At 39.2% G+C, this 120430-nt stretch overlaps 5 protein-coding genes across 5 annotated transcripts; 2 read left to right on the top strand and 3 right to left on the bottom strand.

Moving 5' to 3' along the window:
• The first annotated feature begins 2183 nt into the window (after positions 1–2183).
• Positions 2184–19757, top strand: LOC114250056 (xanthine dehydrogenase). The gene is made up of 17 exons (XM_028183792.2): positions 2184–2343; positions 4796–4953; positions 5650–5810; positions 7991–8361; positions 8901–9121; positions 10581–10683; positions 10927–11054; positions 12060–12347; positions 13662–13823; positions 13918–14046; positions 15111–15595; positions 16033–16216; positions 16844–17039; positions 17133–17902; positions 18174–18366; positions 18955–19068; positions 19606–19757. Exons 1-17 carry the CDS (start codon positions 2301–2303, stop codon positions 19674–19676), a joined length of 3777 nt encoding a protein of 1258 aa, XP_028039593.2. The 5' UTR covers positions 2184–2300; the 3' UTR covers positions 19677–19757.
• Positions 19758–23595: 3838 nt separating this feature from the next.
• Positions 23596–48321, top strand: LOC114250075 (uncharacterized). The gene is made up of 17 exons (XM_089734885.1): positions 23596–23685; positions 26400–26557; positions 29888–30048; positions 30861–31237; positions 31469–31692; positions 32742–32844; positions 34491–34618; positions 34690–34977; positions 37729–37890; positions 38804–38932; positions 39123–39604; positions 40360–40543; positions 42321–42516; positions 42632–43401; positions 44320–44512; positions 46908–47021; positions 48116–48321. Exons 1-17 carry the CDS (start codon positions 23643–23645, stop codon positions 48184–48186), a joined length of 3783 nt encoding a protein of 1260 aa, XP_089591011.1. The 5' UTR covers positions 23596–23642; the 3' UTR covers positions 48187–48321.
• A 666-nt stretch (positions 48322–48987) lies between these two features.
• Positions 48988–52407, bottom strand: LOC114250047 (uncharacterized). The gene is made up of 3 exons (XM_028183785.2): positions 52088–52407; positions 50345–50620; positions 48988–49462 (listed from the first exon to the last, which is right to left on the bottom strand). Exons 1-3 carry the CDS (start codon positions 52312–52314, stop codon positions 48988–48990), a joined length of 978 nt encoding a protein of 325 aa, XP_028039586.2. The 5' UTR covers positions 52315–52407.
• A 6495-nt stretch (positions 52408–58902) lies between these two features.
• On the bottom strand, positions 58903–59649 carry LOC149500923 (uncharacterized). Its single transcript, XM_089734941.1, has one exon. The coding sequence runs from the start codon at positions 59647–59649 to the stop codon at positions 58903–58905; it is 747 nt and encodes a 248-aa protein (XP_089591067.1).
• Positions 59650–70592: 10943 nt separating this feature from the next.
• On the bottom strand, positions 70593–103187 carry LOC114250054 (uncharacterized). The gene is made up of 17 exons (XM_089734644.1): positions 103072–103187; positions 97517–97674; positions 96006–96166; positions 94409–94782; positions 91876–92099; positions 85162–85264; positions 84376–84503; positions 84017–84304; positions 81229–81390; positions 80187–80315; positions 79515–79996; positions 78576–78759; positions 75290–75485; positions 74405–75174; positions 73295–73487; positions 72117–72230; positions 70593–70809 (listed from the first exon to the last, which is right to left on the bottom strand). The coding sequence occupies exons 1-17, from the start codon at positions 103112–103114 to the stop codon at positions 70739–70741; spliced, it is 3780 nt and encodes a 1259-aa protein (XP_089590770.1). The 5' UTR covers positions 103115–103187; the 3' UTR covers positions 70593–70738.
• Between the last annotated feature and the right edge of the window lie 17243 nt (positions 103188–120430).

Raw genomic sequence — 120430 nt, forward strand, 5'->3', positions numbered from 1 at the left:
GGAACGCTAGACGCTTGTCCGGCGGTATCATCGGACCTTATTCCTTTGAAGGTGTGCGAGAAGCCGCGCTTACTGTCAATGGCGACCGATTTCCGACGATGATAACAACATTTTTGTAGCCTAGGGTAGATCATATAGATCTCACAAACATATAGCTCCAACGGGACGGCGCCACTTGCCATACAGCACGAGAAACATTAAATTGATTGGATGAGAAATTCGAAGGCTTCGCCATCTCGCGTGATGGCGACATCAACTGACCACAGATTTATTTTTATTTTTTATTGCTTAGATGAGTTGATGAACGGCCCACCTGGTGTTAAGTGATTACTGGAGCCCATAGACATTTAATGTCGCCACCCACCTTGAGACATGAGTTGTAAGGTTTCCGTTTTAACAGAACAACGGCTGCTCCGTCCTTCAAATCAAAACGTATTACTGTTTCACGGCAGAAATAGGCAGGTGGTGGTACCTACCCGTGCGGACTCAGAAGACGTCCTACCACCAGTAAAAATGATCTCAGACCAAGCCACTTTTGTAGAGCAAATAAAAACTTAATTAAAATGATAATTAGCGAAAAACTCCTTGTTTGCACGGAAACGTGCGTTCAAATAAAAAAACAACCTGAATAAATATTAAAAAAAAAATGACTATAATATATTAATCATTTATTTAATCAAGAATTCGCACGTGTATGATATTGTTTTATATTGTGTAAAGTGTGAAAGTTCTTACGTGGTTACTGAAGTCTGTAGACATAACTTAAATGCCTACATTGAGCAATGAGGTCAGTCTCAATTGCGTTGTATAACGGCTAACCCGCGCTCCAAACTGGAACTCACGGCTTCCTCAATGCAGCAGAAATGGGCAGGATCCTTGAACCTACCAGTGCGGACTTATAATAATTCCCACCAACACTAAAATAAATATAAAATATGAAAAAGCTCTTGAATTCAAACCTTATGTCAAACGATAGGCGGTAGTTCTTTTGACGTTCAACAAGCATGTACTTTCATTTATGTTGAATAATTTTTTTTTGATTTGCTTTGATTTGATAGATGAAAGTTAATTGTTTTTGAACGGCGGTATTAATAGAGAAAAAACTGGCATCGCAATTTGGTGAATTAAGGTATCTGCTTAACGGGCTTCTGAATCCTGCAACTGGGTTGTGCAGTATCTTATTCTATCCAGTTTTAATCTAACAAAATTGAGGATCGTAGAGTACAAAGTCAATATTATTCTTTTCTCTACCAGATATGACCGAAAACGAAATTAAAAGTTTCAGCCTGATAATACAGTGTTAGTATTTCTGGCCATTCAACTGTTGATTCTTCTTCGTAGATTAGCTTCTGGCTCCCGGATATACAGTAGAGTCTATAGCCATTACACCGCCGCCCCCATACCTAGACACGTACTCTTAAACATTTGTGTAACCATGTCATTTTTACTTGACATTCATGACAGTAATTACTAATTGCCGCGTATTTTGTCTAGTCAGCCATTTCTCAGAGGAAAGATAAATTACAGTACTTTTTTTGTTTTCGCGGGTTGTAGTCATAATATAAGCAACTTTTACGGTTTTAATACGGACGATTCTGTGACCACGAAAGCTGTTAAGTTTCGGAACGTCGTTATATATGTAGTAGTAGGATAATGACAGTGAAAACGAGATATTAAATTGTAAAACAAGTTTTAATTAAAATGAATTTAAATCAAGTAATTCTAATAAATATTAGGAGACCAGAATTCTAAGTAAAATAAGAGGCGAAAAAAGATGTGTGGTGTCGTGGGACACCGGATAGGAACGAAGTTCCATATAAAAAAATAAAAAACAAAAGAATTAGGAGAAAAAAATTGCGCGTTGAAATATCGCTGTGCGGAAAACAAGGCCTTATTCAACGGACTTTTACTAACGGTTTTACTATTACATTTTTTTCAGTTCGGTCGCGCAGCAAAATCCCTATCTCCTCCAAGCCTGCCGTAAGGAACTTCGTTCCAAAAAGTACGTTAATGCTCATTATTGTCACAGCGTGCCGTCTACCAAACGCTGACGTCCACTTCAAGATTTTAACGAGAATTTTCAAATATAACTATTTATCCCGATAATGAAGAAGCGGAAGAAAACAGTACTTGTTTATTTAGGTGTTTAAATTATTTTCATACGTAAACACTTCCTAGTTTCACTTGTGAATGCAATATGTTTTCAATGAGTAATTATTATTCATGTGGATTGTTAACAGAATTTATTTGGTCAGAAAAAATGTGCGATTTTTCATTACACATCGACTTGCCGTTCAGTCATGTCTAATATTGAGTTTACAGTCAATGGGATCTTGTGTTCAGGTAATTATTATATTCAAGCTATTTCGCCAGTGGTCGGTACTACCAGGTACTACCGGCACGAGTGCTTGGCAGGGGTTGTGGACGACTTCCTTGGTGAAACTAAAATAATGTTACTACAATATTTTATTTTATTATTATTATTTGTGTATTAAACACTGCCTAGTCTGGGAAGGTGGCAGGACACACTCCGGCGAGATGGGCAACAATGGGCCCGAGCGTTAGGGACTATTGGGAGAGGAACCGGCGAACTATACGGGCTTTGTCCAGCAAGACTGCTTTTTGCATTTGGGCCACCACCGACTTTTTGTTGAGACCAAGCCTCTCGAGGTGTTATTATTATTATTATTTTCAGTTTAATTATTATTACTAGTGGTTGCCCAGTAATCGAAATTTGACTATAATTAATCTATACTTCTATACTAATATTATAAAGAGGAAAGATTTGTTTGTTTGTTTGTTTGTATTGAATTGGCTCAGAAACTACTGAACCGATTTAAAAAATTCTTTCACTGTTGGAAAGCTACGCTATCCCCGGGTGGCATAGGCTATGTTTATTATATTTAAAAAAAAAATGGGATCCTTACTGCAACTCCAATAATATAACCCAATGTGTAAAATAAATACTTGAAATTCTTTACATCGCGTGCGCTAGTACCCAAGCGAAGCCGGGGCGGGCCGCTAGTTTAAATTATAAGTTTGCACATTATTATGGTTCTACTGTCAAAGTTCTATAATCACAGATTTCGCCATGGCTACACTTTAGATAAATGATATTAATCTATTCTCAATTTGACCACAGATTTTTTTATATTTTTATTGCTTAGATGGGGGACGATTTCACAGTCCACCTGGTGTTAAGTGGTTACTGGAGTCCATAGAAATCTACGACGTAGATATGGCGACCTACTTTGAGATATAAGTTCTAAGGTCTCAAGTATAGTTACAATGGTTGCCCCAACCTTCGAGCCGAAACGCATTACGGCTTCACGACAGAAATAGGCAAGGTGGTGGTACTTACCCGCGCGGACTAACAAGAGCTCCTACCACCAGTAAGAACTTTAGCAATAAACAAAAGAGTATATATGCGTGTGTGTGTCAAATACATGGTAGTGTGTGCAATGTTTTTTTAATTGATCTAATGTAATTTTTATGTACAATTAAAAAAAAAATAGCGTTCTGAACTCCTTCTCTATATTCTCTATAAGTGTAAAAAAAATTACACTGCTCTGTGCGCGCAATTTTCGTAAAAACGGATACAAAGTTTTTGCTTCACGTATTAATATATTATAGTTAAATTGTTACGTAATAAACGGTACGGTGATTTGTAAGCCCGCTCTAGTACTGCTGATTCTATGGCGGAACAGCTAAGCATTCCGGTTTCAAGAATGAAGCCGCTGTTGTTTAATTTAGTAGATGCTTCAACCTCATGTCTCAAAGATGGTGGAGCAATTACGTTGTGATGTCGAGAAATCAAATCAGACATTTGACCTATCATTTGACGGGAATAAGCCAAGGAAAGATCTCTCACCGAACTTATATTATTGATCGGAAGATCGACAGCCCGAATGTTATTGTTCGGAACTTGTACATATGCAAGCAAATCTTGAAATTATCGTTAGCGTTTTTCAAGATATTTTGTCAAATATCTTCTATTCTGTGATGGGTATAGCTATGTAGCCCGAGCTCATCTGTTATTCTAGGCAGTCATATCAAGCTGCTATGTCAAATCTAAAGATTTAGACGCGTCTACTTTATCCCCCCTTGTTTATTCATATGGTATTTGGACCGGTTTGTCGGATACTTTGGTAATGAATGATTGAAGGTTTAAATATCATTCGTCTCCTGTTTTATGACTCGTAAATGCGCCACCCACCTTGAGATATAAGTTCTAAGGTCTCAATATAGTTGCAACGGCTACCCCACCCTCCAATCCCAAACGAATTACTGATTCACGACAGAAAGAGGCAAGATTGTGGTACCTACTTGTGCGGACTCGCAAGAGATCCTCCCACCACCAGTAATTACGCAAATTATAAGCTTGCGGGTTTGATTTTTTTACACGACGTTATTCTTTCACCGTGGAAGTCAATCGTGAACGTTTGTTAAGTGCGTATTTCATTGGAAAAATTGGTACTTGCCTACGGGATTTGAACACCGGTGCTAGATACGAATGCGCCGGACATCTTATCTTTTAGGCCAGGACGACTTCAACTTCAGGGAAATGGTCATCAATTGGGACCATATTATGTTTCTAGAACTATATTATTAGTCTGTCCTGTGTCTAATTATGTTACGACATCTTTTAAGACAATTTTCGCACGCAAGAAACACTGACGATAATTTAATAATATCACGTTGGGTTAATATCCTACCCAAAATAAAAAAAAATGCAGGTTGTTTCAATTTTGAAAATGTAAAAAGCAATATGGTTTTTTATTGTATGTTTTCGCAGTGGGATGCGAAGTCTCCTCAACTCTGATGCTGGTGGACTACATCCGGCATCATTTGGAGCTGCGCGGTACCAAGTACATGTGTCGTGAGGCTGGATGTGGGGCCTGCAACGTCTCTGTGATTAAGACACCGGGTGGTCCAGAATTATCAGTGAATTCGGTAAGCTCTCTTTTTTTTAGCTCGACTGTTGTAAAAAATCTAAGGGATTGAAATTCTTCAATGCATCTATTGCTGACGAAACTAGAAGGAAATGCGCTCTACTAATTGTTGAGGGGCTACCATCGCTCTGGGACATCAGAGACATCACTACATCAGACGGCCGTCTGGTGTAGTGGTAAATGTGGTAAGTGACATGGTCACTACACAAGGGGGTCGCGGGTTCGAATCCCGCCAAGGGAAGATATTTGTATGATAAATATAAATGTCTTTTCCAGGGTTATGGATGTATATTAAGATTATATAAAGATAGGTAAAACATTCAACATCAAAGAGATGTTAACCACCCTTGGTAACAACATGAATCCTTTAATCGCCCTTACAGACGCCCTGAGATCGCCCTTATAGACATGCCCTTGTCTTACAACATCCACATGGCTTTGTGAAAATTAGATATGAAAGGAGTCCTAAATAGGCAGTGGCACGGCTATATGCCTATGAGCATTACCATTTGTAGAATGGGTCGATCAAAAAAAAACCGGTGTTCGTATCTGACACATTTTTTCTGAGAAACAAGCGAATATGCATAAATTTTATCCATAACTTTAATCCTTTAGCTGTGCCCACCATTTAACATCGCAGAGATTGTTAGCGCATCTTTAATATTACGTAATTTTTCATTTAAACTTTGTACTGCAGTGCGTGGTTCCAGTAGCTTCCTGCGATGGATGGAAAATTAAGACGATCGAAAGTATCGGCAACAAGAAGGATGGCTACCATTCCATCCAGAAGGCTGTGGCCAAATGTAACGGCACCCAGTGTGGGTACTGCACTCCGGGATGGGTGATGGCTATGTACAGGTTGGTACTGTCTATAACTCGGCCTCAAACCAACACCCCCTATGTGGAAAAGCATTCCGATAAGTGCTTATAGCTTTGAAACATGGTCTACAATATAGTTGTCATGTCGATGCTTTCAAACTAGCCAATAATTGTACTGTTAATAGTGCAGAAATAATATAAAAGTGCAAATATACACGCAATGATTTAAAACAAACAAAGCAAAGTATTACTGGTGGTAGGACTTCTTGTGAGTCCGCACGGGTACGTACCACCACCCTGCCTGTTTCTGCCGTGAAGCAGTAATGCGCTTCGGTTTGAAGGGTGGGGCAGCCGTTGTAACTATACTGAGAACTTTTTTTTTTTTTTTTTTTTTTTTTTTTTTTTTTTTTTTTTTTTTTTTTCCCAGGATGAAATCGCCGGACTCCCACCCTCCACTGGGGATGGGGGGCGGGGCATGTCGGAGTCGAACCGACTAAAACCTCCTGTCGCTCAACAACCAACGTCCAAACTGCGAGATGGTGCACTCGCAGAAGTCGAGCATCGCCTTCCACGACTCGTCGTCGCCGAGCATCGATGCCACAACACTCGGCAACGACAAGTCGTTTCCTATTTTTGCGACGAGGACACGGCGCCACCCCTCCCATGCGGGGCAGGCAACGAGCGTGTGCTCCGCCGTGTCCAAGTCGCAACCACAATGGTAGCACCCTGCCGTCGGCTCGGCTCCGATCCGGTGCAGGAACTCACCGAAGCAACCATGCCCAGTGAGCGCCTGCGTGAGCCGGAAAGTGAGGCGTCCTCTGTCACGATTCACCCAATCCACAAGAATCGGGCGAATCGCCTCGACGGTCCTACGGCCAGCTGAAGGATCGGCCAGCCGCCTGGACCATGACTCCAGCACGGACCGCCGAGATTGGGCCCTCCGCGCTCTGACCACACTGGGGCTGGGACGCGCCACGCCCCGGGCACGAAGGTTAGCCCGCCACTGATAGTCAGCAGCGAGCGCCTCCGCCTCCAGGACCCAAGGCGGCGTCCCAGCCAGTACACACGCCGCCTCAAAAGAGATGGTGCGATAACCACGGATGAATACTGAGACCTTAGAACTTATATCTCAAGGTGGGTGGCGCATTTACGTTGTAGATGTCTATGGGCTCCAGTAACCACTTAACACCAAGTGGGCTGTGAGCTCGCCCACCCATCAAATCAATAAAAAAAAAAAAACGTAGCTACTGATATGCCAATCTTGCTCAATTTTTAAAAAAATGGCATCCATTTTATCCGTAATAGGGCGACCAGAGCGACGTGCGTCTTTGACATCAAAATTTCGGGATTGAAAACGCTTAAACCGAATATGTGCTACTCTCACAGACACCAAAAAAACCATAAACACCGCGAATTTTTTTCGCGGCTTGCGCTACATTTTTACCTTTTTTGTAGTAAAATTTTAAAATGTATCGAATTTCTTCATTTTAGATTCATTCATCTTGACAGTACGAAAAATAAATAAAATTCACACAATTTCCTAATTTGAATTTGTAATTATCTTCTTTAATATTTAAACTTTTAATTATACCAAAACCAGCCAGATACAAATAGTATACCCAAAGACATTTTATTACAAGTTCATACATACTATAATGCGAAAAGAGTTTTTCCCCAACCTATTAATAAAGCTGGAGCCAAGAAAATGTGGTGAACATGTGAGCAAAAGTGCATAGCTGTTGAGGCGGTAGTAATGTGGCCCTCCATAAAAGACATAGAATTTCGACTGTTATTATAGAAACATATCGCAGCTCCATTCGATGAAGAACTGCGATGTCCTTGTCATTACAGAGTTTGTAAAAACACCAATTAATGGGTATACTCCTCCTCCTTCAGTCGACCGCTTATTGCTGAGCATCGTGATACGTCCGTCTGTGACCTTTTTTGTAATTTATAGCCACTTATGTCGGTCAGTGGCACAGTGAAGTGCGTGGCTCAGTCTCATGTCCAGATACTCGGACACTTGGTCACTCCATCTTTCTCGGCTCCGACCTCCACCGTCCACTTTACCCGTCACTATGAGTCTTTCCAGGTTGTCAGAGGGCTATCTTGCTATATGACCAAAATATTGGAGCATTCTATACAGGAATTTGGTGGATAGCCTCTGGTCAACTAATATTTTAGACAATACAACTACTAATTGCATTTTCCAATTACAGTTTGTTACAGAACAACACCGAAATGACCATGCTGGAGATAGAAAAGTCGTTTGGTAGCAACATCTGTAGGTGCACCGGCTATAGGTCCATCCTTCAGGCTTTCAAGCAATACGCAAAAGACTCCCCCACTTCGATCAGCGACATTGAAGATTTGCATATCTGCGAGAAATCCGATCAGCAATGTTGCAAGAAAAACTGCGACGAAAGCGACTGGTGCCTGGTCGCCAATAACGTCGGGTCGACCACCAAGGAATTAACATTAAAGGACGGCGTTAAATGGTTCACCGTTACCCAAATCTCTGATATTTTCGAGATTTTACTGGTCGAAGGCACTGACTCTTATATGTTAGCGGCTGGGAACACTTCTAAAGGTGAGAACGTGTTATGGTTTTAGATTGTTCCCATCAACGATCCAAAGGCACAGTAATATAAAATAGTATCATTATGTTTAGATCGTCATCGATAGGTATAAATGTAGTTAAGCCATGAAGTATTCGAAACGTCCGAAATAATTTAAGGACAATAAAAAAACGCGAATTTGTAATTAATTAGCTTTAATTATTTTTATGACCTGCGAAAACTGATGATAATAACCAATATCGTGTGCGTCGGAAAGGCACAGCTAAACTACCAGCTACTCTTAATCTAAAGTTTTAACTTTGATACACTGTATATCGCAGGATACGAGAATTTTTTAAGGATGTTTGCATGATGGTTCTTGAAGTGGTTCGGTTCAATAATAACTTTAAATTACATATTCTCAATACGAAAGATTCGGTTATAATTTTATTTACACTAACTTTATCAAATCATGTATATAATATTCAGCTTGCGCAAGAACCTCCTTTTAAACTCGCTCAAATATAACCCCAAATTTACAACTAATTAACAATGTTATTATTTGTTTTAGTACCATATCCAATAACGACTCCTTTTAGTGTAATAATCGATATATCTGGAGTCTCAGAATTAAAAGGATACACTTTGGACCAGAACCTTGTGGTTGGAGCTGGAAATACTCTCACCGAGTTCATGGAAATTCTAGAAAAGGCCTCTACTGAGGAGGGATTTGAATATTTAGTAAAATTTACTGAGCATATGGAGTATCTTGGCCATAAGACACTAAGGAATGTGAGTACAGTGCACATCCCGAGGTAAAAAGTATTTTAGGGCAAACGTACCCCAGTATTCGTAGATAAGTCACAAATGTGTCAAATAGAAGAAATGTTACCAAATATTATTTCATAATATATTATACCATAACATCTTATTTACCCTAGCGATAATCCAATCATCATCATCATTATCCTACCCTTCTCCCAGTCACCTGGGGTCGGCGCAACATGTTTTCTCCTACCATACTTTTCTATCATATACAATTTCTTCGCTCACGCCCTTCTTATCCATATCGTCCTTCACGCAATCCATCCATTTCTTCTTAGGTCTACATTTCCTCTATATCCTTCCACATTCATGGTTAACATTCTCTTACCAACCTCATTTGCGTCTCATCACATGTCCATATCATCCCAAACGCGCACTTCTCAGCTTCTCTGTCACTTTCAGACTACCTTTAACATATTAATTCCGTATTCTATCTATTCTCCACACACCCATCGCAGTATTCGCATCTCTGCTGCATGCAATCGCCTTTAATCATAGCGATAATCCTAATTCAATCTTATTTATTCATACACAAGCTCCGAATAACAACGATAGGATCTTTGGGCTACAGTTTAAAGGAACTGCTCGCAGATGGTTATTTTACTTTGAAGTAGGAAACGGTGATTATTGTTATTACTAGTATTCTTCTTTGTCTTCATCTTAGCTCACTAGGTGGTGTCGGTAAAGCTAATTTTTCTCTCCCATTATCTTCTATCATCACTCACTCCTCTCTCTTTCTCTCTCATATCGTCATTCTCACACTCCATCCATGTCTTCTTCGGTCGCCCTTTCTCCCTCCACTAATATTATCAGTATAATTACTATTATACAGTAGTTCGAATATGCGGTGCCTGAAATTGTGAACACATGTATATAATTTAAACACGTACCTAAAACAATGCTTACGAACTTCGATTTTGTGGTAGGACCTCTTGTGAGTCCGCACGGGTAGGTACCACCGCCCCGCCTATTTCTGCCGTGAAGCAGTAATGCGTTTCGGTTTGAAGGGCGGGGCAGCCGTTGTGACTATACTGAGACCTTAGAACTATATCTCAAGGTGTGTGGCGCATTTACGTTGTAGATGTCTATGGGCTCCAGTAACCACTTAACACCAGGAGGGCTGTGAGCTCGTCAACACATCTAAGCAATAAAAAAAATAAAAAAAATGTATAAGGTTAGACCGACGAAATTATGTTGCAGTGTTGATGTCAATATTATTTAGTCTTGAAACACGAAATAAACTAAACATGAAACGACTTACTTACTGGTGGTAGGACCTCTTGTGAGTCCGCACGGGTAGGTACCACCAAGTCCGCACTCATATCTCAAGGTAAGTGGCGGCATTTACGTTGTAGACGTCTGTGGGCTCCGGTAACCGCTTAACATTTCTGTGCGTTGAATTAATTCTATAAAACCATGTTTGCAGATTGCAACCATTGGAGGTAACCTGATGATGAAAAATAAAAACGTTGCTTTCGCTTCAGATCTGTATCTGTTATTCGAAATTGTTGGAGCACAAGTTACAGTCAGTACGTATTTAATCATTTTATGATACGACCAACCAAAAGAATCGTAATGATTGAGATATAATTGCAAGTTAAAAAAAACTATCCGCTGTCTAAGCTAAGTCTTTATTGAAAGGAACTATTACTAGTTTTTGTTTCTTATATTGGCAGTATTAAGCGAAGGGTTCATCTACTCCACTAAACCGAAAACATACATAGATAATACAAAGCATCATATTGGTATATAACTTAGCACTTACTTCACAGAGAGTCAAGAGTACGGAACCGAAACAGTGACGATGCACGAGTTCACCCTCTTAAAAATGGTTGGAAAAGTCTTAGTGAATATATTACTACCGCCCCTATCTGAAGATTACAAAATTGTGACTTTTAAGGTAGGTTAACGGAGTGATATGGGAGTGCTCATAATGAGTGCCCCCATGGGACTGATCTGTCCACACTCGTCATTACCCCCACATTATTGGGATGCCCCCCTAAGGGGATCCATTTCCCACCCCAGTGAGTGGAACACTCCCCCGTCAGGGGAGTGTTTTTAAGTCGGTCCCTCCCCACTTCAGTCTCATCCTTCTGGGGAGCCCGGAGTGGATGAGCGCCAAAGTAAGTGCCGCAGCCCCCCTCCTCTGTTTTGTAGAGGTGGGAACGCGGCATGGGGCCGGTGGCGGGCCCTATCCGGCGTTCGTTTGCTGACTGTTGCTTGCTTTGTATATAGTGTATAGTTAGTTGTAAATAGTTATAAATAGTAGTTAGATTTAGTTGTAGGGAAAAAATAAAACAAAAGACAAGCAGACGGGAGCACGGCGCTTGAGGGAGCCCGCTGCCGGGCGTAAACAAGCCAGCGTATTATGTATACGCTACGAACAGCACCCTCCCCCCATCTCACCCTTGCCCTGAATGGTAGGGAGTTCATTCCCGGGCAGAGGGGTTTCCCCAAGCCCCGTTCCGTGCCCCCGTAAGAGGGTACGACGACGCTCAAGCGTCAAATCCCCGCCAAAGCCAAACACCGGACAGGGTAAGGGGAGTACCGCGGTCAACACTGTAACCAGACGCACGGTTCACTACAAGGACATCCGACCGACGTGCTCTGAACGTCAACCGTCTTAGTAAGGAGGCGCGTCAGGAGACCGAGGCGGTGTTAGCAGTGTCCCGGGATTGCTCGCGGGGTCAGAACCAGTCTGCCGGGTCGGGATACGATACACCGCCAATTGGTCGTTTTTTCACGTCAGAAGGTGTGTCTAAATGAGAAAGTTAGATAATAAGTTAAAGTCAGTTTGCTGCATGGACAGTAAAAGGTTTCAGAGTCAGTCTGTTAGTAAAACCTTTTTGATATCGGGGCAGTATTGTTAATTTGCCTGCGTAGGTTGATTAAAGATATCTTTCAGATCATGCAACGTGCCCAGGCCGTCCACGCCACTTTGAATGCCGGATTTAATTACAAACTAAGCAACGACAATGTGGTTAGAGAAGCTAAAATCGTTTACGGTGCTTTGACGACCGCTTCGACCAGGGCTACAGAAACTGAAAAATATTTGATTGGCAAACCACTCTTCACCAACGAAACTCTGCAAGGAGCTCTCACAGTTTTGGATAGTGATCTGGTCGTAATTGAAAATCCTCCAGAACCATCCGCAGAGTACAGAAAGCATTTGGCTCTATGTCTGTTTTATAAGGTAAGGTAAAATATGTTTCGTGCAGCATTGCACGAAGCATTCGTTAAGCATTGACGAAATTATTGTATATGAAGGATATTGAAGGAGGTCCTAAATTTTGATAATGAGTATTTTTCATGTGGCTTTGAAATATTTTAGGAGCTTCGCTAGCTCCCTTTGTTGTATTAGTATTTATTATATTATAGAGTAGGCGTGGATAAATGTGTATGCTAAAGTACAGCTACCACTAGATTGATATGCACTAATTTTAGAAAAAAATAATATTTAAATATGTGGTTTTTTTTTCGGTATTACGTACGACGCATTTTATACAAATTATTTGCTATGATCATAATATAGGCGTTAAGATGCAACCTAGCTCATGGTCACAAGCCACTGAGTTCCTCACTGCACGAACTCCAAAAGTGGGCCAATTCCGATCTGGTGGTAGAATCAGCGAAACACTGCTCCTTTTAGACCTAGTTCAGAAAGTCCTCAGATACGCTCCACTCTCAATACTTCAGACGACGTTGCTATCCATACAGCTGAGAATAGGTAGAAATGGCGCAGGAGTTAGTTGGTAGAGGAGGCCACGACCACATTGAGGATTATCGACACAAGGAGGAGGAGAAAGTCCTACTAGATTGAGGCCCTTGAACTCACCTACCAAGCCGTGCATAGCTGTAATAGCCCCGGAGGATACTAGCGATTAGGGAGGGGAAAAACGTACAAGTAACATAATTTATTACAAAATGTGGATATGTAATGAAATAAAATAACTACATAATATAAGGAATGTTCTCGTACTCCCTCACTTTGAGATATGAGTTCAAGTCTCTGTTACGCTGTTCAGTGGCTATAGCTTTGGAAGGGAAAGCTGAACTGCTTCGCTACTGCCGTACAGCCTCGCAATAATATCCATTTTTTTTACTGCTTTGATAGGTGGACGTGTTACGGCCCACCTGGTCTTAAGTGGTTACTGGAGCTCACAGACAGCTAAACGCCACTCTTCACCTCGAGAAAAGAGTTCTGAGGTCTCAGTTGTACAAAGGCTGCCGCACCCTTCAAACCGAAACGTATTACTGCTTCACGACAGAAATAGGTAGGGCGGATTTACATATTTATAATTTGTTTGGGGGTCGTATTCTACGATATTATGTTTTGATCGTGTATATTGTTTGTGAAGACGTGCCGGGCATGTGTTTGCGAACCGCAGCCAGCCAGTGATTGTCACCTTTACTTCGAAATGAGAGTTTCGTTTTAGCTGCACTGGAATATTACGAATTCTTTCTTTGTATGGCTGACAACTCGTTCATGTTTGTCGTCTGCTTCCAGGGTCTACTTTCCCTTTGCCCCACAGCAACTCTCCAGCCTCGATACCGATCAGGAGCCATAAAAATCCACGACTCTCGTCCGGTCTCGGAAGCCACACAGACATATGAGACCAACAATAAGCTGTATCCTTTGACGGAACCGCTACCGAAACATGAAGCTTTGGTATGCATATTCAGCTAAAACTCCACAGCAGCCTGCTTTTCTAAAGCTCCGGTAGCTTAACAGTAATGACTGACCGTGATTGTTAATTTTACAGATCCAATGTTCCGGCGAAGCCATGTATTCCGATGACTTGCCCAGTTTGCCTCACGAGGTGTTTGCTTCGTTCGTCCTTAGCACGGTTGCTGTCGGAGAAATCGTTTCCATTGATCCGACTAAAGCACTGGTAGGTCTTACTAGTACCCTCTCCTTTTTCCTTACCCACGAAGGCTGGTGACCATAGGTCCCACGTGACCGTATGTGGTCGGCGTCGATCATGACTATCGCCAAATGCGCTGCCTACCGCATAGTATAGTGGTAAGTAAGTAGTATGTAGAATTCTCATGACCATAACCTGTAGAACACACAGTGGCCTGGCGACATCATACAAATCGTAATATGCATGTGGACGCAGCTTCAAAGCACTTTCCTAGCATATCTTCAGTTATATCTAATAGATAGTACCAAGCTTGTTACTGATAGGTATTGCAATATAGACATCATTATTGAGCGTTGCTTCTAAGCAACACGTCCCGCTGGAATTGTAGTTGAATTATTTTTGAATTTTTCTTTGTTAACTTAGGACCTCTTGGGAGTCCGCACGGGTAGGTACCACCACCCCGCCTATTTCCGCCGTGAAGCAGTATTGCGTTTCGGTTCGAAGGGTGGGGTAGCCGTTGTAACTATACTTGAGATCTTAGAACTTATATCTCGAGGTGGGTGGCGCATTTACGTTGTAGATGTCTATGGGCTCCAGTAACCACTTAACACCAGGTGGGCTGTGAGCTCGTCCATCCATCTAAGCAATAAAAAATAAAAAAATAATTATGTGAGTAAGTCTAAGATAGGTCCATGATTCAACTAATGTTTAATGTATACCAATGCCCATTACGTCACGTGAACCTCGCCACGAAAATATGACGTATAAGTTTCATGAGTATTCTCTAGGCTCAAAGACACGTAGATACTGCCTTGTAGAAGAAGGAGGCGAGATTGTGGTGCGTTTAAAAATCTCATGTCAGCAAGCTCACTTATAAAAACTATTACGAAATTTGGTAAGAGGATCGAATAGTAAGATTTAAATTATTTAAACGTTTAAGTTTCAATCAAGTAATCAATAGCTTAAGTTTGGTTTTGTTTTGTTTTAAAAAATACCTTAATAACATCAGTTTTAAGAAGTTTTGTAGTCTGGGTCCGTAGTATTAATACACATTTTTTAAGATTATGTGGTGTTTTTTTTTAAACGAACAGGAAGTTGATGGTGTCATAGCTTTCTATTCAGCGAAAGATATTCCTGGGCTAAACTCTTTCACTCCTGATGATCTTCCATTATACGCCAAAGCGGAAGAAGTACTATGCAGCGGTCGGGTCTGTTACTACGAACAACCAATCGGCATCATTGTGGCTGAAGACCAAATAACCGCCGACACAGCTGCCAAACTGGTCAAAGCCACATACAAAAATGTCAAGAACCCAGTCGTCAACATCAAAGAAGCCATTAAAGATGCTTCAAGGAACACTTTGTATACTTCTGCTGATGCCACGGAAACAGGCACGGACGTCACCAAAGTTATTAGTGGCACTAATTCTGGAGACGGTCAATACCATTTTACGATGGAGACTTTGGTCTGCGTGACTAACCCCACTGAAGAGGGCTTGGAAATCCACACAGCCACACAGTGGACCAACGGAGTTCAACTAATGGTTTCTCGTGCTTTGGGCATTGAGAAAAACAGGTTTGTGGTTTTTGATAGACTGATAGCATACATTGAAGCTTTTATGTGTGATCAAATGATCTTAAACATGACCCAAATGAGCCTCGTGGTATTGCATTGCACAATCGGTATTATTGTGATTCGAGTTTTGATTACACTGTGCCTTTCTAGTGTACTCTTCAGATTGGAGATGAAGAAATCTGGAGATCGAGCCAGTTTACCTCGGTGATAAAAAGTAAGTAACTGGTGGTAGGACTTCTTGTGAGTCCGCGCGAGTAGGTACCACCACCCTGCCTATTTTTGCCGTGAAGCAGTAATGCGTTTCGGTTTGAAGGGTAGGGCAGCCGTTGTGACTATACTTAAGACCTTAGAGCTTATATCTCAAGGTGGGTGGCGCAGTGGACTGTGAGCTCGTCCACCCAACTAAGCAATAAAAAAAAATTGATCTTTTTTTTCAGAGTCGACGTCCACGTGCGCCGTGTTGGTGGAGCATACGGGTTGAAAATATCCCGCAGCACTCAAGTGGCAGTAGCGTGCAGTTTGGTGACATATAAACTGAACAGACCGTGCCGCATCCTGCAGTCCTTGGCCACGAATATGAAGGCCATGGGAAAAAGGCTACCGTACCTTGCTAAGTATGAGGTGCGTTTATCTTCTTCTTGTGTTTTTTTTATTTTGTTGCCTACAATATCAAAACTGACAGCCCGTATCTGCTTGTTGACTGTTTTTTTAATGTTAATTGTGTTTTGGTGTGCAAAGAAGTGTATTATTCTCTTTCTTAATATAAGGAACATAAAAATGGAGATTAACGTAAAATGCGTTTTTTAAGAAATTTAACATTTTATATCTTACGACCTAGCTTATCTGAATACAACAAATAATAAAAGTTAAATTAAAAGAAAGATATTAATCCAAATTGCAACATTTAACTCAAGAGAAAATCTGTGTTAATAAATAGTCTATAAACTATACCAGGTGATATTTTCTATATACGTTCAAAAATAAAGTGAACAAAAGTGTCCATATTGAGATTTAAGCCTTAAAATTCGATTGCAAAGAATAACATCTATTCAGAATCGACAGGACGCAGCTGCTCACCTGTACGGGGTCATAGTTTTAGTGTTTTCGTTTATTTATGTTTATTATACTAGTAGCATCATCATTAAATGACAAGTCGATTTGTTTGAAAATTGTCAACCTACTACATCCCAAAAATCTTAATTATCAGAAGAGAAAAAATGACCCTAACTGTCTCGAAATTTATTTTAGGTAGCCGTTAACAGTTCTGGTACAGTACAATACACGAACTTAAATATGTACGAAGATAATGGATATAAGGTAAATGAAGATTTCTACGGCCTTAGTCTTGATGCTATAAACAATTGCTACAAATCTACAAACTTAACCTATAAATGTTACAATACCGTTACCGACACCCACAAGAATACTTGGTGCAGAGCTCCCGGTAAATATTGTCTCTTGTTTATATTCTAAAATAATGAGGTGGTAATTCGACCACGCTACAAATTGATCATCACTCACACCTATTTTTGTTTAGGTACAATGGAATTTATAGCCAACACAGAGTTAATTATGGAGCGCATAGCTTATGAGCTTGAACTGGACCCAGTCAGCGTACGTCTTGCAAACGTCGATACAACACGTTATAAAGACGTCATAGAAGTTTACGAAACGTTGAAAACGAAAGCTGATTATGAGACAAGGCGTGCGGAAGTCAATACTTTTAATGCCACCAATAGATGGAGGAAACGTGGACTAAGATTCAGCTTCCTACGGTGGACTCCCATCAGCGCTGGTATAACGGGAGCAACCGTATCCATCAATCAAGGCGATGCAACCGTAACCATAGTCCATGGTGGTGTCGAAATGGGGCAAGGTATAAACACTAAAGTCATGCAAATTTGCGCTCATTTGCTCAAAATTTCCATGGATAAAATCCAAGTTAAAGCAACTAATACGATAGCTTTCACAAACCAGTTTGTTACCGGAGGTAGTGTTGCATCAGAAAACGTTAGTGCTGCTGTCGGTGCAGCTTGTGAAACACTTTTAAGTAGACTGGAAGCAGTCAAGGCTACTATGGAAGGTAGTCCAACTTTCGAGCAGGTAGTCAAGCAAGCGTTCGACACTAATGTTGATTTGAAAGCTGACGGATTACGCAGCGCCTCTAATTTTGAGCCTTATGATGTTTTTGGAGCTACATTAGCAGAGGTAGAAATTGACGTGTTGACTGGAGAACATGAAATCCTTCGAGTTGATCTTATCGAGGATGTAGGAACTTCAGTAAACCCTGAAATCGATATTGGACAAGTAAGTAATGTTACTATATTTTACGTTTTGTATAGATATATGCTTTTATATATTATAAATTATTTAAAGTCAGTCCTATTTACTATTATTATTAACTAGTATTACATAACTAGTATTATAGCTGACTTTGTTTATTTACACTTTTCACGTCGCGTCGTGTAATAAAGATTAAAGATCCTTAATAAATGTGGTCATATCACAATTGCTTTAACGACAAATTGTACTAATTGAAGATTTTTTTATACAATTTTCAAACTTTTTTCATAAATAGATCGAAGGTGCTTTCGTCATGGGTTTGGGTTATTGGACCTGTGAACAATTGGTCTACAACTCCACTTCTGGCCAACTCCTCACTACAAGGGCTTGGAACTATTTCGTACCTCAGGCGAGAGATATTCCGCAGAAGATGAACATACACCTCAGACCTAAATCTTACAGTAACGATACGGCTTTTGGTTCTAAATGTAAGTTCTATTCCAACAATAGTTTTCTGGACTTCACTAAGACCTAATACTGTCTTAGCGATGATTTTGTTTTTTCTTTAGATTAAAATGTTCCAAGCATACCTACGTGGTTAGATTGTGGCGTTTTATTTATTGTCACTTTGGAAATTATCGAATAATTTAGGAAATCCTTCATACGTACATGTAGACGCCGAATGTAACTATTTTTGTGTAATGAAGTCAAATCTGTCCAAACACATGTGTGGCTCAATAAGAAGGAGGCTTCAACCTTGTGATTTAAAGTAGGTTTTTTCCAATTGATTGTTTGTATTAACTAGTTCACGGCCTATCTGGTTCAAAATCGTTACTGGAGGCATAACGCGAATAAAAAGAAAATGCAAAGAGACACGGGATCGATGACTATTGTTTTGGATAACGACTGTCCTGACCTTCAATTTGCATGCATTGAGGAGTACTTCGAGCAAGGTAGATTCATAGGAGGTGATACTGACATCCCAAACGAATGGATATTATAATCGGGATATTGTAGTTAATTAGTTTCATACATATTTAGATGATCAGTTCTATCTCGGTCCGTCTCGTTCACAGGTGTTGGGGAACCACCACTGTGCATGTCAATTGCATTAGTACTCGCCATAATAGAGGCAATAGCTGCAGCCAGAAAGGAATCCGGATACGGTGCAACCGACATCTTCAATATCGGTAATGCTAATCTTTATCTACTTCTTAACCTATACTACTAGATTGATTTATTAAGCTCATGATTGTTAGTTTATTGACCAAAGAGTGACACAAGCATAAATCCTGGGAAAATGTAATAATTTTCTTTCATTTTGTAAAAAAAAACAAATTTAAAGCGACTCAAACGGAAAAGACCGAAGTCTGTCTTTGCGGCAATTATAAATGACTTGGGATGCAACCCTGGCCAAGGCGAGCTACTATTGTCATATCATCATTGAATCATCAATCGCTACCTTTTTAGCTACCAAAGTAATGACCGTCTCTGACATATATATTAATTTTAAATAAAACCTGAATAATAATTATCGTTTCATATTATTATTCCAATGTTTTCTCAGAACATGTTGGTTTTAGATTTTAATTAGCTGTTGGATATAAAATAAGAACCATGAGCTGTTTCATAAATCTAAGCAATGAAAATTAGATGCTTAACAGCAAATTTAATGCGTGCTCTTTGAATTTCATAAATTTTTATAAACATTGGTGTATTGGTTCCAGGTGCCCCATTCACCCCGGAGAAAATCTCTCTTTCAACCAAAACCGCCATTAAAGAACTACTGTACAACTAATATTTTTTTGTTTTGTTATTTCTTGTTGTGTTTCTTGTTATGATGTTTGTTTTTATTCATCCATTAAATTCGTTACTTTTATTGAAGTCTTTTAATTTTGTCGTTATCCCTTGTAATTGGGTCTGGTCTGGACATTCGCGTCTACTATCAGCTACAATTTTTACAGATACAATATTATGATGGTTTCGGGACGAACTCTTCTCTTCGATGTTACCCGAGCGCGATAAAATATCTTTCTTTGAATGTCTCTAGAGAAAAGTCCTCATCAATAGGCAGTGGTTTGGCTGTGCCACTGACGTTGTTTACGTCCATAACCGACGATGGTCACTTACCAACAGGTGGACTATATGTAGTCGGCGTACAATTGCTATGGTCGGCGTATGAAAATCAATAAAGGAATCTGACTTGTTGGGATAACACATCGCACTGTACTGTACTATACTGAGACCTTAGAACTCATATTTCAAGGTGGGTGGCAGCATATACGTTGTAGATGTCTATGGGCTCTGGTAACCCATCACCAATGGTTAACAACAGGAGGACCGTGAGCTCGTTCGCCCATCTAGGCAATAATATATATATTTCTTGTTATATGAAAAAAAAAAAAATAGTGGTCAGGAATTACAGGATGTAAAAATTATAGAGGTGAGAGGGTCCAGTCCGAACGCCACTTTCGCTTCGCTTTAATTATGACGCCATCTATTATTGCTGCGAACTAAATCACTAGTAGGATGAGGCCATGACTTTGGTTGTCAGCGTAAACAAACAGAAGTACAAGTCACACTGCAACTTTCTGATGTTCCAATTAAAACACGAGCCGTTGTTGTCGTTGCTTAAATGATAAGACATTTCTCATTTTCAGTAATAAATAGCGAGGATTATTCTAGAAAAACAGAAAAAAAAATGGAATAAATATATTCGAACTTAATGTTCGACGTATGACTGATAATGAAAAAAGGTTAATTCTGAATAGGTACACAAAAACATTAGAGCACCGAATTAATTTAATGAGTCAATTATTTAGATAATATGTAAATTAAAAGAAAAAAAAAAGGTTTTTTATATTTATTTTTATTTGCGCTTTCTATTTTATATGTATGTCGCTAAGCTAAGTTCATTTGGTATTAAGTAGTTACCGGCGCGCCTAGACATTACAGCGCAAATGACACTATTCATCTTGAGACCAGAGACTTAAATTCCGGTGAATTCCGGTGAATAACGGCCGTCTGGTGTAGTGGTCAGTGACATTGTCACTACACAAGGGGGTTGCGGGTTCGAATCCCGCCAGAAAGATAAGACTCTTCGTAACTGAGCGAAAGATACTGGGATAAAGTAAAGGTAAAGATACTAGGGCCAGCTTAGAGAGATGACGGACGTCGACGTCGCCCTAAACACGTCATTACTAATCCTCCCGATCCATTAAGGGTGTTTTTAGGTACCACAAGCACCGATCACCGTCCTAGTCCAACTCGTCGCTTTCGACGAAGGGCTCGACGAGTGAATAAACCCATAGGCACAACCCATAGGCTAAGTTTCTCGCCGGATCTTTTCAGTGGGTCGCGTTTCGCGCTGAAATAGCTTCTCAAGGCTATCAGTAAAGATATGGAAAAAAAAAGATGACGGGAATACAAAGATGGTACCAGACGACAGAGCTGTTGAAGAATGACGACCCTTGGCGGTGTATTGGGGGAGAAAGTGCAAGAAGAATCGTTTGGTGAACAGTGCCCTACAAATATCCTTGTGTCAGCGATACCTCGCCGCCTCCTAGGCGTGGAAACTTCGCATGAGATTCAGCCCCCTGCCCGATAAGAAAAAAGAATTGTTCATCTAGGGAATAGGCGACAAAATTACATAACAAGCGAAGGGATGAGCTTGGGACATCTCTACATAATAATAGTAGAGTACCTACGTTGCATTTTGATCTCCTGTATCAAAGTGGGTGGCGACATTTCTATAGAAGTAGGTTCCGCCCTAGTTAATTGTTAAATGCATTGGTCGTCCAAATGGTGAATTAAATATTATGATTAAAAATTCAATAGTCAATCAAAACTACGTTTACGGCTTGATATCGCTTTTGTTAATGTTATTTCCGAAAAATCCAATACTTTATTTACTAAGTAAATAATAAATGCAAGATGAAACCGTAAAAATACTTTTATTAATATATTCAGTTTCATAACTAAAAGAATTGGCTCTAATAACAAGCTGAACTACCTATCTTTTTTTTAGATCGTTTTGATAGCTGTCAGTTAGAGCGATGTTATAAAATTATTGTATTCTCATACATTCTTGAAGCGTATGCAAATTTTTATGTTTTGAAGTCAGCGAAAATGATTCACAATAATTCCATTACATACAAACAAACAGCACACATACCAAACTGATACATACGTGATCATTTTATTTTCAAATGCAGAAAAAACACGTTCAATATAGAAAACCATACGATATGTGGAAACTAGTAGATGTCCGCGGCTTCGTGTAGTTTTATTTTCTAAGAATTTTTTTTTTTTTATGAATTAAATTACTAGTTACCCGGAGGCGTGTTCATTTTCGCCAGGACATTGGGCGAGCACGGCTCGGCCAGGAGAGGTGAGATTTGTTAACAGCCCGTGCGCTTTCGAAGGAAACCTAACAGCTGAAGGGTAGCTGCTTCCCGAATGAATCTACTACTGGAACGGAATCGGGACCCACTGAGAAGACCCGGCCAAAAAAATCAGCGGGCTGATATATGGGTTAGTTTGCACGTCGAGCTCTTTGCCAAGTGCCATATATATACTGGTGGTAGGAGGTCTGGCAGTCTGCACGGGTAGGTACTACCACCCTGCCTATTTCTGCTGTGAAGCAGTAATGCGTTTCGGTTTGAAGGGTAGGGCAGCCGTTGTGCTGTAAAAAACTGAGACCTTAGAACTGCTATCTCGAAGTAGGGTCGTGAGCTCATCCTACTATATATAAATCTCCTATAAATAAATAAAAGTTCGACGAGTACGGTTACCGGGGTCCCTAAGTCTGCTCCTAGTGCCAGAACTGCATGCGTCTAATAATAGTACTAGTGGACCTGTAGCGGGCTTCATGTCCGGTAGTTCTCGCAATGTATTTTTTTCCTACCTATTTTGATATCCTTGAGAGGCTATATCAGCGTTACCCTAGCGTGTAGATGAGCTCTCGGGGCTCAAACCAGGAGGTGTTGCTAACACTGGCCTTAGCAAGAGCAATGCTTCGCAGAATCTACCGCTAGATCGGAAATGCGACCCACTGAGAAGATCCGGCGAGAAACTCAGTGGGCTGTGTCTGTGGATTAGTTCACTCGTCCAATCCTTCGTCGCAAGTGACGGGTTCGATGAGAACGGTGACCGGTGCTCGCTGTATTCACGGAGACATTACCTATACATACCATTGAGACGAGTTAGATCTCGCATCTGATTGTATGCGGCGCTATTTACTCAACAATTTTACCAATAGAATTTTGTTTATTAATAAACCAAGTAATGATTTGAAGCCATCAAAATCATAATTTGTAAAAACATTGATTGATTATTGTTATTTTATAAGCTACAACACCACAACAACAAAGATAATCCAATTCTACAAAATAAAATTATAATATCACCAATGTAGACGAAATCAATGAAATTTGCATTATCTAAGGATATGTAATATTAAGGATGACTCAAAAGCGGATGGTCAGATCTTAATAAAATTTCAACGAGACCACATGAGAAGCTACCGCTTTCAAATATAGACAATCCTCAAAATCTGTTCGACAGACACACATACATACACATGTATGTATATATTTGTTATATATCATTGTTTGCTCTATGAGAAGCATATATATTTGAAGGTATCAGTGGTATAATGATAATTGTATTAAAGAAACATTAAACATTGTTCGTATTTTTAGCATTAGAGGTGTCACCTCGTCCCCTTGTGTCACTTCTTAGAAATTAGTCGCAAAGATCGGACATGGATCGAATTCAATTTAAAGTAAATGGCTGTAAATATACAGGTAAGTTTGCATTTGTATTTGTCTATGTACAAAACGTGAGGTCGTCATAGCTTAAGGGATAAGACGCCCGGTTCATTCGTATCGGCTTCGCCGGTGTTCGAATCCCACAGGCGGATACCAAATTTTCTAATTGCATACGTACTTGCCAAATGTTCACGAATGAATTCCACGGCGAAGGCATAGCATCATGCAACAAAAATCAAAACCGTAAAAATTCTAATTTGCGTAATGACTGGTGGTATGGCGTCTTGTGAGTCCGCACGGGTAGGTACCACCACCCTGCCTATTTCTGACTGAAGCAGTAATGAATGCGTTACGGCTCGAAGGGCGAGGCAGTCGTTGTACTTTAAAAACTGGACCTAAAACTCATGTCTCAAAGTGGGTGGCGGCATTTAAATTGTTGATATTTATGGGCTCCGGTGACCACTTACCACCTCATTTGGTGACACCAGGTGGGTCGTCAGTTCATCCGTTAAGCTTATAAAAAATAACAAAAAGCATGCTTTTCTGGAGGAGATCGCTTTTACCAATAAAACCCGGCCATCGTACAAAGTGTAGCTACTAATTCATTTTTAATGTAAAACATGTTTTTATGTGCAAAGGTAATCTCTAATGTACTCTAGTCTTATTCCATATGGGATTACGTCAAGATAATAACGATTCCAACATGGATTTGTACATCAAACGACAGGACTTTGTCGTAAGACAATCTACATAACATTAAAGTTTGCCGATATTTATTTTCTTCCTTCTGCTTGCGTCGTGTTCCTCAGTGCTGAGGGTCGTGACCTTTACGGAGCACTTTTGTTTGGATTATGTTCCTCCATTCCCTTCTGTCCTCTTCGCAGTGGATAGCGACATTTATGCTGGAATCCATTTATAAATTATTTTCTTCATAATGCATTTATTATGTTGCAACAGTCTGCTGCGGGGTACGAGTAGATCAAACCTGGAATCTAAGTTGACTATAAGCCTAATACAGACGGGAGATATTTACTCATTATACGTAGCATAGGTGACTTTTCCTCAAAATCTTCTATCTTGAGTATGCGGACAAGTGAAGGCGTCGTAACTGATCCTCAGAGATATTTAAGAGGACATAAGCATAGAGCTTCGTAGAGCATTCTTAAAATTTAGCAATTATATTTACTTGGACGTTGTTTATAATTGCCTAGCATTCCACTTGTAGCTTCACCTACGTGGACATCATTTTATGTCGCATCAGCAGAGACCAATACTTAGCAATGGGTGTGAAAGCTTTTACACTTTGGCAGGATTTAAACTGTTCCAAAGTGAATTTAATCAAAATTGATTCAGCATTTTAGGAATTGAAAACGTAACCGACACATTATATAGCATTATAGCTTCTTTCGTCTTAAAAATATTATTTGCTATCCAAGTTCTAATGTTTAACATTTTAAAAGTAAATTCCAAAAATAATTAAATATCTATAATATTTTTTGTGTGTGTGCAAGTTGTTACATAGTAAAGTTTGATGACAAGATGGGCATTCATGTTGTGATTTCTATGGGTTTTGTTGACAACATAATACCACATTCGCTATAGAGCTTACAGCGTATTTGTTATTAAGTTTCGCTCATCCGTGGGAATGAAAAATTGACTTTGTTTATTTATTTACTAGCGACCCGCCCTCGCTTCGCTTCGGAAACATTAAAACACACATGAAACAAAAAAAAAAAAAAAAAAAAAAATTTAAAAAAAGTAGCCTATGTTCATCAGGGACAATGTCGGCTTCTAATGGAAAAAGAATTTTTCAAATCGGTCCAGTAGTTTCGGAGCCTATTCGAAACAAACAAACAAACAAATCTTTCCTCTTTATAATATTAGTATAGATTTGTGAAACCAATAGACAACATAAAACAGACATAGAATATATTAAAAATAATTACACAAAAACAGTTTCCACTATTAAAATGATGATGTTTATTATGGCATTAACATATTTTCCTTGAGTTAAGATTTTGGTGAGAAACCCGGTTGACGGTGTATCGCGATTATACCCGGCGTGTTGGTTGATACCCAGCATAGGTATTTCGGAACACCAGCGACATCGCCCGGGCGGCCTGATGGGGTCGCCGTACCGCGGAGATTGGTGTCGTTGGTCGTCGACTATCGCCTCGACGACCCGTCGGTCGGGCGTCCTCGGGGTGGCGCCGCGTGTCTGGTTGTAGTGTTGACCGCGGGAACCCCCCTATTCTGACCGGATTCTAACCCCGGGCGGAGATCGGACGTCGGGTGTAAGAGTGCAGGGGAGTCGTTTAGTGCGGTAGCATCCTACAAATATCCTTGGTCTCGCAGTCTGCTCCCAACATCTGCAGATCGTCAAGTCCCACCATATGCCCCCTAGGCGTGGATACCTCGCACTTTACTGGTGGTAGGACCTCTTGTGTGTCGGCACGGGTAGGCACTACCACTGCCTATTTCTGCCGTGAAGCCGTAATGCGTTTTGGTTTGAAAGGTGGGGCTGCCGTTGTTACTATATTGAGACCTTAGAACTTATATCTCAAGGTGGGTGGTGCATTTACGTTCTAGATGTCTATGGGCTCCAGCACTCACTTAAAACCAGGTGGAATGTGAGCTCGTCCACCCATCTAAGCAAAAAAAAAGGTTCGGCCAGTAACCCGAAAAAAATATATTTCATCTAGTGCTATATACCTACTATAATCAATACCAAAAATGTTGTCTATGTTTAGTGGGAAACGAAGTGAGTTCTGAAGTGATGCTGCTGGACTACCTGAGGGAGTACCTCCAGTTGAGAGGAACCAAGTACATGTGTCGTCAGGCCGGTTGCGGTGCTTGCATTGTGGCAGCTAAACGTCCGGACCGTCTTACGAATGAAGCTGTCAATTCGGTAAGAAATCTATATATCTATACTTAGTCTGGCCATAAATACTGTTACAAAGGAAAAGAAAAAAAATGCTATGGCAAATAACATTTATTACTTTTACAGTGTGTTAGTTTAATACATAAATATAAAACAATTTAAAGTCTATAAAGCTTATTCGAAGTGGTCTCCATTGGCTGCAATACAGTCCTTTAAACGTTGAGGCCAGTTCGTCTCTTAAAGGCTACAAGTCCTAAGTCATCTTTTAAAATACGCGACATGATTTTAGGTGCTGTCCCGAGATAAAATCTTTTGGTTTCGGACAGGATTTCTTCGAATTATTTCCCTTACTGCTTTGACTACCTTTTTCGTACGAACACTACGTGGACGGCCAGATCTTTCTCTGTCACAAACAGAGGAGGTCTCATTGCACCTATTAATAGCCCGGTACACAAACATTTTACTAATACCAAGCGTATGGAGAGTTTTAAAAATTGCATATGGCTCCATACCTACTTTGTGTAATGCAATCACAGCGATTCGGTTCTCTTTATCACCCCACTTCATTTTAATATCGCAAAATATTGTACAATGTATTGGCGCCAAAATGAGAAAACTCAATGAGCAATTATATAAAAATGATAGATTCCAAATTCAAATGTAATATTTTGTTTATTTTTAATTGTAACAGTATTTATGGCCAGACTAAGTATATATATAACTAGTCAGGTCATAAGTATTGTCACACAGTAAAAACTTTTCTTTTAGAATGCTGGCCACAAAAAAGTTTATTGAATTCGGATTTCGAATTGTTCATGAAAATAAAAATGTATGCTTTTAGAATTTTACTCATTTTTAAGTATAGAGTGGACGCTTAAAGAAGACCGTGTTGCAGTTATTGCGTTGCATCGTTGCGGTTACGCGCCAATTCAAATTTTTAACATACTGAAAAATTTGAATATAACCAAAAGATTCGTTTATCGTACCATCAAACGATACAATGAAGACTCTAGTGTAGATGACAGGTCAAGAAGTGGTCGCCCTCGGTCTGTTAGGACTCCAGCAGTGATAAAAGCTGTGAAGGCGCGAATTCAAAGAAATCCCAAACGTAAGCAGAAACTGTTGGCCCTTCAGATGGGGTTAAGCAGAACCACGGTGAAAAGGGTGTTAAATAAAGACTTAGGGCTTCGGGCATATCGAAGAAAAACAGGACAACAGGACATCGTTTGAATGCTCGTCTATTGGGCTTGAGACTGAAGAGATGCCGCGCTTTCTTGAAGCGGTACGCGTGAAAAAAATATCGGGAAATTCTTTTTTCGGATGAAAAAATTTTTACCGTAGAAGAGAGCTACAACAAACAAAATGATAAGGTGTACGCACACAGTAGTGAAGAAGCGAGCAACCGTATTCCGCGTGTCCAACGAGGTCATTTTCTATCCTCGCTCATGGTATGGTTGGGAGTTTCTTATTGGGGCTTAACAGAGGTACATTTTTGTGAGAAAGGTGTAAAAACGAATGCAGTTGTGTATCAAAATACAGTCCTGACGAACCTTGTGGAACCTGTTTCTCATACCATGTTCAATAACAGGCACTGGGTATTCCAACAAGATTCGGCGCCAACTCATAGAGCGAAGAGCACACAAGACTGGCTGGCGGCGCGTGAAATCGACTTCATCCGGCACGAAGACTGGCCCTCCTCCAGTCCAGATTTGAATCCGTTAGATTACAAGATATGGCAACACTTGGAGGAAAAGGCGTGCTCAAAGCTTCATCCCAATTTGGAGTCACTCAAGACATCCTTGATTAAGGCAGCCGCCGATATTGACATGGACCTCGTTCGTGCTGCGATAGACGACTGGCTGCGTAAACTGTATTCAAAATCACGGAGGTCATTTTGAATAAACTTTAGTGTCATAAGAATCTATGTTTTGTTAAGTTCATTTTGGTATATGAATGGTTACATAATGAATAAACTTGTTTCAATTATTTTACATTAAACATGTGACAGAATTTATGACCTGACAGGTAGTAATAGCCTTGGCTAAATTTGTTATAATACAGTTCTATGATAGTCTTTGACAATAGATAGACCCTTAATAAAGTTCAAATTTATAATTTAAATAGAATCGACTACCGGACTCATTAGTACCTATTCATAAAATTAAATGTACTTAATCTTTGAGAAATTACAAGTGGCGCAAGTGGTACAAACTCACTCTAAGCTTTATCATTTATTATCTTGGACTTTTATTATCTTTTAACTAATCGAAACTAATCGAAGAAGTTTTTTTTTTATATTATATCCCCGGCATCTCTGAAATAAATACTTCTTGAGTTCGCCAGTCGAAGCTGGTAGGTGATGATATCCTTATCCTGCTTAAATTTGCCACGAAACTTAAATATAGGCAGGTACTCATTACATTTTCTGATATGATAACGTTAGTCAACAATGAGAAACACTTGTGAACACAGTTATTTTAAGGACACTATTTAAAAAAATTCTTTAACGAGTGTTATTTTAAGTATGTAATACAGTTTCTATTTCACAACTCAAATAGTCGCTACAAGTAGCATGATGAAATTGTAAGTCTACACAGGTGGTCTAAAAAAAACTACCCATATTTGCTGTCAAGCATTAATTCCAATCTAAGTATTTCCCAGTATTTTCCATCTAAAGGGTACCAATGAAGCTTCAACCTCAAATTTCAAGCTTGGCAGTGGCAATTGCAAATCGATGACTAGTTTCTCCGTAAGAATGTAGTCACGAGTTAATGAGATAAACTCCATAACAGTATGTGTTTCTATTCCCGGGCCTAAGCGTAATCTGTTACGCAGACGACACGCTGGTCGTGGCCTGGGGAGGGAGCTTTGCTGAGTCTGCTCGTCTTGCTACCGCTGGGGTGGCGCATGTTGTCGGCAAAATCAGGAGATTGGGCCTCGACGTGGCGTTCAGAAAGTATCGAGGCCATGTGGTTACACAGGCCCCGGAGAGTGCCACCTATCGATGTCCATATTGTGGTTGGAGGCCTCCGTATCGAGGTCGGGGTGCAGTTGAAGTACCTCAGCCTCATTTTGGACAATCGTTGGACCTTCCGTGCACACTTTCAGAACACTGGCCCTTCGTTTGTTGGCCGGCGCGTTAAGCCGGCTTCTTCCCAACGTCTTGAGACCTGACCAGGTAACGCTTACCGTCGCTTATTGGCTTCAGGAATGTCAGAGGTGCAGCCAAGTGGCTGCCCACCACTAAGACTTCGAGCACAATTGAGATGTCTACTTATTGTCTCAGTGTGAATGTAGTATTAGCATCATGATGTCTACGCCGTGTGGTCACTTATTGTGTGCAATTGTATTTCCCAGTGCATGGTCCCGATAACATCCTGTCAAAATTGGGAAATAACAACCATAGAAGGAGTGGGAAATAGGAATAAAGGATACCACCCTTTACAAAAAAGTCTAGCAGCTAACAACGGTAGCCAGTGTGGTTACTGTTCGCCGGGATGGGTTATGTCTATGTACAGGTAATTTAAAAAAGGTAACATAGTAATATTTACACGTTTATAATAATAATAATTACATTTGTTTACTCCACAATACAAATAACTTTTCAATTAATATGACATAAAAATTCTAATTCTAAACAATATTACAATATATAATACTGACACAGTGGAGATAAAAAGGCCGCAGCTCAGCTTTGTGATAGCTGAAACTATTGCATTTAACATGATTTATACCATTCCTTTCTTTTCTTATGAAAAGAAAAAATACTTTAGTTATTTGTTGGGTTTTTGAGAGTCGTTGACATAATTAAAGCTTTTATATCATCATCATTCTCCTGCTTTTTTCCCAGTCACCTGGAGTCGGCGCAACATGTTTTGTCCTTTCATACTCCTCTATCATACCCCATTTCTTCGCTCACTCCCCTCTTACACGTCATGTCGTCTTTCACGCAATCCCTCCATTTCTTCTTAGGTCATCATTTTTAGTTACCAGTAAAACGATAAAAGTAGTTTAAATGAGGTCAGCCATGTTTATGTTCCTACTGTGCTCTGTAACTTATATGTTAGCAGGAAGAACTAAAATAAGTGGAAACTACGGTATCAAAACCGAAATTCTGAATATTGTTTAGAAAAGTCCGGTGATACGGCCGGCAAACTCGTTTCAAATGATGCGACTTAAAATTATCAGTAAATTACGTTACAACGGTGTCTCTATCATGTCAATTAAGCGTTTCCTGATTGCTTAGCATGGACAAGAGTAGCGTCCATTTTCCAAGAAATCAATGACTTGCAGAATAAAAAATATATATAATTTTTAAAACCACTTTCAGCCTTTTGCAGCAATACAAAACCCCGACCATGATAGAAATCGAAAAACTACTGGGGTCTAACGTCTGCAGATGTACTGGGTACAGACCAATTTTAGATGCCTTCAAATCTTTCGGTAAAGATGCTCCGAAAAATCTAATTCCTGATATTGAAGACTTAGTCATTTGCAAGAAGACCGGACATCCTTGCGATAATCCATGCGATGAAGAAGATTGGTGCTTGGTGAATAAAGAGGACGCTGATGAGCCGAACACGATTAGGATAGAATTGCGTGACGGAAGACTTTTTTTTAAAGTTTTTAAAATAAGTGAAATCCTGCGACTATTGGTAACGGAGAATTATGATTCTTACCAACTTGTTTGGGGAAATACGGCTAGAGGTTATTACATTTTTATTAAGGTTTTTTTAGATTCAGCAGTTGATATTATTAAGAAGGCTCATTAATTTGCTACTTTTTTTACATCAGACTTCAATTTATATTCAATATACCTTCAAAGTTTTTTTAGATTCAGCAGTTGATATTATTAAGAAGGCTCATTAACTTGCTATTTTTTTTTACATCAGACTTCAATTTATATTCAATATACCTTCAAAGTATTTTCATTTTTAGGTGCATATCCAACAGATGTGCGCGCCCAGCTATTAATAGATATAACGGGGGTAAATGAATTAAAGGGATATTACTTGGATCAGAATCTGGTCATCAATGCTGGAACAACCTTGACTGAATTGATGAGTATCTATAAAAAACTGTCAGAAAAAGAAGAGGACTTTCAATATTTGGACCGGTTTTATGAGCATTTGGAAATGGTAGCTCATGTTGCTGTCAGAAATGTAAGATCTAGTTACGATTATTTTCTTTCGCTCGGTGGTGTTGTGGTTTGCAACCCTGACTGTTGGTCTATACGCCGAGAGTACGATTCCCACTTGGGGTAATAAAAATTTGATTAATGGTATTTAGTATTAGGTGTTTATTTACTGTCAAAAGAGTGTCTCGCAAAGCATATATCAAGCCGAGAATTATAGACAGTGTTCTATTAAAATAATCGATTCGCCAAAATAAGTAATACTTGAACTTATAAACAAACTGTTATTCTGCCAACCCTTGAATTAGGTTTTACATAAGGTGCAGTAATATGATTCGTAGTGAAAAATAAGGTTGGTCACATATCAAAGGATGCGATTTTTTATTTTATCAACGCACGAGATAGTAAAAATATTAAATAGAAAATCTAATTAGTGTACAAATTACTGTTAAAATCCTAAGAATGCAGTAGTCCTAATAGATCAGGTTCTTCGCACTCAAAAATATCACGTGAAGTCAGCTAATTGAAATACAAACACATAAACACTCCACCTCCAGCGCTGCTAGCCGACTCAGACTGTGTCGGCCCATCAAACAGCTTCTTTTGTCTTTGCAATAAAGATTAAATTTATTACATATGGTTAGCGTTTTTGGACTTTATGAATCTGGCTATATAGTTGCATTTATTGTCATATTCATTGTTGAAATGAGTTGAGCGAATTTGATGTTATCGATCAAGTTCTAACGCATTTAATAGAATGAAGGGCTTAACGGTACTTTTGTTGTATACATTCAGGGCTGTCAATGAAGAGTTGTCAAAATCCATAACTTAGTTTTTTAATAAAACTACTTATGAAAGATTAGATTTTTTTGTACACTTTTAACGTGATCTAAATTGCTTATACTGTATCCACTTTCGGTTTGATATTGTGGGACACCCTGTATTTCGAAATTTTAAAAGTACCTACATACTTATCGTTCTCTTGTATGTATATTTAATTTACTGAACTTATAACAATAAAATACCGAAAACAGATCCCTAACATGAATTGCTAAAGTTGTACAATTTTCTTTTCAGTTAGGCTGCATAGCCGGAAATCTGATGATAAAACATCAACATAATGACTTCCAATCCGACTTGTTCGTGATGTTCGAAACTGTCGGCGCTCAATTGACTCTTGGTATGTATCTACAGCGTCATACATTAAACGGCTTTAACTCTAATCAAACCAACACTTACTGGTACCTGTTTCTACCATATAGCGGGTAGATAACGGTATGCGAAAAGTATTAAAGGAAATGAAAAAAAATTAAAAAAAAAAAAAATTATAATAACTCTAGATTAATTGGTAATAAGAAGTCATGAAGTCAAATGTCCAAAAGCAATACGATGATACGATTTTCAATGCAAAAGTTCAAAATGGGTCATTTGGCCCGTTATGGTATGTTTAGTGTTAAAGAACTAATCTGAAGTGGTGACCGGATGAAATGGACGACACAAAATGAGTGCTATTGCATGTTTATACGTAGGATTAAGGCAACAATTCCGTTGGAATTTTTTTTCCTTCAAATTAGAACGAGTGTTTATTACTTGCTTCGCGGCCTGAAGCATCTGCCACTAAATTCCTAGCTTTCTGATGTCTATTTCTAACTACTTCTACATAACAAATGTGTGAGTCTAGTTGTGAAACTAGGGAGTCTACCCTGCTCATCGTTCTTGTCACACCCGTCCCTTGCGACGAAGGACTCGGCGAGTAAATTCACTCACAAACACAGCCCACGAAGTTCCTCGCCGGATTTTCTCAGTGGGTCGCGCTTCCGATCCGGTGATAGATTCTGCGAAGCACTGTTCTTGCTAGGGTTAGTGTTAGCAACGTCATAAGGTTTGAGCCCCGTGAACTCATCTACTTGTTAGGGTTACGCTGATATAGCTTCTCAAGACTATCAGATTAGGTAGGAAAAAAAGGGAGTCTAAGCATAATTCCTGGTCGCAGTGAATATCTTCGTTAAATACTAAATATAAATAATAAATAAATAAATTTGGTTGACTGATAGAGAATGCCTTAGGCATTAAGTCCGCCAATGTAAATTTTACATGAAGTGTAATAAATAAAAATAAAATAAAAATACAAAGAAAATACAGGTATAATGTTTGAAAATCATCGAATTCTTGAAACTGATGGCGTGCTGCATATCCTCCGTTGATGGAAATATTGCAAGGGCCTGCTCCGAAGTATCATTAACTGTACCAAATTCCATCACATAAAAATCATGGTTTAAGCATGCTTAAATGACATACATACTCATCTTTATTTACATACAAGATATTTGTTTTTTATTTTTTCATTTAGATCTATGTACTTGTGTTACATATGTAGAAAGATTCTAAAAGGCCGTTGAACTTGGGAGTTTTTTCTTGATTAACAAATAACCAAACATTTAAGAAGATTGTTAGGCAAAGTAGCAGTAATAGGTAAGGTAGTATGTAAGTAGCAGTATGGTAGTAATTGCAACAAACGAATAGGGGCTCATAACTTATTGTAGTCAAGTCATTACTGGAGCCCATAGATATCACAACACCACCATCCAACTTGAAACAAGGGTCTAAATCTCAATTGTACGGTACAGTGGCTGCCTCATCCTTTAAATGATAAGAAACTAGTACAACTGCCTCTAAACAACCAAGATTAAAACTTACCTGGTCTAAGCTTTTCTATAATTTTATTGAATGTCTATAATTTTGTAGTCCCCAATTTAGTTAGTACAGCGTCCCAAGCTAACCGTGATGCTGTTGCTTACCGCCTATTCTTTTTTGTTCTGTCCACAGTAACAGGACAAGGTAAATCAAGAATGGTAACTATGGGAGAATTCCTGCAGACAAACATGCGAGGAACGGTTATATTAAACGTTATGTTGCCTCCTTTGAATAAGACCTATTTGGTTACAACTATGAAGGTAATTTTAAATGTGATTTCACTTGTAGTGTGAACAGAAACTGGTTAAGTAACGATATCATACATTTTCAGATAATGCCTAAATCCCAAAATGCGCACGCTATAGTCAATGCTGGTTTTCTATACAAATTAGCCAATAATTCGATAGTCACTCAAGCCAGGATCGTCTACAACGGCATCTCACCGACATTCATAAGGGCTTTAAGAACCGAGAATTTCCTAATCGGAAAACCGTTGTTCAAAAACGAAACTCTTCAGTCGGCTTTGAACATTTTGAAGAAGGATCTGAACGCCACTGAAATGCCTCCCGAACCAAGCGCAACGTACAGACAGCAGCTGGGCTTGGCAATGTTTTATAAGGTAAGTTTAGTTATTCAATGATTCATGTCAATGTGTCAACGTGGATGTTACGGTTGGGTAAATTTTCCAAGCCGGTAATTTTTTCAACATATATTGAATACATGTTACGTCAATTTAAAGAAATCTAATTAGAAAGTTATTTAGTTTATTGGTAAAATTTTTGGGCCTGGGTCCAAACCTCCCATGTGGGATTGGTCTGCGACTGCGAACCGCGTGCCTAAGGATATTTTTAGCACCCTACCGCACTAATTCTACTCAACTGCACTCTTAAAGCCGACGTTTGATCTCCACCCGGGGTCAGAACCTGGTCAGAGTAAGGGGGCTCCCGCGGTCAACTACAACAAGGCTCGCGGTGCCACCCCGAGAACGCCCGACCAACCACGCCGGTCTCCGTAGTACGGCGACCCCATCAGGCTGCCCGGGCGATGCCGTTGATGTTCTGGGATACTCCGCTGAGTCAGAACGCGATACACCGCCAACCGGGTTGCTCTTCGACAGTATGTTCGGCGACGACAGCGACGACGACAATGCGGACCGCAACCGCAGCCGCCGACGCGTCGTCCCGTCCTCCTGGTGCCAGCGCGCTAGAGTGACGGTAGCGTGCAGCGCAGGACCGACCCTCTCAGGTCACCCCGTGACCATCATCGGGAGTAGTTTATAGAAAACTAAATTAACGTGATCAGGAAAACTGCGAAGTATTCGAAACGACGCAGTTAGTGAAATGACAATAAAAAACGCGAGATTAAACCTTAAAAGTAAACGTGAACCGTATAAAAGCTATTAGCTAGCTAGCTTTGAGAAAGAAGGAGAAAGGTTTTGAAGTCGTCTTGGTCTAAAGGATAAGACGTCCGGTTCGTTTGTATTTAGCGATGTATCGGTGTTCGAATCCTTCAGGCGTGTACCGATGTCTCTGACGAAATACGTACTTAACAAATGTTCGCGATTGACTTCCATGGTGAAGGAGTGAATCGATCGAACGATCGTGTAATAAAAATGAAGCCCAAAAAATTATAACTTATACTATACTATAATTACTGGTGGCAGGACCTCTTGCGAGTCCGCACGGGTATGTACCAACACCCTGCTTATTTTTGCCGTGAAGCAGTAATGCGTTTTGGTTTGAAGGGTGGGGTAGTTGTTGAACTATACCGAGACCTCATAATTTATATCTTAAGGTGGGCGGTGGGCATTTACGTTGTAGATGTCTATGGGCTCCAGTAACCACATAACACTAGCTGGGTTGTGATATTGTTCACCCATCCAAACAATAAAAAAAACCTTAAGTTTATATGAAGTTAAATTATTTACCATCCGAAACATATTAAAATCACAATTATCTGCTAACAGTCTGTTTGAATGTAATTAAGGTACTAAATCGTTCTGATTAAAATCAGGAACAGAATAGTTTATAAAACAAATCGAATTGTACCGAGCACTATCAGATGTGCCGTTGGCATTGATATCATCTATAACATAATCGATATCAGTTAAAACAATGGAATTAATACGACTTCCCTACTGCATCCGTAGCTTGTAAGTGTGATGGGAAACATTATCACAACGTCATTTTTATTAGTACGTATTAACTTTATTACGTACCATTAAGCAAACAGGCAACAAACATGGCGCGGGTGACGATAAATTTCGTTCGAGACAAACTAGTTATATGACTAATTCAGCTCGTGCTTTGACCTCATCATGTTAAATTTCGTTATTTTGTCTATTTCACTAAATGATAGACCAAAACGGAATTGAAGGTGGTATTGATACGTACATATAAACGATGTAGCTGTAAGCCGTGAAGTCTAACAGGCCCTTTTCGCAAATCGCAAAACATTAATACATTATAGTCAAACACACCGTCTTTTTTTTCCTACCTAAGCTGATGGTCTAGAGAGACCATACCGGCGTCACCGGGCTAGTAGGTGAGCTCACGGGGCCCAAACCTGACGATGTTGTTTACATGAACCCTAGCAAGCGCCGTGCTTCGCATAATCTATCACCGGATCAGAAACGCGACCCACTGAGAAGATCCGGCAAGAAAATCAGTGGGCTGTGTCTGTAGGTTAATTCGCTCGCCGAGCCCTTCGTCGCAAGCGATGGGTTCGACGTGATCGATTACGGGTCACCGTCGTAATATGTTACACTTACAGCAGCATTAGTTTACAATAAAATACAAAATAATAAAGTTATTGTAGACCTAAATCTATTATCCTACAGAAGATTAGTAATACGAAGGTGATTCGAACAATAAAATTATCTGTGTGACCTAAAAAGGTAAAACATGGCAGAGACGGGAGCAATCGAGTAATAACTGCGGTTCGATTTAGGTTTAAAAATATTAATTTAAAAATTAAATTTACTTTTCCCATTTAAATATTCATTTTAATATCATCCAACAGAACACTCACATAAACTAGTAATTTCATATGAAAAAATAGAAATATTCCCAAAAGACATTAAATATTCCTGATTCAGTCTGTCCAAATTATATAAGGATTTTTTTTGTATTATCGTTACAAATACGTACCATCAATCTCTACAAAACACAGATGATATTGGAGTATAGTTATCGATCTACACTTATTAGCCAACCAACTAAATATCTGTCCTCTTACTTTCTATGATCTTGTGTTATCATATAAATTTTCCTCATAGATCTAATTAAGTTATGTTCTTATCTAACGACAACGATCCATCAGGTTGGTCAGTTGAATGTTACTAGTGGAACGTGATCAAATTCTTTTACAGGGTCTCTTATATTTTTGTCCATCAAACAACATAAATCCGAGGTATCTCTCTGGAGCTACATTTCTCCGTAAGGCAAGACCTTTATCACGTGGAGAGCAAAATTATGAAACAAATTCTGCACTTTGGCCTTTAAGTCAGCCAATCCCAAAGTTAGAATCATTGGTGAGTTTTAAAGATATTTAATTGCTTAAAAGTTATATATGGCTTTTTGAGACATAATAAATTTACAGACGAAAATGGATGGACGTGAGTCGTTCACTTTGAGATCGATTGACATTTCAGTAACATTAAAATATCGGATTTAGGACCCACAAAACTGAAATGCGTGTATTTGTAAGTTTATTTTATTGCTGACTAGCTGACCCGGAAGACTTCGTAGTGCCTCAATCGATAAATAAAAGACCTAAACTTTTGTATAAAATAAACTTAAAACAAACCAAAGGAATCCGTCCGACGGGGGACACATCAGAGGGAAAACAAAATTGTTATTTTTATTTAATTCCGAGCATTTTCATATTTATCTACCTTTTAAACCTTCTCTGGACTTCCACAAATAATTCAAGACCAAAATTAGCCAAATCGGTCCAGCCGTTCTCGAGTTTTAGCGAGACTAACGAACAGCAATTCATTTTTATATATATAGATTACATTCGTCATTATTACTTGACACGAGAGGATTTCAAATTGGATTAACGCATTAACTATTATTAGGGTGATATATATACGACAAATTTACTAACCAATTGCGGCTTCGTTGAGCGTTAATTTCGTTAATTGTTATTCAATAAGCCCTTATATCCCTTTGTTACCCTTCGGTCTCTTCGTTATAATTCATTAAAATGCTGAAATCATGCTTATTCAAAAAACCAACTACACCTGTGGATCAGTACTGTAGTACGTAATGTATCTTAAATGTTGTAATTATTATAACGTTTAATTTTGATGAGATGAGCTGAGTTTTTTTTGAGATCACAAGAAGATTTGTTGTTTTATCAACGTAGAAAATGTTTACTAATTATTTAAAAACTAGATAATATATATTTATGTAATTACAGAATTTCCAAATTATTTTCAGATACAATGTGCAGGTGAAGCAGAGTATGTGGATGACATACCCTCGTTACCTTATGAAGTATTTGGTGCGTTCGTTTTAAGTACTGTTGCTCTGGGACAGATCGCCTCTATAGACGCTTCAGAAGCTTTGGTGAGTATATTTATTATATTCATTTTTCCTTCAAATCCCAAGTCACAATAAAATATTTTGTCATGCCAAAATATACTTAGTACTTCTATGTGTCTATTTCTTATATTATGACAAGTCTTTTCCATTTCATAATTAATTTTGTTTATATTATTAAAAAAATCGATAAAAAATCCATCCTTTCTTCGCACAGAAAATGAAAGGAGTTATAGCATTCTACACGGCTAAAGACATTCCTGGCAAAAATTCGTTCATTCCAAAAGAAGAGTATAATACGTCAGATGAAGAGATTCTTTGTTCTGGGGACGTCAAATACTATAATCAACCTTTGGGGATAATTGTAGCTGAATTTCAACATATCGCTGTAATCGCTGCTAAAAGTGTTAAAGTCAAGTATACAAATATCCGGAAACCAGTTCTAGATATTAGTGATGCTATAAGAGACCCGAAGAGAAATTCAATACTAACCTCTGTAGACGCAACGGCTAGAGGTCATGATACCAGACAAGTTGTCAAAGGAAATGCTACCATTTATGGGCAATACCACTTTAGTATGGAAATTTTAGTTTGTGTAACGCTTTCAACTGAAGAAGGATTACAGGTCTATCCTTCTGTCCAAAATATGGACGGTGTGCAGGCTGTGATATCAAAAGCTTTGAATTTAGACGCTAATAGGTAAGGCTTATGAATTATATTCTAATCACTCGATATACAGGTGTGTAGCATTTTTGAGGCAGATCTCGGTAGAACCAGGCTTGCAGAACGAAGTAGCGACTTTCAAAGATGATGCCCTCATCTCCACATTAAGCCGTCAACGTCGGTCACAGGGTGAAGTAAAGAATCTCACTTAAATCACGACCCCTTTAAGTACTTCGGATTTCATCCATTTGTAGACATCAGTCTACAGACTGTCTACAGTTGTAGACTGATGTCTACAAATGGATACGTAAATCTAATTAGACGACGTGTAAGCTGCTTTGCACCGGTCTTGCGATAGAGCAGCTGGGTGACGGTATTGCTTGTCAAAGTTTCTGCAAGCGTCGATTTTACCCCGAGGCCCGCTCCGTGCCCCCGTAAGGGAGTACGACGACCCCGTAAGTAAAGCGTCGATTTTAATCCAAGGGTATGAGTTAGTGGACCCATTTTGGCAAATTTCGCATAGCCCATTGATCGAACGAGTTAATGGTTGTCATGACTCATGTCGTTGACAAGCACCAGCTTGGCTTGGTCTGCCTCGGTCGAGTTCTGCTTCATCCTAAGACTGAATGATTGTTGAGCCACAGAAAGCTTTAGTCGTTTTTTCAACATTCCTCGCCTACCATACTTAGATTTACTATTTTTGAAAATTAAAGATTCAAATTTTTTGATATAGACTAGTGTTGAGTGCAGATTTTGTATTTTAATGGTGCGTTTTATTCAATTGATTACAGGATAGACATAAAAGTCCGGCGCTTAGGAGGATCTTACGGTATTAAGGTCACGAGGTCCAACCAAGTAGCTGTGTCGTGCAGTTTGGTATCATTCAAATTGAACAGGCCATGTCGCTTCGTACTTCCACTCTCAACTACTACAAGAGCTTACGGAAAGAGATTTCCGTGTATTGCTGATATGGAAGTAATTATTTGTTCATATATTTCGTCGTTTCACTTACATTATGTTAAATTTGTAATCAAAGAAAAACCCGGGATCGAGTTTCGTTAGTTTCTGCTCGATAAACTATCAGCCGATTTCTAGATCTGTTTTTTTTTTATTGCTAAATGGGTGGACGAGCTCACAGCCCACCTGGTGTTAAGTGGTTACTGGAGCCCATAGAAATTTACGATGCGCCACCCAACTTGAGATATAAGTTCTAAGGTCTCAAGTATAGTTACAACGGCTGCCCCACCCTTCAAACCGAAACGCATTACTGCTTCACGGCAGAAATAGGCAGGGTGGCGCGGACTCACAAGAGGTCCTACCACCAGTAATTACGCAAATTATAATTTGGCGGGTTTCATTTTTATTACACGACTAGCTGACCCGGCAGACTTCGCAGTGCTTCAATCGATAAATAACAGACCTAAGCTTTTGTATAAAATAAACTTAAAACAAACAAAAGGAATCCGTCCGACGGGGGAGGGGACACATCAAAGGAAAAACAAAATTGTTATTTTTATTTAATTCCGAGCATTTTATATACATTTTAAACCTTCTCTGGAATTCCACAAATAATTTAAGACCAAAATTAGCCAAATCAGTCCAGCCGTTCTCGAGTTTTAGCGAGACTAACGAACAGCAATTCATTTTTATATAAATAGATGTTATTCCTTCACCGTGGAAGTCAATCGTGAACATTAAAATTTGTTGAGTACATATTTCATTAGAAAAATTGGTACCCGCCTGAGATTCGAACACCGGTGCATCGCTCAACACGAATGCATCGGACGTCTTATCCGTTAGGCCACGACGACTTCAAAACTGTTTGGGCGTAAAGTCATAAACAAGCGGGAGTACTATCGTGTTAGCATAAATATAGTACTAGACATTACTGGTGGTAGGACCTCTTGTGAGTCCGCGCGGGTGGGTACCACCACCCTGCCTATTTTTGCCGTGAAGCAGTAATGCAATTCGGTTTGAAGGGTGGGGCAGCCGTTGTAACTATATTGAGACCTTAGAACTTATCTCAAAGAGTGGGTGGCGCATTTACGTTGTAGATGTCTATGGGCTACAGTAACCACTTAACACCAGGTGGGCTATGAGCTCGTCCATTCATCTAAGCAATAAATAATAAAAAAGACGATGACCGAGCTTTGCTCGTTTTTTTTTGATAACGCCATCTTGTTGTGTCTTTAAAGCCCTCAGTTAGTTGCCCTCAATTAAGAAAAATAGTATTATTATTCGCCAATAGATGTCGGGAAGAGTTGATTATTGAAAACACGAATAAAACAACGTTTTCTGAAAATAAATCGTAGCTAGATCGATTTATCGCCCCCGAAATCCCCTGTATATCTACTAAATTTTATGAAAATCGTTGGAGCCGTTTCCGAGATTCAGATTATATATACCTTATTAATATATATACAAGAATTGCTCGTTTAAACGTATAAGATAAGTAATAGAGTATTCGACTTTGGCCGGGTCACAAATCGCGATAAAAATTTAAATTAAAAATACTATGTTAAAAACTATCTTTGTGCCAAATTGTGTTTCTGCGACACAGGTCGGCGTGTTCTAAAGGAACTGTTTGCTGTGCTGCCACCATGAGTTCGAATGATATTCCATCGCCAATAAGAACTTACAGTGTATTATCCTGTTCAGATTTTTTTTTCAGAAATTTTAATATTGCTTATTAGAAAAACCTAAACCGCTTTATATAATTCGGTAAGTTTTAAATACACATCTTTTTTTCAAGGCTGGAATAAACCGAAGTGGAATAATTCAATACTTAAATTTCAAATTGTACGAAGACAATGGTTATAAAGTAAACGAGATCATACCTTCAATCAGTAGAGATGTTTATAATAACTGCTATGAAAAATCTACGTGGTCATTTCAGTGTATTAATACAATCACCGATACTGCTAAAAACAGCTGGTTCAGAGCACCTGGTGAGTTTTTTTAATATTCTACTTAGGTACGGAAATATGAGATTATGTCTAAGATACAAGACAGATGCCTTGTACCAACGCGCACCGCTCTAATCAACCGTCATTTTTTTTCCAGGCACACTAGAGGCTGTGTCATTCGTTGAATTATTCATGGACAGAATTTCCTACGAAGCAAATTTAGATCCTATAGAATTAAGGCTTGCTAACTTAGATCCAGAACATAAAGATCTAAGAGAAATGCTTGACACTTTAATGAAGGAATCCAAATATAAAGAACGAAGAAAAGGAGTTGAAATTTTTAATAAGAATAACAGATGGCTGAAAAAGGGATTGCGTTTTAGTTTCTTGAAATGGGCTAGCACTATTGCCCCTTATTTTGATGTAAATATATCAGTTTATCATGTAGACGGTACTGTGTCATTGACCCATGGCGGAATAGAAATGGGTCAAGGTATAAACACAAAAGCAGCACAGATCTGTGCGTATTTTCTAAAAGTCCCGTTAGAAAAAGTTCAAGTTAAAGCAACGAATACCAATATCTGTCCCAACAGCTCTATTACTGCTGGTAGCTTTACGATACTTAGTATAGGAATAGGTGTTGAGAGGAGTTGCAAAGATTTGTTGCAGAGATTGGAACCGATCAGATCCAAAATGCCTGATGCCACGTGGCAAGAATTGATAGCCAAAGCGTTCGAAGAAAATGTTGATTTACAAGCTCACGGCTTCGTAAATAGGAATGATGTTGTTGCACAAAAATATAATATTTACGGTATAACACTGTCTGAAGTTTTAATTGATGTACTTACCGGAGAATATGAAGTGCTTCGAGTAGATATACTGGAGGATGTCGGTCAAAGTGTCAGTCCCGAGATTGATGTTGGACAAGTAAGTTATAGAATTGAGAATATTTTACTAGTGGCAGGACCTCTTGTGAGTCCGTGTGGGTAGGTACCACCACCCCGTATGTTTCTGTGGGCTGTGAGTTCGTCCACCCAACTAAGCAATAAAAAAAAAATAAAAAACGGTCATTTTGTTTGTTAAAATGTTGCTCAATTGTAAAAAAATTCTCATCCGTAAACAAAATTTTTCTATGACCTCCCTTTGCGTACCGCTTCAGTAGTTGTTTCGATTTTACCACCCTATTCTCTTTTAAATTATCAATTAAGAAATGACCAGGACGTCTCTTATAGGCTGCAAGTCCTAAGTCACCTTTCAAAATACGCGACATGGTTCTAGGTGCTATCTTCATCTCCCGAGATAAAATCTTTTGCTTTCGGACAGGATTTCTTCGAATTCTTTTCCTTACTGCTTTGACCCCCTTTTTCGTACGAACACTACGTGGACGACCAGATCTTTTTCTGTCACAGACAGATGAAGTCTTATTGCACCTATTAATAGCCCGGTACACAAACATTTTACTAATACCAAGCGTATGGAGAGTTTTACAAATTGTATTTGGCTCCATACCTACTTTATGTAATGCAATCACAGCGATTCGGTTCTCTTTATCACCCCACTCCATTTTAATATCGCAAAATATTGTACAATGTATTGGCGCCAAAATGAGAAAACTCAATGAGCAATCATAGAAAAATGACAGATTCTAAATTCAAATGTAGGTAATATTTTGTTTATTTTTAATTGTAACAGTATTTATGGCCAGACTAAGTATATTTGTAATCAATTAATAAGAAACTCTGTGCGCTACCAATTTAAAATAAGATTATAATAGATTAGGGATTTTAAGTTAAGTACTAATTGACATTTTGATAATGTTGAAAATTATATTTGTTTGGTCCACAGATAGAAGGGGCTTTCATAATGGGCTTAGGATACTGGACCACAGAGAGACTAGTCTATGACAAGAAGACCGGAGAACTACTGACCGATACCTCTTGGACTTACTATGTTCCACAAGCGCGTGATATACCGCAGGATATGAGAGTTTATTTCAGAAAGAATTCTTATAGTAACCGACCCAGTTTTGGATCTAAAAGTCCGTAAAACAAATATTTGTTACTTCGTCCCCCTCCTATCTATTACCTCCTCTGTCCTCAACCTTTCTGACGATTTTAATATCAACTGGAAACCCATGATGATTTGAAAGTGCTTGAAAAGGTTTATTTGGATATTATTTACTTTTTGCAGTGTTTGTTGTCCCGAGTTGTGAAAAATACGTTTTCATTGGATTTATGTCATCTCTTTCATTTCATTACATTTTATTTCTATGGTTATACCGTAATAGAACTAGTTTAGTATGGAAAATTTCATACTCCTCCGTCCGCGCATTTTTCGCAAAAAGGGATAAAAAGTTTTTGCTTCACGTATTAATATACCTAGTCAGGTCATAAATTCTGTCACATGTTTAATGTAAAATAATTGAAACAAGTTTATTCATTATGTAACCATTCATATACCAAAATGAATTTAACAAAACATAGATTCTTATGACACTAAAGTTTATTCAAATGACCTCCGTGATTTTGAATACAGGCCTTCAATCTACGCGGTCAGTCGTCTATCGCAGCACGAACGAGGTCCATGTCAATATCGGCGGCTGCCTTAATCAAGGATGTCTTGAGTGACTCCAAATTGGGATGAGGCTTTGAGCACGCCTTTTCCTCCAAGTGTTGCCATATCTTGTAATCTAACGGATTCAAATCTGGACTGGAGGAGGGCCAGTCTTCGTGCCGGATGAAGTCGATTTCACGCGCCGCCAGCCAGTCTTGTGTGCTCTTCGCTCTATGAGCTGGCGCCGAATCTTGTTGGAATACCCAGTGCCTGTTATTGAACATGGTATGGGAAACAGGTTCCACAAGGTTCGTCAGGACTGTATTTTGATACACAACTGCATTCGTTTTTACACCTTTCTCACAAAAATGTACCTCTGTTAAGCCCCAATAAGAAACTCCCAACCATACCATGAGCGAGGATGGAAAATGACCTCGTTGGACACGCGGAATACGGTTGCTCGCTTCTTCACTACTGTGTGCGTACACCTTATTATTTTGTTTGTTGTAGCTCTCTTCTACGGTAAAAAATTTTTCATCCGAAAAAATTATTTCCCGATATTTTTTTCCCGCGTACCGCTTCAACAAAGCGCGGCATCTCTTCAGTCTCAGGTCCATTAGACGAGCATTCAAACGATGTCCTGTTTTTCTTCGATATGCCCGAAGCCCTAAGTCTTCATTTAACACCTTTTTCACCGTGGTTCTGCTTAACCCCATCTGAAGGGCCAACAGTTTCTGCTTACGTTTAGGATTTCTTTGAATTCGCGCCTTCACAGCTTTTATCACTGCTGGAGTCCGAACAGACCGAGGGCGACCACTTCTTGACCTGTCATCTACACTAGAGTCTTTATTGTATCGTTTGATGGTACGATAAACGAATCTTTTGATTATATTCAAAATTTTCAGTATGTTAAAAATTTGAATTGGCGCGTAACCGCAACGATGCAACGCAAACGCAAACACGGTCTTCTTTAAGCGTCCACTCCATATTTAAAACTGAGTAAAATTCTAAAAGTATACATTTTTATTTTCATGAACAATTCGAAATTCGAATTCAATAAACTTTTTTGTGGCCAGCATTCTAAAAGAAAAGTTTTTACTGTGTGACAATACTTATGACCTGACTAGTTATAGATAATCAAAGATTACTTCATACCTTTCAGAATATTGTTTGAACTTTGCTGAGAAATGAGGTGGTATTAGAAACTATAGATTCTACAGTAAGCAGTTTTAATTGTTAATTATCCGAAGTACAAAACTTTTTGCTGAGTATTTTATGTTATTGCACACATGCTTTTTGTCATCGAAGACAGTCGCTTACAGGTCATCTAAATGCTTGGTTATGCTTGTGGAGATCCATATTATGTTTTCTATACTATTTAATTTATAATAACGTAACGTGCTCTGAGGAATTGTTTGAGATGATTCCCTCATCTCCTTTTTATCACCGCACCTCCTGCCATCGGAGCAAAGTTCATCCATATTATCTGGAACCACTGCGTTCATCGACAGCGCGTTTCGAAAGATCTTTTTTGCCACGTACCCTCCGGCTATGGAATGAGTTCCCCTCCACGTGTTTCCCGAGCGCTATGACATATCCTTCTTCAAACGAGGCATGTGGAGAGTATTAAGCGGTAGGCAGCGGCTTGGCTCTGCCCCTGGCATTGCTAAAATCCATGGGTGACGGTAACCACTCACCATCAGGTGGGCCGTATGCTCGTCTGCCTACAAGGGCAATTAAAAAAAACTGTGATGTACAAAATTCACTCATTTTTATCACTAATTAATTAAGATTAAAATTATTATTTTTATTTGTCTATAGGATTTAGTATTCTGATACAGTTTGTACAGAAATCTTTATATTTACAACATTATTTACAGTGACCGGGGAGCCGCCAATGTGCATGACAATTTCTGTGCCGCTAGCTATTAGAGAAGCCATCACATCTGCGCGACGAGAATCCGGGATACCATCAACGCAGTGGTTTGACATTGGTAATATTATACCTATATATAGCTGGATTAGTTGCTCGTTGGCAAATAGCCTTTAATTTGTTACTGTGTTAAATGGGACCATTGGCACCGTGTTCACCGTAATTTGATTGCTCTTTTTTTCCCCTACCTATGCTGATAGCCTTGAGCGGCTATTTCAGCTTCTCCTTGACGTGTAGGTGAGCTCACGGGGTTCAAACCGGAGAGTTGCCAACACTGACCCTAGCAAAAGCAGTGCTTCAAGAATCTACCACCGGATCGGAAACGTGAGCCACTGAGGAGATCCGGCGAGAAACTCGACGAGTGGGCTGTGTCTTTGGGTTAATGTACTTGTCGAGCCCTTCGTCGCAAGCGACGGGTTCGGCGAGGACGGTGACCGATGATTGATCATAGAATACTTACTACAAGATCGCTATGATATGATATGCCGTGGTATGAAGCATAATAAAAATGGATAACGTAATAACCTACCTGTTCATGAACGGTTTACCGGCACATTATATCCGTGATTTAAAATTGAAACCGCAAACTTCGCGAACTCATGTAGTTGTAGCACGTAGATAGCATACGCATAGAAGATGTTTAACAGATGCCTAAAGCTCGCTAACAACAAGTTCTAAAGAATAGCATTCGGACCGTAGGGATACCGAGCAATTGCATCAGCTCAGTGGAAGATATTTCTTTTGTATTTATCTCCAAATAAACAATGATGTTAGTAGAGGATGAGAAAGTACGATGCGAATTAAAAAAAATTGTGGTTTTGATTTTTATTAAGCAATGAGATTCCTTCGCCGTTAAAGTTATTTATGAACATATCTTAAGTACGTATTACAAAAGTTGGTAAACTTGCCCGAAATGAGTAAGTACATTGTGCATCTTACGTTTTAGATTACATTGACTTTAACATTTCTAATAGGACCCCGAAGCTTTCAAGCATTCTAGTTTGAAGCCTTTTTACATTACAATGAAGATTTTTACTTCGCGCCTAGGGTTTTCAAATTGAGCCTATAGGTTCCGTTATCACCTACGAGGCCGCTTGCTGAACTACTGATAATAGCTATCTATCTGTTTCTAATTGTTTTATTATCAAATTTCAGATGGGCCCTACAATTTGGAGAGCGTGTGCTTGTCATCGGCGACAGACATAAAAGATTTCAAATTTTATTAATAATCATATTTTACGACGTTTTCTTTTTGAATTGTTTTGTGAAAATATCATTCAACGCTTTGCGATTGATGTGTCTATCAAACTAATATTGGATTACGTATTTGAAAACATTTAAATAAACTAATTGAATGCTTGTAGATTTTAAATTTTAAGTTGATACTACTTACTACTTCATTATTAGTTAAGTTTGAAACTGTTGAAGTATACTTTATATATTTTTTATCGAGATACCTACTCAGCGATATTGCGACACATGTGATTTTGTACAATTAATGTTATCTTGTAAATGAGAGAGAGATGAGACATGAGAACGGGAACATTCGACATACACAGTATATTTTCAACGGTATAATTGGTGGCTTAATACCGCACATGAATGTATGTATTTACTTCATGAATTCGAAAAGTAACTAGACTTCAAAAAATAGCATACACCACGAATCATAGTTAGGCTCAGTAACTCGAACAGCGAGACGATCAAAATTGCATTTTAATACAATATTTCTGAGTATTCCAATTTATAACAATATATTTACTTGTCTCTTTAACAACAAGTCAAACAAACATAGGCAGATGTTTGGATTTGTTGACCCCATTGCATCGATACAGTTGTCTACTTGGAGATTTGTTGGAGGTTTGATTTGACAAGTTTAACGTCTCAATTTCTTTCATAAGATCCAATAGCTGAACATACAGGAATACTTTTGCCATTTAAAAAAAATGAAATGGTAATGCGTTGTCAATTACATTTATTTCTAAAATAAATGAACTAACAAACAAAGAGCGACAAACAGATAACACTTAAATTAAGTTACGTTTCTCAAAATTAGGTAAATTTATATCAACGTTATCAACTTTCTTCTGTACTTCATCTAATTCTTTTAAAATGTTCTCTTCACTGCTATATCTCTTCAATCTTTTATCGTCTATGAAAGATAGACCATTGTCATAATCTTCTTCGGCATTCGGTAGACTCTTATTGTTATCTTTCTTTAATATTTCTGCAAAATACTGCCTGCTGTTATGAATCATTTTTGGAGTCACCCCAATCTTTTCCGAATCTGTTTCAAACTCTATACTGTATCTTTTATTGCAAACGGGACATATTTTAAATTCTTGTGACCTCTTACTTTTTGATTTATCAGTCGTTGTAGCTTTCGTTGATTTCGGCACCTCGTTCTTCTTGCAATTAGCACAAGTCTTCCTTTTTTTGGCTTTTTTGTTCTTTGGAGATTTATTATGGAAAAAAAACGGTATCTTCATCTCTTTGAATGCACTGAAATTTGCAAGTACCTCAGTTATTTTATTTTCGATCGGTAAGAAAATCATGGGGCTTGATACGAACATCCCGCCGAGTCATGTTGTCCGGAGTGTGTCACCAAGTTTTGTAGCTGGCCTTACTCGGTTTTGTCAGAGACAGTGCGATTGTGATCAATGTTTTGCAAATACACACTAAGAATTTACCGTATTGGTTATGTAACGCCTTCGAAAAACAAGTATTAATGCTCTTATTTGTTACCCTACTAAAGTAATTGCAGACGAAGCAGTAGAATATTGCTAGATAAGAAGTAAACTAAGAAGTAGACTATTGCCGTAGATAAGTCAACAGCCAAAATAAATTATATAATTAATTTACCAATTAACCGTAAATACATTTAACTTATGGTGGTAGGACCTCTTGTGAGTCCTTCCTATTTCTGCCGTGAAGCAGTAATGCGTTTCAGTTTGAACGGTGGGGTAGCATTTGTAACTATACTGAGACCTTAAAACTCATATCTCAAGGTCTCATGTCTCTGGGCTCCAGTTACCACTGAATACCAAGTGAGCTGTGAGCCCGTTCACCCATCTAAGTAATAAATAAATAAAACTACATTAAATATTACAATGTAGAGTATCCTTTTTTTATACTACTATCATTGTAGCGCTTGTACAGCCACAATCTGCAGCGATCAGACAAAAATAGTAAGCTCAATTAGGAGATAATAAGAGGCGTACGAATCACTCTGACCTCCCATCCGCAATAGGGTAGATACCAAAATCTGGAACAGTACTTAGACAGAAACTGTAAATGTAGAATTTGAAAAAAAGTTTATCTACCATCTACCACAGGACATTTCCTGCGATACGCAGTTCATTAATTAACTTAAAGAAATCTTACCATTTCTTTCCAGTAGTTTGGACATCACTTCTACTAATAAGCAAATCGTCGCGACTTCTCATTTTATTCGCCGATTCATCATCATTCAGAACAAAGCCCTTATTTTCAGACAATGCGTCCAGATCAACATACCCATTGTTCATTATATCCTCGTACTCAGAAGGGCCAGAGTTTAATTCCGCCGGCTTATCCTTGTATCTCAAACTGTCTTCGACTTTGTTTCCAAGGTCATCTAAGAAGTAATTGTAATCGCTTCCCATTGAAGGCCTGTTATTGCTGTAAGTATTATTAATTTAAGTTTTGCTTATATTTAGAATTTTCATTTTTATTTTTAGCATTGAATTTTGGTGTCATTTAAATACATTATGTTTGTGTTAGTGATCTGGGTAGGTTAGAAATACTTATTGAAGTTGGAAAAACAATAGCCTGATCAATTTCTTTGAACGTATGGATCGTGAGTTTGGATCAGTGATGTCAATAATCAATAATCTCATAATCTATACTAATATTATAAATCGGAAGAGTTTGTTTGTTTGAACGCGCTAATCTCAAGAACTACTGGTCTGATTTGAAAAAAAAAATCAGGTTTAGATAGCCCATTTACTGAGGAAGGCTATAGGCTATATAGCATCACGGTAAGACCAATACAAGTGGAGCACCAATAAACAATGTTTCAAAATAGGGGTTTAGATAGTTTCCTTAACATTCTATAATTCAAAAATATTTTCACTTTATACGTATATGAAGTGGGGGGTAAAATTTGGCGTTATGCCAAAGTAACTATTCCAAGCGGACGGAGTCGCGGGCAAAAGCTTGTTATTAACAAATAATACGTAAAATTTTCACACTCTTAGCAGTTGCTTTGATTTTGGTGTTTGATGTTAAGAACACGGAAAATGCTCGCGGCAATAAGATTAATCTTTTTTATGGACGCTTCAAATAAAGTTTGAAGAATCCTAACCAGCAGTTTGGTTGTGACTCTGACAATGCTAATCTCGGTGATCACTCACAATCAGGTGGACTGATGCTGGACGGTTTTTTAATTTTATAAGCGAAATAGCATACATGTGCTGTTACTATTAATGCATTAAACATTACACCAGATAAAAGTTTTCATAAGGCGTAATTCATTAGGGACAAAAGTATATCTCGTCTATAACATTTCATGTCATTTCTAAGGTCAGTGAAGTTGATGTTTAGAGCTAAATAGTAAATAAAATGTAATAAGTCGTGTAATAAAAATGAAACCCGCAAAATTATAATTTGCGTAATTACTGGTGGTAGGACCTCTTGTGACTCCGCACGGGTAGGTACCACCGCCCCGCCTATTTCTGCCGTGAAGCAGTAATGCGTTTCGGTTTGAAGGGTGGGGCAGCCATTGTAACTATACTTGAGACCTTAGAACTTATATCTCAAGGTGGGTGGCGCATTTACGTTGTGGATGTCTATGGGCTCTAGTAACCACTGAACACCAGGTGGGCTGTGGGGCAGGTGGGCTCGTCCACCCATCTAAGCAATAAAAAAAAAAAAAAAAACAATAAAATTTCTTGAAAAATATCACTTATCGGAATTTATGGCACCTGCTATAATATGCTAAAACTCTTCACTCAAATTCCAAGCGTCATTGTGTGGCAATGGAACAACAATGTGAGAACAGTTAGGGTAAAGGTAAACAACCATACAAACACACATGCTCACTTTAGTTTGTGATTATATTATGAAAAAAATAATACATCTTCTAACCGTTTGTTGTATGAATTATAATCATAAGATCCTTCGTTATCTTTAGTTATAAAATCATCAAGGTTGAAAAGTGCAAGATCTTTATCCCGACGGAATCTTTTCTCTTTGTATTTCGGATCTTCATTTTCCTTTACGTTTTTATGAGCGTGATCTTGGTTAGTTAGCGTGTAAGTGTGTATGCATTGTGTTAATATGAAGCAATAGTAGATGAAATAGTATTGTAACATTTTCGGACATGTTAGCTGATTGACGTTGTCATGTGATTGTCAGCCTTGTCTGGTTTTTAGATGAATTGGGGTTTTGTTGGAGGTTGGTTTACGTTTTGTGAAGAATATAGGGGTAGTAAATTATATAATGGTAGTAAATAAATTGCATCATCTCGTCATCAGCCTATAGCAATTCACTGCACTAAAAATACATAAATACATAATTACGAAGATATTCTCAAAGTACATAAGTTGCATAAGTTCTGTAACATCATTCAAACCGGGGCGCATTTGTACCGTGTGTCTGTGGAATCTCGTATCCACTGAACACCAGGTAGGTAATCCGTAAGCGCGGTAATCTATCGAAGCAACTTAGAGACAATATGTGTTCCCATAACTTCAACTATGCATAATTGAGGCCCTCAGTGCTAAAGTGGCCTAACCCACAATTTTTCATAATCATGCATAAAATTATGTAGGTATATAGCAATATATTTTAAAATATAATAAATTTTGATGCAAAACCAGCCTATCCATAGTTTCACCCATAGATAACAGATGGCTTTGTAAACATTTTTTTTGCATATTTTTTTTTGCCTATTCAAATTCAAATTCATGAAAACTTAAACCTCATTGTTTCATAATAACAAATATAAGCTTAGGCCATTTTTGCGCTGATGGCCTCAATCAGTTAGGGGCCGCATATGCGTGCTCTGTTTGTCTCGCTCCTTTGTTTACTAATATCACGCAACAAAGAAAAAAAAACCCTTTTTTTACAAAGAGAATTTTTCCGCATGTTAAATAAGGGACTATCGCCAACAGAACGCTGGCTCGCACTTCCTAGAATTACCTAATTACTTTGACCGTATTCGTCGCTTGGGCCCAAAAGGGTTCCATGTAATATGTTGATAAGGGTGCACAACGGTAGGGCCAGAAGTTAATTGATAAGGGCGGAGTGCACTTACAGTACTTACGAAGGACGACCTCGAGTCGAGTCGAGCGATTGCATTGTACGTTGGCATCTTACAAAATTTATTTAGTTAAAATAATCTTATTACGTTGAGTGTCTTAAATTCTTTAATTTGTGCTTTATCATTGTGTAAATATGCTGCAGTAGTGTTTTCAAAGTGAAATTCAAACAAAGTGCAACATTTGTTTAAAGTGAATTCGATACGGGAATCTCACTGCGGATTTATACTGAGTTACAATGAACTTCCTAGATAACATCACATTTCGACGAAACCCCACTCACTCAGACACTAACAGAAATGATTCGTCTACTATGAATCGAACATTAGATTTAACAAGCTCAAGTATGCCGGAACTTTCTGATGACGAAAATCAATCGTTAACAACCAATGACCAGATTCAAAGGCTTACTACAGAATTAAGCAGTGCAAATTGTGAAATAGAGACATTATTACAAGAAAATTCCACACTTAAACGTATTAATGACGAACTTAGGAAGAAAAATGAGCTGTTAAAAACAATATCATTGCGCCCAGTAGCTGAGAAGTCTCCTATAAAATCCACATCGCAACTAAACGTAACACTCAGAAGTAAACATAAACGTAAAACAACTCAAACCAATATTTTAACAGCTACAAATAACAAAGAAACACAGACAGATTTTAACTTGTCTTCTGAAAAAACATTTAAAAACAGCTCAGTGCAGACCGAGAGCAACTGCCCTCAAATTAAAGTGAATAACAGCAGTGGTCAACTACGCAAGGAAAAAAATTTCACACCCACCCTCACCTCTCAACAAATGCAACTCTCTAATCACAGTGCACATACTCGTGTATTCACGGTACAAAATAATGATAGCATTGTTTCGTCAAAGCACAATATTTGCATAATAAGTAGCAACAAAACCAACAAAGTATCTTCTATCTCAGAAAATGTATTTGATAAAAAATACTACAACGTAATTCACTACTTAATGCCATCTCGCGGTGTTATTCAACTGCTTCATGGAATTGAGGCAAAACTAAGTTCCTACACGTTAAATGACTACTGTGTAATTCAAGTTGGGGATGATGATTTTAAATATACGCAAGATTATTCTATTTTGATTTCTTTTTTAAGAGTAAAATTAATGGCAATACAACACACTAATATTATTGTATGTTTACCAACTTTTAAAATTGGATATCTCTATAATGTATTTAATAGAAGAATTGAATTATTTAATCATTTATTGTACATTGACATCCTAGCTAACGAATATGCATATTTGGTGGATTCCAATTTAAACTTAAGTTATGACTATCGTATGTTTTATAAGAAAATGGGTTCCGTTAATAATTTTGGCTTCAAAGTTATTTTGAGAGATATTTGCTCTTTGGTAATGTATATTAACTCTTCTAATATCTCAGACAGCACTTTAGAAGATAGTTGCGAAATCCAAAATAAAGAGTTTTTTATAACAGACACATATACGTCATGCACCAAAACATAGCGAGCCTTCTTAGCAAGACCGATATTCTTTCAGTGTGTCTAAATGAACTGAATGAAAAACACGTATCCGTAGACGTACTATGCATCACGGAACACTTTATGATGAGGGGATATGAAAAACATCTTGTTCTACCTAATTACAATTTAGCTTCTTGTTTTAGTAGAAATAATATTAAACGAGGGGGAGTTTGCATACTTATAAAGAATTGTCACCAATGGAAAGATATGCCAGGCATAGCTGAGATGTCAATACCAGGCCTTTTTGAGTGTTGCGGGGTATACTTGACACATTGTGATACAATAATTATATGTGTATATCGAGTACCTAATCCACAAAATATACATGTATTTTTTAATAAATTTGAAGGTTTGATTTGTATGATTACAAAGAAATCAAAAAAGCGTATTCTGATAGCCGGTGACTTCAATATTAACATTTTGGAATTGAATAACGATACTATAAATTTTGAATGTATGCTATTAAATTTTAACATGACCTTAGCAGTAAGACAACCAACTAGACTTCGTAGTTTAACTTGTATTGACAATTTCATTCATAATTCAACTTCCTCATGTACTACAGATATAATTGAATTCGCAATGTCTGATCACACGGCACAGTTGATTAAGTTTCCAACTAAACAATTTTCTATTATTAACGGCTGGAAAATAAAACGAAGAGACTACTCTAAAGAAAATTTAGGAAAATTCCGTGATTGCTTAATCAACTACTCTTTTACTGAAATGTATAGTACTGATGATCCAAATAAGGCCTATGATAATTTTCTTGAGATTTTCAAACTCTTTTATGACCTTTGTTTTCCGGAAAAACAAATATTTATTCGATTACACAAAAAGGCTAAGTGGATATCACGTGGTATAAAACAATGTGTAAAAAAGAAAAGAAAACTTGTTTGGTTGTATAGGCATAACCCTTCTTTAATAAATAAAAATTATCTAAAGCAATACTCTAAAAGATTAAAGAAAATCATAAAACTTACACAAAAAGCACAAAATTCATTTAATATAAATAACTCTTTTAATAAATCAAAAACCACTTGGCAAATAATAAACCAGTCTAAAAATTATAAGCCAAAAAACTTTATCAGCACGATTAAAGTAAATAACAAACTTGTGACGAATCCACAAGCCATAGCAAACTATTTTAACAATTATTTTGTTGATAAAGTAGTACCATCTACGAATTTAGGAAATAATGTGTTACAGTTTGTTCCAAAGTTAAATAACTCAATATTTATATCACCTAGTACGCCATTAGATATTAAAATAATAATCAAAAATTTAAAAAATTCTAGTAGTGTTGGTTATGACGAAATAAGCACAAAAGTTATAAAATCAGTGGCTGAACTGATAAGTCCCCACATCTGTTATATAACTAACCTATGTATCAGTACAGGCATATTTCCTACAAAACTTAAAACGGCTGTCGTGAAACCACTTTTTAAAAAAGAAAATAGAGAGCTAATGGAGTTTTATAGACCAGTGGCTTTGCTACCTGTTTTCTCTAAGATAGTTGAAAAATTTTTGTACAAAGAAATATATGATTTTCTTGAAAAATATAACGTTCTGCTTGAAAACCAAAAAGGATTTCGTCAAAATAAAAATATAAATATGGCAATTTTCGACTTTTTGAACGTTATTACATGTGATATGGACAAGGGTAACTACATCACTGCTCTTTTCTGCGATATGACTCAAGCTTTCGATCATGTCGATTTTAACATACTGTTAAGTAAATTGGAATACTGCGGGATGCGAGGAAATATATTAAACTTACTGGAGTCTTATTTAAAAGATCGAATACAATACACTGAAATTAGTAACATAGATTTTGTAAAAAAAACAGAACTTAGATTTAAGTCTAACAAACGTAAGATCACATACGGTGTTCCGCAAGGAAGCGTACTTGGGCCTCTCTTATTTATAATTTACATTAATGATTTTCCAAATTCAATTGACCACCCTATGACCCTTTTTGCAGACGACAGCACCATAACTATTAGGTGTAGAAATGACATTTTATATGAACACGATATTAATAGTACTCTTCATTCAATAATATCTTGGCTTGATAAAAATAATTTAATAATTAATTTAGAAAAAACAAAATTTATGCAATTTTATCAAAGAAATAAATATATAAATTTGACCATTTATAATAATAACAATCATATATATGAAACAGAAAATGTAGATTTCCTCGGTGTAAAAATTGACAACAAATTAGATTGGAAATCTCATACAGACGGACTGTGTAAACGTGTCAGCTCCTCGGCCTATGCACTCTTTAAATTATCCTCTATTTTAAACACAGACGCCTTACTAACTGCATATCGTGGTGTAGTTGAATCCTGTCTTAGATATGGAATAATTTTCTGGGGAAACTCAACGCAGAAAGATCAAGTTTTTAAGGCACAAAAAAGGTGTTTAAGGTCTATGTTTGGATTGGCAATAGCCGACAGCTGCAAGCCATATTTTGCAAAGCATAAACTTTTTACCCTTCCTTGTCTATATATATACGAAGTTGCATCTTTTGTTAAAACTTGTCCCAATAGATTCACTAAGATGTCTAATGTGGCAAACAGAAATCGACGCGACGATAAGCTATGTTTTCCAAAAACCAAAACTACATTAAAAAATAATAGTATACTAGGTATGAGCGTTAGGATATTTAATAAACTACCGAAGAAATTAAGAGACTTAGATGATTTTAATTTTAAAAAAAACCTAAAAGGTAATCTTATTAGTGAAAATTATTATCACGTGAATGATTTTCTTGGGGATGACATTGAAAATAAATGGATTTTTAATTATTAGTTGAATTATGGATGAATGAATGGTAAATTATATAATATTATAACTATGCACTGCACTAAAATTCGCATGTCAAATAATGACAAAGCATACACGCTGCTTTTAATTTATGTAATAACTCATTTTCACTATGCTTGGCGAATAAATGATTTCTTTCTTTCTTTCTTTCTAACCGTACAGTAAAGGTTTTAAAAGTACATTAATATTTAGTATAACTATGGTTGTTTTTGAAACAGTTTTCATTGGTGTAGGGGAAATGTATTTTTAATTGCTATGTAAATTTTAATATTGGGCAAATGATCGAGTAAGCGACGTGTAGGGACTCACAGAGTGAATAAATACTATCACCTGCCTACAGCTGATTTATTATTTAAACGAAGTATAGAATGTTCGTGGCAGAAATAAACAGTGATACCTGTATTTGTTGGATCATTATACAATCTGCCACGTGATTTCGTGATCGACTTTAAAATTTTTATTTTCCCTACTAACCCTTGGTAGTCTTAGCGTCTTCCAACTTCACGCGAACCGGTAGGTTAAGCTCACGGGCTCAGCCCGAGAGAATTTTCTAACACTAGCCCAGCAAGAGCAGTGCTTCGTTGAATCTACCACCGGATCGGAATCGCGACCCTCTGAGAAGATCCGGCTAGAAACTCACTCATTTTTTCAGCATAGAAGTTGTTCATAGACTTGTAGGTATTGTTGTGTATTTATTTTAAAAACTTGTCCCGTAATCTATATATTAATACGTGAAGCAAAAACTTTGTATCCCTTTTTACGAAAATTGCTAGGACGGAGGAGTATGAAATTTCTCACACTTATAGACAATATAGAGAAGCAGTGTACAATGCTAATATTTTTTTAAATAATGCATAAAAGATACATTAAATCAATAAATAAAACATTACACGCACTACCATGTATTTGACACACACACACGCATGCAAACCTACTATTTGTTTATTGTAAACTTTTCTTTTTGGTTATAGTCTGTGGTCAAATTAAGAATAGGTTAAATATTGTTTAATATTTAATTTTGTCTAAAGTGTACATAGTTTTGGCGAAATCTATGATTATAGAAGTATTGACAAGAGAATAATAATAGTGAACAAACTTATAATTTTAATTAATTATAGTCGAATTTGGACTACCGAGGGACCTCTAGTATTATAAATATCACTGTTCATGACGATGGTGAAGAAGAAACCAAGCATGACAGAATTATGATAGTTTTATTTATTTACTTTTAAAATACATTATTTTACAAATTAGATGTTGACGCGTGTCACGCTGCTGGTCGACCGACACGAACCTCTAGGCCGCGGTCGCATCCTCCTCCCGCTGCCTTCCCCCGTCCCCTCTCTCGTCCTGAACGTCGTGAACATCCTCCCCCCCCTTGGAAGCTGAGGTTCCAAGGAGCTCATAGGCATCTCCTGTGGGCAGAGCGCAAAATTTTGTTAACGCTCTTTTGACGATGCCCTTTGACGTCTTGATATCCACAACTCTGCAGATTCCATCAGGTCCATAATACATGTGGTGAATTCGTCCTAGGATCCATTTCATTGGTGGAAGTTGATCATCCTTGACGACTACCATGTCTCCAATTTTTACGTTCCGCTCGCCATTCTTCTGCCATTTTACACGCTGCTGAAGCTCACACAGGAACTCACGTGACCACCGTGTCCAGAACGTTTGTCTTATACGTTCTAACTGCTGGTATCGGTTGATCGATATCCTGGTCGTAGTTGGAGCCGGTAACGACGATAATGGACGCCCGATAAGGAAGTGCCCAGGTGTTAAAGGTGTAATATCAGAGGGGTCCGCTGACATAGGTGTCAGGGGACGGGAATTTAATATTGCCTCAATTTGAGAGAACAACGTTGTTAATTCCTCAAAGGTCAAACCGTTATTTCCTGCTACACGTTTTAGATGAAACTTTGCGGCTTTAACGCCAGCCTCCCAGATACCACCAAAGTTGGGAGCGTAGGCTGGATTGAATTTAAACTCTATGCCCTCACATAAACCGAAATCAGTAACGGACTCATTAGCGGCTTTAAGCATTCTTTTCAATTCATTATTCGCCCCAACATAATTTTTGCCATTGTCGCAATATATTGTGCGTGGTTTACCGCGTCTAGAGATGAACCGACGTAAGCAGAGGATGAATGCATTAGTGCTTAGTTCACTCACGACCTCTAGGTGCAGAGCTTTAGTGCAAAAGCAAACAAAGAGACACAAGTAGCATTTGCTTGTTCTTGCGCCACGGCCTTTGCGATTCAATATAAGGAAGGGACCTGCAAAATCGGTGCCACAAGTCTCAAACGGAGCAGCTGGATTGACACGAGGATCAGGTAAGTTAGACATAATAGGCTGTATATTTTTGCCTTTCATTTTGGTACACTGTACGCAATTATTAGTTGTCTGAGTAGATTTATCTCTCCAGAGAATCAATTGCAGATGGCGCTGCGACTCATCGACCTCAATTTGTCGGTGCATTTTTTCTATGTCCCCTGTGACAACAAATGCATTATAACGAAAACGTGACAAGATCGAAAACAAATCGTCCTGCACTACCGACCTTACAAGCTGTGTATCATTGAATGACCTATCACTCGTGGTTTTACATGAGCCATCAAACACGACGCGCATAGGTGTAGTTTCGCTTTGATCACGAGTCACAGGGTGATGAGGTAAATAATACCCGAAAGGAGGACTCTCGATTGGTGATAAATGGCCCAACCGTTCATACTCATGAATAAAAGCTTTATATTTTTCTTTCAAAATCGGAAACTTGTCGAGTTTTTTCTCTAAACTAAAAAATCTACATTTAGCAGTATTGAAAGAATCACCCAGAGCTCTATCAGGCGACTCACTCAAAGGCATCAGTACTGAGAATCGACCTTCTTCAGTACGCTTTGTATTTTGTAAAAAATGAGATTCACATACCTCATCAACCTTTGAGAACTTCTGCCTGTTAAGAGGGGGTAATTCCTCAATCTCCCAAAACCTAGAAAGAGATTCATTTATATTTCGGGAGAAATTACAAATTTTGTTATGAACTCCTGAACCAGAACCTACACCAGTTGGCCCAGATACCAACCAACCTAATCGTGATTCTTGGAGAGTAGGCTTATTTCGCCCAAGCTTAATCTGATGACCATGAACGATCTCCCAGAATACATCTGCCCCTAACAACATATGAATATCAGAGGGATTAAAAAAGCTTGGATCAGCCAACTCAATGTTTGCAGGTAAGTTCAACGTAGACGTGTCTATTTCGACGTTAGGTAATCTATTTGTTATATGTGGTATGACCAGACAAGATACCATCATGTGAAAAGAATTGACCCGTGATTGTATTTTTATGTTACAAACTTGTGATACAGCACAGACTGTAATTCCTAATACATTTATAGGATTTTGATGAGAAATAGGTAAGTTAATCTTTCTTTGTAGTTCTTCCGTGACGAAAGACGCCTGGCTTCCGTTGTCGAGAAGCGCTTTCACGAGGTAAGTTATATTACTGTTCGGATCAACTATTCTCACCTGAGCGGTACAAAGCAACACTTGACCAGGCATCATCGCAGACAGCGACACCTGTTCATTGGCACTACCGCCTTGAGAAGAAGAAGATGGGCTAGGTATGTTATTGTCTGTGTTCACAGTACCATTATCTTGCAATTGTTTATGTAATAACGAGTTATGTTTCGTATTACATATCTGGCAGCCTTTCCTGAAGCAACGAGAGGGACGATGACCAGATTTAAGACAATTGGAACACAATTTATGTTTATTAACTAGGCTCAACCTTGCATCTACATTCATATTTTTAAATTTATCGCACTCATAAAGAAAATGACTTTTTGAACAAATAACACACGATTTCGACGATGAATTTGCAGCAACAAAAGATTTGGTATATTTTGGTTCTTTACTTTGAACGTGTTTATCAGTCTTTGGTTGTTCAGTTTTGCAAAAGTGTACAGTTTCCAAAACATCAGCACGATTACGTAAAAATTCACAAAAAGATTCAAGAGAAGGCGGCTTATTCAAAGAATTCCTGTGCTCCTCCCATTTGCGACCTGTGGCGCCATCTAGTTTTGTTGTCATCATAAAAATGATCAAAGTGTCCCAGAAGGAAGTAGGTTCCTTTAGTGTACCTAGAGCTCGCAAGTGTTTTGTGAAATAATCAATCATATAACGTAGTGACTGATGGGATTCCCTAGCAATAGGTTGAAACGAAAACAATGCCCTTAAATGATTATTAACAAGAAGCCTTGTATTGTCATATCGTTGGCAAAGTAGGTCCCATGCTACGTCATAATTTTCCGACGAAAACTCAATTGATTTTATCACTACCGCGGCACTACCTTCCAACACGGACCGTAAATAATGAAATTTATTAATTTTCGGAATTGACTCATTTTCGTTTACCATAGAACGAAAAGTATCTCGAAATTCCAACCACTTCAAATAATTGCCGTCAAAACTAGGCAAATTTATTGTGGGCAAGTTAATATTAAGAGATTTAGATTTGGATTCAAATGAATTTAAAGAACCATCGTTACGATTAGTTTCATTCGGTTTTTGAGCATCTATACAGCTCTCAATAATATTCTGCGCTTGTACGATTAAGGAACAAAAAATATTTTCCATTGTTTCCCTTTCTTGTAATTGCCTTTCTTGTTCTAGAGTATCCTCGCTCAATAATTCAATTTTTCGTTGAACTTCATCAAAAACGTTCAATAAGTTTTGAAATCTTTCTAGTTTAAATTGAAGCTCATTAAGCTGAACCTTAGACATTACTTTAGAATCAATTGCTTCTATAATTTTCATATACTTTTGAAAGGCAGTTACTCTTCCCCTAATCGTACCGCGTTCCTGAATTAATGATTTCAATTCCGCCATAATTTAAAAATGCAACTAAATGGGCGAATAATAAATCAAAAACAATTACCAAAAACGAAGTTAATAACTGTTAAATTAAGAAACCAAACTATAAAGGCCGCTGTAAGTGTTCAACAGCGGCAGCCAAGTCGCTTAGTCCAGTCCGTCACTGATCCCGTCTTACGCTCTCTTTGTTCCACGATAAATATACGCGCAGGTGCTTTGGTTGGGATCCAGGGGCTTCCTTGGCGGCTCGGATAGCTGGAATAGTCGGCAAAAAACTAATAAAATAGCTGTGTATACAATTAATTTTCATGAACCTATATCTTTTATACATAAATCACAATTTAACAAAAAAGCTATTGAATAAAAAGCCGTAACTGTTTCCAACAATTAGCAAACGAAATAATATTTTACAAAAAAATAACAGTTAATGACACATAGTGCGAAGATTCGTAGCAAAAAATGTTTGCGTGTGTGGGTAGATACAATTTCATTCCCAAGTAGCAATCAGCAAAGCATCAAGAAAAACTTACGAAAATTATGCAAAAATATATCATTAAAATAGCAAATTATTACACTAAATTATTAGAAAATCAAATTAATTACGTATTGATTACGATCGCATATTGCGTCGACAAACAATAACAATGTGGGTATATTTGATTTACACAAGCAAGCGTTCTGCGACAAAATGAGGCAAAATTCCCAAAATTAATGAAAATATAATTGAAAATTGGCTACTTCCTTGAACGAGCTCAATGCAGCAGTAGATATGACGATCCAATAGCTGTGCAGTCGTCAGGTACGAGCAATCCAACAACCAACATTAATGGGCTATTTTTCTTTTCGCCTTTACGTCACATCACGTCCGATCCGTCTACAGAAAGTTTCATCTTCAATTTACGATCACGTCGGGGTCACCATTTTCTGTTCATGACGATGGTGAAGAAGAAACCAAGCATGACAGAATTATGATAGTTTTATTTATTTACTTTTAAAATACATTATTTTACAAATTAGATGTTGACGCGTGTCACGCTGCTGGTCGACCGACACGAACCTCTAGGCCGCGGTCGCATCCTCCTCCCGCTGCCTTCCCCCGTCCCCTCTCTCGTCCTGAACGTCGTGAACAATCACAAAATGCTAATTAATGTGGCGTTTTATGCATTAAATTGCTTCGCAATGTGTTAGTGCAAGTACATCTCTCTTAGAAATTGTTTATGATAATAGTGTATCCATTTTTGTAGAACATAGTTTCGGCTAATTTAGGTATATTGTAGTTAAATAACTTAAATTGTGATTAATTTTACCAACGTTGTTACATTACAGGCACCAACAGAGATATGACAATATAATTGACAATATTACACCTTACTGGTGGAAGGACCTCTTGTGAGTCCGCGCGGGTGGGTACCACCACCCTGCCTATTTCTGCCGTGAAGTAGTAATGCGTTTCGGTTTGAAGGGTGGGGCAGCCGTTGTAACTATACTTGAGACCTTAGAACTTGTATCTTAAGGTGGGTGGCGCATTTACGTTGTAGATGTCTATGGGCTCCAGTAACCACTTAACACCAGGAGGGCTGTGAGCACGTCCACCCATCTAATCAATAATTAAGAAAAATAAGATCAAGATAATTGGATCTGCCTTATCATTGAAATGGTCGCGCTAATGTGTCGATTGTGAAGGCGGATTCTCTAGTACGAATCACACTAATGAAAGCTATTTCAATTTTTAGTTACGCCTGGCCGTTTTCCGTACGCAATTAGTTTACGTAGTATCTTTATTTTATTTGCTATTCGAAAGTCAAAAGGTTCTAAAGACAATTATAATACAGCCGCCGACATTCTAGCCAGCATTGAAGTTTTATAAATTCTGGACAGTAAAAACAAAAAGGACCTCAATGCAACGTGATAGTATTTGTAACAATGGGTTCAACTTTGAATATAAAACAATACAATATGACGTCAGTTGCAGAAACAAGTTAACAACTAAAATAAATTAGCAAATAAAACAACACCAATAAAATAAATAAAAAATCGATTAACTTTAATTCAATATGTATGATTTTTTTACTTTGGAGAAACGGTCAGGCATCTAGCTTTGAAAATTCGTAAAGTCAGCATTCTTAAAAAAGGAAAAAGTACCACTATAAACGGCTATACTAATGCGGTTGATTCTCGTTTCGACGTCTATGATCTCCGGTAACCACTTAACACCAGGTGGTCCGTGAGCTCCTTCACTCTATCCCATAAAAATTAACGAATACTTTTAAAGTGAAAGTTTGTTTACTGGTGGTCGTTTTTACTGGTGGTAGGACCTCTTGTGAGTTTACTGGTGATAGGACCTCTTGTGAGTCCGCGCGGGTAGGTACCACCGCCCTGCCTATTTCTGCCGTGAAGCAGTAATGAATGCGTTTCGGTTTGAAGGGAAGGGCAGCCGTTGTAACTATACTTGAGACCTTAGAACTTGTATCTCAAGGTGGCTGGCGCATTTACGTTATGGATGTCTATGGGCTCCAGTAACCATTTAACACCAGGTGGGCTGTGAGCTCGTCCACCCATTAAGCAATAAAAAAAATAAAAAAAAACGTCTGATCTAGAACTATTAGTAGACCAGAAAATGACACAACCAACTCTTTATTGCGCTAAAATCTAATGTGTCATTATGTGAGTGATAAAATCTATATATTAATACGTGAAGCAAAAACTTTGTATCCCTTATTACGAAAATTGCGCGGACGGAGGAGTATGAAATTTTCCACACTTATAGAGAAGAAGTGCACAATCCTAATATATTTTTTTAAATAATGCATAAAAGATACATTAAATCAATAAAGAAAACATTACACACACTACATACCATGTATTTGACGCACACCCGCATGCATACTATTTATTGTTAAGCTTTTGTTCTTGACGTTTGTGGTAAAATTGAGAATAGATAACATATTGTTTGTTCTTATTAATATTTTTTTATAGTGTAGTCTTGGCGAAATTTGTGATTATAGAAGTTTAAAATACAATCATAGTAGTGTACAAACTTACAATTCCAATTAATTATAGTCGAATGTCGACTACTGCGGGACCAATAGTATAATTAAAAATATGTCTTCATCGTCTACAATTTCTATTCACATTGTATTTCCTAACGATCATTGTCTCGGAAAGCTCCTGCTATTAATTGGTGTACCTTTTAATAAATGTAATCTTATTTATAACACGCGATTTTTTAGTATCGTAATCGCCTTTTCGAAATCCGATGAGCTGATCCGATAGTCCATAGGGTCTTAAAGGCTTACCATTGTACGTGGACAACAGCAGGGCAATACAATAGGACCTGTCATGGCGTTGTCTTCCTCTAAAGACGCTAAATGAACATTTACTGATACACTTACGGGTGGTAGAACGTATTGAGTCCACACGGGTAGGTACCACCACCATGCCTATTTCTGCCGTGAAGCAGTGATGCGTTTCGGTTTGAAGGGCGGGGCAGCCGTTGTAACTGTACTGAGACCTTAAAACTTATATTTCAAAGTAGGGGAAATGCGTAGTGAGCGATCTGTCGCTGCCGGCCGTAGTGCGGAGGGTGGTCGGCAGCGCAGAGTCGTGGGACGCCGTGGTGTCCTTCTGCGAGGACGTCATGTCACAGAAGGAAGCTGCGGAACGGGAAAGAGAGATCTCGACTCCCTTCCCCGGCCGCAGAAGGCGCACCGGGCGCCGGAGAAGGGCGGACAACGCCCTTTTCCGCCCCCCATGAATGGGTCCAGGGGCCAGGGACTTGGGAAAGCCCTCGCTCCCTATTCGATGGACCTGAGACGGAGGCGCGTGAGGGTGTCGGCGCGTACCTCTGAGGCGATGCACGGAGTAGCTGAACGCCTCACCACCTCGTGCAGGAGACGAGGCCTGGACAGACCAGGCCAGCACTGGTGTGGTGCTGCGGAAGAATTTGGATTCCCGCGTGGGTGGACACTGGGGTGGTTTTAGCCGGTAGGAGTCCGGCACGCCCCTCCGCCTTTCTCCAGGCGGAGGTAGTCCATGAGGATTCCCCCCGAAAAAAAAAAAAAGGGGGACAGCATTTACGTTGTAGACGTCTATGGGCTCCGGTAAACACTTAACACCAGGGGGTCCGTGAGCTCGTCCGCCAATCTAATTAAAAAATAAACAACATTGTAAATTCGTTGATAGTATAATACACATAATTTACCTAAATTTTAAAGAAACTATCAGCCAGGCTTGGGTGTGGTTTCACTCGGGTTAATGAAAAAAATACTCACGAATACTAAGTATATTTTCAAGATAAAAGGTGACCCAAAACGTCTGTAGCAATGAAAACGTTTATATGTGGATGTGAAAGCGTAACAAAAACAAACAAATACGCTTTCGCATTTACAATGTTACTATGAATTCCTTTTTTTTTTCTTTTTATTGCTTAAATGGGTAGACGAGCTCACAGCCCACCTGGTGTTAAATGGTTACTGGAGCCCATAGACATCTACAACGTAAATGCGCCACCCACCTTGAGATATAAGCTCCAAGGGTCTCAGTATAGTTACAACGGCTGTCCCACCCTTCAAACCGAAAGGCATTACTGCTTCACGGAAGAAACAGGCAGAGTGGTGGTACCTACCCGCGCGGACTACAAGAGGTCCTACCACCAGTAATTACGCAAATTATAATTTTCTTAATTTTAAAATGTGTTCACATTTCGTAACTATTTCAATCAATAATACCTTATTTTATCCGGCTTCGGTGAATTGTAAATTATTCCGAAGATAATCATGTGCCGGTGTCAGCTGGCTCCCCGTTAACGATCCTGAAGACCGAAATAAGAATAATTGTAAACAGACATGCTTTAACAAAAACCGACTTCAAATAGAAAAAAAAAGATATTCCAAAACAAATTAATATACACTAAAAATAATAATCATCGAAATCGGTTCGCGTGATATTAAGTTATCGAGTTATTCATCTATTTGTCGCGCACGTACTTAATGCAAATTTAAGCCTTATATGGTTTTCTCATGGATACCATTACCAGAACTGGACTAAATTGAATTGGGACCACACGGCAAGCGTCAGCTTTCTAATAAAAAAAAGAATCATCAAAATCAATTTACCCAGTCAAAAGTGATAAGGTAACAAACATAAAAAAACAAAGTCGAATTGAGAACCTCCCCTTTTTTTTGAAGTCGTTTAAAAATCTCAATCACATCGTATCGGATGTGTAAACAAGACTAAAATGTTAATAAAGCCGAGTGTGTCTGGAATCTTATTATAAGCTCTAACAGTTGCAGCGCTAAGTTAATTGGTGAGGAAGCTAATTAATTAAATTAATACAGCGGAAAAATGAGCTTCTGTATAACAAATTAATAGAATACAGACCGTCACGTACCTAAGCTTTTACTGGGAATTTTTTATACGCTTTTAATAACTTGACCTACATATACTTAGACTGGCCATAAATACTGTTACAATTAAAAATAAACAAAATATTACATTTGAATTTGGAATCTGTCATTTTTATATGATTGCTCATTGAGTTTTCTCATTTTTGCGCCAATACATTGTACAATATTTTGCGATATTAAAATGGAGTGGGGTGATAAAGAGAACCGAATCGCTGTGATTGCATTAAACAAAGTAGGTATGGAGCCAAACGCAATTTTGAAAACTCTCCATACGCTTGGTATTAGTAAAATGTTTGTGTACCGGGCTATTAATAGGTGTAATGGAGACCTCCTCTGTTTGTGACAGAAAAAGATTTGCCCGTCCACGTAGTGTTCGTACGGAAAAGGTGGTCAAAGCAGTAAGGGAAAGAATTCGAAGAAATCCTGTCCGAAAGCAAAAGATTTTATCTCGGGAGATGAAGATAGCACCTAGAACCATGTCGCGTATTTTAAAAGATGACTTAGGACTTGCAGCCTACAAGAGACGTACTGGTCATTTCTTAACTGATAATTTAAAAGAGAACAGGGTGGTAAAATCGAAACAACTACTGAAGCGGTACCCAAAGGGAGGTCATAGAATTTTTTTGTTTACGGATGAGAAAATCTTTACAATTGAGCAACATTTTAACAAACAAAATGACCGCATTTATGTACCTAGCTCTAAGGAAGCTTCCCAATTAGTCGACAGAGTGCAATGTGGGCACGATCCCACTTCAGTGATGGTTTGGTGGAGTATTAGCTATGAAGGAGTGACTGAGCCATACTTTTGTGAAAAAGGTATCAAAACATCGGCACAAGTGTATCAAGATACCATTCTTGGGAAGGTAGTGAAGCCCCTTAATAACACCATGTTCAATAATCAAGAATGGTCCTTCCAGCAAGACTCGGCGCCAGGTCATAAAGCTCGGACTACGCAGTATTGGTTGGAAACGAACGTTTCGGACTTCATCAGAGCTGAAGACTGGCCGTCGTCTAGTCCCGATCTTAATCCGCTGGATTATGATTTATGGTCAATTTTAGAGAGTAAGTACGGCTTGCTCTAAACGCCATGATAATTTGGAGTCCTTAAAACAATCCGTACGATTGGCATTGAAAAATTTTCCCATGGAATGAGTGCGTGCTTCTATTGATAACTGGCCTCAACGTTTAAAGGACTGTATTGCAGCCAATGGAGACCACTTCGAATAAGCTTCTTATACTTTAAATTGTTTTATATTTATGTATTAAACTAACGCACTGTAAAAGTAATAAATGTTATTTGCAATAGATTTTCTTTTCCTTTGTCTCAGTATTTATGGCAAGACTAGGTATTTAGGTAGCTACAATTTTAGACAAGTAGCAAACGCGCTACATTATTTTTTACACATTTATGTAGCCATGAATTTGGCTAATCAACCTACTGCTTCTTTTGAGCAGGAAAAAATATGATATTTATTAATTTGGAATCCGTTCCAAGTAATTTCAATTAAATACTAAGACAACAGAGCTTACCTCTTGCAGTAAATGTAAATATGATTTATTTGGACACAGCCCATCAACAAATAATATTTCTTTGAAAACAACTGTGATCAACCTGGTGCATCAGAACTTACAAGGTTTGTTGGGTAAAGAACTTGAAATTGATTTGATCCTAGATTATAATAAAGTCATTGTTCTATGTGTAACTGAACATTGGCTTAAAAAATATGAATTAAATTGTAATTTTAAAAATCACCAGGCTGTGAGTTCCTTCTGCAGAGAGAATGCTATACGAGGTGGCTCACTTATCATTGTTAATAAAGATTATAAATGTAAGGAACGTAGAGACATTGTGAGTCTCTCTTTTTTTTTTTATTGCTTAGATGGATGGACGAGCTCACAGCCCACCTGGTGTTAAGTGGTTACTGGAGCCCATAGACATCTACAACGTAAATGCGCCACCCACCTCGAGATATAAGTTCTAAGATCTCAATATACACAAGAGGTCCTACCACCAGTGATTACGCAAATTATAATTTTGCGGGTTTGATTTTTATTACACGATGCTATTCCTTCACCGTGGAAGTAAATCGTGAACAATTGTTAAGTACGTATTTCATTAGAAAATTGGTACCCGCTTGCGGGATTCGAACACCGTTGCATCGCTATATAAGAATGCACCGGATTTTATGAAATAAATTGAGATGTCAAACTAGTCAAATCAAATCTCCAACAAATCTCCAAGTAGGCAACTGTATTGACGCAATAGGGTCAACAAATACAAAACACCGTTTGTTTGACTTGTTGTTAAAGAGACAAGTAAATATATTGTTATAAATTGGAATACTCAGAAATATTGTATAAAAATGCAATTTTCATCGTCTCGCTGTTCGAGTTACTGAGCCTAACTATGATTCGTGGTGTATGCTATTTTTTGAAGTCTAGTTACTTTTCGAATTCATGAAGTAAATACATACATTCATGTGTGGTATTAAGCCACCAATTATACCGTTGAAAATATACTGTGTATGTCGAATGTTCCCGTTCTCATGTCTCATCTCTCTCTCATTTACAAGATAACATTAATTGTACAAAATCACATGTGTCGCAATATCGCTGAGTAGGTATCTCGATAAAAAATATATAAAGTATACTTCAACAGTTTCAAACTTAACTAATAATGAAGTAGTAAGTAGTATCAACTTCAAATTTAAAATCTACAAGCATTAAATTAGTTTATTTAAATGTTTTCAAATACGTAATCCAATATTAGTTTGATAGACACATCAATCGCAAAGCGTTGAATGATATTTTCACAAAACAATTCAAAAAGAAAACGTCGTAAAATATGATTATTAATAAAATTTGAAATCTTTTATGTCTGTCGCCGATGACAAGCACACGCTCTCCAAATTGTAGGGCCCATCTGAAATTTGATAATAAAACAATTAGAAACAGATAGATAGCTATTATCAGTAGTTCAGCAAGCGGCCTCGTAGGTGATAACGGAACCTATAGGCTCAATTTGAAAACCCTAGGCGCGAAGTAAAAATCTTCATTGTAATGTAAAAAGGCTTCAAACTAGAATGCTTGAAAGCTTCGGGGTCCTATTAGAAATGTTAAAGTCAATGTAATCTAAAACGTAAGATGCACAATGTACTTACTCATTTCGGGCAAGTTTACCAACTTTTGTAATACGTACTTAAGATATGTTCATAAATAACTTTAACGGCGAAGGAATCTCATTGCTTAATAAAAATCAAAACCACAATTTTTTTTAATTCGCATCGTACTTTCTCATCCTCTACTAACATCATTGTTTATTTGGAGGTAAATACAAAAGAAATATCTTCCACTGAGCTGATGCAATTGCTCGGTATCCCTACGGTCCGAATGCTATTCTTTAGAACTTGTTGTTAGCGAGCTTTAGGCATCTGTTAAACATCTTCTATGCGTATGCTATCTACGTGCTACAACTACATGAGTTCGCGAAGTTTGCGGTTTCAATTTTAAATCACGGATATAATGTGCCGGTAAACCGTTCATGAACAGGTAGGTTATTACGTTATCCATTTTTATTATGCTCCATACCATGGCATATCATATCACAGCAATCTTGTAGTAAGTATTCTATGATCAAACATCGGTCACCGTCCTCGCCGAACCCGTCGCTTGCGACGAAGGGCTCGACAAGTACATTAACCCAAAGACACAGCCCACTCGTCGAGTTTCTCGCCGGATCTCCTCAGTGGCTCACGTTTCCGATCCGGTGGTAGATTCTTGAAGCACTGCTTTTGCTAGGGTCAGTGTTGGCAACTCTCCGGTTTGAACCCCGTGAGCTCACCTACACGTCAAAGAGAAGCTGAAATAGCCTCTCAAGGCTATCAGCATAGGTAGGGAAAAAAAGAGCAATCAAATTACGGTGAACATAGTGCCAATGTTCCCATTTAACACAGTAACAAATTAAAGGCCATTTGCCAACGAGCAACTAATCCAGCTATATATATATATTACTAGCGACCCGCCCTCGCTTCGCTTCGGAAACATTAAAACACACATGAAACCAAAAAAATAAAATAAATTTTTTTTTTTAAAAAGTAGCCTATGTTCGTCAGGGACAATGTCGGCTTCTAATAGAAAAATAATTTTTCAAATCGGTCCAGTAGTTTCGAAGCCTATTCGAAACAAACAAACAAACAAATCTTTCCTCTTTATAATATTAGTATAGATTACCAATGTCAAACCACTGCGTTGATGGTATCCCGGATTCTCGTCGCGCAGATGTGATGGCTTCTCTAATAGCTAGCGGCACAGAAATTGTCATGCACATTGGCGGCTCCCCGGTCACTGTAAATAATGTACTGTATCAGAATACTAAATCCTATAGACAAATAAATATAATAATTTTAATCTTAATTAATTAGTGATAAAAATGAGTGAATTTTGTACATCACAGTTTTTTTTAATTGCCCTTGTAGGCAGACGAGCATACGGCCCACCTGATGGTGAGTGGTTACCGTCACCCAAGGATTTTAGCAATGCCAGGGGCAGAGCCAAGCCGCTGCCTACCGCTTAATACTCTCCACATGCCTCGTTTGAAGAAGGATATGTCATAGCGCTCGGGAAACACGTGGAGGGGAACTCATTCCATAGCCGGAGGGTACGTGGCAAAAAAGATCTTTCGAGACGCGCTGTCGATGAACGCAGTGGTTCCAGATAATATGGATGAACTTTGCTCCGATGGCAGGAGGTGCGATGATAAAAAGGAGATGAGGGAATCATCTCAAACAATTCCTCAGAGCACGTTACGTTATTATAAATTAAATAGTATAGAAAACATAATATGGATCTCCACAAGCATAACCAAGCACTTAGATGACCTGTAAGCGACTGTCTTCGATGACAAAAAGCATGTGTGCAATTACATAAAATACTCAGCAAAAAGTTTTGTACTTCGGATAATTAACAATTAAAACTGCTTACTGTAGAATCTATAGTTTCTAATACCACCTCATTTCTTAGCAAAGTTCAAACAATATTCTGAAAGGTATGAAGTAATCTTTGATTATCTATATATTAATACGTGAAGCAAAAACTTTTTATCCCTTTTTGCGAAAAATGCGCGGACGGAGGAGTATGAAATTTTCCATACTAAACTAGTTCTATTACGGTATAACCATAAAAATAAAATGTAATGAAATGAAAGAGATGACATAAATCCAATGAAAACGTATTTTTCACAACTCGGGACAACAAACACTGCAAAAAGTAAATAATATCCAAATAAACCTTTTCAAGCACTTTCAAATCGTCATGGGTTTCCAGTTGATATTAAAATCGTCAGAAAGGTTGAAGACAGAGGAGGTAATAGATAGGAGGGGGACGAAGTAACAAATATTTGTTTTACGAACTTTTAGATCCAAAACTGGGTCGGTTACTATAAGAATTCTTTCTGAAATAAACTCTCATATCCTGCGGTATATCACGCGCTTGTGGAACATAGTAAGTCCAAGAGGTATCGGTCAGTAGTTCTCCGGTCTTCTTGTCATAGACTAGTCTCTCTGTGGTCCAGTATCCTAAGCCCATTATGAAAGCCCCTTCTATCTGTGGACCAAACAAATATAATTTTCAACATTATCAAAATGTCAATTAGTACTTAACTTAAAATCCCTAATCTATTATAATCTTATTATAAATTGGTAGCGCACAGAGTTTCTTATTAATTGATTACAAATATACTTAGTCTGGCCATAAATACTGTTACAATTAAAAATAAACAAAATATTACCTACATTTTAATTTGGAATCTGTCATTTTTCTATGATTGCTCATTGAGTTTTCTCATTTTGGCGCCAATACATTGTACAATATTTTGCGATATTAAAATGGAGTGGGGTGATAAAGAGAACCGAATCGCTGTGATTGCATTACATAAAGTAGGTATGGAGCCAAATACAATTTGTAAAACTCTCCATACGCTTGGTATTAGTAAAATGTTTGTGTACCGGGCTATTAATAGGTGCAATAAGACTTCATCTGTCTGTGACAGAAAAAGATCTGGTCGTCCACGTAGTGTTCGTACGAAAAAGGTGGTCAAAGCAGTAAGGAAAAGAATTCGAAGAAATCCTGTCCGAAAGCAAAAGATTTTATCTCGGGAGATGAAGATAGCACCTAGAACCATGTCGCGTATTTTGAAAGGTGACTTAGGACTTGCAGCCTATAAGAGACGTCCTGGTCATTTCTTAATTGATAATTTAAAAGAGAATAGGGTGGTAAAATCGAAACAACTACTGAAGCGGTACGCAAAGGGAGGTCATAGAAAAATTTTGTTTACGGATGAGAATTTTTTTACAATTGAGCAACATTTTAACAAACAAAATGACCGTTTTTTTTTTTTTTTTATTGCTTAGTTGGGTGGACGAACTCACAGCCCACAGAAACACACGGGGTGGTGGTACCTACCCACACGGACTCACAAGAGGTCCTGCCACTAGTAAAATATTCTCAATTCTATAACTTACTTGTCCAACATCAATCTCGGGACTGACACTTTGACCGACATCCTCCAGTATATCTACTCGAAGCACTTCATATTCTCCGGTAAGTACATCAATTAAAACTTCAGACAGTGTTATACCGTAAATATTATATTTTTGTGCAACAACATCATTCCTATTTACGAAGCCGTGAGCTTGTAAATCAACATTTTCTTCGAACGCTTTGGCTATCAATTCTTGCCACGTGGCATCAGGCATTTTGGATCTGATCGGTTCCAATCTCTGCAACAAATCTTTGCAACTCCTCTCAACACCTATTCCTATACTAAGTATCGTAAAGCTACCAGCAGTAATAGAGCTGTTGGGACAGATATTGGTATTCGTTGCTTTAACTTGAACTTTTTCTAACGGGACTTTTAGAAAATACGCACAGATCTGTGCTGCTTTTGTGTTTATACCTTGACCCATTTCTATTCCGCCATGGGTCAATGACACAGTACCGTCTACATGATAAACTGATATATTTACATCAAAATAAGGGGCAATAGTGCTAGCCCATTTTAAGAAACTAAAACGCAGTCCCTTTTTCAGCCATCTGTTATTCTTATTAAAAATTTCAACTGCTTTTCTTCGTTCTTTATATTTGGATTCCTTCATTAAAGTGTCAAGCATTTCTCTTAGATCTTTATGTTCTGGATCTAAGTTAGCAAGCCTTAATTCTATAGGATCTAAATTTGCTTCGTAGGAAATTCTGTCCATGAATAATTCAACGAATGACACAGCCTCTAGTGTGCCTGGAAAAAAAATGACGGTTGATTAGAGCGGTGCGCGTTGGTACAAGGCATCTGTCTTGTATCTTAGACATAATCTCATATTTCCGTACCTAAGTAGAATATTAAAAAAACTCACCAGGTGCTCTGAACCAGCTGTTTTTAGCAGTATCGGTGATTGTATTAATACACTGAAATGACCACGTAGATTTTTCATAGCAGTTATTATAAACATCTCTACTGATTAAAGGTATGATCTCATTTACTTTATAACCATTGTCTTCGTACAATTTGAAATTTAAGTATTGAATTATTCCACTTCGGTTTATTCCAGCCTTGAAAAAAAGATGTGTATTTAAAACTTACCGAATTATATAAAGCGGTTTAGGTTTTTCTAATAAGCAATATTAAAATTTCTGAAAAAAAAATCTGAAAAGGATAATACACTGTAAGTTCTTATTGGCGGTGGAATATCATTCGAACTCATGGTGGCAGCACAGCAAACAGTTCCTTTAGAACACGCCGACCTGTGTCGCAGAAACACAATTTGGCACAAAGATAGTTTTTAACATAGTATTTTTAATTTAAATTTTTATCGCGATTTGTGACCCGGCCAAAGTCGAATACTCTATTACTTATCTTATACGTTTAAACGAGCAATTCTTGTATATATATTAATATATAGGTATATACCTAGTCAGGTCATAAATTCTGTCACATGTTTAATGTAAAATAATTGAAACAAGTTTATTCATTATGTAACCATTCATATACCAAAATGAACTTAACAAAACATAGATTCTTATGACACTAAAGTTTATTCAAAATCACGGAGGTCATTTTCACATCAGGCCTTCAATCTGCGCGGCCAGTCGTTTATCGCAGCACGAACGAGGCCCATGTCAATATCGGCGGCTGCCTTAATCAAGGATGTCTTGAGTGACTCCAAATTGGAATGAGGCTTTGAGCACGCCTTTTCCTCCAAGTGTTGCCATATCTTGTAATCTAATGGATTCAAATCTGGACTGGAGGAGGGCCAGTCTTCGTGCCGGATGAAGTCGAATTCACGCGCCGCCAGCCAGTCTTGTGTGCTCTTCGCTCTATGAGCTGGCGCAGAATCTTGTTGGAATACCCAGTGCCTGTTATTGAACATGGTATGAGAAACAGGTTCCACAAGGTTCGTCAGGACTGTATTTTGATACACAACTGCATTAGTTTTTACACCTTTCTCACAAAAATGTACCTCTGTTAAGCCCCAATAAGAAACTCCCAACTATACCATGAGCGAGGATGGAAAATGACCTCGTTGGACACGCGGAATACGGTTGCTCGCTTCTTCACTACTGTGGGCGTACACCTTATCATTTTGTTTGTTGTAGCTCTCTTCTACGGTAAAAATTTTTTCATCCGAAAAAAGAATTTCCCGATATTTTTTTCCCGCGTACCGCTTCAGCAAAGCGCGGCATCTCTTCAGTCTCAGGTCCATTAAACGAGCATTCAAACGATGTCCTGTTTTTCTTCGATATGCCCGAAGCCCTAAGTCTTCATTTAACACCCTTTTCACCGTGGTTCTGCTTAACCCCATCTGAAGGGCCAACAGTTTCTGCTTACGTTTGGGATTACTTTGAATTCGCGCCTTCACAGCTTTGATCACTGCTGGATTCCTAACAGACCGAGGGCGACCACTTCTTGACCTGTCATCTACACTAGAGTCTTCATTGTATCGTTTGATGGTACGATAAACGATTCTTTTGGTTATATTAAAATTTTTCAGTATGTTAAAAATTTGAATTGGCGCGTAACCGCAACAATGCAACGCAATAACTGCAACACGGTCTTCTTTAAGCGTCCACTCCATATTTAAAAATGAGTAAAATTCTAAAAAGTATACATTTTTATTTTCATGAACAATTCGAAATTCGAATTCAATAAACTTTTTTGTGGCCAGCATTCTAAAAGAAAATTTTTTACTGTGTGACAATACTTATGACCTGACTAGTTATAATCTGAATCTCGGAAACGGCTCCAACGATTTTCATAAAATTTAGTAGATATACAGGGGATTTCGGGGGCGATAAATCGATCTAGCTACGATTTATTTTCAGAAAACGTTGTTTTATTCATGTTTTCAATAATCAACTCTTCCCGACATCTATTGGCGAATAATAATACAATTTTTCTTAATTGAGGGCAACTAACTGAGGGCTTCAAAGACACAACAAGATGGCGTTATCAAAAAAAAACGAGCAAAGCTCGGTCATCGTCTTTTTTATTATTTATTGCTTAGATGAATGGACGAGCTCATAGCCCACCTGGTGTTAAGTGGTTACTGTAGCCCATAGACATCTACAACGTAAATGCGCCACCCACTCTTTGAGATAAGTTCTAAGGTCTCAATATAGTTACAACGGCTGCCCCACTCTTCAAACCGAAACGCATTACTGCTTCACGGCAAAAATAGGCAGGGTGGTGGTACCCACCCGCGCGGACTCACAAGAGGTCCTACCAACAGTAATGTCTAGTACTATATTTATGCTAACACGATAGTACTCCCGCTTGTTTATGACTTTACGCCCAAACAGTTTTGAAGTCGTCGTGGCCTAACGGATAAGACGTCCGATGCATTCGTGTTGAGCGATGCACCGGTGTTCGAATCTCAGGCGGGTACCAATTTTTCTAATGAAATATGTACTCAACAAATTTTAATGTTCACGATTGACTTCCACGGTGAAGGAATAACATCTATTTATATAAAAATGAATTGCTGTTCGTTAGTCTCGCTAAAACTCGAGAACGGCTGGACTGATTTGGCTAATTTTGGTCTTAAATTATTTGTGGAATTCCAGAGAAGGTTTAAAATGTATATAAAATGCTCGGAATTAAATAAAAATAACAATTTTGTTTTTCCTTTGATGTGTCCCCTCCCCCGTCGGACGGATTCCTTTTGTTTGTTTTAAGTTTATTTTATACAAAAGCTTAGGTCTGTTATTTATCGATTGAAGCACTGCGAAGTCTGCCGGGTCAGCTAGTCGTGTAATAAAAATGAAACCCGCCAAATTATAATTTGCGTAATTACTGGTGGTAGGACCTCTTGTGAGTCCGCGCCACCCTGCCTATTTCTGCCGTGAAGCAGTAATGCGTTTCGGTTTGAAGGGTGGGGCAGCCGTTGTAACTATACTTGAGACCTTAGAACTTATATCTCAAGTTGGGTGGCGCATCGTAAATTTCTATGGGCTCCAGTAACCACTTAACACCAGGTGGGCTGTGAGCTCGTCCACCCATTTAGCAATAAAAAAAAAACAGATCTAGAAATCGGCTGATAGTTTATCGAGCAGTAACTAACGAAACTCGATCCCGGGTTTTTCTTTGATTACAAATTTAACATAATGTAAGTGAAACGACGAAATATATGAACAAATAATTACTTCCATATCAGCAATACACGGAAATCTCTTTCCGTAAGCTCTTGTAGTAGTTGAGAGTGGAAGTACGAAGCGACATGGCCTGTTCAATTTGAATGATACCAAACTGCACGACACAGCTACTTGGTTGGACCTCGTGACCTTAATACCGTAAGATCCTCCTAAGCGCCGGACTTTTATGTCTATCCTGTAATCAATTGAATAAAACGCACCATTAAAATACAAAATCTGCACTCAACACTAGTCTATATCAAAAAATTTGAATCTTTAATTTTCAAAAATAGTAAATCTAAGTATGGTAGGCGAGGAATGTTGAAAAAACGACTAAAGCTTTCTGTGGCTCAACAATCATTCAGTCTTAGGATGAAGCAGAACTCGACCGAGGCAGACCAAGCCAAGCTGGTGCTTGTCAACGACATGAGTCATGACAACCATTAACTCGTTCGATCAATGGGCTATGCGAAATTTGCCAAAATGGGTCCACTAACTCATACCCTTGGATTAAAATCGACGCTTTACTTACGGGGTCGTCGTACTCCCTTACGGGGGCACGGAGCGGGCCTCGGGGTAAAATCGACGCTTGCAGAAACTTTGACAAGCAATACCGTCACCCAGCTGCTCTATCGCAAGACCGGTGCAAAGCAGCTTACACGTCGTCTAATTAGATTTACGTATCCATTTGTAGACATCAGTCTACAACTGTAGACAGTCTGTAGACTGATGTCTACAAATGGATGAAATCCGAAGTACTTAAAGGGGTCGTGATTTAAGTGAGATTCTTTACTTCACCCTGTGACCGACGTTGACGGCTTAATGTGGAGATGAGGGCATCATCTTTGAAAGTCGCTACTTCGTTCTGCAAGCATGGTTCTACCGAGATCTGCCTCAAAAATGCTACACACCTGTATATCGAGTGATTAGAATATAATTCATAAGCCTTACCTATTAGCGTCTAAATTCAAAGCTTTTGATATCACAGCCTGCACACCGTCCATATTTTGGACAGAAGGATAGACCTGTAATCCTTCTTCAGTTGAAAGCGTTACACAAACTAAAATTTCCATACTAAAGTGGTATTGCCCATAAATGGTAGCATTTCCTTTGACAACTTGTCTGGTATCATGACCTCTAGTCGTTGCGTCTACAGAGGTTAGTATTGAATTTCTCTTCGGGTCTCTTATAGCATCACTAATATCTAGAACTGGTTTCCGGATATTTGTATACTTGACTTTAACACTTTTAGCAGCGATTACAGCGATATGTTGAAATTCAGCTACAATTATCCCCAAAGGTTGATTATAGTATTTGACGTCCCCAGAACAAAGAATCTCTTCATCTGACGTATTATACTCTTCTTTTGGAATGAACGAATTTTTGCCAGGAATGTCTTTAGCCGTGTAGAATGCTATAACTCCTTTCATTTTCTGTGCGAAGAAAGGATGGATTTTTTATCGATTTTTTTAATAATATAAACAAAATTAATTATGAAATGGAAAAGACTTGTCATAATATAAGAAATAGACACATAGAAGTACTAAGTATATTTTGGCATGACAAAATATTTTATTGTGACTTGGGATTTGAAGGAAAAATGAATATAATAAATATACTCACCAAAGCTTCTGAAGCGTCTATAGAGGCGATCTGTCCCAGAGCAACAGTACTTAAAACGAACGCACCAAATACTTCATAAGGTAACGAGGGTATGTCATCCACATACTCTGCTTCACCTGCACATTGTATCTGAAAATAATTTGGAAATTCTGTAATTACATAAATATATATTATCTAGTTTTTAAATAATTAGTAAACATTTTCTACGTTGATAAAACAACAAATCTTCTTGTGATCTCAAAAAAAACTCAGCTCATCTCATCAAAATTAAACGTTATAATAATTACAACATTTAAGATACATTACGTACTACAGTACTGATCCACAGGTGTAGTTGGTTTTTTGAATAAGCATGATTTCAGCATTTTAATGAATTATAACGAAGAGACCGAAGGGTAACAAAGGGATATAAGGGCTTATTGAATAACAATTTACGAAATTAACGCTCAACGAAGACGCAATTGGTTAGTAAATTTGTCGTATATATATCACCCTAATAATAGTTAATGCGTTAATCCAATTTGAAATCCTCTCGTGTCAAGTAATAATGACGAATGTAATCTATATATATAAAAATGAATTGCTGTTCGTTAGTCTCGCTAAAACTCGAGAACGGCTGGACCGATTTGGCTAATTTTGGTCTTGAATTATTTGTGGAAGTCCAGAGAAGGTTTAAAAGGTAGATAAATATGAAAATGCTCGGAATTAAATAAAAATAACAATTTTGTTTTCCCTCTGATGTGTCCCCCGTCGGACGGATTCCTTTGGTTTGTTTTAAGTTTATTTTATACAAAAGTTTAGGTCTTTTATTTATCGATTGAGGCACTACGAAGTCTTCCGGGTCAGCTAGTCAGCAATAAAATAAACTTACAAATACACGCATTTCAGTTTTGTGGGTCCTAAATCCGATATTTTAATGTTACTGAAATGTCAATCGATCTCAAAGTGAACGACTCACGTCCATCCATTTTCGTCTGTAAATTTATTATGTCTCAAAAAGCCATATATAACTTTTAAGCAATTAAATATCTTTAAAACTCACCAATGATTCTAACTTTGGGATTGGCTGACTTAAAGGCCAAAGTGCAGAATTTGTTTCATAATTTTGCTCTCCACGTGATAAAGGTCTTGCCTTACGGAGAAATGTAGCTCCAGAGAGATACCTCGGATTTATGTTGTTTGATGGATAAAAATATAAGAGACCCTGTAAAAGAATTTGATCACGTTCCACTAGTAACATTCAACTGACCAACCTGATGGATCGTTGTCGTTAGATAAGAACATAACTTAATTAGATCTATGAGGAAAATTTATATGATAACACAAGATCATAGAAAGTAAGAGGACAGATATTTAGTTGGTTGGCTAATAAGTGTAGATCGATAACTATACTCCAATATCATCTGTGTTTTGTAGAGATTGATGGTACGTATTTGTAACGATAATACAAAAAAAATCCTTATATAATTTGGACAGACTGAATCAGGAATATTTAATGTCTTTTGGGAATATTTCTATTTTTTCATATGAAATTACTAGTTTATGTGAGTGTTCTGTTGGATGATATTAAAATGAATATTTAAATGGGAAAAGTAAATTTAATTTTTAAATTAATATTTTTAAACCTAAATCGAACCGCAGTTATTACTCGATTGCTCCCGTCTCTGCCATGTTTTACCTTTTTAGGTCACACAGATAATTTTATTGTTCGAATCACCTTCGTATTACTAATCTTCTGTAGGATAATAGATTTAGGTCTACAATAACTTTATTATTTTGTATTTTATTGTAAACTAATGCTGCTGTAAGTGTAACATATTACGACGGTGACCCGTAATCGATCACGTCGAACCCATCGCTTGCGACGAAGGGCTCGGCGAGCGAATTAACCTACAGACACAGCCCACTGATTTTCTTGCCGGATCTTCTCAGTGGGTCGCGTTTCTGATCCGGTGATAGATTATGCGAAGCACGGCGCTTGCTAGGGTTCATGTAAACAACATCGTCAGGTTTGGGCCCCGTGAGCTCACCTACTAGCCCGGTGACGCCGGTATGGTCTCTCTAGACCATCAGCTTAGGTAGGAAAAAAAAGACGGTGTGTTTGACTATAATGTATTAATGTTTTGCGATTTGCGAAAAGGGCCTGTTAGACTTCACGGCTTACAGCTACATCGTTTATATGTACGTATCAATACCACCTTCAATTCCGTTTTGGTCTATCATTTAGTGAAATAGACAAAATAACGAAATTTAACATGATGAGGTCAAAGCACGAGCTGAATTAGTCATATAACTAGTTTGTCTCGAACGAAATTTATCGTCACCCGCGCCATGTTTGTTGCCTGTTTGCTTAATGGTACGTAATAAAGTTAATACGTACTAATAAAAATGACGTTGTGATAATGTTTCCCATCACACTTACAAGCTACGGATGCAGTAGGGAAGTCGTATTAATTCCATTGTTTTAACTGATATCGATTATGTTATAGATGATATCAATGCCAACGGCACATCTGATAGTGCTCGGTACAATTCGATTTGTTTTATAAACTATTCTGTTCCTGATTTTAATCAGAACGATTTAGTACCTTAATTACATTCAAACAGACTGTTAGCAGATAATTGTGATTTTAATATGTTTCGGATGGTAAATAATTTAACTTCATATAAACTTAAGGTTTTTTTTATTGTTTGGATGGGTGAACAATATCACAACCCAGCTAGTGTTATGTGGTTACTGGAGCCCATAGACATCTACAACGTAAATGCCCACCGCCCACCTTAAGATATAAATTATGAGGTCTCGGTATAGTTCAACAACTACCCCACCCTTCAAACCAAAACGCATTACTGCTTCACGGCAAAAATAAGCAGGGTGTTGGTACATACCCGTGCGGACTCGCAAGAGGTCCTGCCACCAGTAATTATGCAAGTTATAATTTTTTGGGCTTCATTTTTATTACACGATCGTTCGATCGATTCACTCCTTCACCATGGAAGTCAATCGCGAACATTTGTTAAGTACATATTTCGTCAGAGACATCGGTACACGCCTGAAGGATTCGAACACCGATACATCGCTAAATACAAATAAACCGGACGTCTTATCCTTTAGACCAAGACGACTTCAAAACCTTTCTCCTTCTTTCTCAAAGCTAGCTAGCTAATAGCTTTTATACGGTTCACGTTTACTTTTAAGGTTTAATCTCGCGTTTTTTATTGTCATTTCACTAACTGCGTCGTCTCGAATACTTCGCAGTTTTCCTGATCACGTTAATTTAGTTTCCTATAAACTACTCCCGGTGATGGTCACGGGGCGACCTGAGAGGGTCGATCCTGCGCTGCACGCTACCGTCACTCTAGCGCGCTGGCACCAGGAGGACGGGACGACGCGTCGGCGGCTGCGGCCTGCGATGCGGTCCGCATTGTCGTCGTCGCTGTCGTCGCCGAACATACTGTGGAAGAGCAACCCGGTCGGCGGTGTATCGCGTTCCCACCCAGGAGGCTGGTTCTGACCCAGCGGGGTATCCCGGAACATCAGCGGCATCGCCCGGGCAGCCTGATGGGGTCGCGGTACCGCGGAGACCGGCCTCGTTGGCTGTCGACTATCGCCTAGACGACCCGTCGGTCGGGCGTCCTCGGAGTGGTGCCGCGAGTCAGGTTGTAGTGTTGACAGCGGGAGCCACCAATTTCCGTAACATTTACTCAGTTTTTATGTTGGAAAAATTACCGGCTTAGCTTTACCTAAGCGTCAAATCTACGTTGACAGGTTGACTAAACTTATCAGTAACTAAACTTACCTTATAAAACAGTGAAGTAACTAAACTTACCTTATAAAACATTGCCAAACCCAGCTGCTGTCTATATGTTGCGCTTGGTTCGGGAGGCATTTCAGTGGCGTTCAGATCCTTCTTCAAAATGTTCAAAGCCGACTGAAGAGTTTCGTTTTTGAACAACGGTTTTCCGATTAAGAAATTCTCGGTTCCTAAAGCCCTTATGAATGTCGGTGAGATGCCGTTGTATACGATCCTGGCTTGAGTGACTATCGAATTATTGGCTAATTTGTATAGAAAACCAGCATTGACTATAGCGTGCGCATTTTGGGATTTAGGCATTATCTGAAAATTTGTGATATCGTTACTTAGCCAGTTGCTGTTCACACTACAAGTGAAATTGCATTTAAAATTACCTTCATAGTTGTAACCAAATAGGTCTTATTCAAAGGAGGCAACATAACGTTTAATATAACCGTTCCTTGCATGTTTGTCTGCAGGAATTCTCCCATAGTTACCGTTCTTGATTTACCTTGTCCTGTTACTGTGGACAGAACAAAAAAAAAAATAGGCGGTAAGCAACAGCATCCCGGTTAGCATGGGACGCTGTACTTAAGTAATTGGGGACAACGAAATTATGTTTAGACCATTTAAGTTTTAATCTTGGTTGTCTAGAGGCAGTTGTACTAGTTTCTTATCATTTAAAAGGTGAGGCAGCTGCTAAACCGTTATTGAGTGTTATAACCCATATACATAGCCCACTGAGTTTCTCGCCGGACCTTCTCAATGGGTTGCGTTTCTGATCCGATGGTAGCACTGCTTTTGCTAGGGCAAGTATTAAGCAATGCCTCCAGACGTTAGGGTTACGCTGACATAGTATAAACATGCAGTAGCATTCATTTTGTGCAATCGATCTTATCCGATCACCACTTCAGATTAGTTCTTTAACACTAAACATACCATAACGGGCTAAATTACCCATTTTGAACTTTTGCATTGAAAATGCACGTATCATCGTATTGCTTTTGCACATTTGACTTCATGACTTCTTGTTACCAATTAATCTAGAGTTATTATATTTTTATTTTTATTTTCTGTAATACTTGTCGCATACCGTTATCTACCCGCTATATGGTAGAAACAGTAATCGTTGGTTTGATTAGTGTTAAAGCCGTTTAATGTATGGCGCTGTAGAGACATACCAAGAGTCAACTGTGCACCAACAGTTTCGAACATCACGAACAAGTCGGATTGGAAGTCATTATGTTGATGTTTTATCATCAGATTTCCGGCTATGCAGCCTAACTGAAAAGAAAATTGTACAACTTTAGCAATTCATGTTAGGGATCTGCTTTCGGTATTTTGGAACGAAGTTCCTAACGGCAGGCTTGGAGGGGATAGGGATTTTGCTGCGCGACCAAACTGAAAAAAATGTGATAGTAAAACCGTAAGAAAAAATCCGTGGAAAAAAGTGCGTGGAATAAAACCGCTAAATGAGACGTGCGCAGGCGCGACAGTCGCATACACAAGCGAGTAGTGTATAATACCTTTCTCTTTCTCCCTCTTTCTTTTCGTTCTCTCATCCCTTCTCTCTCTATTTTGTAATTATTTCTATTTCTATGTAATTTTATGTTGTCAAACAAAAATAAAGAGACATATTTTGTTATTTTAATTGATAATTTGAATTACGATTTTATTTCTATTTTACGTAATTTATTATTTCCTAAAATACTGAATTTCCTAAATACTTTCCTGTACTTAAATAAAAACTAATCAGCAAAATTTAAGAGAAAAATCAAGAAAACCAACATAATATTGAGCACGATTTTTTTTTGCAAATTGTGTTGGTTCTACATTAGCCGAAGGAACTTCGTTCCTGCCTGGTGTCCCACGACACCACATTTATATTTTTTATTGTTATAAGTTCAGTAAATTAAATAAACATACAAAGAGAACGATAATTAGGTACTTATAAAATTTCGAAATACAGGGTGTCCCACAATATCAAACCGAAAGTGGATACAGTATAAGCAACTTAGATCACGTTAAAAATGTTTTTTTTTTTTTTTTTTTTTTTTTTTTTTTTTTTTTTTTTTTTTTTTTTTTTTTTTTTTTTTTTTTATGATTGAAAGTTTACTGGTGGCCCGAAGGCCTTTCCAGTTTCACCAGGACAGGTGGGCGAGCAAAGGCTCAGCCAAGAGGGGTGGGATTTGCTAACAACTGCCCGAGCGCCTCCGAAGGAGACCTAACAACTCAAGAGCAATTGTTTCGCGAATGAATCTACTACCGGATCGGAATCGCGACCCGCTGAGAAGATCCGGCGAGAAACTCAGCGGGCTGATGCATGGGTTAGGTTGCACGTCGACCTCTTTGTCGAGTTCGACGAGTACGGTTACCGGGGTCCCTAAGCCTGCCCCTAGTATTAGAGCTGAAGGCATCTAATGCAAAGGTTATTGGATCTGATGGATCCGTAAGGACGTGTCTAGGGCGTCGACGGTGACTGGCTCCTGCATGATCAGGATTCGGAGAGTAGTCAGCGGCGGCAACGATAAGGCGATTATCATGACGCATAGCCTTATCGAAGTATCGTTCCGACGCTGACTTCATGTATTTCCGAATTGATTCGAGGCCCAGGTCGTCGTGTAGGTCAACGTTCCTCACGAACCACGGAGCGCCGACAGCTAACCTGCAAAAGCGGGATTGTAGGGATTGGAGGGTGTCTATGTGTGTGCGGGCCGCGTGAGCGAACACCACACTCGCGTAAGTCATGACGGGCCTTATGCAAGTTTTGTAAAGTGTCACCTTGTTCCGAAGGGACATTTTACTCCGCTTACAGATCATGGGGTAGAGTCTACCGAGAATAAACGCGGCACGGTCACGGACTGATTTTATATGCGGGCGGAATGTCATCGATGCATCCAGGGTAACGCCCAGGTACTTGACCTTCCTGGCCCAGGGTATGGGTTGTCTAAAGAGAGTAATCGGGGGTGTGAGATTCCTCCTCCTAATCCGGGAGGAAATCCGTGTGGAGCTTCCCCTCTGAAATAGCACCGCAGTACTTTTCGCTGGGTTGATGTCTATGCGCCATTTTCGGAACCACTGTCCTAGGGCTAGGGCTGCGCTCTGAAGCTTCTTCGCGATTAGGGACTTATTTCTACTAGAATAGTAAACAGTCGTGTCGTCGGCGAATAAAGCTAAATGGGTCGGCGGCGACCGGGGAATATCGTTGACGAATAAGCTAAATAGGAGGGGTGAGAGGACAGAGCCTTGCGGGACTCCAGCTGTGAGAGGTCGTGGGGAGGAGCGGGTTCCCTCGACTCGATATCGAAAAGAGCGGTTCGACAAGAAGTCCCGTATGATGAGCACGAGACTATCCGGCACGCCCATGTTGAATAGTTTGAAAATCAAACCATTGTGCCAGACTTTGTCGAACGCTTTTGCGACGTCGAAGAAGAGAGCTCCCGTGTATAACGGTTTTGGTCGATTAAGCCCCACAAGAATGTGCTCCGTGAGGCGGTGCACCTGTTGAACGCATGAGTGATTTGTACGGAATCCGAATTGTTCATCGATGAGAATGCCCTTGGATGAGACGAAATCTCTGAGGCGCTTGTAGAGCAGACGCTCATACAGTTTGCCTAGAGACATGAGGAGGCTAATCGGGCGGTAGCTCGTCGGATGATTTTTTGGTTTACCGGGTTTATGTATGCCGATAACGTCCGCTTCTTTCCACACCGCGGGAAAGATACAGTTCGCCATAGCGGCATTGAAAATAGATGCCAACATCACGATGAGTTGGACGGGTAGAAGTTTAATAACGCGGTTAGATATACCGTCGGAACCGGGAGCCTTGCGAGGACGTAGGTCTTTGATCAAGTCTTTAACTTCCATCGGGGTGACGGGTGGTAACGCATCCGAGGGTGGCAAGGAGGCTCTGCGTTCTACCTCACTGTCTACTAATTCTACATGAACAGGGTCCACGGATTGAGTGCTGGGCGTGCACTGGGTTTGCAATGTATCGGCCAGCAGCTCTGCTTTTTCGTCATCATCAAAGGCCGCGAGTCGGCCTGAGGGGCCTACGAGGGGGGGCATAGTTACTACCGTATCCGATTTGAGAGTACGAGCTAAGCGGTAGTAAGACCTTTGGGAGGGCGCGAGTCCTTCTAAGAAATCAGACCATCTGGCATCTCGGACTTCGGCGATGCGAGACTTTACGTCGCGTTGTAGGGCACGCATTCGAATACGATTTTCCGCGGTAGGATACCTGTCGTAGGCGCGTATCGAGGCGTTCTTAGCTCTAAGGAGTTCCCTAATATCGTCGGACAATTTGAAGCGGTGAAGGAAGTCCTCCGCTACAACTTGTTTCGATGACCTATCTAATGTCGAGGTGATGTGTGATGTTAAGATGTCTATGGCTTCAGCGGTATCCTGAGGAGACGGGGTAGAGTCCGGGTTAAACGGGAGCGATGGTGGATCAGATTCAGCCAGGCTGATGCCCAGCGTGTGCCAATCCACCACAGTCCTCGTGACGGGAACGGAATCGGGAGCGCGACCGAGCTTCATGACGACGGGACGGTGGTCTGAATCTAACTCTGAAACTACTTCGATCGAGTGTAAGCGCAGAGTTACGTTTTTTAATAACGCTATGTCGAGTATATCCGGGCGATGCGCGATATTTAGCGGGTAGTGAGTCGGGGTTAACGGAGCGACGATATCGAAGGCGAGATCATCGACTAACGCGTCAAGCCGCCTGCCATTCGGGGTTGTGGTGTGTGAGTTCCACCTGATGTGTTTACAATTTAGGTCGCCCGCCAGAATGACAGAGCTCCCCATACCGAGCAGCGCCTCAATATCACTGCTTAGAACGATCTTATCCGGTGGAAGATAAACGGACGCGATAACGATCGGCGCGTGTCCCGTCAGTGAGATTCGGCACACTGATGCTTCGATATTAGCGAGCGCGGGAGGATCGAGCGGGACGCAATGCAGGGCTCTTCTATAGTAAATAACGGTACCACCACCACGGGCAGAGAGCCTGTCGTTCCTGACCATGTTATAGTTCGCGATTTTAGGGTCACGGCGCGCGGGCTTAAGTAGGGTCTCCTGCACTAAGAAAATGTCAATTTGATGGTCACGCAAAAAATCACAAACCTGATCACGTTGATTTGCGAGACCGTAAGCGTTAAAAAATCCTATTGTTACGGATAAGGGTTTTATTCTACTAATGTACGCCATTGATTACCGGCGGAGTGAGGGGAGGACGTACGTATTTAACGACGCGTATACGTCAGCGTATTCTTGCACAACGGCGATAAAATGTTGTGCAGTGGAGGCGGCGCGAATGGCGTCACCCAAAGCGTTAACACGCTCAAAGTTGATCGACTGAAAAAAGTCGATCGCTAGAGCGAGATTTTCGGACGCGGTCGGAGGGCAGGTCGCGGGGGAGGGACGTATCGCGGGGGTGGGACGAGTCGCGGGGGAGAGAGTTGTAGCCGTGTTCGTGTACGGCAACGGTTTAGCCCAAGCCGAGACGCTGGGCACCGACGCCGGCACGAAAGCAGGCTTAGCCTTCGGCACAGAGGGTACCGTGGCTTTGATGTCTGGGCCGGAAGCTCGGAGGCGGTTTTGACGGGCGACGCGGCGATTTATTTTTGGAGCTCGGGGGCATCCACGGTAGTTCGCGGGGTGACCTTGTGTTCGGCACAGGACACAGCTAGGCGGTTCCGTCGCGGTTTTTTGGTCGCGAGCGCAGAGGGCCGTGGCGTGATCGCCCAAACACTTAACACATCGGGGGCGCGCGTGACAGTTACGGGAAGAGTGCCCGTACAGTTGGCAGTTATGGCACTGACTAGGAATGCCTTTTTTATGGGGGACTTCGACGGCAATACCGGAGAGCCTACAGACGGTTCGAATGTTAAAAATTTGCTTACCCTCGGGGGTAGGCTGGAGGGCGACTAAAACCATATTGTATGGCTCCCTACCGCGGCCGGTGTGCATGCGGTGCACGGAATTTACTGGTAGGCCTTGTTCTATCAGATCTGCCTTGACGAGATCGGCATCTAGCTCCTTCGGGATTCCACGTATGACAACGCGGAGTTCGCGCTCCTCCTGGAGCGTATAAGTGTGGAAACTTATACGCTCCTTTCGGAGGTAACTTGAGAGGGCCCTATGGTCGTCGGGTGTCGTTACTTTTATTTGAATCCCGTTGGCGAGATTACGGGCGCTGGCAAAATTAATATTTTTGGCCTTAAGGGCCAGGGAAACTCGGTCCCAAGCTGCCTTCTCTTGAAGGATAACCGGGGGAGGGGTCTGAGTTTTAGATTGCGCCACTGGTCGCGGCGACGGAGTGGCACGGGCTGGAGGCGCAACGGGAGTCTGAGGGCGGGGGCGCGACGCGTTCGCGGCTTTGCTAATTTTAGCGGCCGCGAGAGCTCGAGACTCCGCGGCACGCTTCTTACCCTTTTGTACCAGGGTGAATCCATCCGTCGATGAGGCGGGGGCGAGGTCGACCTCCATCTCCGAGTCAGAGTCGGAGGACGAGGAGGCGGGCGCAGGTGACCTACAAGCAGGAGTTTTGGAGGGCGCGACGGAGGCCGCGGATGATCGCGCATTAAAAATGTACAAAATAATCTAATCTATCATAATTCGTTTTTATTAAAAAACTAAGTTATGAATTTTTACAACTGTTCAATGACAGCCCTGAATGTATACAACAAAAGTACCGTTAAGCCCTTCATCTATATATTAATACGTGAAGCAATAACTTTTGTATCCCTTTATACGAAAATTGCGCGGACGGAGGAGTATGAAATTTTCCACACTTATAGAGAATATAGAGAAGAAGTGCACAATGCTAATATTTTTTTTAAATAATGCATGAAAGATACATTAAATCAATAAAGAAAATATTACACACACAACATTCCATGTATTTGACGCACACACGCATGCATACTATTTATTGTCAAACTTTTGTTCTTGACGTCTGTTGTCAAATTGAGAATAGATTAAATAGTACTTGTCTTTGTTAATATTTTTTAAAGTGTAGTCTTGGCGAAATTTGTGATTATAGTAGTATAAAATACAATCATAATAGTGTACAAACTTACAATTCCAATTAATTATTATGGTCGAATTTCGACTACTGTGGGACCTCTAGTTCTTAAATGCGTTAGAACTAGATGAATAACATCAAATTCGCTCAACTCATTTCAACAATGAATATGACCATAAATGCAACTATATAGCCAGATTCATAAGGTTCAAAAACGCTCACCAGATATAATAAATTTCACCTTTATTGCAAAGACAAAAGAAGCTGTTTGATGGGCTGACACATGGCTGACACAGTCTGAGTCGGCTAGCAGCGCTGGTGGAGTGTTTATGTGTTTGTGTTTCAATTAGCTGACTTCACGGATCTTTTTGAGTGCGGAGAACCTGATCTATTAGAATTGCTGCATTCTTAGGATTTTAACAGTAATTTGTACACTAATTAGATTTTTTATTTAATATTTTTGCTACCTCGTGCGGTGAGAAAATAAAGAAATCGCATCCTTTGATATGTGACCAACCTTATTTTTCACTACGAATCATATTATTGCACCTTCTGTAAAACCTAATCCAAGGGTTGGCAGAAGAACAGCTTATTTATAAGTTCAAGTATTATTTATTTTGGTGAATCGATTATTTTAATAGAACAATGTCCATAAATATCGGCTTGATATAGATACGCGAGACACTCTGTACACAAAATTTAGACAGTAAATAAATACCTAATACTAAATTCCATTAATCAAATGTTTAGTATCCCAAGTGGGAATCGTACTCTCGACACATAGACCAACAGTCAGGGTTGCAAACCACAGCACCGCCGAGTGAAACAAAATAAATTTACAATCGTAACTATATGTAGAGCTTACATTTCTGACAGCAACATGAGCTACCATTTCCAAATGCTCATAAAACCGGTCCAAATATTGAAAGTCCTCTTCTTTTTCTGACAGTTTTTTATAGATACTCATCAATTCTGTTAAGGTGGTTCCAACGTTGATGACCAGATTCTGATCCAAGTAATATCCCTTTAATTCATTTACCCCCGTTATATCTATTAATAGCTGGGCGCGCACATCTGTTGGATATGCACCTAAAAAGAAAATACTTTGAAGGTGCAGACGATCTCGTACATTATACCTAGTCAGGTCATAAGTATTGTCACACAGTAAAAACTTTTCTTTTAGAATGCTGGCCACAAAAAAGTTTATTGAATTCGAATTTCGAATTGTTCATGAAAATAAAAAATGTATACTTTTAGAATTATACTCATTTTTAAATATGGAGTGGACGCTTAAAGAAGACCGTGTTGCAGTTATTTCGTTGCATCGTTGCGGTTACGCGCCAATTCAAATTTTTAACATACTGAAAAATTTGAATATAACCAAAAGATTCGTTTATCGTACCATCAAACGATACAATGAAGACTCTAGTGTAGATGACAGGTCAAGAAGTGGTCGCCCTCGGTCTGTTAGGACTCCAGCAGTGATAAAAGCTGTGAAGGCGCGAATTCAAAGAAATCCCAAACGTAAGCAGGAACTGTTGGCCCTTCAGATGGGGTTATGCAGAACCACGGTGAAAAGGGTGTTAAATGAAGACTTAGGGCTTCGGGCATATCGAAGAAAAACAGGACATCGTTTGAATGCTCGTCGAATGGACCTGAGACTGAAGAGATGCCGCGCTTTGTTGAAGCGGTACGCAGGAAAAAAATATCGGGAAATTCTTTTTTCGGATGAAAAAATTTTTACCGTAGAAGAGAGCTACAACAAACAAAATGATAAGGTGTGAAGTAGTGAAGAAGCGAGCAACCGTATTCCGCGTGTCCAACGAGGTCATTTTCCATCCTCGCTCATGGTATGGTTGGGAGTTTCTTATTGGGGCTTAACAGAGGTACATTTTTGCGAGAAAGGTGTAAAAACGAATGCAGTTGTGTATCAAAATACAGTCCTGACGAACCTTGTGGAACCTGTTTCTCATACCATGTTCAATAACAGGCACTGGGTATTCCAACAAGATTCGGCGCCAGCTCATAGAGCGAAGAGCACACAAAACTGGCTGGCGGCGCGTGAAATCGACTTCATCCGGCACGAAGACTGGCCCTCCTCCTGTCCAGATTTGAATCCGTTAGATTACAAGATATGGCAACACTTGGAGGAAAAGGCGTGCTTAAAGCCTCATGCCAATTTGGAGTCACTCAAGACATCCTTGATTAAGGCAGCCGCCGATATTGACATGGACCTCGTTCGTGCTGCGATAGACGACTGGCCGCGCAGATTGAAGGCCTGTATTCAAAATCACGGAGGTCATTTTGAATAAACTTTAGTGTCGTAAGAATCTATGTTTTGCTAAGTTCATTTTGGTATATGAATGGTTACATAATGAAAAAACTTGTTTCAATTATTTTACATTAAACATGTGACAGAATTTATGACCTGACTAGGTATTTAGTCTTCAAAGAGTGCTATTGGTAGGGCGTATTATAAGCAGGCATGGTAAGTATTTCTATCCTATTTCTTGGCACGAAGCAGGCATGCGTTCCAGTTTGAAGATTGAAACAGACGTCCAATAATATCGGTACTAAAATAAATTAGCATACATCTATTTGTAATTCTAATTTTAATATATTTTTAAATGGCATACATTCGAATCAGCGGGGTATAATAATAATAATATGAGGATATAAATTATTATATATTATTTTGGGAGCAAACCGTGGGCCCAAAGATGTTTGTAGGGCTCTACCCAATATATGCCTCCCCTTGCACTCTCTACCCATCTTCCGATCGCTGCCCAGGATTAGAACCCGGTCAGAGTAAGGGAGTTCTCGTGATCAATAATACAACCAAACTCGCGGCGCCATCACAGCCACGCGAGGCAGTGCGCGAGCGTGCTCTCGGCTGTGTTCTTGTCGCACGCGATTGACTCAGTACGCAAGGATAGGGTGCACCGCCTCAACGGTCCGAAAACTGGCCCACAGGTTCGCCAAATGGCGAGACCACGCCTCCGGCATGAATCGCCGAGATTGGGCCTCCGCCCTCTTAATGTTCCTTCGCTGAGACATGGCTCCCCCTGTCGCGGAGTTTACATCGCCACGCATAATCCATGGCGAATGCCTCCACCTCCAGATCTTAGAGGTGAGAACACACGGTTCGTCGAAGGAAACGGTGCCGGCGTTCGCACGCTGCCGACGTTACAGCGTCGTTATTGCGGGTCACCATGCACCATACCACCCCCATTTAGATGGCGCACCACTGTGTCGGGCTCTGTCGGATTTTAAATCAATAAGGCATTGCACCAGGCTAGCAGAAATTGAAATCTGATGTAAAGAAAATAGCAAATTAATGAGCCTTCTTAATAATATCAACAGCTGAATCTAAAAAACCTTAATAAAAATGTAATAACCTCTAGCCGTATTTCCCCAAACAAGTTGGTAAGAATCATAATTCTCCGTTTCTAATAGTCGAAGAATTTCACTTATTTTAAAAACTTTAAGAAAAAGTCTTCCGTCACACAATTCTATCCTAATCATGTTCGGCTCATCAGCGTCCTCTTTATTCACTAAGCACCAATCTGCATCACGTGGATTATCGCACGGCTGTCCGGTCTTCTTGCAAATGACTAAGTCTTCAATATCAGGAATTAGATTTTTCGGAGCATCTTTAGCGAAAGATTTGAAGGCATCTAAAATTGGTCTGTACCCAGTACATCTGCAGACGTTAGACCCCAGTAGTTTTTCGATTTCTATCATGGTCGGGGTTTTGTATTGTTGCAAAAGGCTGAAAGTGGTTTTAAAAATTATATATTGTTTTATTCTGCAAGTCATTGATTTCTTGGAAATGGAGGCTACTCTCTTCCATACTAAGTAATCAGGAAACGCTTAATGGACATGATAAAGACACCGTTGTAACTTAATTTACTGCTAATTTTAAGTCGCATCACTTGAAACGAGTCTGCCGGCCCTATCACCGGACTTTTCTAAACAATATTCAGAATTTCGGTTTTGATACCGTATTTTCCACTTATTTTAATTCTTCCTGCTGACCTAAAAGTTACAGAACACAGTAGGAGCATAAACATGGCTGACCTCATTTAAACTACTTTTATCGTTTTACTGGTAACTAAAAATGATGACCTAAGAAGAAATGGATGGGTTGCGTGAAAGAAGACATGACGTGTAAGAGGGGAGTGAGCGAAGAAATGGGATATGATAGAGGAGTATGCAAGGACAAAACATGTTGCGCCGACCCCAGGTGACTGGGAAAAAAGCAGGAGAATGATGATGACATAAAAGCTTTAATTACGTCAACGACTCTCAAAAACCCAATTTTTTTTCATAAGAGAAAAGATATAAATCATGTCAAATGTTATAATAGGTTGGGGAAAAAGTCTTTTCGCATTATAGTATGTATGGACTTGTAATAAAATCTCTTTGGCTATACTATTATTGTATCTGGCTGGTTTTGGTATCATTAAAAGTTTAAATTTTAAAGAAGATAATTCCAAATTTAAATTAGGAAAATGTGTGATTTTTATTTAACTTTCGTACTGACGAGATGAGTGAATATAATGAAGAAATTCAATACATTTTAAATTTTACTACAAAAAAATTAAAAATGCAACGCAAGCCGCGAAAAAAATTTGCGATGTTTATGGACCTAGTGCAGTGTCTGTGAGTGTAGCACAAATTTGGCTTAAGCGTTTTCAATCTGGAAATTCTGATGTCAAAGATGCACGTCGCTCTGGTTGCCCTATTACGGATAAAACGGATGCCATTTTAAAAAAAGTGGAGCAAAGATCGGCGTATCAATAGTTACAACGTAGATGAAGAACTGGGAATTGACCACAAAACAGTTTCGGCGCATTTGACAAAAAAACTCGATATTTGGGTACCTCGCGAGCTCACTGAAAGAAACTGAAATTTTCTTAAAAAATGCGACGAAACTTTTCCCCAACCTATTATAAACCTGCAAATACTACTATGTTACCTTTGTTAAATTACCTGTACATAGACATAACCCAGCCCGGCGAACAGTAACCACACTGGCTACCGTTGTGAGCTGCTAAGCTTTTTTGTAAAGGGTGGTATCCTTCATTCCTATTTCCCACTCCTTCAATGGTTGTTATTTCCCAATTCTGACAGGACGTTATCGGGACCATGCACTAGGAAACACAATTGCACACTATAAGAGGTCAGACGCAGTAAACATTATGATACTGCATTCATACCGAGAAATTAAGTTGAAGGCTCAATTGTGTTCAAAGTCTTAGTGGTAGGCAGTCACTTGGCCGTGCCCCTGGCATTGCTGAGGCCCATGAGCGACGGTGACTACTTACCATCAGATGGACCGTATGACTTTAAAATTTAATTACTGCTTCATTGGAGAAATACACAACTAGCCCTCCCATTATTATGAAGAACACACTGTTATGAAGTTTATCACATTAACTCTTCACTATACGATGACCGATAAACGAATTGTCGAATTGCAATTGCCACCTTGCCACTTGAGATATAAGGTCGAATTTTTATTTCAGCAATTTATCCTTTAGATAGATAATACTGCTTGGCAGCAAAAATAGATACTTTTATTATAGACCACCTGTGTAAACTTACAATTTCTCTTGCTACTTATTGTAATTGTTTGAATTGTGAAACAGTTTTTGTTTACTTAACATCAAAAAACACTTGTTTAAAAATTTAAAAACAAATTTAAAAAATAACAATAAAATAACTATGTTTATGTGTTGGTATGTTCAATTGTAGGTACCTAATCACGAATCACCAACGTTATGATAGAAAATGTACTGAGTACCTGCTTAGTGGCAGATTTAAGCAGGACGAGGATATATTACTTACCAGTTTGGACTGACAAGATCAAGAAATAAATGTACTTATTCCAGATATGTCGAAGATTTAACAAAAACAAAAACGTATTCCTCCTTTTCAATTAGTTAAACTACTTTATGAGTCCAACGATAGTAAACCAAAAAGCTTAGAGTGAGTTTGTCGCGTTACAAAAAGCATTGAATATTAATTTACCAATTTTTTCAAAGCCTATGTCTTTATATGAGTACTAGCTGTACCCGTCCGCTTCGCTGGGCATTTAAAATTAACATTATTATAGGAAGCCACTATTGCTACCCAATACTGAGGCACTGGAATGAAGTCCATGTTGGCTCAAGACCAGCCATGGTCAATGTAAAATAAATAAAATGTACTTTTTTTTTTTTTTTTTTCGTATTAGTAATATTTCATATGGAATTTAATTCTGAAATATTTTTTTTTTTATAATATTTATTATTATTATTATATTTCACCCCCACAAAGGTTCTCATCATTAACGCCCCCGCAACTGGTGTAGGGAGTCCAACACTCATATAAATATTAGCCTATCCATTAAGTACATGTATTTCCTACATGGATACCGAGTTTCAAGTCAATCGGATGCATGGTTCAGTAGTTATTAACCACTGTCGATTTATATATTAGTTATAGATTTTATTTCTTACCGAATTGACAGCTTCGTTCGTACAACGGTCCGGACGTTTAGCTGCCACTATGCAAGCACCGCAACCGGCCTGACGACACATGTACTTGGTTCCCCTCAACTGAAGGTACTCCCTCAGGTAGTCCAGCAGCATCACTTCAGAACTCACTTCGTTTCCCACTAAACATAGACAGCATTGTTGGTATTGACTTTGATAGTATAGCACTAGATAATGTATTAAATAAAATAAAATAATTTTTTTTTTGCTTAGATGGGTGGACGAACTCACAGGCCACCTGGTACTAAGTGGCCACTGGAGTCCATAGACACCTAGAACGTAAATGCGCCACCCATCTTGAAATATAAGTTCTAAGGGCTCAATATAGTAACAACGGCAGCCCCACCCTTCAAACCGAAACGCATTACTGCTTCACTTCAGGCAGGGTGGTGGTACCCACCCGCGCGGACTCACAAGAGGTCCTACCACCAGTAATTACGCAAATTATAATTTTTCGGGTTTCATATTTATTACACGATGTTATTCCTTCACCGTGGAAGTCAATCGTGAACATTTGTTGAGTACGTATTTCATTTGAAGAATTGGTACCCGCCTGCGGGATTCGGACACCGGTGCATCGCTTCAACACGAATGCACCGGACGTCTTATCCGTTAGGCCACGACGACTACAAAAAACAAAGTCACTTTTTCTTTGCCACGGATGAACAAACATAATACCATATACGTTGTAAGCTCTATAGCGAATGTGGTATTATTATGTTGTCAACAAAACCCATAGATATCACAACACGAACGCACATCTTGTCATCAAACTTTACTTACTTTACTGGAATTTGCGTAATTACTGGTGGTAGGACCTCTTGTGAGTCCGCACGGGTAGGTACCATCGCCCCGCCTATTTCTGCCGTGAAGCAGTAATGCGTTTCGGTTTGAAGGGTGGGGCAGCCGTTGTGACTATACTGAGACCTTAGAACTATATCTCAAGGTGTGTGGCGCATTTACGTTGTAAATGTCTATGGGCTCCAGTAACCACTTAACACCAGGTGGGCTGTGAGCTCGTCCACACATCTAAGCAATAAAAAAAAAAAAAAAAACTTTTAAAATGTTAAACATTAGAACTTGGATAGAAAGTAATATTTTTAAGACGAAAGAAGCTATAATGCTATATAATGTGTCGGTTATGTTTTCAATTCCTAAAATGCTGAATCAATTTTGAATAAATTCGTTTTGGAACAGTTTAAATCCTGCCAAAGTGTAAGGCTTTCACACCCATTGCTAAGTATTGGTCTCTGCTGATGCGACATAAAATGATGTCCACGTAGGTGAAGCTACAAGTGGAATGCTTGGCAATTATAAACAACGTACAAGTAAATGGTCCTTACGGATCCATCAGATCCAATAACCTTTGCATTAGACGCCTTCAGCACTAACACTAGGAGCAGTCTTAGGGACCCCGGTAACCGTACTCGTCGAACTCGACAAAGAGTTCGCCGTGCAACGTAACCCATGAATCAGCTCGCTGAGTTTCTCGCCGGATCTTCTCAGCGGGTCGCGATTCCGATCCGGTAGTAGATTCATTCGCGAAGCAGCTACTCTTGAGCTCTTAGGTCTCCTTCGGAGGCGCTCGGGTAGCTGTTAGCAAATCCCACCCCTATTGGCTGAGCCTTTGCTCGCCCACCTGTCCTGGTGAAACTGGAAAGGCCTCCGGGCCACCAGTAATCCTTCAATCATAAAAAAAACCAAGTAAATGTAGTTGCTAAATTATAAGAATGCTCTACGATGCTCTATGCTTATCCTCTTAAATATCAGTTACGACGCTTTCCCTTGTCCGCATACTCAAGATGAGCAAGACGAGCATACGCAAGAAGAATTTGAGGAAAAGTTATGCTAAGTTTAATCAGTAAATGTCTCTCGTCTGTATTAGGCTTATAGTCAACTTAGACTCCAGACTTCATGTATGTATGTATGTCCCGCTGTACAGGGAAGAAAGTGTAACTTTTCCTCCCAGGGTATTGACAAATGCGCATGCGCGTCAGAGTCTACGTCTGCTCTCACGCACCTAAAATTCTCCGCCATTGTTGTGCTCGGGTAATTTGCAATAGTGTGTTTAGTGTAAAAGTGAAATAAACAAAAGGCCATAAAATTTAATGGTGAAGTATTAAACCAAGATGAGTTCATCAGGCAGTTCTTATTCAATAAGTAGTAGTTTATTTAAAAATAAAAAATAAACAGTCAAATTGTTTTTTTATGAGTATTGGTCAACATGTGTATGGGTATGGTAACAATGTACTATATAAATGGACTCCAGCATCAATGTCGCTATCCACTGCAAAGAGGACAGGAGGGAATGGAGGAACATAATCCAAACAAAAGTGCTCCGTAAAGGTCACGACTCTCAGCACTGAGGAACACGACGCAAGCAGAAGGAAGAAAATAAATATCGGCAAACGTTAATGTTATGTAGATTGTCTTACGACAAAGTCCTGTCGTTTAATGTACAAATCCATATTGGAATCGTTATTATCTTGACGTAATCCCATATGGAATAAGACTAGAGTACATTAGAGATTACCTTTGCACATCAAAACATGTTTTACATTAAAAGTGAATCAGTAGCTACACTTTGTACGATGGCCGGGTTTTATTGGTAAAAGCGATCTCCTCCAGAAAAGCGTGCTTTTTGTTCTTTTTTATAAGCTTAACGGATGAACTGACGACCCACCTGGTGTCACCAAATGAGGTGGTAAGTGGTCACCGGAGCCCATAAATATCAACAATTTAAATGCCACCACCCATTCTCGCTCACGACTCGGTCGTGTGCGGACGTGCCTTCCGATCCGTTGCTCGCTTGCGATCTACGTCTCGGAACTCACAGTTGTGCGCGACAGTGTAGTGACCGTGAATACCCTTTTTTTTTTTCGGTTAGAAGGTCGAACCTCCTACGAGGTCAGAACCCGGATGAGGTTGGGGGGGCTACCGCGGTCAACACTACAACCAGACGGACCATGAATACCCATAGCAACTGTCTTTTTCAAGGCAAAATGGATCGCTACGATCAGGCTTTCTGTGGCACTCTCACAGGCTAGCGATCTTCCCAAACCTCTCCTAACGTTTTCACGGCATAGGCACTCCCCCTCCCTGCCATCAAAGCTACGTGCTCAGTGCAGGGGGGTTTTCCCAAACCAGGGGACTCGCCTTTCGGCGAGTTGGAACAAAAGTCCCGGCGGCACCGGGCGAAAAACATGGACGAAGAGTTAGTGAGGTTTTAGGGTCACTTCGGGATAAGTACCCAAACCTCACGGCCGAATTCGAGGCCTATATGGCTACTCGCATTAATTCCTCCCCCCCGCGTCCTTCGCCGCATCGTTTAGAGCTTCGCAGGTATGTCCCGCCTCCGTAATAAGTTCGAGCGCACGTTCCCACGTAGCGACTCATGAAGTGCCTAGCGCTACCCTCACCCCCGCGCCCGCGTCGATTACGTCATCGCTCGTCTCGTCCGTCGCGACCTCGATCGTCTTGAGTTCAAGCTCCGATACCCAATCGCAGATGGACTTCGAATCTGCGTCCAGTCCTCAGACCGGAACCTCGGATGGGTGCCAAGCCGTTACGCGCGGAAAAAAGCGAACTTGCGTCGTGGAATCCCGGAGCTCCACGACGAAGCAAACCAAATCCGCGACCGCCTCCCGTCCGCAGGTAGTCGTGACACCGGAGTCAGACTCCGATCGCCGCGTAACCCCACCGCCGCGCCCAAAAGCCGTGCCCGCGCAAAAAACCGTCGTCCCGCTCCCGCTGATACTTCAGGACAAGTCAGCGTGGAATCGCGTCTCCCAGGCCTTTCAGGCCAAAAAAATTTACTATACCCAGATCAAGGTCGCAACCCCCGGCGAACATAGGGCCCTCTCATCTTACCCCCGAAACCGCGAACCGCGACCGAGTTTCGGAGCGCGGAGTCCCAAAGGAACTCGACATAGACTACGTAAACGAGGATCTGATCGGTCAGTCCCTTCCGATAGTTAGTGTGCACCGGATGCACAGCGGGCGCGGCAGACAGCCGTATAATATGATTCTCGTCGCGTTAGAATCAGCTCCGGAGGCCAAAAAGAAGATCGCATGTCTTTTGAGAGTATGCGGCCTATCCGGGGTCTTTATCGAAGCCCCCTATAAACGTGGCACTCCCGGGCAGTGCTACAGATGCCAGCTCTATGGCCATTCGGCGCGTAATTTCCACGCAACAACAGATTGCTTGCAAGTTAGGGAAACCGCGACCGAACCGCCAAGTTGTGTCCTATGCCTTAAGCATGGGCACCTCGCGAACTACTGTGGTTGTCCTAGGGCTCCGCAAAAAGGTCCGAACCACCCAGCCCTCCGAACCGTCGGCCCAAAGACTTCGGCGCCTTCAGTGCCGATACCCGACTTCGTGCTGGCTGCGGTTCCTACCGTCTCGGCGTGGAAAAAACAGCTGCCGTATACGAAGGCGGGAACGCAAACCGCACCGCATCCCCTGCTCGCACCTCGCCCCGCGCTCGCGTTCCGCCCCCCTCAACCCTTAGCTATCAACGACTTCGCGCTCGTCCGCGACTTCGTCACTGCGGTCGACTTCGACCGTCTGCGATCGTTCGCAGACGCGATACGTAGGTCGTCAACCCCCGAATAGCGGCTCGCGGCCGCGTTAGATCACATGGACTGTTTTAAACTGTTTTACCGGTAATCAATGGCGCGAAACGGTAGAGAAAAACCATATTCCCTTACGTTAGCATTCTATAATGCTAACGGACTCGCGCGGCAACGCGATCAAATTTACGAATTCTTCCGCGACAATCTAGTAGATATTCTTCTTCACCGTGGAATTCATTTTTTTTTTTTTTTCTTTCCACGTGAGAAAATCGCCGGATCCCCACCCGCGCGGCAGGTGGGGTATGTGGGAGTTGAACCTCACTAAAAACTCCTGCCGCTCACAACCGGCGCCCTACCTCGGACCGGGCCGGAGCCCAGTCGGGGCTATTGAAACGGCGGGACAGGGTTGACGCAGAGCACATTACATCCATCCCACCGTCCCACGGACGCCGGACCGGTGGCCGCCAGCGACACGACCACCGGTTCCCTCGTTCAGCGGGCCGAGAGCCCGCTTTGATGGCGCCGCGTTACACCTTCCCCCAGAGCGGTCGGGGGAACGCGGTCTACCATCACCCGGCTTCCTATTGCGGGTGAGCGTGCAAAGCACGCCACCCCATGTCTGGGTCTCTCCCCGCACAAAACGGGTGGGACCCCTAGCTCTTAAGGGGCCAGGTCACGGATACGACCCCGGTCCCGACCCCCTGCTCGGCGGCGGCGGGTTTCTGCGTAGTGAGGAGAGCTTTCCCTCACTCGCCCCGCCACCTCCTTCTGACCGTGGAATTCATTCGTGAAAATTTGTTGGATACTTATTTAATTAGAAAATTTGGTATCCGCCTGTGGGATTCGAACACCGGCGCAGCGGATACGCGTGAACCGGGCGTCTTATCCCTTAGGCCACGACGCTTTCACGTTTTGTACATAGACAAATACAAATGCAAACTTACCTGTATATTTACAGCCATTTACTTTAAATTGAATTCGATCCATGTCTGATCTTTGCGACAAATTTCTAAGAAGTGACACAAGGGGACGAGGTGACACCTTTAATGCTAAAAATACAAACAATGTTTAATGTTTGCTTAATACAATTATCATAATACCATTGATACCTACAAATACATATGCTTCTCATAGAGCAAACAAATATATATATATATATATATATGAAAAGTGTGTATGTAAGTATATCTATCAAACAGATTTTGAAGATTGTTTTTACTTAAAAGCGTTAGCTTATTATGTGGTCCCGTTGAAATTTTATCAAGATCTGACCATTAGTTTTTGAGTTATCCTTAATATTGTATATCCTTACATAATCCACATTTAATTGATTTCGTCTACATTGGTGATGTTATCATTTTATTTTGTAGAATTGGATTATTTTTGTTGTTGTTGTGTTGTAGCTTCTAAAATAACAATAATCCATCAATGTTTTTACAAATTATGATTTGATGACTTCAAATAATTGTTTTTTTTTATTGCTTAGATGAGTGGACGAGCTCACAGCCCACCTGGTGTTAAGTGGTTACTGGAGCCCATAGACATCTACAACGTAGACGCGCCACCCGCCTTGAGATACAAGTTCTAAGGTCTCAGTATAGTTACAACGGCTGCCCCACCCTTCAAACCGCAGGATATCAGGCCAGAGTATTGTATCTCCGTCCAAAATTATTGTAATTAAATTCCGCTGGCAGTTTTCAATTTTCTATTGAAATACTTATTTCTACCGTGAAGCAGTAATGCGTTTCGGTTTGTAGGGTGGGGCAGCCGTTGTAACTATACTTGAGACCTTAGAACTTATATCTCAAGGTGGGTGGCGCATTTACGCTGTAGATGTCTATGGGTTCCAGTAACCACTTAACACCAGGTGGGCTGTGAGCTCGTCCACCCAACTAAGCAATAAAAGAAAAGTAATTTAGACCAACGAATTTCATTCAGTTCTCGTAAGCAAAGCAAAAGAACGAAAAACAAATTAATAAAACTTTTCGCATCTTTCTTTTTCGTTTCTTAAAGACAAAAGTCGAAAAAGGCCAGTAATAAGATATTAACAAGATTGTTTTCCTGGACTCAGCAAGGTGCGGGACTGAAGATTTATTTTGAAAAGGGTGAGCGAAGACGTGTCGCCGCCCAGGAATGAAAGGTGTATTGGACGCTTCAGACGCACTGGAGTTCGTTTATCACTTGTGGTAATTTAGGCGGATTTATTTCAGCTTTTTTTAGAACGAAGTTCCTTAGGGGATGATGCGGAGGGGTACCTTAACCGGGATAAAACGTCCGTAATGTAAGATTTTTATAAGTAACTAGCGACCCGCCCTCGCTTCGCTTCGGAAACTGTAATTTATTATTGATTTATCTACTATTTAATGGATGTTATTATACATATAAACCTTCCTCTTCAATTACTCTATCTACTAAAAAAAAACCGCATCAAAATTTGTTGCATAGTTTTAAAGATTTAAGCATACATACAGAGGGACAGAGAAAACGACTTTGTATTATACTATGTAGTGATGCACACAGTGTACGCCTTAACTTTGTAATAACGTACAAAAAATAACATATTTTTTTATCATTCATTGACCACGATCTCAGAGCGTTCGTTTGCGCAATACGCTAACTCTTATGCAAACAACCGTGAATGAAGTGTACCACAATAAGTTCGCACGTTAACGAATGACCGTGGGTTGTTGCGAAACTTCCAGTTTTGTTTTATTTATACCTCGAATAGAACTTAAAATTAATATTTTTATAACAAGGAACTTCGTTCCTATCCGGTGTTCCACGACACTACACATCTTTTTATGATTGAGGGATTACCGGTGGCCCGGAGGCCTTTCCAGTTTCACCAGGACAGGTGGGCGAACAAGGGCTTAGCCTAGAGGGGTGGGATATGCTAACAGCTGCCCGAGCGCCTCCAAGGGAGACGTAACAACTCAAGAGCAGCTGCTTCGCGAATGAATCTACTACCGGATCGGAATCGCGACCCGCTGAGAAGACCCGCCGAGAAACTCAGCGAGCTGATTCATGGGTTAGGTTGTACGGCGAACTCTTTGCCGAGTTCGTCGAGTACGGTTACCGGGGTCCCTAAGCCTGCTCCTAGTATTTCATCTATTGAATACCGAAAGCCTTCTTTGTAGTGGATGGGAAAATATTGATTGACTGAACAGTAACAGCCTACATAAATTCGCAGATATAATAAAGTTAATGCCGCCTTGACGTATGGAGTCTAAATCTTAATGTAAATTATATCACTGCTATTTCACCCTTCAATTCGTATCGTCTGAGTGACGCGGCAGGAAAACGCAAGGTACCGACGCGACCTCACAATCTATGCTTGTTTAAATTTTAGTTTGTTCTACATAAAGTCGTCGTCGTTTGGAAGTCGTCGTGGCCTAAAGGATAAGACGTCCGGTGCATTCGTATCTAGCGATGCAACGGTGTTCGAATCACGCAGGCGGCTACCAATTTTCTATTGAAATACGTACTTAACAAAAAAATGTGAGCCGTCACGGGACGCCTGCCAGATGTGAAACATCGACATTACTTTATAATACACTATGGAGTATACACTATAGGTATCCGAGCTCAGTGTAGCGAGAGAGATAGCTTAACGCCGGATCGAGTGGGAGAGAATCGCACAGTCGATTGCGCATGGCGACGCGTCGCCACACCGTACACACTACTGCATATAGACTGTATATATATACCATCATATAGCGTGGCGACTCGTCGCCACGGCATGCGTCGCCACGCCAGAAATCGGTTTTACGTGCGGCTATAGATGTTTCCCATCAAAATGTTCACGATTGACTTCCACGGTGAAGGAATAACATCGTGTAATAAAAATCAAACCCGCAAAATTATAATTTGCGTAATTACTGGTGGTAGGACCTCTTGTGAGTCCGCGCAGGTGGGTACTACCGCCCTGCCTAGTTCTATAATAATGCGTTTCGGTTAAGCAATAATGCATTTCGGTTTGAAAAGTGGGGCAGCCGTTGTAACTATACTGAGAACTTAGAACTTATATCTCAAGGTGGGTGGCGCATTTACGTTGTAGATGTCTATGGGCTCCAGTGACCACTTAACATCAGGTGGGCTGTGAGATCGTCCACCCATCAAAGTAACAAAAAAAAATGACATAAAATTAACTAATTGTAAATGATTGTAAGTCTAGTGCGAAAGGGGGCCTGTTCGATTTATTGAGGCCTCACGGCTAGAGTGACAAGCACCCAATAAACGTGAATGTCTAAGGCTTATCCCTCAAAGCCTGCGTTTTTTCGAAATTGCAAATACAACTTGTACGTTGGTCAGTCTTCCAAATTATTTTAATTTGATTAAGATTAAGCATTAAAATTTTAGTAATACACTCATCATCATAGTCGGTTGCTCTTGGCAGAGCAGTCGTGGTCATGTGGAATTCTTGCTTATTAAAGCCTTGAAGGATATTTTCCATAGTTTGCGAACCGAGGCCCGGCGCACACACTCGTTAAGTGGGGTTCCAGTAAGGTCTTTCACCTGATCAGTCCAGCCCATGGGGATTCGTCCACGGGATCTCTTACCATTGACCCAACCCTGAACAACAAGTTTCTCGATAGATTCTGCTGGCCGTCGCGATACTTGTCCAAAATATCGAAGAATTCTGGATTGCACTGTTGACGACAACTATTTAATTCTTTTAGGATCGAGTAAATATTAGTAATATACTAATATTTTTAATTTAAAGCCGAAACACATCTACTTAAGGTGGGAAGTTCATGTAAAAACCTCAAAATCGGTCATATTTTAATATTTTCAAAGGTGATAAAATAATTGTATTGTTTTAAAACTTTAACGCCACTTTATTAAGCTTTTCTAGCGTACAAAAGTTTTCTTTTTCTTTCAAAATGGTGACTCAGGATATTTTTTGTCAGCTGCTTCCGATGCGAGCTCCCAAATTGCTTTATTTGTCACTCATCAACCATTGATCTGAAATAAAAAAGATAGGTCTTTCTTTTTAGGACATATTTGTTGCATTCATGAAGTTATTAGGCTATATGGTTGGTTGTATGTGGCACCGCTAATCTGTATCAGCTAAAATCAGTATAGGATTTGATGAGATAAAAGTTTCTATTCAACATTTATCATTGAATTTCAATTTAAATGGATCATACAAAAAAAAAAATCTACAATTTGTTATTTCCACAAAGTGACATTATCTATACATATACATAAATAATATTGGTGTGTCTGTTTGTAATATTGAAATAGCCACTTTTTACTACATGCATAATATGAATATATACGATACATACACCAAAATAACATTTTTTACAATTTTTGTCTGTCTGTCTGTTGGTTCCGGCTAATCTCTGGAACGACTGGACCGATTTTAACGGGACTTTCACTGATAGGTAGCTGATGATATAAGGAGTAACTTAGGCTACTTTTTTTAGACTAGCTTCGCCCTGCGGCGTCACTCTCGATACGACAATAACCGCCGGCTACATCGCGGTACTCAGCTATCAATAATAAAATTTAATGTATCCGAAGCGAAGCGAGGGCGGGTCGCTAGTAAGAAATGTGACAGACTTAAAAAACGTGACTGTGTCAGTGATCATGAAAACAGTAAGTAATTACGTCTGCAATTCGTAAAAATCAAAGAAACTACGAATTACACAGATCGAAACAAATCAAAAGTTGGAAATCATATAATGATAGCAGTAAAAGCGAGATTACTTCGTAAACTTAGTTTCAGTTACGTGAAAGATAAGTTTGGTAAAGAAAGTTAAGGACATATTGAGTAAGTTTTGATAGTCATCATCATCATCATCATCAACAGCCCACAGTCGTCCACTGCTGGACATAGGCCTCTCCTAATCCACACCACTGAGCCCGGTCTGCGGCTCTCCTCATCCACTTATAACAGTGATTATGATAGTGAATAAAAAAAAATACCACAATACACTACTAAGATATTGCTTAGACCAGGACCGTCCAGCATCTTAGGTACGGTAAATATCTTGATTTTGATAACATAGAGAAGAAAATATAACTAGATCTTACACCCGCAGCGCTTCTAGCCTCAAGTCAATAACATAGCTTAGAGAGAGGCCAAGTTAAATTGGAGGTGCACTAGACGTGTATGCCGGAGAATTGACGATCGCTGGAGCAGACGGGTCATTGAGTGGAGACCAGTATTCGTAATATGGGGTGCCTTCGGTCGGGCGGTACGATGATTTATTAGGGAGGTCAGCAGAAAGTGGACATAGAGATCCGAAAATTGGGTTATGAATACAAAATGGGTCCAGCCTAATGTCCAACAATGGACAACTGCGGGCTGATAATAATTACGGTATCATGTCTTAAAGTTGTCGAATAGACATTCTCATCGACATAATAGTTATCTAAAATCCTTTAAGTTTTTTGTTATTTTATTTTTTTATTGCATAGATGAGCAGACGAGCTCACAGCCCACCTGGTGTTAAATGGTTACCGGAGCCCATAGATCTCTACAACGTAAATGCCGCTACCCACCTTGAGATATGAGTTCTAAGTTCTCAACAGCGGCTGCCTGACTCTTCAAACCAAAACGCATTACTGCTTCACGGTAGAAATAGACAGGGTGGTGGTACTTACCGGTGCGGACTCAGAAGACGTCCTACCGCCAATAAAAGTCCGAGTTTATCAGTAATTCGCAGCGATGGGTACTAACTGGTACTATAAGGTTTTGTTCATCAAACACCTCTTTATTGTGGAATTCGTTCATATACAGTACTCATTAGGTTGTGGACATTTTAAGCGCACTTCCAGATGATTCGAAGGATCTAGAATAGATAGATGATATCTCTCTAGCCGTCAGATATTGTAGATGCAGGCCAAACGAAGGATAGCTGAACTATTCTAATTCCATTACGTCGAATATTGGCAATTTACACAGAAATAGGCAGCCTCCGATACGAATGCCCAGACGTGGTCAAAGACAGACTCCAATTACTGGGCTTAATTCGGCGAGACTATTCGATTAGGTACTGAATAACCCAATAGATTGAGCCATGGTTCCTGTTTATTACATTTGGCTAAGAATAAAGAAGGGGAAAGCCACTTGATGATTCTATATATACTAGAGGTCCCACACTAGTCGAAATTCGACTATAATAATTAATTGGAATTGTAAGTTTGTACACTATTATGATTGTATTTTTTTATACTTCTATAATCACAAATTTCGTCAAGGCTACACTATAAAAAAAAAATATTAATAAAGACAAACAATATTTAATCTATTCTCAATTTGACCACAGACGTCAAGAACAAAAGTTTGACAATAAATAGTATGCATGCGTGTGTGCGTCAAATACATGGTATGTAGTGTGTGTAATGTTTTCTTTATTGATTTAATGTATCTTTTATGCATTATTTAAAAAAATATTAGCATTGTGCACTTCTTCTCTATATTCTGTATAAGTGTGGAAAATTTCATACTCCTCCGTCCGAGAAATTTTTGTAAAAAGGGATTTAAATAGAATTTTGGACCGAATTAAATTTGTTAAATCATCGATTGGGTCACGCTCATCACGATTGAGGGTCTTTTTGACAGCACATTTTACCTTTTATTTGAAAAAAAATATTTTCGGCTAACAATAGCGACTGACTTGTTGTTGCAGTGATTAGCACCCCCACTGTACCGAAGGTTGTGGGTTCGATTCCTACATCGGGAAAGCATTTCTGTGATAAACACGTTTTGTTGGTTCTTTGTCTGTGTGTTTATTATCTATATATGTATATATTTAAACGTATGTATATCAGTTTCTGGTACCCATCACACAGGGTATCCTAATTTGGGACCGGATTATTTATTATTATTGTTATTTATTATTTAAACAATAAATGTGCTGTGTGTGCTGTTTTGCGGGCATAACGTAAACAGAATTATCAAACTATTAGTATTTAATTATTTGAATGCACTATGTTCGTGTAACATGGTTCAGTATCAAAATCCTTGTCCAAGAGATTCATTAGCGCAGATCAAATATGAGCTCATGTTCCAGAACTATTTAAATGAAACTCCATCGAACCGCGGGAACCGGGATGGCATAGTCAAATTTTCTGCCGCGAAGTAAATTAACTCAATCGGGACATTGTTGACTTTGTGGTGGTAACCATCATAGAACATAAGATATTTGACAGATGCCTGAATCTCGCTTATGACATTTTCAAGATAAGCTTGCATACGAGTATATACAAGTTCCGAAGAATAACATTTGGACCGTCGGTCTTCCGAGCAATATGACCAGCTCGGTGGGAGATCTTCCATTTGTCGATATCTTTACAAACAGGTTTTAATGTAACGCTACGTTATTCACGGTGTGATCTCCAACGCTTCCAATAACTTACAGGTGTAGTGGGTGGACCATTAGCTCATCTACTCATTTAGGGTCACAATAACCTTGAATACGGTATAAGCTTAGACTTCATTGTACAAGTAAAAATATATATGATTTTTTACTGGTGGTAGGACCTCTGTCCGAACGGGTAGGTGGCGACATTTACGTTATGGATTTCTATGGGCTCCGGTAACCACTTAACACTAGGTGGACTGTGAGCTCGTCCACCGAACTATGCAATAAAAAATAAAAAATATATGCCAATGGTAAGCCGCGTACGATATTACAGACACGCTTTCAAGATAAGCCTTTGCAAACAGATCTTTTATTTCTAGATAATACGTATCATTTCAAGGACTAAACATTTAATGTAGAATTTAGAATTAATATGAAGCAGGACGATCTAGGATCGCGTTTCAGGATAAATGTTGAACAGTAATGAAATGCTTGTTTTCTGTAGGGACCTTATTTGAGAGCCAACAATTGCCGAGGACGGATGTCGCAGTGCTAAATATAAGATATGCTATAGTATTTTCTTCGGTTTTGGCTACGCGTAGACAAAATTAAAACTGCTTTTACGGTTAAATATCGCTTTTATTATCGTCATAATATTATTACCGATGTTGAGAATACTTTACTAGGTACCTTAGTATCGGGTGATAAGCTATTTTATTTGCATTTTTCTTAGTTGCCAATTGGGTTAAAATAAAAACCTACCTATCTAGACAGTAACCACTTAACACCAGGTGGGCTCTGAGCTCGTCCAACCATCTAAGCAATAAAAAAAAAAACAATTACGTCGACGTCCGTATTTTAATAACCACTGGTTTAATAATAATAAGATATAATTATTTTAAAATAAAATTTTATTCCTATAATATAAAAACAGAATGAATGTTCATTTATTTTACGGGATATATTGATTTAGAAATAATCATCAATATGTATACTTTTCTTTATTTTTATTGCCCGAGCAGGCAGACGAGTATACGGCCCACCTGATGGTAAGTAGTTACCGTTACTCATGGACGTTAACAATGCCAGGGGCAGACCCAAGCCGGTGCCTACCATTAAGTACTCTCCACAAGCCTCGTTTGAAGAAGGGTATGTCATAGCGGTCGGGAAACACCGTGAAAGGAAGCTCATTCCAAAGCCAGATGGTACATGACAGAAAAGATCTTAAAATTCTATGTGACTGTTAAGATCTTACCTTCAGTAGTAAAATAGTCCTGGACTTCAGATAGCATCGTTTGATGACCGATATCTAAATATCTTCTAGTATTCATTTGAACATGAACCTAACTTAGCTTCAACAATTCACCCCCTTACTTATGCTAATGCTTAGTTCGTATTTAAGAAGCGCATTGGGCGAATTCGGCTCTACTTTTGTTCGCTCTGCTAGTCCCCGCTAAGCCCGACATACTGCTTTCCTCTATTAAGCCTGTAAAATACAACGATTCTGTTGCCATAGCGATCGAATTTTAAATAAATAGGATATCGTAAATGGAATTTTAATCTTATCGGAAACGGAAAAGAGTTTTACTAAGTGCTGAACCGCGTAACGAGAAGTATCCGGCCTTAGTGGATCCCAAAGTGATGCTGATTCCCTTTAAAAAGAAAGTTTGTCGTATGTTTATGCAGCTTGGACCAGGGAAGTATAACACATGTTATTTTTTTTTATTGCCTTTGTAGGCAGACGACTGGACGATTACTGGTGGTAGGTCCTTTTGTGAGTCCGCACGGGTAGGTGCCACCACCCTGTCTATTTCTGCTGTGAATCAGTGATGCATTTCGATTAGAAGGACGGGGCAGCCGTTGTAACTATACTGAGACCTTAGAACTCATGTCTCAAGGTGGGTGGCGCATTTACGTTGTAGATGTCTATGGGCTCCAGTAACTACTTAACACCAGGTGGACTTTGAACTCGTTCATCCATCTAAGCAATAAAAAAAGACGAGCATACGGCCCACATGATGGTAAATGGTTACCGTCGCCCATGGACGACAGCAATGCGAGGGGTAAAGCCAAGCTGCTGCCGACCATTAAGTACTCTCCGCAAGCCTCGTTTGAAGAAGGACATGTCATCGCGCTCGGGAAACACTGTGGAGGGGAGCTCATTCCAAAACCGGATGGTACGTGGCAAAAAGATCTTAATTTTCTATATGACTGTTAATTAGACCTTACCTTTAGTAGTAAAATAGTTCTGCGCTTCAGATAGCATCATTTGATGACCGATATAATCCACGTTGTGACGTCTATAAAATATGTTCTGATAGACGATCTACAATATATTAAACACCGATTCGCTGATTAGAATGTCTATCAGCTCATAGTAAATATAAAACATTTTCGATGTCATCATTATTGTAAGTATCGTTAATATAATCTAATTGTGACATGTTACACGGGTATATTTTTTAATAATACTTTTTTTTAATTAATTATGTAATTTCGCTTTAAAAATATATTGTAAACTTTTTTTATTGTAATGTAATGAGGGATATGTAAAATATTACATGTAATTTTATTGTAAAAAAGCCAATGTTACAGGATTTGGTCCCAAGACTCTGTCATTAACAATTCGTTCGCAAAGTATCGTAAATCTATTTATTTCTACTATGACGCAGTTGCTCATTTCTGTTTGAAAATTTATACAACCGTTGTACAATAAATTAAGATTTTGACCAAGTTGTGGTCTCAAGGTGGTAGCGTCCATGACCTATTCACGTCAGTGAGCTTCGGTACACACTTATCCCCAGGTTGGCCAAGCGCTTGTTCGCTTACTACTTCACTTACTATCTGTAACTTAAAATTAGCCTAGGACGCAAAATAAAATTATAAGCTAATTAGCTGTACCCGTCCGCTTCGCTGGGCATTTAAAATTAACATTATTATTTCTCACCTCCAGAAAATTCTCATCAGTAACGCCCCCGCAACTGGTGTAGGGGTCCAGCATTCATATAAATATTAGCCTATCCATTAAGTACATGTATTTTCTACATGGATACCAAGTTTCAAGTCAATCGGATACATGGTTCAGTAGTTATAACGGAAAATCCGTAAAAACCTCTGTAGACTTATATATTAGTATAGATTTCTTGAAATCCAAAAGAGGTAATTTCTCTAAAATATGCGACACTACCTTTAATAATAAGTGTGAAAGTAGCCCCGGTAATCAACAAATTAAAGAGCGGACGGCTACGTTGGACATGTGATGCGTAGAGAGAAGATGCATGTGACTAGGAGATTTATGGAAATGGTAGTGCAAGGTAGAGGGGGAAGAGAACGACCGAAGAAGACATGGATGGAGTGTGTGAATGACGATATGAGAGAGAGAGGAGTGAGTGTTGAGATGACGGCTGATAGAAGAGAATGGAAGAAAAAAATTAGCTATGCCGACCCCACCTAGTGGGATACGGTGGAGAAAAAAGAAAGATGCGTCACTACCTTTAAGAGAAAGAGAAATGCCTTTTTGAAATATAAATCATCTCTCTTATATATATCTACATCCAAAACTACAAATCTTATTTAAGGAAACAATGTAAAACGAAACTTGACGATATTATTCAAGAGTGACCCAGCAATAACTAGTCAATTTTTATTTTCTCTAGTTTGTATGTTATCATTTTTAATTTTTATTACGCATTAACTTCACATTTTAAATTCATCACGACGTTTAAACATAAATCGAAAAATAAATAGACTTATTTATCTAATAAAAACTAACGTAAAAATTAATTGTCAGACGGTCCATCGCACACATCAAACAATTATAAGCTTGTTGACATTGCCTAAAGTTCATAAACATTATTGAAACAGAATCTTTCGATCAGCTCTCTTAAATTTGTGTTTCCAGCTTTTTTGTGATTGAAGGATTACTTGTGGCCCTGAGGTCTGTCCAGTTTCACCAGGACAGATTGGCGAGCAAAGGCTTAGCCAGGAGGGGTGGGATTAGCTAACAGATTCCCGAGCGCCTCCGAAGGAGACCTAATAACTCGAGAGCAGCTGCTTCGCGGATGAATTGTTAGGTCTCCTTCGGAGTCGCTCGGTGTTTTCACCTACATTATTGTCATCATTTGCGAGGACGTTTCCACTAAGCCCCTTCCGTATATGGTTAAAAGTTATAAGATCTGACTGGTTCTTTGTTGCATGCCAACATTCGATTTGTACGAGAATTTGCCGTAGTGAATAGAACCGAATCTAATTAAGGCGACGCGACGGCCGAGGTGTGATTAATCCCAGAGGCGTGTCTTCACTCCATACCGGCATAGTTCTACTACCAACTATTTACTACCTCCCTAGTTTAGTATTTAAAGTATTTGTGAGCTGCGGTGTCTTTAGGGTTAGTTGTTTGTTATACAAGTTATGTGGGAATATCCGATTATTTGGTAAATTTAAATTTCAATAATACATAATGCCATTGTGTAGATAAATAGTAGTAATATAAAGTCGTCGTGGCCTAGAAAATAAGGCGTCCGGTGCATTCGTATGTAGCGATGCATGTTCGAATCCCGCAGACGGGTACCAATTTTGTCGATGAAATACGTACTTAACAAATGTTCACGGTGAAGGAATAACATCGTGTAATAAAAATCAAACATAGACATCTATAATGTAAATGCGCCACCCACCTTGAGATATAAGTTCTAAGGTCTCAAGTATAGTTACAACGGCTGCCCCACCCTTCAAACCGAAACGCATTACTGCTTCACGGCAAAAATATGCAGAGTGGCGTTACCGGTAGGCAGCGGCTTGGCTCTGCCCCTGGCATTGCTGAAGTCCATGGGCGACGGTAACCACTCACCATCAGGTGGGCCGTATGCCCGTCTGCCTACAAAGGCAATAAAAAAAAAAAAAAAAACCTACTCGTGCGGACTCACAAGAGATCCTACCACCAGTAATTACGCAAATTATAATTTTGCCGGTTTGATTTTTAATACACTATGTTATTCCTTCACTGTGGAAGACAATCGTGAACATTTGTTAAGTACGTATTTCATTAGAAAAATTGGTACCCGCCTGCGGGATTCGAACACCGGTGCATCGCTACATACGAATGTACCGGACGTTCTATCCTTAGGCCACGACGACTTCAAACCTTCCACCTAGTCTGCAACTAGTGTACAAGTGACGCTTATAGAAGCGTCTTTTTGTTATTATAAGACTTGATCAGGACTTAGAAGTCGAGTACAAGTCATGTTTTCAAAAGAAGACCCAGAAAGTACCGACTGAAAAGTCTCTATATTAATTTCAGTCAATAAACCTTTTCGCTTTAAGCAGTTTCATATTACCTTGTTTTTCTTGAGCTGTATTTCAATTTAATCCTTTACTTTATAAAATCGTAAAAGTTCATCTACCTCTGAAAGTAATCCATATCGAATTTATGATTTACTAGAGTTCCCGCAGTAGTCGAAATTCGACTATAATTAATTGAAATTGTAAGTTTGTACACTATTATGATTGTATTTTATACTTCTATAATCACAAATTTCGCCAAGACTACACTATATAAAAATTTTAATAAAGACAAACAATATTTAATCTATTCTCAATTTGACCGCATTCGTCAAGAACAAAAGTTTGACAATAAATAGTATGCATGCGTGTGTGCTTTAAATACATGGTATATAGTGTGTGTAATGTTTTCTTTATTGATTTAATGTATCTTTTATGCATTATTTTAAAAAATATTAGCATTGTGCGCTTCTTCTCTATATTCTCTATAAGTGTGGAAAATTTTATACTCCTCCGTCCGCGCAATTTTCGTAAAAAGGGATACAAAGTTTTTGCTTCACGTATTAATATATAGATTTTTCTATGAGCTATCCAAAGACTTAACTTCTTTCTCGAAGTATTTGCTTTCTCAAAAGATTATCTGTTAGCATTGCATTGACATTGTCTATAACTGAATTTGCTATCAAAATCAATTCCATCGTGTTTCATTAGATAAAAACGTAATTTTGAATATAATTTTTGTTATACACACATGTATATTACAATATCACAAATAATATCTGCTTCTGAAGTAAGCTCATTAAGCAAATTGACAGTGAAAGGGAAGCTGACATGCACCGTATTAATTAATTAATTAATTAAAGCAATTATGTATGCTCTATCAAAGTTACATGACGTTAAGATAGCGTTTCGAAGGAAAGTTCTAAGAGGATTAATCGTTACGGTTCAATTACTTTTATTTTAACTACGATTATTTTTTGGTACAAATTTTCTACGTGTATTTTTAGTATAATTTTCAATTTTATTTCTTCTTTAGAATCGACTGAGAGAGATTTCATTTTGTGACACAGTATTATTACTTTTACACAACTTTTATTTATTATTGATAAATATCATTGTGTACTTTTTTTGTTTTTTTTTTTCCTACCTATGCTTGATAGCCTTTAAAGGCTATTTCAGCTTCACTAACACTGGCTCTAGCAAGAGCAGTGCTTCGCAGAATCTACCACCGGATTAGAAGCGCGACCCACTGAGAAGATCCGGCGAGAAACTCAGTGTGTAATAGGGTTAATTCACTCATCGAGTCCTTCTTTGCAAGCGACGGGTTCGACGAGGACGGTGACCGGTGCTTGTGGTATCTAAAAGCCCTGTTAATGGATCGGGAGGATCCGTAATGATGTGAAGATTGTGTACTAAAATATATATATTATGTACATGCCTACATGGGCATCGGCTACGTGCTAAGTGATTAGTGTCAGTTTCTTCTCGAATTCTCCACCGATTTTCTTGTTTTTAGTAGATTAAAATTTCTAGGAATCATCAAGATGCTGATAAAGTAAACTTATAAAAAATATTCGAACATAGTAGGATCTAACATCCTATCCAACAGTATCTGAAGTAGTACGAATTAACTTTTCATCTTCACGATGAAAATAATCTTGATCCAAATCAAACTGCTGAAGTAGTGAGAGTTAAAAGTACTTTTAAAGCTTAAGTAGTTATGTGTATTACTCACAGAAACCGAAGAAAATCCAAACACAATTAAAATGAAAATGCGTAATACATACCAATGCCAACCTTCATTATACTAAGACTTCTTCTTTGTCTCCACCTTATTACACTGGGTGGGGTCGGCACAGCGAATTTTTCTATTCCAATCTCCTCTATCAGCCGTCATCTCAGCACTCACTCCTCTCTGTCTCATATCGTCATTCACACACTACATCCATGTCTTCTTCGGTCGACCTCTTCCCTCTCTACCTTGCACTACCATGTCCATACATCTCTTAGTCACATGCATCTCCTGTCTACGTATCACATGTCTATAGCACGCTAACCGTCATTATACTGTCTGCAAGAACTGTAATTTTAAACTAAGAGCAAGAAAAATCTCATAATTTCAGACGAAAATAATAAAATAATCGACCCACATAGTAATTATGATAAGGAACATTCAAAACCAAAATTGCTCTAAAAGGTATGGTCGCGGCTCCATTTATTTATTGTTCCAGATAATTCGACACATTGATACGCGCTATTTGCTCACCCTCAGAGGCAATCACAAGTGCCATTAAATCAATTAAGTTGTTATTAAACAGGATTTGATGTGTAATGTGTAACTTACTATAATATTTTGTTTTATTTATTAGAAGCGACATAATATATTAGACTATCAAATGAAAACAAAAGTTATTTCTAATCACATCAATGTAGATTTACGATTAGGCACCTCAGTTGATTCGGTAATTTAACACCAGGCAACCTATGTAGTCGTTCATTATCTCAGTAATAAAAAAACCATTTCTAACATCATATAATTGAAAATTTGAAAATTTACTGGTGGTAGGACCTCTTGTGAGTCCGCCAGGGTAGCTACTACCACCCTGCCTATTTCAGTCGTGAAGCAGTAATGCGTTTCGGTTTGAAGGGTGGGGCAGCCGTTGTAACTATACTGAGACCTTAGAACTTATATCTCAAGATGGGTGGCGGCATTTACGTTGTAGATGTTTATGGGCTCCAGTAACCACTTAACACCAGGTAGGCTGTGAGCTCGTCAACCCATCTAAGCATTAAAAAAAATATTAATATAATATTTACAGCAAAAAACCCACTGTGTTGACTCAGAAAACGTTCTAAGATGATGATCGCACGACACATTCGCGGCCTTGGCGAGCTCATAGCATCGCTTACTGTCATAAGATCAAAAAGCATCAGCCATCTCAAAGCTCGCGAAAGTGATTGAGAACTTTGAAAAGACGCTACGAAACTTGAGTCGTTATTGAACACTCCATTTACCACGTTTTTAGGGTACCCCATAAAGGTTGAGAAGCTTGGTACTGCAATATATTTTAATGTTAAAAATGAATTCTTATACTTTTTTTAGAGAAGGCGTTACAGGTGGCTGGAGGCCTTTACAGTTCAGTTACAGTACAGTTACAGAACAGTTACAGCACAGTTACAGTGCAGTTATAGTACAGTTACAGTACATTTACAGTAAAGTTACAGTTACAGTACAGTTACAGTGCAGTTACAGTGCAGTTACAGTGCAGTTACAGTACAGTTACAGTATAGTTACAGTACAGCTAAAGTACAATACCAAGAGAGTGAAAAGGAGATCAGCCAGAAAGGGTGAGATTTGCTAATAATTACCCGAGCGCCTCCGAACTAACAGCTCAAAGGCAGCTGCTTCGCGAATGCATCTACTACAGTATTGAAACTATTCAAAGAGTTCGACGAGTATCAGGGTCGCTAAGTCTGCTGCTAGTGCTCGAGCTACAGACGTCAAACTGGCAATGTTAGTGGGTCAGATGGATCCGTAAGGACGTGCCCAAGGTATTAATAGTGACTGGATCAAGCCAGCGTCAGGAAGAGCATAAGGAGGGGATCAACGGGATCTCTTTGGTGGTGAAGATTTGGCAACTGGAGCGACATGAGCTCCAGGACAGTGTTATAATGACCACCTATTCGCAAAATACGTGTTTAATCCCCTCTGCAGTTAAGGATGCTTGCTTCACTTAAAGCGCCCACAGACACAGCCCACTGAGTTTGTCGCCGGATCTTCTCAGTGAGTCGCGTTTCCGATCTGGTGGTAGATTCTGCGAAGCACTACTCTTGCTAGGGCCAGTGTTAGCAACACTCCGGTTTGAGCCCCGTGAGCTCGCCTACACGTCGAGGAGAAGCTGAGATAGCTCTCAAGGCTATCAGCATAGGTATGAAAAGCAAAAAAAGGTAAGGTGTCATAGAAAAAATCATTAAACTCATAATAGTTTTTTTATTTGTAACTTTTTCCCCCTATCTATTTGCTTGTAGCCTAAAAGGCTATTCCAGCTACGCCGGGACGGGTAGGTGAGCTCACGGGCTCAACCTAAGAGAATTGGCTAACACTAGCCCTAGCAAGAGCAGTGCTTCGCAGAATCTACCACCGGATCGGAATCGCGACCCACTGAGAAGATCCGACGATAAGCTCAGTGGGCTATGTCTGTGGGTATTTGTAACTTGTATCGATGTAGAGAACCACACATATTCCATCGATCCACTACATCCGCACTGTATGGCGAACCGCGCTTACATTATTTGAATAAAACATTTTTTTTCCGTGCAAACATCATGCCCGTGTTTTGCATCGCCTCAATAATTCATTTATGCAAATATATCGGCGACGTACTCAATGTTTGTTGGTATTTTGGCTAAACGTGTAATTGTGAATGAACATGGCCTATTTTTAACAGGGACAGGCGAACTGACAACCAGCTTTTCAGTGGCCTTTTGAATCCTAGATAGATACGACAGCGAAACCAGAGTTTCTCGTTTGAAGAAAGCAATCGCATACGGAGCTAGGTGATTGTTTTTTTTTTTATAATTGCGAATATAGGCGAAAGAAATCTGTGACCACGAAAACTGTAAAGTATTTGAAACGCGGATAATAATTTAATGACAATAATAAAACTCTAGATGAAATGGTAATAATAGTTGAAATTATATCTTC

The sequence above is a fragment of the Bombyx mandarina genome, chromosome 18 (assembly GCF_030267445.1).
Source record: "Bombyx mandarina strain Sakado chromosome 18, ASM3026744v2".
NCBI classification, from domain to species: domain Eukaryota; kingdom Metazoa; phylum Arthropoda; class Insecta; order Lepidoptera; family Bombycidae; genus Bombyx; species Bombyx mandarina.

Excerpts from the sequence above, each read along its gene's own strand:
- LOC114250054 (XM_089734644.1), bottom strand. The coding sequence starts at position 103,114 with ATGGATCGAATTCAATTTAAAGTAAATGGCTGTAAATATACAG. Across the intron at positions 92,100-94,408 it reads TTGGGGAAATACGGCTAGAG|GTGCATATCCAACAGATGTG; the intron begins GTTATTACATTT and ends TTTTCTTTTTAG. Across the intron at positions 70,810-72,116 it reads AACGCAGTGGTTTGACATTG|ATGGGCCCTACAATTTGGAG; the intron begins GTAATCTATACT and ends ATCAAATTTCAG.
- LOC114250047 (XM_028183785.2), bottom strand. The coding sequence starts at position 52,314 with ATGTTACAATACTATTTCATCTACTATTGCTTCATATTAACACAATGC. Across the intron at positions 50,621-52,087 it reads TATAATTCATACAACAAACG|CAATAACAGGCCTTCAATGG; the intron begins GTTAGAAGATGT and ends TAATACTTACAG. Across the intron at positions 49,463-50,344 it reads CAAACTACTGGAAAGAAATG|TGCATTCAAAGAGATGAAGA; the intron begins GTAAGATTTCTT and ends TGCAAATTTCAG.
- LOC114250056 (XM_028183792.2), top strand. The coding sequence starts at position 2,301 with ATGTCTAATATTGAGTTTACAGTCAATGGGATCTTGTGTTCAG. Across the intron at positions 16,217-16,843 it reads CGTACCTTGCTAAGTATGAG|GTAGCCGTTAACAGTTCTGG; the intron begins GTGCGTTTATCT and ends AATTTATTTTAG. Across the intron at positions 19,069-19,605 it reads AACCGACATCTTCAATATCG|GTGCCCCATTCACCCCGGAG; the intron begins GTAATGCTAATC and ends TATTGGTTCCAG.
- LOC114250075 (XM_089734885.1), top strand. The coding sequence starts at position 23,643 with ATGGATCGAATTCAATTTAAAGTAAATGGCTGTAAATATACAG. Across the intron at positions 44,513-46,907 it reads ACCCAGTTTTGGATCTAAAA|TGACCGGGGAGCCGCCAATG; the intron begins GTCCGTAAAACA and ends CATTATTTACAG. Across the intron at positions 47,022-48,115 it reads AACGCAGTGGTTTGACATTG|ATGGGCCCTACAATTTGGAG; the intron begins GTAATATTATAC and ends ATCAAATTTCAG.
- LOC149500923 (XM_089734941.1), bottom strand. The coding sequence starts at position 59,649 with ATGCTTAAAGCCGCTAATGAGTCCGTTACTGATTTCGGTTTATGTGAG.